The sequence below is a fragment of the Haliotis cracherodii genome, unplaced genomic scaffold (genome assembly GCF_022045235.1).
Source record: "Haliotis cracherodii isolate W230 unplaced genomic scaffold, xgHalCrac1.p SCAF_3, whole genome shotgun sequence".
In the NCBI taxonomy this organism is placed as follows: Eukaryota; Metazoa; Mollusca; class Gastropoda; order Lepetellida; family Haliotidae; genus Haliotis; species Haliotis cracherodii.
Window position 1 is genome coordinate 67,976,319 of NW_027266286.1, and position 144,179 is coordinate 68,120,497.

The 144,179-nt window shown below is 41.7% G+C and overlaps 6 protein-coding genes across 7 annotated transcripts; 2 read left to right on the top strand and 4 right to left on the bottom strand.

Moving 5' to 3' along the window:
• The first annotated feature begins 23,108 nt into the window (after nucleotides 1–23,108).
• LOC139474652 (cytochrome P450 10-like) lies at nucleotides 23,109–75,595 on the top strand. 2 transcript variants are annotated; one of them, XM_071257749.1, is made up of 11 exons: nucleotides 23,109–23,141; nucleotides 33,332–33,387; nucleotides 53,881–54,077; nucleotides 57,734–57,956; nucleotides 59,513–59,694; nucleotides 60,430–60,628; nucleotides 62,001–62,175; nucleotides 62,814–62,980; nucleotides 63,867–63,948; nucleotides 72,538–72,750; nucleotides 73,445–75,595. In XM_071257749.1, the coding sequence occupies exons 3-11, from the start codon at nucleotides 53,885–53,887 to the stop codon at nucleotides 73,571–73,573; spliced, it is 1,563 nt and encodes a 520-aa protein (XP_071113850.1). In that variant the 5' UTR covers nucleotides 23,109–23,141; nucleotides 33,332–33,387; nucleotides 53,881–53,884; the 3' UTR covers nucleotides 73,574–75,595. The 2 variants fall into 2 exon arrangements, with proteins under 2 accessions (XP_071113850.1, XP_071113849.1); XM_071257748.1 differs by lacking the exons at nucleotides 23,109–23,141; nucleotides 33,332–33,387 and adding an exon at nucleotides 52,317–52,386.
• Nucleotides 75,596–77,539: 1,944 nt separating this feature from the next.
• Nucleotides 77,540–100,846, bottom strand: LOC139474180 (probable cytochrome P450 49a1). The gene is made up of 9 exons (XM_071257076.1): nucleotides 100,390–100,846; nucleotides 95,751–95,973; nucleotides 94,720–94,901; nucleotides 90,765–90,969; nucleotides 88,836–89,010; nucleotides 86,626–86,801; nucleotides 84,933–85,014; nucleotides 84,129–84,341; nucleotides 77,540–78,478 (listed from the first exon to the last, which is right to left on the bottom strand). Exons 1-9 carry the CDS (start codon nucleotides 100,607–100,609, stop codon nucleotides 78,365–78,367), a joined length of 1,590 nt encoding a protein of 529 aa, XP_071113177.1. The 5' UTR covers nucleotides 100,610–100,846; the 3' UTR covers nucleotides 77,540–78,364.
• Nucleotides 100,847–104,767: 3,921 nt separating this feature from the next.
• LOC139476049 (vitelline envelope sperm lysin receptor-like) lies at nucleotides 104,768–117,319 on the top strand. The gene is made up of 9 exons (XM_071259287.1): nucleotides 104,768–104,821; nucleotides 105,213–105,255; nucleotides 107,290–107,474; nucleotides 108,283–108,437; nucleotides 111,569–111,717; nucleotides 112,524–112,611; nucleotides 114,629–114,782; nucleotides 115,112–115,163; nucleotides 117,168–117,319. Exons 1-9 carry the CDS (start codon nucleotides 104,780–104,782, stop codon nucleotides 117,317–117,319), a joined length of 1,020 nt encoding a protein of 339 aa, XP_071115388.1. The 5' UTR covers nucleotides 104,768–104,779.
• A 4,516-nt stretch (nucleotides 117,320–121,835) lies between these two features.
• Nucleotides 121,836–122,336, bottom strand: LOC139475643 (acetylcholine receptor subunit delta-like). The gene has a single exon (XM_071258831.1). The coding sequence runs from the start codon at nucleotides 122,334–122,336 to the stop codon at nucleotides 121,836–121,838; it is 501 nt and encodes a 166-aa protein (XP_071114932.1).
• A 5,251-nt stretch (nucleotides 122,337–127,587) lies between these two features.
• On the bottom strand, nucleotides 127,588–128,175 carry LOC139475644 (neuronal acetylcholine receptor subunit alpha-6-like). The gene has a single exon (XM_071258832.1). It carries the CDS (start codon nucleotides 128,173–128,175, stop codon nucleotides 127,588–127,590), a length of 588 nt encoding a protein of 195 aa, XP_071114933.1.
• A 5,392-nt stretch (nucleotides 128,176–133,567) lies between these two features.
• Nucleotides 133,568–134,149, bottom strand: LOC139475645 (acetylcholine receptor subunit delta-like). Its single transcript, XM_071258833.1, has one exon. It carries the CDS (start codon nucleotides 134,147–134,149, stop codon nucleotides 133,568–133,570), a length of 582 nt encoding a protein of 193 aa, XP_071114934.1.
• Between the last annotated feature and the right edge of the window lie 10,030 nt (nucleotides 134,150–144,179).

Sequence of the window (144,179 nt, forward strand, 5' to 3'; positions counted from 1 at the left end):
TTAAAATACTGTCTGAACTCTATTGTATCTACAGTTACATGGACAAACTGGTTCCACTTCAAACACAGATACTTTGGACAAACTGCAAAAAAAGACCAAAGACAGAAATAATCAAAAGATTGTCTTGAGGAACATTTTGCCAACTTACCCCACCTGGTATATTTAGTACTGACCGCGCCACTTACCCCACCTAGTATATTTAGTACTGACCGCGCCACTTACCTACGTAGTATATTTAGTACTGACCGCGCCACTTACCCCACCTGGTATATTTAGTACTGACCGCGCCACTTACCCCCCCTCGTATATTTATTAATGACCGCGCCACTTACCCCACCTGGTATACATAGTACTGACCGCGCCACTTACCCTACCTAGTATATTGAGTAATGGCCTTACCACTTACCCTACCTAGTATATTGAGTAATGGCCTTACCACTTACCCTGCCTGGTATATTCTGGAATGACCTGATCTCCCTTTTTAATCCACTTGGTATATTCAGTGATGACATCTCCACTTGCCCAACATACTACTAGTATATTCAGTAATGACCTGACCTCCCTCCTATCCCCACCTTGTATATTGAGCAATGACCTCCCTATTTACCCCAAGTGATATATTCAGTAATGACCTATCCTCCCTCCCCCCTTATGGTATATCAAGTATAATTATACCCCCTATTCTCTTAATGGCGTTTATGAATCATATACCTATACACTGTTTATGCAAATGAAAATTTAAACCATTTCATGCCGTGTACATGATGGGGCGTATTGTGTCAGTAAATTTAATGTCATGTTTGCAAACCGTCGCGATGTAAAATTATCCCAGCCTATAATGGCCAAACATTGCCATGCTAAATATCCGTTTGACAACGCTGTGATACTGTGGTATGCATTACCTGCCGTGCAAGCCTTCAATACATCGCACACATAGAAGGGTTGCGTAAGGCAAGCTGATGAATGTGTACACACAACGAAATATTGGGTAAGTGATAATGTTAACCGTCCAAGGCGCAATTGTATCTTGTCGCGCTCGATAACTCTGCTTCAGGCCCGTTCATACTCACAATACATTATTTACTGGGAACATTAAGAAATCAATACCTATTTCCCAAGGTTTACAATGCATTGAACGCGGTGTTTTTTGTGCAAAATCAGCTCTTTTGGTCATTGTTAACATTTTCCCGCAAACAATCATCGTTTAAGGTCAATGATCGGAGGCCATGTTTGGGTGAATATGTGTGTGAAGTGCGTTGCATTTAGTTTTATCCAGAATGTAAATAGCCATTATGATATGATGAATGGTTCAACATTAGATATACTGATGGAAACGAATAAGGGAACTATGAAAAAGATAGGGAAATAAGCTTTTCTGTCAGTACATTTGAAATAGCGTGCACACAAATATAGGGAAATAATCTTTTCTGTCAGTACATTTGAAATAGCATGCATACAAATATAGGGAAATAATCTTTTCTGTCAGTTCATTTGAAATAGCGTGCATACAAATATAGGGAAATAAACTTTTCTGTCAGTACATTTGAAATAACACGCATATTCAACACATGTCAGAATCAAATGTTTAGATGTGTTTGCGTGCATTGTTTTCAAGGCGTATTTGGTAGACAATGCTGTGAACACATGACAGCATGTTGGTGTGCCTACAACTAAGTGTTCCATTTTTCATTTCCATCAGAATATGTAGATCTTTGAATGTTCGTGATGTGATTTATTCACTACAGCGGAATATTTGGAACACAGGAAGATCATCTTGTCTAACGTTATCGTATCTCATGCAACGGGCGTCAGCAGTGCCATCGGTTTCTGTTCTAGTGTTCATCTAACACAGCTCCATCGCCTCCTGAAAGTGAAGATTTTGAGAATGAGTTATATCCAGCTTTGAGTGAGTGAGTGAGTTGGGTTTGGTTCCACATTTAACAGTTTTTTGTTTTATCAGCGTGTCAGCTTAATGGGAAGGAAAGTCTGAAGTGATGCAGGGATCAGACATTTACCACTTCGATAAAACCCATGAGCACGGGTATGGTGCTGACAAACCTAGAAACATAATCGGGGCGAACCGGAATTCGAATCCACGATCATAGGTTTCTGGCGTGCCCAAGAAACGCAACTCTGTGCAGCGAAACCTGGGCAACCTGTGCCGACACCCAGTACGCAGTATTTGAGAGACATCTGGGAATAAAGCCAAACTGTAGCACAGTGCGTAGATATTCACAGCTTCAACAAACCTTAGAGAACGGGTAGGGTGCTGACAGACCAAGGATCATTGCGAATTATGGCGCTTTATTCACTTTCCAACCATTGCATGTGGACAGAAACCTCATATTTATTATATTTATTTAGATCAAGCCTGTTCCGTTCACGAGTGAATGTGCAAGAAATTCAATTTGTATAAATACATGTCATTAATTTTGTTTTCTCCACACATTGGTAGAAATTTCAAACTCTCCATGATCTACTGAAAGCTGAATGTCTGATTGCTTTCCTGTTACAAATAGACAGAGATTAGGACTAAAGTCAGTGTGAAGACAGTTGGTATGACAAGAAAGGTCAGATGATTCACGCTCAACTGCAATGATCTAGAGTAAATGTCACACTGACACTCAATCTGAATCGCGATACGGACCTTTTCCGAGTCTTTTCCACCGTCCAATATGTGAGGGTAAATTTGAACTTTGCTTATATTGTCCAACAGTAATGGGGTCATTTCCTTTTACCACTATTTCATTGTGGCGTTCTTTGCACCACAAAGTACCGTATACTGTCGTAGGAGACACAACATTGACAAGTAACCCCATGGTGTTTCCCGGGTAAAATTGGTTCCCGGTATTTATATAAAAAGTCAACGCTAGAATGATCACGTCTCGATTATCCGCCGATATAGATTCCACTGGGCATAAAAGGCAAATTCCCACATCAGCATCGTATAACCATTTCTTCTTTGTTTCAATTTTAGCCACCATCAAACATGGGTGAGTTCTTTATGTTATCCAGCAAAATCATTTTAGCTCACTTATAATTTAGTTCAGGAAATTTCATTTCAGAATCAAAGTTCCGATAAAGATTAACAAAACCTAAAGTGTTTTCGATACCTCGTCATGAGATGGCGTAAAGATATAAAAGGAACGAAACAGGTCTAATTGAATCAAATCATAGATCTATATATATATATATATATCAAAAGGCTGTCTAAAACTCACATGTATTAACGGAAACTCACATGTTTGGTTGGAAGGGAATGAGGCAGTTCCAAAAAACATTTTATGTATGTAGCTTTATCAAGGTGTTAGTTCTGCCAATCTCTAATGCTTTGAATACAAAACGAAGCATTACCAATAGTAATGCATGGTTTGCTTGAATTGCACAATGCTCTGTGATATAATGTACGGTTTGCATGGATTGCACATTACGCTAGTATGTAAATACAAGGTTTGAATGAAGTGTTATTGTAATGTTTATTTATAAGCACCGTTCGCAAATTATCAATATTAGTGTAATGTTTGTATGAAATGCACATTACTTGGTCATATCAATTTAATGTTTGCATTGACTGCACATTATTAAGTTATATTAATGTAAGGGTTCATGGATCGCACAATACTTATTGCACAATATTTAAGTTTGGTTTCCATGAGTCATTGTACGTACTTAGTAATATGTTTTGCTTGGATTACACAATAAGTAACATTTAGTTGACCTTTGCATATTTACATTAATTAAAGGAATTCCTTGGACTGAACTTTACACAGTGACATCTATCATCAGTTTTGACGGTTAAATCACGGTATTGAAGAAAACCAGGGAAATATAGCGACAAAACCCTTTCCATATCCAATAGATATCTCTGCATAAAGCAGATTCGATTGTACGATTCTGACTGTATCATGAGTATGTGTTTATGAATCACTATCAAATAGTAATGACACAATGTGTTCGCGAAAAGGTGAGCGTATCCCGCCCAAACGGTGGCACCCGTCAAAAACATGAAAAAAACGGAAACCTATGGTACAAGTCAAAATAGGGAATACCTTGACTGTTGTAAACGTTTACCGCAGCCCTAAAGAAACAAACAACCATAGGCATGGTATAAACATTCAAAAGGTCGAAGCAATAAACAAACTGACGAGCAGACCCTGGCATATATAAGATGTCATTGATATGGCACCGTATTGGCGTGTAAATCTTACCAGCTTAGACGCGTTCACCGCCTGTGAGGTTGAGAAAACTGAAAACGAAATCTAAATATTACGCCCACCATTATCAAGTTTTAGGATGGCTATTTTCCAACAAATTTGTAACTGTTACCTTAGAATCAGTTTTTGCTGGTTGATAATGTCAGATAACAAAATAGAAATAAAAAAAAATCATTTGAGCTTTAAATATCGGTTTTTGTCAACACCATTCAGATCATCATTATCTTTGATCTATAAAGAGAACATGTTACATAAATGTTCAGCTACACTTAAGTTTCGTAGTTTCAGAATGTGTAAACATTTCGCTCACCCGCGGACATTATTATATTTAACAAAGATCAATAAGAAACGTCCTCCTTACATTAAGACTTAGAGCGTCAGTGAATTGGGTTAAGAGTCTGTTTGATCATTATTTCAGTTACATTGCGATGTGTCATTTTATTGTGGGCGGGAAAGAAAAATGACGCAGGTCGTTGACGTTTGATTGTTTGTCGAGGGCGTGAGATCGGTTCAACGCTGCTTTTGCCCGAATTTCATTTTTATCATTTCAATCCTATATCGCTACAATGCAATAGCATCACGACGCAAATATGACAATTGTGCCGTTATCATTTGCCATGACGTCACAATTAAATGACATCACTGAACCTTCTGCCACTGAAGTTGGCTAGCTGTAGCTTTTACACTCAAAACACTGGTTATTAGTTTTCAAACTGAAAAATAAAAATAAATTTGGATGATAAATGAACTCCCACCTCGAAGGACACGAGGGTGAGATCATCTATGCATCACAGCTTGTAAGCTTGGTATGAGAGGAAAGCCCGAAGTCTTAGATGTTTACCACTTTTGTGAAACCCACGAGCACAGGTATGGTGCTGACAAACAGAATCAAAGTGAAACGGTATTCGAACCCATAATCATAGGTTTTCAGTACCCCTAAGGATACTCTGCTCAGCGTATTGCTGCGTCCTGAGACTACTGGCCACGCCCACCTGTTTGTTGAGACCCTCGAAGACGAACCCATGATGATGACAGACCAGTAATTATGATTAGAGAGAACCCACCACGAAATGCACATGTACCACCCATTTGACAAGGCTTTACTGGGCCAGGTGATATGGGGTTAGACGTCGCGTTCAAAACTATTGTACTAACATAGCGACGCGCACGCACGTGTATGTGACTGATAGTACTAGTCGAAAATAAAACCAGTTTTAAAGTGCTAGCCCACTGAGATACCCTGTCGCAGGTTAAACAGAAATACCCGACTCTGACACATTTTACTGACACCGAGTCGACCAGTCCTTGGTTTGTCCCCCCAAGGCCTAGCCTCAGGCAGGGAAAGAATAAGTAGCATCCTTAAAGGTATTTTAGTATGACGCGGCCAGTGATCTCAAATCACCACAGGAATGCCTCGACTGAAACCCGAACAAAGGGCTCACATTGCTGGCACTTCTACTCCCGTGTTACTGCAACTATCATGATTCAACGTTACGGACAGACATCTGACAGTCCAAGAAAAGGCAAACCTAGGGCAACTACACCCAATGAAGACCGGTACTTGCGTACTTGGCATCTCTGGAATCGATTCCTGACATATGGTTAGTCAACAGAAATGTACAGTGGCCAAGCGCTTAGGAATTAGGGCTTACATGCCTTCTACGACAATTATTGGCAGCGCAATATCGTCGTCAGAGATTAAGATGGCCCCACTGTACGTCGTTGGCCGCGACATGACTGGCAGAGGGTCGTCGTCACTAATAAAAGCCGTCTGTTCAGAGCTGATGGAAGACAACGTGATTACCGCTAAAGGAGAGAACGAATGGTGGCATATTGCGGTCAGGGGGTCTTGCCGTATGATGGAGGGGGTGTTATGGTGTGGTGGGGAGTTTTCCTGCAGGAGAGAACGCCACTGTCCGAGTGTCCTACAATATCTACAACAGCTGCCACGTGGAGTCCTTTATCAGCATAATAACGACAGACCCCTTTCAGCCCGAATCGTACAGAACATCCTTGCAGCCAACAACGTCAGCGTGTTGCCGTGGGCCGCAGGCTTCCGAGACATGTACCTTATAGAACACCTCTGGGATGTCATGGATCATCGTATTCGACAGCAACCACATCCTTCAGCTAACCTGCAGGAACTGATCCAGGCCCTCCAAGAACAATGGCGACGTATTCAACGTGACGTCATCAGACGACTGACTTTGTCTGTGCGTCGGAGAGTTTTTGCAGGGGCTGGTAACTGAACTGGTCATTGAACTTGATATTAGATGTGTGTGCCCTTTGCTAGTTTTTGCTACCCCACCTCAATTCGGGCAACTGTCATACCAATATCGGATGCCGTTTGACTCTCATTTTAATTGTTGATTACGTTGTGGTTTTGATCTTTTCGATACATTTTGCCTCATGCATCTGTCTTTTGTGGTTTGTAATCTGGAGTGACTCAAAACCATGGTAAGGTTTCTTTTGGCCATCAGTTTAGATTAGAGGGATTCTCGCATTTATTTTATTTATACTACTGCAACAAACTCCACAGACAACAGAATCCGGAAATCAGTGAACCCATTCATTTATGACGATATCACCCCAATATCTCCAGCTATTAAGTTTCGTACTCACGACCTAATTTATGTTCAAACCATACGCTCCCAATAACTCTGTTCCTAAGTACCTATTACAAATACTTTGCACATTTTCCCATAGCATTAGTGTGGCTAAACAACCAATTCGTTTTTCTTTATGTTTCAATAAATCTAAAAAATAGGCTCTCTCAGCAGCGGATGACAGTTCATGATTGGCTGATACGAGGGCTGGTAAAAAAGTTCTAACCCTGGCTAACCTTCAACTGTGGGCCATAACAAAGTGAAATTGTCAATGTACATGTAGTACATTGTTTGAGTAGTTCAATGCAAGTGTATTTGGTCTGTTAAGGCCGCTTGTATATTATTGACAACCAGTAAACGTGCGAGCCATATGGACACAGAAATGGAAAAGAACGAGTACAGAGCAGTCATCCCAATTTTTACTTCAGAGAAAGGTACTTCCCAAGACAGTCATGACCGCATGTCACAAGTGTGTGGAAATATGTGCCCTAGCTATTCCACGTTGGGCGGCTATGTTTAAGGCTGGGAGAACAGGCCTTGATGATAACCGTAGGTCTGGAGTCCCTCAACTTCCATCAGTGAAGATTCAACCAAGGAGATCGAAAAACCTTAGACGTAAAATAAGAGGTGAGTAAAGGGTGATGAAACATGGGTCTACCACTATGATCCCGAGTCAAAACGTCAATCCATGGAATGGCACAATTCAACTTCTCCGGCACCAAAGAAATTCAAGTCCTCAAGAGCAAAGGGTGTATGATCCTTGTAGATTACTAAGAAAGTAAAAAGACCTGTGCCTACTACATGTATGCTGTTAATGCTGACTGCTGGAGTCCGACTGCTTCCTGGCAATGCCTCTTCTCAAACCTCTCGACTTGAAAAGGCTGCCGTGCGACAATGTGGGTTCGAAGAGCTTCCTCACCCCCCATACTCGCCAGACCTGTCAGCAAGTGATTTACAACTAAACTGGAAGAACACCTTCTTGGAAAGCGCTATGACGACAACGATGTCCTCAAAGCTGCCGTACACGTGAATGGATTTTTCAGGGTGGCTTCAGAAAAATTCTTTCAGACTAGAATTGAAAAGTTTCACTATCGACATGAGGATGTTGAAAATTAAAATTAGAAATACTTTTAAAATTGTTGGTTTTGTTTGTTAGGCTTAGAACGTTTTGACCAGCCCAAGAGTAAAATTAGAGTAGATATGGCTTGTGTCGTATTTTAGCCCGGAAATATGGCGCTGCTTTCGAGTCGTTGTCTACAGTTCTTGCGTTTTTGTTAATGGTGAAATAAGCAGTCTTTGAGGTTATAATCGTTGAGAAACAGACTCCACTTTATCAGAAAAAAACATGCTCCGCATGGCAAAACTCGGTTTCCCAAGAAGCCCAACTATATTCTTAATTTCAGAAACTACCAACTGTTTCATGTCCCTATAGGAATACCAACTCATCATATTGCATGGATCGAAGCTCATGATATCAATCACTGGATTGTCTGGTCCAGACTTGATTATTTACAGACCGCCGTCATATAGCTGGAATATTACTGCGGCGTCACAAACAAACAAAGAAAGAAACTCATCCAGGTTGTTCAACGTGTTGCAGAACGTGGTCTTGGCAGCGCATGATGCAAAACGTGTGTCTGCCAAAGCACGTCATACTTCAAGCAACTTGTTGGCCATATGACAGGTGACTTATCTATTGTTCACAATAACAACCATCGTCAGTTATTCAAATATCGTGAAGAGCCTGCTACTAATTGGGATAACAAAGTTATATCATTGTGGATGCTGTCGATGTGCATGCCTTAAAATGGGCCAAGAGAGACGTCAACATGTTGAATGACTCCCAGCCAGCTGTCATCCATAGTGTGACTGCTCTACACTAGTTGTTTCCACTTCGTGTCGGTGACACATCAAATAATGCCACATGGGGAGCTAACTGAGGAAGAAAAGTTCCACTTCGACAATGGAGCTGACAAACCGGCCATGCGCGGTGACTTCCTTACTTCCATCATACTGCGTGTGCGTTGATTGTTAATCTAATTCGTAAGAGGTGACTAACGGGATCGGATGGTCAGGCTCGCTGACTTGGTTGATACATGTCATCGATCCCAATTGCGTAGATCGATGCTCATGATGTCAATCACTGGATTGTCTGGTCCAGACTCGATTATTTACAGACCGCCGTCATATGGCTGAGTGCGGCGGTAAACAACAAACAAACAAATGTTGATTTTATATAAATCACTGGTTTGTCTCGTCAAGACTCGAATATGTACATTCAATTTAGTTGGAATAATGATGAGTGTGGCGTTTAACAACGAACAAACAAACATAAAATGGAATCATGACAGACTAATGTGTCATCGTGTACGACACTACCACCCGTAACCAACCCCGTTATAGCGGAGAATAAATTATGTAAGTTTAATGACACTTACAAAGATCATCTCGTTGCTATTGATCGTAATTGTAGTCAGTATTTAGCGCAGACACATCGTCCAACGTTTGTCCCACGCATTCGTAGCTGATGAAAGTGGTTCTATTGTCACAGGAGTAATAGTTGCTGCCGCTAATTCTAATCCTCATTATGAAGCTTTGATCATAGTTTAGAATACATGCATGCAAGGCGTGGAAGTAATTTTGCATTGGACTTTTGACCTTTAGTGAAACACCCACTGGCTCAATAACAAAGAGGTGGTGGTTTAACGTCGCGTTCATGATTAATTCACTTTTATAGCGATGTGCATGAAGGTTGAATGAATACCCCACGCGGACACAGTATACTGACTCCGAGCCGACCAACCCTTGTTTTATCCCATTGATGCCGAGCGCAAGGCAGAGAACTAACAAGTTCCATATTTTAAAGTCTTGACACCCTGTAACCTTCATAACTTGTAGTTCATCTTCCAAAACACACCAAAGACTCACCACTCAACAAAACGTTTCTGATATATGTTTTCACGAAGAACAGTTGAAGAATAATACAATTCTAGGATTTATTCTTTATTGCCATATCTCTTCATCTTTACATCTTCTTGGCATATTCAGATATGGCATTGATGTCATATTCATATATTTCTTGAAAAGACACTCATGCTGACTGAGCAATTGGTACAAGATTACTGGACCCGTAAAGATCTGGGGTAGAATAGGTCTTCAGCAACCCGTAAAAGGCGACAGTGCTTGTCGTACGAGGCAACTTACGGGATCGGGTTGTCAAGCCAGTGACTTGGTTGATGCATGTCACCATATCCCAATTGCGTGGATCGATGCTTATGTTATCAATCACTGGATTGTTTGGACCAGATTCGATTATTTATAGACCGCCGTTATATTGCTGGAATTAAACAACAAACAAACAAACAAACAAACATACAGTGATAATAGCTCGATGACATTTCTACGGAAGCGTAGTGGGGCCACGGTGAATATTTTTTGTCTACGTATCTCCTACGTAGGATTTAGTATCTTTTACATAGGACTTTAGTATCTCCTACGTAGGACTTAGTATCCCCTAAGTAGGACTTAGTATGGACTAGAATAACTACCTCCTACGTAGGACTTTAGTATCTCCTACGTAGGACTTACTATCTCCTACGTAGGACTGACTATCTCTTACGTAGGACTTAGTATGGCCTAGAATCACTATTTCCTACGTAGGGGATAGTAAGTCCTACGTAGGAGATACTAAGTCCTACGTAGAAGATGATAAGTCTTCCGTAGGAGATACTTAGTGAAAAACGAATTTCACCCTTTCCCTACTACTCTTCCGCCCATTCCCAGTTTCAGTTGGCATGAGAAGAATAAATTTGTCTTGTTCGGAATACGTTAAATATGGCTGGAATATACAAACATCTCAATGAATTACAGATATCACAAATAAGTCTTACGACAATCATAGTCGCCTCTTACGGCAAGGCATGGTTTGCTGAAGACCTATTCTACTCCGGATCTTCGTGGGTATCATTGTATATGTATCCAGTAATGTTATATATTCGATCTCTTTTATAGTGCTTTTTTTCCTCACTCACGATGATGTTTTGTAACCTAGGTCTACGTGATGAATAAACACAATTGAAATTAAAATGTTGGTTGGCCTAGTAGACCAAGGCTCTCTTCACTGCCAGGATTCGCATGTCGTTTCTCAGCTGTTTGTATGCTGGTATGTATGTCCCACGCTCCATGTTAACAGGTCACACATACAGCTGATACGCCAATATATAAAATTAATCTTTCACAACGTTAAAACTAACCTATCCAAATGACTGTAATCATTGCACTTGATTATTCAATCATTACATTTTTTTAGTCATATCACCGCATCCGTGGTCGAGCTGATAGAGCGTCTGCTCGGAGAGTGGAAGGGTCGGTGGTTCGATCCCATGTCGCATCAAACCAAAAGACGTTTAAAGATGGTACTTTTTGTTACCCTGCCTGGCGTTGGCATTAAGAGGATACAACAAGGAGTCGGTATACTGTGTCTGAATGGGATGTCCATGTCAAAACTGCGGCGTGGTATCTCGGTGGGCTAGTCCGGACTGATGCAAGCAGCCACATCACGCACACACGCACGCACACACACACGTGCCTGCACATCGTTATAGGGGGCACGGGTGGCCTAGTTGTCTAAGGCCCGCGATTCGCTGTGCAGAGTTGCGTCCCTTGGGCACGCCAGAAAACTATGATTGTGGATTCGAATCCCGGTTCGCCCCGATTATGTTTCTAGGTTTGTCAGCACCATACCCGTGCTCGTGGGTTTCACCGAAGTGGTAAACGTCTGAGACCTGCATCACTTCGGGCTTTCCTCCTACATTAAGCTGACACGCCGTGATATAATTGGAATACTGTTAAATGCGGCGTTAAACCCAACGCACTCACTCACATCGTTACAGAAGTGCAATTTCATCTCATATCACCTAGAATCCTTTTGTCAGCATAAAATGACTTTCGCAGTTAAATGGAGCACATGAACTGCATAGAATTCGACCTATATGTACATTTACCTCGTGAGACATTTTCCTGACCAGTGCCGGACTGGCATTGTAATATACAGACTTCTGTCTGTGGTGAAATGTCATGTTGAAACTCCAAACATCCTCTTTCAATAATTCCTACTACCATGACGTAATTAAGGCGTATATTTGCAGGCAGTATCCACGTAAGGGGTCATATACCTTGCTATTCAGTCAAGGACACCCTCTTTCAAGAATTGACGCACTTAGTGGACGAAATATCTTTTACTGCCGCGCGGTGGGCGTTTACTAAAAGTCCATAATTATACGAAATAGAAGTATTCCGCGCACACCTTTGACGTTCCCTGGCATTTGACCGCTTTACGTCAGCCCAAACCATGTTGAGACCACGTGTTACCCAATTATGGTGCCACTGACGTTAGTTTGGATATAATGCTTTTTTAAAAAAATAATGAGAAAGATTGCCATACACATGTACATTGTCCGTCTGAATGTACAAGATGGAAGCCTGGTCTTTGTAGTCTCCTTTACTGAAATTTCAGCTATTCCTGCATCATTGATGTCGCTACCGCTTCCCTTCTTCTGTCCATAGTGTCTATTTACAGCCAACTACGAATGAAAGAATCATTACGGTGTCATGTGACCTTCCGCGAGGGGACCGCCTCCGTGGTCTTGTGGTAGAGCGTCCGCCCGGAGAGCGGAAGGTCCTGGGTTCGATCCCCGACTGCGTCATACCAAAAGACGTTAAAAGATGGTACTTGTTGTTACCCTGTCTGGCGCTCGGCATTAAGGGGCTAAAACAAGGACTGGTCTGCTCGGAGTCAGCATACTGTGTCTGAGTGGGGTATTCATGTTAAACTGTGGCATGGGATCTCAGTGAGCTAGCACTATGAATCGGCATCAGTCCGGACTAGTACAAGCAGCCACACAAACACTCACACGTGCATGCACGGCGCTATATAAGTGCAATAATCTTGGACGCGACGTTAAACCCAATTTCACCTCACCTCACCTTCGGCGAGGGTCAGATTATTGCTTCAGTGAGACCGCCTCATCTGTTTCATATTTAGATCTATGCAGAGTAACATAATCTCTCCATAAGTCTGTATGACAACTTTCCCTTCATGTCGAGCAATATTCAAGAAGCTCCGGCTTTTGGTGTTTACATTTCATTACTTTTGAGATACAATCGAGCATGCTCTTTCTACCAAGATGTCAAAGAGCGTCATACGACTCTTGCTCAGAATTTGTTTGATCAAGGTTTTATGGTAAACGTGGAGGACATTTCTAGTGACAAAAATGATGTCCGATGCAATTCCCTATTTTGACTTGTTTTGGTTTGGTTTGGTTTGTTGTTTTCCGCCGCACTCAGCAATATTCCATCTATATGACGGCGGTCTGTAAATAATCGAGTCTGGACCAGACAATCCATTGACATCATGAGCTTCGATCCACGCAATTGGGATACGATGACATGCATCAACCAAGCCAGCGAGCCTGTCCACCTGATCCCGTTAGTCGCCACTTACCCCAAGCATGGGTAGCTGAAGACCAATCCTAACCCGGATCTCCACGGGTGTTTTCAGTAGGAAAAGTGTTCCACGATACATGTAAACTGACAATATTAATTCCGGATAAAACTACTTCCATGTGGAAGAGATCATCATTGACATGAACACATATGACACATCTTTATGGTCACAAACGGAAACGATTATTCAGTACCTATTTTCCTTGCATATTTGCATACACTACCCAACGGGTCTCACTTCCATGGTGAAGGTCAAAGTGGAAAACAGATTTAGCCCACAAATGCAGCCACAAATTCACCCACAAACCGAGGCTATTTCTACCCTTAACCTATTTCTGAAAAATATATATCGTGATGTCATTGGGTGGACCGCCTCCGTGGTCTAGTGGTAGAGCGTCCGCGCGGAGAGTGGAAGGTCCGGGGTTCGATCCCCGACCGCGTCATACCAAAAGACGTTAAAAGATGGTACTTGTTGTTACCCTGTCTGGCGCTCGGCATTAAGGGGCTAAAACAAGGACTGGTCTGCTCTGAGTCAGTATACTGTGTCTGAGTGGGGTATTCATGTTAAACTGTGGCACGGTATCTCAGTGAGCTAGCACTATAAATTGGCATCAGTCCGGACTAGTACAAGCAGCCACACAAACACACACACGTTCGTACATGCACGTCGCTATATAAGTGCGATAATCTTGGATGCGACGTTAAATCCCATTTCACCTCACCTCACCTCATTGAGTGACCTAATTAAATGAGTAAAACACTATCAACACATAGACTTTATTGGATTTTACAGCCGAGTAGTTCCCGATGCGTAATGCACGTATGTTAGTGATGGCCCTGATTGATGACAGATTGCAAAGACATGACATTTGAAGAAACCATCATGAATCAAACACGTAAATGGGATGGTTCTTGTTCATGTATAATAATCACGTCAAGCTTATTTCCGTAGATGGGAAACCTATCTTGAATCCATTAACATGTGCCTATGGCCCAACTCGAATAAGTAAATATGAATTAATGGATCGGATGTGATACACGCCCTACACTGTTACTTCGATTACATGTTAATTTGATGAATTGGGTATTGATTACCATATATTGTTTACCCTTTGATTATTAGTAGTGTTGCTTCCAGACAATGCGGGGGCATTCCATCTCTAGCACCCAGATATAGAAGAGTCGCGCAGGGAATCAGCAGACAGTCCCATATGGTTTACATGTCAAAAGCAATTAGTATTTCAAACTTAGTAATCTGTATCCGCTCACCCAAGGCACATTTAAGAATTAGGAATCAGTCGGGGACACAGTAGCACTTCTGAAGATTAATCGGTAAGCTACGACACCACGATGCTATGAATTGTCTTTGTCTTGAATAGGATCCAGATTCTGCAATTCGCCTGCCAAACATGTTTTTCAAATATGTAACTTGCAGAATAAGTATAAATGATTATCAATGTAGAAGTTAACCAATAGTGACACTTGATAAAAGTAGAGTTGATTCGGGGATTGGTTATTGAAAATCTAAAACTTTACAGGAAGTTATGAAAGCAGTTGGGAGGTGATGAATAATAAAGCAAATTTCCCTTCTTCCAAACAATATTTACATTGTTGCACTGAGAACTTTTGCCTCAGGACTTACTATGATATAATTGTTCGCTGAACATGGTGGAAGGTCCGAATCAATATTGCTGTAAAACAATACAAATTGTTCGGTCCCTCCTTTTCAAAGAGATGGAGAAACCGATGTCCGAAAAGGGTTCCGATCACCCCGGGGCGCCTCTACGAATGGCATTCGAAAAGGGTCTTTTTGGTAGCGTTCGATGTTGGGTGTGTCGGTGGTGACGGGATGGTGTTCATGACGGACGGCTGCGTTTGTGTATCTCTCTCTCAAGGACCGAGAAAAATATTCTCTCTCGAAACAATCACAGGGACCGCTCAAGTATTAAACACCACATCACGATTTTAAAATGACATTGTATTGTCATTGTAATATCTCGTCATAACGACACGTCACATCACTGTTCCACTGGCCTAGTATTTTTATTGTAATACCTCGTCATAACGACGTCACATCACTGTTCCACTGGCCTAGTATCTTTATTGTAATATCTCGACATAACGACACGTCACATCACTGTTCCACTGGCCTAGTATCTTTATTGTAATATCTCGACATAACGACACGTCACATCACTGTTCCACTGGCCTAGTATCTTTATTGTAATATCTCGACATAACGACACGTCACATCACTGTTCCACTGGCCTAGTATTTTTATTGTAATATCTCGTCATAACGACACGTCACATCACTGTTCCACTGGCCTAGTATTTTTATTGTAATATCTCGTCATAACGACACGTCACATCACTGTTCCACTGGCCTAGTATTTTTATTGTAATATCTCGTCATAACGACACGTCACATCACTATACAGCGAATCGCGGCACTTTTGTTGACATGGCCTTCCGCTCTCCCACACGCCCTTCTCCCCTAGAATTCCATAAAGAAGCAGCTATTACGAATGATTTACCTAATTGTAAATATTAATAAATAAAAGCGACAAACCCCTTCAATATTCACCAGAAGATCCCGCAAAAAGCAGAGACCATTGTACGATTCCGACTACATCATGGGCCTCTGTTTATGAATCACTATCAAATAGTGATGATATCAGGTGTTCGCGAACGAATTCCTCTCATGTTTCCATGCATGGCAAAGCACCTCTCCCGTGTGATATATGAAACCCCAAGCAGAGATGAAAACAAGTACTGTGTTACTCCAAGTGTTGTCAGGTGTAAAACAGCGGCTGTTGTCCGGACTGTCCCTATCTGCACTCTTTAAAAATACTATCGTTTTTTATTGAATATGTCGCAATGTTACTCCACGTGTGTTTTGCTCCAAAACAGCGGCTGTTGTCAGGACTATCCCTATCTGCACTCTTTCAAAATACTATCGTTTTTTTATTGAACATGTCGCAATGCCGTTTACAAACAGAAATATTATAGTATATGGGTCATTGCGTATTAACTTAAAACACAAACAATATTTTATTAGTAGATATATACACTAATCAGTAACTCTTTTGCGGAATATTTGCAAATACACGCGTCCGATAAGTGTGATAAGTTATGAAACCCTTTAATGTTCATGAAAAATACACCGCCGCCGTGGTTTAGTGGTATCGTCCGCCCGGGGAGCGAAAGGTCCGGGGTTCGATCCCAGTCCGCGTCATACCTAAAGACGCTGAAATATGGTACTTGTTGTTACTCTGTCTGGCGCACGACATTTAGGGTCTAAAGTAAAGACTGATCGACTCAGAGTCAGTATACTGTGTCTGAGTGGGGTATTCATTTTTACTGTGGCATGGTATCTAAGTGTGCTGGCACTATAAATCGGCATCAGTCCGGACTAGTACAAGCAGCCATACACTCACACACACGTGCACGCACGTTGCTATGTAAGTGCAATAATCTTGGACGCGACGCTAAAATCCATTTCACCTCACCTTATTAATTATAAGAATACACAGTAGTGCCCTTCCCAGTGTTAGCAGCATGATGAGCAATGGACGCGGTATCAAAATTGTTATTTTGGCTTTGTTCAGTAGAACTCTTGCCTGTTTATTGCGTGAAACAACACGTTTTATATTTTAATGTTATAATGTCTCTTAACTGCTTTTGGGGGATCTTTTTTTCAATATTTGTTTGTGTGTTGTTTACCTATAAGTAATTGATTCTGGACCAGACAACCCAGTGATTGACATCATGAGCATCGATCTACATGCCATTAAGCGAACCTGACCACCCGATCCTCTTAAGACAAGCATGAGGTACCGGGGAGTTTTTCTAATATTTGGACATAAAAAATCTCTCACCCAAGGAGACTTTTTGTACGACAAAAAGATACAAACTGCTCCAACATTAAGTAGAAAGTTCATCTTTTGTTTTTGACTTTCTCGCAGTTACCCTTATCTCTTGCAACTGCAACAAAATCGTCCTTTTTAAATTCATTTTAGCAATATCTTATGCATTTCAGCATGCCACAAGTCCAAAAGTTGCAAATGAAGGAAAAGCTAGTTGTCCACCCTTTGAACATATCTGACAATTTTCAAACGAACCTTTTAATGTTTTCCGTTAAGAAATGTGATATTTGGGACAAAATGGGCCTTATCCTAACCTGATTAACTAATCATTGCCACGGAGTAATATTCTTTGTATACATATTACTCCAAAAAGGTTAAGGACCATTCTTTCATGTTACTGTCGTGGCATGTGTAAGAATCGGGTGGTCTTTAACCTTTTCGAATGAAGACATTCCTAACAACAGCCGACCTAAAACGGGCTCACGGGGTACGGATCATCCCTAATTATCCAGTGTATTGTGTCCTTAGTTTGTTTTGATTAATATCCCGGAACCATTCGCAACCACAGCTTTGTTTTGAGCCGGATTCGAAGTATACGACGTTAATAATAACCGTTGCAAATTACTCACCGAAGCGAGAAACGTTCAGCGATAAGTGATCAAAGATGGCAAGGTCACTTCCGAAATGGGTTCGGGGTATTTATCTTAATATACCGGAAATATGATGCTCTGGGTAGTCGAGGATCGGTCCCGACTGTCAATGTCAATAGTTAGTACAGTGTACATCAAAAGTAAGGAATTGACTGATGAAACAATATAAGGTACAGAAAGTTCACATCATATTAATACATATGCATATGAGTTGATACACTGTGATCCTTTGTAAGCTAAGAAAAGCAACCATGCGTGATATTTACCTTCCCCGTTGTTATCTAGGATAAGTAGGACTTTGTTTGTTGTTTAACGCCACACTCAGCAATCTTTAAAATATCACACGTTGTACTTCAGCTTAATAAAATATATGTTAAAATTGTTTTTAGAGGGGATACAATGCTCTAAACCAAGATCTCTGAGCTTATAACGTATCCTGAAGTTATAATGTTTTCTTCTGGTAGACGAGTTATTACTCCATTCAAAGATGTTCATGGTGATTCGATCTTGGATGGAATTACAAAAACATTTTTAACTTCTAACAACATCTCCCCATTGACGGACAATTGGAGGGATCCATGCCATATCAAAGAGCCATATGTGGTGTACATTCCGTAGTCCTAAATAAAATGGCATGGCATTGATGCATGATGAATCTTAGGTACCCAACATATATTTTGAAGTATTTGTTGCATGTTGTGTATTCAGTCTTCGTTTGTGATACAGTTGTAGGATCCCATAGCAATGAAAGCGTATCTAAATTCACAACTGTTCTACTGTCGGCTGGTCACAATGTTTAGACCCCAGTTGAATGGTTCATGCATATAAACCGAGCAACCGAGCGCTAATTAAGACGGGCCGACCTTGTGTTTATGATCTGGTGAACACAGATCAATCGCCGCCCATTAACGCAAGATTCAAATCTCATTTTAACTCACTATTCCTTTGATGCATTGAAACCGGTCGATATGAAAACATTCCTTTAGAGAATAGACTGTGTTTTAACTGTATACAAACAATTGAAGATGAGAACCACGCCCCCTTAACATGTCCTCTTTATACAGATCAGCGCAGCGATCTCATCAAGTCTTAGCAGGGAAATGTGGCCAGATTTGGACATTTTTACATATAGAGTAATATTTAACCGTATTTTAGGCCACCATGGTCTTATTGTTTACACTGCTAGGACCTGCCATGACATTTCTACTAAACGCAGATGCCTTAAACTTTTCTAATCTGTATATACATGTATGTACTTTTTAGCACATTTTGTATTTTACAATTAATGTTTCTCATAAATCGGGGCGGTCGGGTAGCCTAGTGGTTAAAGCGTTCGCTCGTCACGCCGAAGACCCGGGTTCGATTCCCGACTTGGGTTCAATGTGTGAAGCCCATTTCTGGTGTCCCTCGCTGAGATATTGATGGAATATTGCTAAAAGCGGCGTAAAACCACACTCACTCCCACACTCTCTGTTTTATATGTTACATAATGAGTATGCATATACTGTAGTATATTTCCATGTAAACAAGTGAGACAGAAATAAACTACTACTGTATTTGTCAAATTTAACTGAAACCCGGCCCCGTGTTACACGCATGGCACACGCGCTACCCGTTAAGCACCAGTGTCACATGCGTTTTACAATCGTTCTCAACGTGTGTGTGGGAAATGAACTTCTAAGCAGTGATGTATTCCAACATATGTCTATCATTGTCTGTACGGGTTGCGTTGTTATTTTCAACGTGATAATTCACGTGAGTTGGAGACACACGTGACGTTGCTTATGATTATTTGCATATTTATATATGCAGAGGGGTCAGTGCACCAATGAAACGTGGTCAATCGTCGTGGCGCTAATGACACACGTTTCACTACGCACATGATCACCGTGTGAAGGCCAACTGTTACCACCGTTGTCATTCAACAAAAACACGCAAAGTCATCAAACACCCCATGAATGGCGCGAAGATAGATTTCACTGTATGAATGATGAAATATTCTGTTGTCAAGTTGTCAATATCATGGGCTGACGCACGGGACTATGAAGCATATCAAGTTGCGAAGCGTGATGTCGTCGGGGACAGATTATTGGATTTTCGAAAGAGGGATTGGAATTGTTATTGAACAAAAATATTTTTTCTAAAAAACTATTTTCGAAAACCCCCCAACTAATTTGTTGAATATAAAACGGGAAAACTACTTGTTCTCAGTTTTACGCTGGAGGCACAGACTTATCTTTTCTGAACATTGTGTGTTTTGATGCAGTGACCTCAGTCCTCATCGGTAGTACGGTTTTATTTCGTCACTTAGTGTGTGCGTCCATGCGTGCGCACCTGTGTGTATCATACATCAATTTCAAATTCAATAACTTATGATTGAAACAATCAATCCTATTAAAATGACACAAAATGAATACATTGAAACGTGCACGTGCCTCTTCATTGAAAGTATAATGAACGTCGTTGTTCATAAGTTAAATAAAGAAATTTTACAAATCGTATATTACTATGAACGAACAAATCATGAAGGTGTCTTCCAAAGCATGAGTGAATCAGCTGTTATTGAAGTCCCATTTATAACATTTATATCATTGAATTTTCTGTCCCTTTTGACAATAATGTGATTGACAAAATTGAGGAAATACATGGCAAATATGCAGACCTCGCTTTCGAAATGTCACGCTTGCATCCCAAGTACCAAGTTTTGTCCGACTCCCAATTGTTCTCAGTGCCTTAGGTTTGGTACCTCCCAATCTGTTGACTGACATTGGGAGAGTACCCGGGTTTGCTACCAGGAATACAGCCCTTCTGACAATCTGGGTAATGCAGAAGGCTGCAGTGTTGCATTGTCATATTCTCCGAAAAGTTCTGGGTTGATTTGACTGGGCAGCGCTTCCTGGAAATTTTTACAAATCGTATATTACTATGAACAAACAGCTCAAGAAGGTGTCTTCCAAAGCATGAGTGAATCAGCTGTTGAAGTCCCAACCGGAGAAGTCAATGAATAAATAATAGTTTTGTAAGTTATATTCGAATGAATAATATATGGTTCTATATACCTGTTTGCGGTATGAAAGCACGAAAATGAATGAACAAATCATATATCCATTGCATGTTTCATAATTCTATTAACACTATGAACAGACATGCAGAATAACAAAAATTCGACTCTAGAATAAAGTAGAACCTTTTACCGAATGAATGCAAGTACCGTAAATTATATGTGTGTAGTACACAGATATTCTATTCATAGTTTCTGATCAGATAACTAAATACATGTATTTAATAAAATCATATTTCACTTGAATGAATATATGATTATATAAATAAAAGAGGCAAAAAACCTTTTAATAATAATAATAATAATAATAATAATAATAATGATGTGGAGGCTCTTGATGATAGAATTGTTTTGTGCACTTTTGTACACATTTATTTGCCTGATGATCCTCTTGTGAAGCATGTCATGATTCATGATGAAAACAAGGCATTCCACAGTTTTCTAAAACGAGCCAAGGATGTGGGACACAATCTCAATGTCGGTGTTGATTTTGTTGATGGTTCTGTACTGCTGGACGGTACAGAAATGAGCGTCAACCAAGCGGAGTGCCATATCAAGTCGGCCCAGCCTCAGTTTTTCAAGGAGAGGCTTTCTGAACGACCACAGCATCGAGTTTATGTACAGTGTGTTGAGAAGATCAGGAATCCTGCAGAGTCCTTCACTTGGATGAAGTCGTCTGGCCTGAAAAGTGAAACAGAAGGATTTATGTTTGCTGCTCAGGACCAGTCACTTCCAACTCGAAACCGTCAATGGAGGATTTTGCATCAAAATGTGAATATGAAATGTAGATTATGTAATGAATTTAATGAGACACATTGTGAGTGGATGCCCAGCTTTGGCACAGACACAGTATATTAAGCGACATGATGATGTACCTCGATCATTTTATTACCGTCTTTGCCATGATTGTGTTTCTGACACAGAATCCATGGTACGACCCGGAATATGCAAAGGACATCATGGAAAATGACAAATACAAAGACCAACAAATCTGATCTTGTCCTTTTTGTTAAATCCAATAAAAACATTTATTTATATATTTTCTGTCCCTTTTGACAATAATGTGATTGACAAGATTGACGGAAGACATGGCAAATATGCAGACCTCGCTTTCGAAATGTCACGCTTGCATCCCAAGTACCAAGTTGTCCGACTCTCAATTGTTCTCAGTGTCTTAGGTTTGGTACCTCCCAATCTGTTGACTGACATCGGGAGAGTACCCGGGTTTGCTACCAGGAATACAGCCCTTCTGACAATCTGGGTAATGCAGGAGGCTGCAGTGTTGCATTGTGACATTCTCCGAAAAGTTCTGGGTTGGTTTAACTGGGCAGCGCTTCCTGAGAGAAGTCCCATCCGCTGTCTGGGCTGCGTGTTGAGGGGACAAGGGCCCTGAGCTGATGATGAGCCTAACCATACTACTACTACTACTACTACTACTACTACTACTACTACTACTACTACTACTACTACTACTACTAATAATAATAATAATAATGTGCATAATTGCTCTGCTGTGCGCTCATCACAAGAAATATCTGCTAAAAGCAGAGTCCATTGTACGATTCCAGCTATATCCTGAGCAGGTGTTTATGAATCACTGTCAAATAGTGATGACACCAGGTGTTCCAACCACTCCGAACGAATGCACACGTGGTACTACAAATGTCATGTCACATAATGTCATGTCAATGGCACTGGTCGATATTACTCTATGGATCTTAGTTTCCACAAATCTATTATGGTCAATATTTTTCACACGACAAAGACACAACAAGTACACCATGGTTACAATAAATACGTACGCTCGTTTACTTCAGCCAGAGCAAGATCGGTAAGTTCTAGCGCACCGGTATCAAGGTATTGTTTATCGTCTACTCGCATATTCCTTCTAATCTGATTAACAAATAGTGTGGTCACGTTCTCCATTGTCAACCATTTCCACTGCTGGGCAAGCACAAAAGGCTTTGTATCCAAAGTTGGTATTTCGAAATACCATGTGGCCATGATATTGTGGGCGCGTATTTTGATCACCATATCGGATTAATTACACAGTCCTATGTCATCCATGAATGGAACGCGTGATGTTTGCCAACAACACAAGTAAACAAAACTGATTCTGTTGTTACCCAATATTCATGGCCGAGGCGTCATCCACCTTTGATATAAAAGACAAATATTTGTGAATAAATGTTTAGTGTGCGCTAAAGAAGTTCAAGTGCCGTCACTTTTCTTCTAAAGGTTAGTTATTATATTTAATGTATAATTATTATGGAAATCTTACTTAATATGATTTATTTCAAAGGTATTTTGTACGTACGCGATGTCATTAGCGACCAATCATTTGAAATACGAAGAAATGGATGGGTGGAGTGTTTTGTTTGTTTGTTTGTTAGTTGTTGAACGCCGCACTCAGCAACGTTCCAGCTATACGACGACTGTCTGTAAATATTCGAGTCTGGACCAGACAATCCAGTGATTGACATCATGAAAATCGATCTAGACAATTGGAATACGATGAGAAAAAAAAATAAATTGTCCTGCTTTCACAAAATTGCCTGTGACCTCAGTCCCCATCGGCACTCGCTACTCCGCTTGTCTCGAACTCGTAAAACTCGATGTATCGTCCTGACAGTAATCATCGGCACTATTGTCTTATATCGCCATTCTGTTTGTCTCGAACCTCGCATAGGCCCGTTTGGAACGTAGATCAAGGTCACCTGTAGTTATGGTTATAACGGCGTTGTTTTTATCATTCGATTGTAAATAAGCAAGGATTCCAGGGTTTAGTTTTACTCAGCACTTACCATTCATTGTACAGTCCTTTATGTCAAAATGCCTCCCGAGAAAGAAAAACCTTTCTACATGTATTAGCTTCTGTGATGATGCGGCCTAAAATCATCTGTTTCAATCAGAGGCCGTTATTGTTACTTGAAATTAGAATCGAGTATTATGATACTGAAGCAGCCAGACAGGCAGTGAAAGCGAGATAGAGAATAGCAGTAAACAAATCGAAGTTTGACTTGCGCCGACAGGCCGTTACATATTTTTATCGCACACCATTCAAAGGCTTAGAACTAAATGTACTTGACCTAACTTCCTTATTGGTAGTAAAAAGACCCATTTTAGTAGCCCTTCCAAGGATAGGCGTAATTTGGAATTTCTGATCAAAATAGCACGACACTTGTGTAGGTAATCGCGACTGCTGGATGAAATCATACGTCAAACGTGTTTGAGGGTTTATTCATTTTTAATGCAACCCCCGCATTTCAACTGAATTGCCTGGAGGCACAAGTCGAAGATGTTCTGGCCTTTCGGGTCAGATAAATTCGCGGAGCATTAAACAAACTGCGTTTTGTGCGTGTATATATTGAAGGTCGAATAGTTCATTAATTCAACTATGCAAAAGTTAAATGTCATGAGTTGAGTGAGTTCGGTTTGACAAAGCGTTCCACATTACTATAATACTACAATCACGGCGTGTCAGCTTAATGGGGAACGTATTGTGCCATTTGTCGTTGACGTTCAGCACGCGAATTCACGAGCAAAGGAGTGTTGTCAAACCAAGGATCCCACACGGGGAGAATTTGGGACTGAAACCCAGAACCACGACACGGGACACAAATCACGGGAAATTGGGGCACATCTGAATGGAGTTAGATTTACATTCTATGTTGGTTCGTATCATGGCGAACTTGGGATTTGAACCCGCGATCAGGTCACTACTAAGGGACACAAATCTGCGGCGTGAGTATCGACACCTCAGAGGACATGATCGCCCTGAAACATTTGTTGAACCTTTCAACCGTAATCGATATGACTGAATGGGTCAGTGCTTTTGCCTTCGGATACTTACTATCAGCTTTAGACCGCTGTGCCTCCCGTGCCCCTAGATTATTGTCAGATAGTACCATGGGTTTATTGACACGTGACCCATGAAGGTCGGGGTATAATGGGTCTTCAGCAACCTATGCTTGCCGTAAAAAGCGACTATGCTTGTCGTAAGACTCGATTATTTACAGACAGTCGTCATATAGCTGGAATATTGCTGAGTGCGGCGTTAAACAAAAAACATATTGACAGGTAGTACCCCCATGTTATTGACAGGTAGCGCTCCTCTTTTACTGAACGAAAGTACACCTATTTTGTCGACAGATATAAACCCTATTGTACTGACAAGTAGTACCCTATTGTATTGACATGTTATACCCCTATTGTATTGACAGGTTGTACCCTATTGTATTGACAAGTAGTACCCTATTGTATTGACAGCCATTACTCCTATTGTATTGACAGGCAGTACTCCTATTGTACTGACAGGTTGTACACCTTTTGTATTGAGAGGTAGTACCCTTTTGTTTTGACAAGAAGTACCCTTTTGTATTGACAAGTAGTACCCTATTGTATTGACAAGTAGTGCCCTATTGTATTGCCATGTTGTACCTCTATTGTATTGAGAGGTAGTACCCTTTTGTATTGACAAGTAGTACCATACCGTATTGACAGGCAGTACCCTATTGTATTGACATGCTATACCCCTATTGTATTGACAGGTAGTACCCTACTGTATTGACAGGTAGTACCCTACTGTATTGACAGGGAGTATCCTACTGTATTGCCAGGCTGTACCCCACTCTCTTGCCAGGCAGTACCCTATTGTATTGACAGGCTGTACCCTACTGTACTGACAGGCAGTGCCCTATGGTATTGACAGGTAGTACACCTTTTGTTTTGACAGGCAGTACCCTACTGTATTGACAGGAAGAACCCTATTGTATTGACAGGCAGTACCATACTTTATTGACAGGCAGTACGCCTATTGTATTTACAGGCAGTACTCCTATTGTATTGACAGGCAGTATCCCTTTTGTATTGACAGGCAGTACTCCTATTGTATTGACAGGCAGTACTCCTATTGTATTCACAGGCAGTACTCCTATTGTATTGACAGGTAGTACACCTTTTGTATTGACAGGCTGTATCCCTTTTGTATTGACAGGCAGTACTCCTATTGTATTGACAGGCAGTACTCCTATTGTATTGACAGGTAGTACACCTTTTGTATTGACAGGCAGTACCCTACTGTATTGACAGGCAATACCCTATTGTACTGACAGGCAGTACGCCTATTGTATTGACAGGCAGTACTCCTATTGAATGGACAGGTAGTACACCTATTGTATTGACAGGTAGTACACCTTTTGTTTTGACAGGCAGTACCCTACTGTATTGACAGGCAGTACCCTATTGTATTGACAGGCAGTACCCTACTTTATTGACAGGCAGTATCCCTTTTGTATTAGCAGGCAGTACTCCTATTGTATTGACAGACAGTACTCCTATTGTATTGACAGGCAGTACCCCACTGTATTGCCAGGCTGTACCCTACTGTTTTACCAGGCAGTGCCCTATTGTACTGACAGGCAGAACCCTATTGTATTGACAGGCAGTACTCTACTTTATTGACAGGCAGTATCCCTTTTGTATTGACAGGCAGTGCTCCTATTGTATTGACAGGCAGTACTCCTATTGTATTGACAGGCAGTACCCCTATTGTATTGACAGGCAGTACCCTATGGTATTGACAGGCAGTACCCTACTGTATTGACAGGCAGTACTCTATTGTATTGACAGGCTGTACCCTGCTGTATTGCCAGGCAGTACCCTACTGTATTGCCAGGCTGTACCCTACTGTCTTGCCAGGCAGTACCCTACTGTACTGACAGGCAGTGCCCTATGGTATTGACAGGCAGTACCCCTCTTGTATTGACAGTCAGTACCCCACTGTATTGACAGGCAGTACCCTATTGTATTGACAGGCAGTACCCTATTGTATTGACAGGAAGAACCCCTTGTGTATTGACAGTTACACATGTGGTATCCCTGGATTATTGACAGGAATTAACCCTATTGTATTGTCAGTTACCATCCCTATTTCATTGGCAGATCGTACCACTATTTCATGGCCGATAGCACCCCAGGTTATTGAGGGGTTGTCCTATTTTATTGGTGGATAGTGCCCTACTTTATTGAAAGGTCGCACCCTTATTCCATTGACAGGTAGTATTTGGAACTTACCTGTATATATCAATCATGCTGAGAAATAACAATCAAACATTAATGTAGGTTTGAAGAACACATAATCAGCTTGTTCTGGTCTTGTCATCACGTGACCTGCTTGTTATCAGTCATTTGGGTACAGCAAGGTGAACGGGTCAATGCGGGTCACACCTGTTGCCTGACAGATGGTTTATGTGGATTGGCGTCTACATTTACCCAGCATTTAACAGTTATTTTATAGTGTATGAAAAAATGTATGCATAGATGTATCGAGAGACGCTGAAATTCCTGGCAATCAATTCGATCACGTTAATGTCGGTTCTCAGTAAACGCCCTTACATAATGTCATATTACTCCATTTAAATGTATGCCAAATGGACATTGGCGATAGATAAATATTGACTCATGAACCGAAAAAAAATGAAAAAAATATGGGACAATTTCAATAACGTCATGCTGGGCAATGCCGCTCAGTCAGTTTTTGTTTGTTTGTTTGATGTTTAGCGATGCATTCAGCAGTATTCCATCTATATGACGGCGGTCTGTAAATAATCGAGTCTAGACCAGACAATCCAGTGATTAATATCATGAGCATCGATCTACGCAATTAATACGTTATGAATCAAATACTAGGTCAAATGTTATGATTATCGTAACAGAACAGGTGAGGTGAGAAAGAGTTGCGTCCCTTAGTCGTGCCAGGATCCGATGATTGTGGGCTAAAATCCCAGATTCACCATTATAATCTTTGATTTGTCAACGTTTGTTTGCCCTTGGGGTTCACCAAAGTGGTTAACGTAAAATACTTGCGGCATATCGGGCGTTTCCCCAACAACAGCCGACATGATGTTGAAGGCAGTGTCACGTGCTTCCTGGACGTTATCGACATTCATGCCATCTGCTTTCAATGGAGTGAGTGATTTCGAAATAATGTCGTATATGAAGCAATATTTAAGCAATAGCACGGCGTGGGACATCGGAAATGTACTTCACACATTGTAACCGTGTGGTGAATTGAACGTAATTGTGTCGTATATGAAGCAATATGTAAGCAATAGCACGGCGTGGGACATCGGAAATGTGCTTCACACATTGTACCCGTGTTGGAAATCAAACCCGGGCCTTCAGAGTGACAAGCTAATCTCCCCGCACTACTCCTTTAAACGCCTTTTATACATACCTGTGCCGTGTATTTTTTTTATGATTGGATGCAATTTGAAACGCTTCTCAAAGACGACAGTCATACTGTGTATCACATCTCCCCCATAACAAACAAGCATGAATGTATCTTTGTAACACATACTACGTCAACAATATGTTCAACCCGGACTATTAATTAATGATGAATAGGCGCCAAGTGTACGCCAGCAATGTACTTTTGAAACATCATGAATGACACGGACAGTACATATTCATTGACATGCGCCCATAAATCGTATTAATATTTTGAGGCGGTCAAGTAGCCTAGTGGTGAAAGCGTTCGCTCGTCACGCCGAAGACCCGGGTTCGATTCCCCACATTGGTACAATGTGTGAAACCCATTTCTGGTGTCCCCCGCAGTGATATTGCTGGAAAAATCGCTAAAAGCGGCGTAAAACCATACTCCCTCCCTATTAATATTTAGTCCAATTTGGGGCTAGGGGTCAGCAGTGGTATTATTTTGGAGACGCATTAATTCAAGATTTACTGTATTTAATGTAATTATTGACGCAGGAACCAGGGGAAATTGTATGATAGAGGGAACACAGATTTTGAAGTTGACCAGCATGCGTGGTTGCGTTAAACCCCATAACCCGCACCCAAGATGTACAGTGATGTCATTTCGAAACGCAACAGTTTAGATTTATCAAAAGTAACGGTGATTAATGTCACCACCCACCTATAAATCGCAATGCATTCTGTAATTAATTCTACAGTTCACACCCAGACATAGTGGAGCTGATAAAACGTCAATGCCAGAGACGATTCTCCATCGAAACAGATTGTATTGCTTTTTTATTTAAGGGATAAAAGTGCGATGAAAGTGAATCACTGAAAATCAGTGATGACACCAGGTGTTCGCGAAACATACCTGTGAATCATTCCAAAATATAAATGGACCTCTTTGAGCAAGTAGTCGAACCTCATTGTCTCGAAGTCTTTGGGACCTGGGAAAAAGTCCCAAAGGTTTATCTGCATGGTGATGTAGGAATTGAAATGTAGAAATAAGAAATGTAGGAATTAGGAATTAGAACGATATCAATACAGAGATTTTTGTCAAGCGATCACAGGCTGTGTAAACTAAAAATACCAATTTATATAACAAGGAAACCTCGTGCGCCTAACAACGACCAGGACTTGTGGCCTAGTCACATCTGGTTAACCTCCCACGCGGACATATTGGGAATTATGTCAAGAGAAATAAATGATGACATACATGTGACAGTGAATTTACAGAAGCAAAAATGAATTTTGGTAGTTAACAACAACAACAACAACAACAACAACAACAACAACAACAACAACAACAACAACAACAACAACAACAACAATAGTCTGTTTATATTGTGCATATTTCCACACCACTCAGGGGCATGCTCAAAGCGCTATTATTACCCTGGTCACTGGATCTGCACGTACTCAACAATCATTCTCAGCTCCCTAGGGAGTATACAACCCAAGCCAGTGTAAACTAGGTTTGTGGTTAAAGCGTTTGCTCGTCGCGCAATAAGGCCCGGGTTCGATCCCCGACGTTATACAACGTGTACACTAGTACGATATGTGAAGCCCATGTCTTGTGCCCTCCGCCGCGATGTAGCTGGAATGCGCGGCGTTCGACAACAGTCACTCGGCTTCACCACTTATATAACATTCAATTTCCATATAACCTTCAAGCATCAATAGTTTGGGACAACGTTTATTACCAGGCGTCTTATGCAAACGTATTGATAAAAGCACAACGAATAAACCTGCATGTTGCGTTTCTTTTGTGTTGAAGTATTTGCATGTTGACAAGGCCGCGTGTCTGTATACTTAACAATGGCATACCAGACGTTCATTCAGACAAACCCATCTATCTTTAATTCACCAGTAAAGGTTGAACCCCAATACTCCCACGCATGTGATTCTTAACAATGGAAAATTGATTCAGCACGGGGAAGGCCCTATTCATGAAAAATAATGGCAGGTTGACAGAAAAAAGACATGTAATAACTCAGCCGTTAAATCTAAAATCAATCCCTCCATACTCTATAGAAGAGTAGCAGTGCTACATTCCCCCAAAATACCATCTACGTAGATGATACTCACATCTACGTGTATGATACTCACTTCTACGTATATGATACTTACATCTACGTATATGATACTTACATCTAAATATGATACTCACATCTACGTATATGATACTCGCATCTACGTATATGATACTCACATCTACGTATATGGTACTTACATCTACGTATATGATACTCACATCTACGTATATGATACTCACATCTACGTATATGGTACTTACATCTACGTATATGATACTTGCATCTACGTATATGGTACTTACATCTCAGTATATGATAGTTACATCAAAGTATATGTAACTTACATTTACTAATATACTTCCACCTTTGTTATCTTATTTTTGTTGTTGTTCTTACATGTACATATATATGCTCTCTGCTCCATAGCATCCATTTACCTGATGAAGGAGTAAGTATATAATCCGAAACGTTGTTTTCTCATAAAAAAGAAGTTGACATCCATAAATTCTCTTTCTTATGTCTATCACTTCTAAATGCCCTTCAAAGACTCGATACGAAGATGATACTTTCATCTACGTATTTGGTATCATTATCCTGAGTATTGTTACTCAGACAATGATATTAGGCGATACTTTCTTCTACGTAGGGTATACTATCATATTCGTAGATGAAAGAATTATCGACGTAAATGTGAGTAGTATCATCTACGTAAATTATCATTTTCAGAATGTGGCTTCCATAGATTACATTAGCCTTTGTAGTCAAAAGCAACGTCCTGCCATTATCGTATTTGTTTTTTATTTCTCCATTAATGTATTATTATACACGTTATTAAGTTACTCGTATTAAAGTGAAGCTACCCTGACTGATCTGGGCCAATTTTCTGTCGAGTTCTACACATTGTCATTAATATCACATATAAAACTGATCCGTTGTCTATGATAAGGGTTAACTATTAAATAATTTTCCTTAGATTGCAGACAAAAAATATGTTTTTAAAGGGACTCAAATCTTTTGTGACTGTTGAGAAGCACAACATAACCGCATTTAATGACATTAACAGTGTGCAATGGGATGGCAATATCCCCAAGTTTGACGATTTTATGGTGATACGATTCATACAAAACGTCATAACGTCTCGATTGTCTGCCGCTACAGATTCCATTGAGCAAAATAGCGGTGAATATTACATGAATGGATTAGAGAAAAATCAATGAATACATGAATGGATCACAGAAAAATCAATGATGACACCACGTGACATGGCAAAAAGGGCAAACCGGAAACGTGAGAACTCCAGTCATCCATTGTTGGAAACAGGAGGAGTAACGATTATGGAAAATAAAGCTACATTGTCTGATACGAAATAACGGGTTAAAGTTGTTTCATTGGAGTGAGTGAGTGAGTTGGGTTTAATGCCGCTTTGAAACCCACGAGCACTGGTATGGTTCTGATAAATCTAGAAACATAATCGGGGCGAACCAGGATTCGAACCCATAGTTATAGGTCTTATCATTGGGCGAACCGGGATTCGAAGCCACGACCATAAGTGTCTGATATGTCTAAGGGACGCAACTCTGCACATCGAATTGTGCCGCAATTGTGGCAAAGTGTATTGATCGAAAATTGAATACAAATCACAGTTAGACCCAAATCAGACTTTGTTGTCTGTTTCTTCCAAGTTTGTGTATAATGATATTTTGTGTATACTGAAAAGTACCGTAAAAACGTGATGTATCTTGTTACATATATATATGTAAATAGCCGTTCCTAGGCAACACGATACACACAAGATGTCTGAATTGAATTGAATGCGTTCCGAGATATCGGTCACTGTATATAGAAACCACATCTATTTTCGTCAGAGAAGAGCAATAAATTTGGTGGAATTGATGGGTCGATCATGACAACCATTAGTTTTTGGCTTGTGACAACAGACGTCATGTCATGACGATTCTGACGTCATGCGGGAATCGGAGCTTAAGGGCTTCGTTCTCGAAGTGTGTTTTCAGCCGAGTTGCCGTGCAAATTGTCCACACAGGATATATTTTGTAATATATAAACCCAACTATTCATTTCTAGAACATGTGGTGGCAAATTGTCCTACACAGAGCACACAGGTCACAAATCAGGTGCGATTAATCATCGTCGGTCCTTGGAAGGGTGACCGCGTTCGGTAGCTTGGCTCCTAAGTGAGTGGGTATGGTTTTACGCCTCTTTTAGCAATATATCAGCAAAATCACGGCATTGGACACTGGAAAATGGGCTTCACACATTGTACCCACTGGCTCTTGAGAGCTTCCTGGGCTTCGGTCCTGTCCCCATAAGCGAATGTAACACAAGTGGTGTCTCCTTTGGCAAGTGCCTTTGTACGAAATGTGCCTCTGTTCACCCAGCAGTAAATGGGTACCCGGTAGGATGATATGAAAATCAGGCAGCCTGTGTTTGTACTCCCTAGGGAGCGGAGAATGATTGTTGGGTGCACACTGATCCATGAACGCGGTAATAACAGCACCTTGGACATGCCCCTGTGTGGTGTGGACATATGCTCAAAATAAATGGCCTGTTATAACACACCAGCTGCATCTTCGTAAGTTACTATTCGAGAATTTAAGAGTCTCAAAATGTTCAACATCCATGATTCTCAATGCTGAAAAAATCCACTTGTGACCGCATATTTATATGAAATTGTTCATAGCAATTGTTGATAATTGGCGAATGTCAGGCCAAAATTGAAAGTGAAAGTAAAGGAAATATAAAGTAGTAACTGAGTTGCGTTTAATGGCGCTTTGAGCTGTATTCCAGTTATATCACAGCGTGAAATAGAAAGTCAGACTTGGGACATCCAATCTGCACACAATAACGACGCCCAATGTATTTAATTATAAGTTGTATTTGGGCACGGTAAATTAAAAAAAATCCCTTTCACAAAAGCCAACACGTGTACGCGTACATTTAAATTGCTTGTGTTCTGAAAACTTTGCATATTTAAAGGTCGGAGTCTCTCCCTGCAGAGCATCGTCAATTGATCCACGCCCACATCCACGGTAATAGATGTGGGGCTGATTGACACGTTGGTTGTATATAAACTGTCCTTTACACTTGAATGTTCACATTTCCTTATCATTTATATAGGTGCAACTGTTTTCCTGTCACTGAAGACTGTCACGCAGAAGGCTTTTACACCACAGGTAAGTTTTATTGATATTATTATTACTTCATTTTCACAATTATTAATGTACATTCCGTTATTTCAAATATTTGTTGTTGTTCATAAGTAGCTTGTTATGGATCAGTAGTCGACAGATGCTAAAGGCTGCTTTAGATAATATTGTCAACTTTTTAAAACAAATGACTATGCTTAAATTTAATTAAGAAAAATGTTACATACCGAAGAAATATTGGAGGTCATGTTACTAGTTTTCACTAGTATAATAACAATGTCAAAACAATATGTTATAATAAATCAACTAGTGATGGCTATAACGACCAGGCGTTATGGGCTATGGTCGCTGTATGCGGATATGTCTATATCGATTTTTAGCTTGCTACGACTGTACATAAAGTGGGTTGTCAAATCGACTAGCACAAACAATCACCTCTCGTAGGGAATGAAGCCATGTTTTACAATTACATAAATTCTTTTATAATGCAAAATTCACAGGCTCTGATGATTGTGATATGTCAAGTCGAGAAATGTAATTCATTTGAACGGCATTTGAAGTTTGAGCATTGGTCAACGCATGGTCTAGGGTTTGTAGACATCTGACGTAGAGTGGGAGTCGTCCTTGCAATACTGAGCAGATATGGAACGCTTCAAAGAACGTATTGTACAGTTCAATATTTTTTTGTCCAACCTAAGTGAATACTTCAAGTAACATGAACTATTGTCAAAGTGATCATGTATATACTGAACCGGGCAAAAGAAAGTAATATATACACCCACGTTAGATGTAGCTAAGAATGAAACGAACAAGAAATGGTTATTCGATGGTGATGTATTTGATACGGGTATCAAAGCTGAGCTTTAGACATTAAGTTTGCAGTGTTTCGACGACTGTTTTCAGCTAAGTAACGTTTTGATAACGTTTGTAATTTTTTGGTCAAATCCACTTTTCAAGTGTAAATTTCTTTTGTCTGGAAGTTTACATTTTGTTACCAAAATGCTGTTCTGTGCTATTTGACAGAGGGCATGATATGAATATGATATGAATGAGATAGCCGTTCAGAGTGAGTGAGTTGGGTTTAACGTCGCCTTTAACAGTATTACAGTTAAATCGCGGCGTGTCAGCTTAATGTGGGAGGAAGGTCCGAAGTGATGCATGTCTCAGACGTTTACCACTTCGGTGAAACCCACGAGCACGGGTATGGTGCTGACAAACCTAGAAACATAATCGGGGCGAATCGGGATTCGAACCCACAATCATAGCTTTCTGGAGAGTTCAAGGGACGCAACACTGCACAGCGAATCGCGGCGCCTTAGACGACTGGGCCACCCGTGCCCCTACCCTTTCAGAACGTGCCCTGTAATAACCACGTAAATGCGCACCAATGTTATCAACGGGCGAAAACTTATGAACATAAAGCTAGTATCTTAAAGTTCAATATAGCTGCAGCGTCAGCAGATGGTGTTTTCAAATCATTTCACTATTGCCAACAAGTTCACTCTTCATTCGTCATTTGACTGAAGTCTGATCATACTTTTGAGTCTGCACTTAACACAGACATCGGAAAACTACCACAAGACCAACGGAGCATTCCTGCTATTAAATATTAATTCATCCATTCAGATGTCACGTGTTCATGACGTCATTTGGTCACGAGACAATGTGCTTTTTGATTGGTTCGAAAGCCAATAAATGACAATACATTCCTGCTCGCGATCTGAATGGCAAACTTTGTTGTCACTTACACAGCACGTGTTTAAAAGGTCACCGGTCGGCTGGAAATCCGGTGTTTAAAGCATGTGTTTGTATTTCATTCTGTAGAAGTATATTGTTTAACATCATATATGTGTTCCAGGTTAGTTTCGAGATATTTATTGGTTTGACGTTCACCTTTATTAAGTGGTTTCATATTGAAGTTGAACACGTGGCACAAAAACGTTACATTAGTTAGATAATTTATATATTTACACTAAGCGCTTGCACGTAAGCAGGAAACTATGCAAGATAGTCACAGATGGAGAATATATAACGAATAGCTCCCGGAAAACAAATGATATTAATTACAAACCAGTGAATATCCTGACGTGGTACTCATTAATCATTTTCACTTCCTCATAAGGATAAAAACTACTATGCGTTTTACTCTGACGTCAGCAATATTCCAGGTGTAGCCTGGCGACTGGTAAACAATGATATCTGTACAGGGAAAACTTGAGATTGATGCCATGATCAACGTCACAAAGAACGACATGTTGAACTAAGTAAGGAATAGATACTAGTATATGGATGAACAACTTCTTTATTACAATTAGGAGCAACGTTTCGGTGTAGGTTCTAACACCGTTATGACTTCCTTGATAGAACCTACACCGAAACAACGCTCCTAATTGTAATAAAGAAGTTTTTCATTCATATATCTTATCCTTACTTAGCCACTTCTAAATGCCTCTCAAAAAAGACATGTTGAACTGACTTTCAATATGTTTCATAAGTCAGTAGAACGTAAGAATAGAATATATTAAAAAAAGAATTACAGTACTGCTTTACATATTGATTATTTATTTAACATAATGGGCGCCTGTGTTTTGTAGGTTTAAAAAAATAAATGTGTTGGTTGAGATTTATGCGAATCATAGATCATAGAAACCCTATGAACAACTTACCACTTTGTTATGGCCTTACAAGCACAGATCGACTTGTAACCACCATGTTGGAGCGATTGATGTCTATCGCTACGTTACGTTCTTCTTCATAACACAAACATGTTTATCAAGTGAACACGAACATGACATGAGACTGTTTAGTTTACATGTGAATGAACAATGAAGACAAGACCCCTATTGATTACCTTTGCCGCATTCCAGTCCACTACAGAGCGAAGAGATCATAAAATCAACACGCTACACACAACTCGTTTCTATTGATCGCCCATGAGTTGGAATTGCGCCTAAGGTTTTGTTTGTTTGTTTGTTGTTTAACGCCGCACTCAGCAATATTCATGCTATATGACGGCGGTCTGTAAATAATCGAGTATGGACCAGACAATCCAGTGATTGACACCACGAGGATCGATCTACGTAATTGAGATACGATGACATGCATCAACCAAGTCAGCGAGTTCTGACCACCCGATCCCGTTACTCGCCTCTTACAACGAGCATAATCGCCTTTTACGGCAAGCATGGGTTGCTGAAGACCTTTTCTACCCTGGATCTTCACGTGTCTCTATTTATGCACAGATATAGATGTGAAACGGATGAGGAGGTTTTGGTGATCTTCTTTATTTCTTCTTGAGAAGGGTAAATCAGTGGAAGAGAAATGCCTATTCGACCATTATTGAACAATATCAAATCATTGATATACCTGAAGCTTAATAGGTTCAACTTCTTGGCTAAATTACCTTATTTTGACTTTGCCATTCCGTGCAGAAATTGTGATTCATATGCATAAAGATATTGCTCTAATGAGTGTTGTAACCCAGATGGAACAATGTTATTTTGATTCAAACTTTCTTGCCATGGTTTTGAGAAAAACAAAGGAATTTCTGATTATTATTATGTACAGTTGTACCTTTTTCACAATCAAACAGACCGCCTCCGTTGTGAAGAGGTTAGAGCGTCTGTATGAATGACAAAAACCATGCCCCCACCCCCTCATTTATATGAAAAGAATCAATGAATTCACAGCATAAATGTGTGTGCAAACATCTCGATCGATTGTGGATTCAAACAAATGAATGTTGATGACGTTTTTTTAATATATATTTTAGAACATTACATGTGTTTGACGATGATAGCAAATTTTCAGCAGTTAATTTAAAAAAGAAGAAGCCTCTTCTTCATGTTTTTTGGAAATTTTAATTTATAACGCTCTAAAAAGATAAATTAAACCAACCACCTCAAAACAAATACATAAATTGCAAGTCTAATTATCCTGCTTTAAATAGCTTTAAATAATAATAGACAAATTTGTGTCATGTTGGGTTTTGTCTAAGTTCCACGGAAACCGGTTCTTGATCACATTCTGTTGGTAGTTTGTACTACTATCCTTGTGACAACCTACCATCACATTCAATACATATAAACCGTCAACCCCAGAAAATAATCAGTCTCAATTATCAGCCTTCCATTCCAATGGGCGTAAAAGGCAAACTAGTGGCCCAAATAATACTCAAGAAAAGTTACGAACCGCCCGATTCTTTCATATTACCATGGCATGAAAGACTAATTATAGTAATGTGAAAGATTTGGATGGTCCTTAACGGGTTTTTTTAAGCATAGGACTTCATTGAAACGAGAAGTTCATAACAGAAAATATATGATCCATACAGTCGATATGTTGTTATTTAGATTATCCTTTGACTTCGAGTTTACGATTTTTGACTGTAGGTGGTGTTAGGTAGAATATGGTGTGATGGTTTATCTAATCAAATTACAAGTTATGTGAAGGCTCTAAAATTAGACTTGCTCCTGGTAAGTCTTATCAGGTCAGCGTGTGTGACATACCAGTGCCTTTTATGTCACCTCAGCATTTTCAACTGAAAGAAATAAGGCCTGGTATTTCAAACATATTCAGCATTATGATAAGTCAAACTGGCCATGAGAAGCACACATCTGGAGAAATAGGCCAGGTTTAGGAAGATCCGTGTGACAGTTTTCAATTAAAACTTAAAAATTTAGATATACATCGTGGTACCGTTGTTTTTATCTTTTCACTGATAGTCAGGAATACACTGTTGTTTGTGTTTTATGCATTTATAGAAGTTTTGATTTTAATTTTGAGGTAGGTTTTCCCAGTCGTTCGCTCGTCACGCTGACAACCGGATATCGAATCCCTACAGCTATGCACAGTGATCAGAATATCAGATGTTCGAGTTGCTTCATGACATACGCTCAACTACAACAAGCTAATCCATGCAATCCTCTGAATTGATAAACTGCACCGAAAGGCGCCATATGATATGCTTAGTGTTTGAAACGAACGTGTGTGATTTTATCCCTAGGGCTTTGAAGCAAGTGAACACAATAATTGGGTCATTATCAAGACTTAGGAGAAGACATCTGCCTGACCGACATCCCCTGTCTCTTCTGAGTCTGTGACATTCCTGGATCACTTTGAATGCCGTAGGATTTCCTCAACCAGTCAGTTTAGCTATCCCTTATTTGATGAGCCACCGCCTACACCCACCATCGCAGACCTCAAATAGCTTTTGATTGCCTTTCGTTGAGCTCTCACCCACCCACGCTATGAGCTGGACACTTCAATGACACTGGCTGAGCGACGCCGAGGTCTCAGGGGAACCAGCGTATATGCATGGTCTCCTCGATTGACAAGAGGGAACAGACATTTAAAACTTTAACGGTCCAGAGTGTTGGAGTGTGGTTAAAGATTCATAACTGTATGTCATTCGAATCTCTTTGGCCTTTGGCATTCAATATATCTGACAGTGATGTTGAATGGAGGACGGGGCCGTTAGCAGGGGAGTACTTCCTTCAATCAGATTACCTTCGTAAGAGAAGACGAGAACACAAAAGGAAACGGCACAATGCAAGCAATCCACAATGTGAAAGGAAGTCATGCTTGTGTTTGCAGATACTTTAAGGTCGGGTAGTTTCTTTAGGGGTGACTATTTTGGGGAATAGTATACACAATGACATAATAACTGAAATATTATAATAGTTCTATAATTACTAACATTGCAATGCTATGCTGGTAGTCTGTTGTGTAGACATGGCTCCCAACAGTGCTTCTTCACGGGGCTTTACATGTACGTTCCCCTATGTGATACCCACGCCAGAAAACTGTGATTGTGGGTTCGAATCCCGGTTCGTCCCGATTATGTTTCTAGGTTTGTCAGCACCAAATCCGTGTCAATACAGTAGGGTACTGCCTGGCAATACAGTAGGAGTACTGCCTGTCAATACAATAGGGTACTGCCTGTCAATACAAAAGGGGTACTGCCTGTCAATACAGTAGGGTACTGCCTGTCAATAAAATAGGGTACTGCCTGTCAATAAACGCAAACGTCTGAGACAATGCATCATTTCGTGCTTTCCTCTCACAGTGAGCTGACACGCCGTGATATAACTGCAATGCTTTATCAAAGCTGCGTTAAACCCAACTCACTCACTTTTTGTTAGGTTTTGTTTCTTGCTGGAATGTTCTTAGGAAGGTAGTTAACGTTCTTGTATTACGTTGGGAAGATGTGTTTAAAAACGAGGTAAGGCGTATAATGTCGAGATGGTTATACAGACTAAATTGGGGTAGACCAGTGGATAATGCGTTCGCTCGTCACGCCGAAGATCCTGGTTTCGATTCCCTACATGGGTACAATGTGTGAAGATCATTTCTGGTGTCCACCGCCGTCATATTTCTGTAATATTGCTCAAATCGGCGTAAAACAACACTCACTCACTGACAAAGCCGGTCCTCTCAGGTCCTCTCTGTATGACTTAATCCACGGAACCCCCAAGGGAATCACCGTTTTAAATTAACATTCCATTAAGAAACACAGCAGAAGAGTGTATGGGGGACATGTGGGGATTGTTGAGGCGACATAATAAGCCTGCAGGCGCTGAGTGCACTGTTGTCGGCTGCACTTTTATCTTGCCTGCCAATACAGTGCTGCAAATGAGAAACTTTCTTGATTCGAAATAAGGAGAAACCAAAGTTCCTCCGACGTTGTCTACTGGCATATTGTCGCTATGTGGCCGAATCTTTGTCAAGTCTTCGGTCATGTTTAAATCCACTGACTCTTTCCACTACGAATTAAGACACTTTCGATGCGCCCCTCATGGCTTATTCTCCAAGCAGTGTTTTATTGTACCATAAACAACGACCACGAGTCATTTATTTCTTATATGAGATACCAACATTATGTACAGCCTCTTTAAAGCTTTTGATGAAGATAAAAGTTTTAGAAATATTTACCCAAATTTTAATAACGACTCCCTGAATAGAATCCGACCAAGGAAATGCCGGACAAATCCATTATACGAACAAGTGGGTTAAGTTTGAAAATATGCGGAATTAACTTACCACGCTGTCTTGAGAATAACGTTTAAAAACATCATTCTTCTGCTTCTAGGTCATCTAATATATAGTGGGGCGGTAGGGTAGCCTATTTTTTAAAATGTTCGGTCGTAACGCGGAAGGAGCGGTCGGGTAGCCTAGTGGTTAAAGCGTTCGCTCGTCACGCCAAAGACCCAGTGTCGATTCCCAAGATGGTTACAATGTGTGAAGCCCATTTCTGGTGTCCCCCGCCGTGATATTGCTGGAATATTGCTGTTCTCCCTGTTGCATCATCTTTACCTTGCCTATGGGCACGAGACATCCCATTCGTGACCAACTCGTGTTATTCCGGGACAAGCCGAAAAGGGAAGCGGCGAGTGGTGACGAATGGAGACATCCCTGATAACCACTTCTGGAATACCCATCTTCCGTTTCATGAACTCTCTCACCCTCGGATTCGCAGTTCTCCTCGCAATTCATTGGTTTAATACCCCAAAATATAAGAGTATTGCATCGTGGTCTTGATTCATGTTGTAGACTTTACATCCGTTTTCACTTCAGATATCTTTGTTTAGATGGTGTCAACCTTCGTCGCGATTGAATTCAATTAGGAGTGCAACTTGTCGATCGAAGGGTTCGTGACCCGTTAAGATCCGGGGTAGAATAGGTCTTCAGCAACCCATGCTTGCCGTAAAAGGCGACTATGCTTGTCTTAAGAGGCGACTAACGGGATCGGGTGGTCAGGCTCGCTGACTTAGTTAATGCATGTCATTGATCCCAATTGCGTGGATCGATGCTCATGATGTCAATCACCGGATTGTCTGGTCCAGACACGATTATTTACAGACCGCCGTCATATAGCTGGAATATTGCTGAGTGAGTATTAAGCAACAAACCAACCAACCAATCGAAGCGGTCGTGGTGTATGTTTGCCTTTTCTCAATGCTATTTACAGACACGTTCGTTCCCGACACTGTGTTGTTGAGGAGTAAGAGCGAGGCATTCACCTTCATCAAGGCAGACGCTACTTCAGACAGCTCACTCACCGCCATATAGACGGTCGTCATTCGTAAACTCGGGCGTGGACCCTTCTCTTTTTTTCTTCTCCTGCTCTTCCTTGTCGTCGCAAGGTGATGGGTTTTCGAAGTTGCCCTTTAGTTCAGACATTACACTGATGTTGGAGCATTGTAAGACGACCTGTCACTCACACGCATGCGACCTCATTCAAAATACGCATGAGTACACTATAGCCGGGGACCATTCCTCATTACCACCGTCGTGAAATATTGCAAGCGGAAAACACGAAGAAACATATTACTGCAGATTATCAGCTTAGCGTATCTAATTCATTATGGAGGAGTTCCTGACGGGGACGGCGTGGTATCGCGTTATCGTCCATGTAGACGGTATGGTAGGCAGTGAGTGGTTATGAAAATATGGTACAACGATTGGAACCAGGATTTGACGTCTGTACCCATCACTCGACAGAATCCCCTGGCCAGTTAACACGTCTAGGTCGTAGTGGTGAAATTGGGTTTTACGTCGCGTCCAAGATTGTTGCACTTCTATAGAGACGTACATGCATGTGTGTGTGTTTGTGTGTGTGTGTGTGTGTGTGTGTGTGTGGCTGCTTGTACAAGTCGGGACCGATGCCGATTTATAGTGCCACCTCACTGAGATACCACGCCGCAGTTTAACATGAATACCCCACTCAGTATACAGGATACTGACTCTGAGCCGACCAGTCCTTGTTTTAGTCCCTAATGCTGAGCGCGAGATAGGTAGCAACAAGTAAAATCTTTTAAAGTCTTTTGGTATGACGCGGACGGGGATCGAACCCCGGACCTTCCGCTCTCCGAGCGGACGATCTACCACTAGACCACCGAGGAGGTCCGTGTAACAAGAAGTTGCGTTCATCAGGTTCCAGCCACGTCTCGCCAAACACCATGCCAGACGGTCCCTGCGCCGGTCATCGCCCTTGACCTCAAACCTGCTGATGTGACCTGCTGACAGGTGCTCGTTTCAAAGGATTGTCACCTACAAAGTCAGGTCGCAAACTTCACGTGCTGACCTCACACAGTATCAGTCTGAACTAGTAAAAGCAGCCACACACACACACACACACACACACACACACACACACACACACGTGCACGTCGTAATACACGTGTAATATTCTTGAACGCGACGTTAACCCCATTTCTCCTCACCTCACCTCATTATTTGATGATGTTTTGACGACCAACAGCTTTGCGTTCCTCCATAAATCATGCCAATTATTCGCAACCTTCGCCGTCAGATAATCTCCAACGTAATCGCCTTGTTGAACAATAATTAAGACTACAGTTCAGAATATTCTCATATATTGCTTGGATTTAGCGTCTACTGATAGTGTGTTTATAACAAGTGGCGAGTTGACGTGGTCGAATTTTGCCCATAGGAATCGTTACCAACATTCACATCTTACCTGTGGATTACTGTTCGTGGTATTACTAAAATGATTTTACCAATTACTTTTGCGGTCGCTACCTCTAGGAGTTGCTTAACTTTTTTATCTATATTTTTTTATATCCTTAATTTACCTGAGAATAGCAAAACAGATAAGGGCCATACAAAATGCTCATTCAATAATGACTTACGCAGATCAGTCTCGATGTCAAAAAGTGAAAAGAACATTGCTTCAATATGGATACGTTTATAAACAGTCAGGGTTACTTGGAACTAGGAGGCTCTTCTGTCTACATATACTCTTAAAGTGTTTATCAAAAGACATATTAGAATGAAGAGCTTGAAGTTTTGAGAACCTTGCACTCTTGTATAGGGCATGTATGCTTTGTTCCCTGATGTGAAACTCCGAGAACACAATGACTGAGCATGACGTTTTATAAGTGAGTGAGTGAATTGGGTTTCACGCCGCTTTGAGCAGTATTCAAGTTATATCACGGCGTGTCAGTTCAAAGCGGGAGGAATGCCCAAAGTGATTCAGTTCTCAGACGTGTACCACTTCGGTGAAGCCCATGAGCACAGATATGGTGCTGATGGTTTGATGTCATCCCCCTATATTTTGTGAATGACGCGTCAAGGGTAATGTAGGGACCATATTGCTCTTGTATCAGGTAAATATACAAACACAAGATATACTGTCCGTAGAGTGTGTGGTGCTGTACTGAATGACACATGTCACACGAGATTCAAACAAATATTCAGGATTCAAGGCACAATGATGTCCTCTCTTCATTAAATAAACTACATTATTCACGGAAATTCAATGATTCAGTTCGGTCAGAAGTATATATAGAACCAGTGTTATAATCTACTACTCGCACACAAAGGATGTACCCATAAACAGGGCACCCGTGAAGATTGGGGGCAGAATAGGTCTTCGGCAACCCATGCTTGAGGCGACTAACGGGATCGGGTGGTCAGGCTCGATGCATGACATCGTATCCCAATTGCGTGGATCGATGCTCATGATGTCAATCAGTTCATTGTTTGGTCCAGACTCGATTATTTAAAGACCGCCGTCATATAGCTGGAATATTGCTGAGTGCGGCAAACTTGGTTTAACTGCAATCTGAATTTGAAAAAAATCTTTTTAAGACCACAAGATTAATAATTGAGAAGGTGTCCTAAGTTGAAGAACCTGCACCCAATCCCATTCACTTTTTGTGAATAAAATATGTTTAAATCAACACGGTTCCCCAACTTCCTTTTCTTGAACTACACGTGTATATTGTCGTTGAACTGTATTTCCGAAGAACGTCCGAATTGAAGAGTCCCCAAAACCTTGTTTAAGGTTTCGCTTTTGAATGAATTTCGGTTTAAATGGATTAAACGTAATAAAAGGTAGGTCACACTACCAAGTTGCAACGTGATGTTGTTGTTGTGACCGTGGACACACATGGCTAGCAGTGGCAAGGTTGCACGTGACGCCCGCGCTGCCTTCACCTGTATACACACGAGGCATGGACCTAGACTTGTGGTATTGATTCTACTGTGATGATACATTCATACGGTCTATTAATATGCTACAGTATTGTGTCAGTGGCAACATTGGTCTTAATATTCGTCCATTTGATGTGATATGTTATGAACACAGCATCCATATGAGTAGAAGCATCTGCAGGCAGTTGTCAGGGGATTCGTCTGGGTGCGAGACAAATGGGGCGCGTGATGTTCCCTGCAGTGTCATCAGTCCTATTATGCTGATTAATATAATTGTTATTGTCACTGTCACTGTCACTGTCACTGTTATTATCAATTATTATTGTTCTTATTACAAGGATAATAAACAGTATGATAATAACAACAATAATAAGGTCCATGTCACATTATATACAATGTACTTGTTTAGTGCTCCTGCTTCTACTACTACTACTACTACTACTACTACTACTACTACGACGACGACGACGACAACAACTACTACGACTACTACTTCTACTACTACTACTACGACTACTACTACTTCTACTACTACTACTATTTCTACTACTACGACTACTACTTCTACTACTACTACTACGACGACAACTACTACGACTACTACTTCTACTACTACGACTACTACTACTACTTCTACTACTACTACTACTACTTCTGCTACTACTTCTACTACTTCTCTACCACTATTAATACAAATACTACTACTACTACTACTACTACTACTACTACTTCTACTACTACTACTACTACTTCTACTACTACTACTACTACTACTACTACTTCTGCTACTACTTCTGCTACTACTTCTCTACCACTATTAATACAAATACTACTACTACTACTACTACTACTACTACTACTACTAATGACGATAACAACAGCAACAACAACGTGAAACTGAGTGCTCCCATCATTGTGAACGAACTTGAGTACCATAGCGGTTACATGAACTGTTTCCAATATTGCAGATACATGACCACGGCCACTTGGTGATCACATTTTGGGGTCGAACAGAAAACTGAATATGTAGAAACTGACTGGCAAATAACGTATACACTCGAAAATTGGTTTTGACCAAGAAGTACAAACGTTATGAAAATATACCAAGCTGGAAACAGCTGACGAAACACTACAAACATAACTTCCAAAACACAACTATGATACATGTGCCTGAATCAAATACATCACCATCGAAAACCCATTTCTTATTGATCCAGTTGACGCAAAGCCCATGTACTCGAAACATTGATAGCATTGAAATCATATTTTGAAATTCAGCACAGTCCTTAATTGCCTTGAACATATTGTCATCAATATTGTTTCTCAAGTTATGGTCATGTTAGATAACACGGCGCCTGTATGTTACTAATTATAAGTAGCTGGTATAGTATATGGTATTTGGAAAGTATAATTAGTATTTGGATACGTATCTAAGTATAGCCTCATTTAGATCAACACTCACCACTGTAAACAATCATTCATTGAGGTAGCACTGTAACCTGCAATAAGTTAAATTCATGCTCCTATCGAATCGATTTATTTTTCTGTGGTCTATACACCGATTTCCCGTCACTTAAAGGTCATTTCGTTACTGCTACGTACATAGTACTGTTGTTATTTTCAGCTGTTTCCAAATACGCTAATCTGTTTTTATCATGGTTTCCATATTTACCACCGATCGTCATATCTTTGCTGATAAAGGCAAATGTTACCCGATTAAGGTATCCTTGTGTAATTGCATATATATATATACGTGATGATGATGATGATGTTGATGCAAACTGATATATCTTAAGTGATTTTCATATACATACAATTTCATATACAAAACACTTTCCATATTCATAAGAAATAGACTGCACGATTCCGATTACATCATGAGCATGTGTTTATGAATCACTATTAAACCGTCATGATACCGGGTGTTCGCGATAAGGTCAGCGTAACCTTCCCCATCCGTGGCACCCGTCACAAACACATGCAAAGGCAAGTCAAGTGTTCACCTGAACAAACGCGTGAACATTTGATACTAGTTAAATCAGGGAATTGCAGTTTCGTCACTTACGAGTCAAATTTGGAAATGTCCTCCACATGCCTACCATAAACGTGTTGAAACCTTCCCTGATGCCTTGAATGTTGTAACCTTGTTCAAATAACCTCTGAACAAGATTCGTATGAAACGCTTTGAAATGTTTCTAGAAAGTTGTGAAATGTAGACACCAGAGGCTATAGCTGTTACATATAGGGAAAGTTGACTATTGGAAAGTCCAGAAAGTCCAGTCATCACTCTCATACAGTAAGGTAGAGAGTGTTTTGTCAATCTGAATCTAAATGCATAGATCTAAAAATAAAACAGAAGAGGCGGTTTTACTGGTCTCTTCTATTTCTAGTTCGGGTGGGTAAATCAGTGGACGGGAATTGGCTATTTGATGGTTATTGAACGGTATCAGATCATCGATATACCTGAAGCATAAGTTAACCATCTCGGACAAATTAACTTGCTTTGACTTTGCCAATCCGAACAGAAATTCCTGTTCATATACATACAGAAAGAGGCCATCAAGGCGGTGAGCATAATTGGAGATCTCTATTTCTATTTCGTTCCGAGGAACGTGGTTGTGTAACGTTATCGTGCAACTCACATCCACCATTGCTGTAGCAATAAATGGCATGGTATAAAACGGGGGTGAACTTCCTTGTTGTCGAATATGAAACGTAGCGTCTTTGTGTTTTTAATGTGGTTCGTGTACATTACGTATACTTTGGCCCTCTAAGCGTTGTGGATGTTGCGCATAAGCACATGTTCGTCTGGGGGTCCACAACTGTTTATTTAGACAAGAGGTCTGATGTCTTCAGGCCAAATCAAGTCTAAACTAAACTAAACCTACACTGCCCGGGTCTATTGCCTGGTCCTTGTATAGAACAGTTTCGTCTGCTGAGTGGTCATGGTCTTTCCGTTGTTCACTTCCACGTGTGCTTTAAACTATTTGCAAAGATACGATCAGTAGATGTCCTGCGCTTGACCACTGTCACTTTTTGGTCAAAGTGTTATTGATCAAGGTGTTGAATTACTGACCAGGATATAATCTCCAGAACTATTGACTAGGGTGTAGTCTCCAGATATCGGTTCAAAGGGTGGATGTTTATTTCGAACCGGTACGTAGAATGTTAACATATACTACGGGACCGCCTATTAATGCCCTGTAGTGACTTGTCATGCGTCCCATCTAAAACGGAAATGCCAACAAAGATGCCTCGTGTCATGAGAAGCTAACTCTCTTATCCATAACCTGCTTAACAACGTGTTCAGTTGATTCCCACGTGTTTCACAATCACTAGACTAGATAGAAGAGAAAGGGTGAGTTGGGTTTAACGCCGCTTTTATCAGTATATCAGTTATATCACGGCGAACCCATGCTTGTCATAAGAGACAACTATGCTTGTCGTATGAGGCGACAAGCGGGATCAATTGGTCAGGCTCGCTGACTTTGGTTGATGCATGTCGTCGTATCCCAGTTGCATAGGCCGATCCTCATGATGTCAATCTCTGGATTGTCTGGTCCAGACTCGATTATTTACAGACCGCTGTCATATAGCTGGGTGCGGCGTTAACCAACAGACAAACAATACAAATATATCACGGCGTGTCAGCTTAATGTTTGAGGAATGCCTGAAGTGAAGCAGGTCTTAGACGTTTACTACTTCGGTGAAACCAGTGAGCACGGGTATGGTGCTGACATCCCATAAACATAATCGGGGCGAGCCGGGATTCGAAACCACAATCACAGGCTTCTGATTTGTCCAAGGGACGCAACTCTGCACATCGAATTGCGGCGCTTTAACGACATGGCCACTTGTACTCCCGAATTTATCGAAGAGAAATTAGGTACATAAGAATTTACTCCACAGTGACTTCACGTGGGGCTTGACACTGATGTCAACTGATGTCAACTGATGATAAATGTGTATACCTGTAATCGGGAAGACAGATATTTATTACAAAATGACTCGACATGTTTTCAGATGTTTTCATTTCCTTGTCAGAGGTTTGCTGCCTACCTTAACCTTGAGCTGTCACCTGAAGGACAAATTTGTGTCCGTTTAATCGAGAAGATTTCCATTACTTCACCGTATATTTGAGCAATACAATAGCATTGGTTCGATCGAAGCTAAATATAAGAAGAAACAGTCATACACGGAAGCAACTTTCATCCTCATCTAGAAAGCATATTCTTTGCTGTGAACAATAATTGGTACATGTACACTGATGTATTATCATCTTCGTGGACATCTTAATTGCTGGAACGAAATGTAAGTAGCTGTCTGGGATACGATACCGTTCTAATTAGAAGCTAGTGTGTGGTCAGTTTGTGCTGTCGATCTCGTTACATCTAGAGCGAGGCCAAGCCGACAATACCAGTCAGTGCATATTAACGAGGACAAACACGTGTTGGGAAAACACGGGTCACGTTGACCATCCCACGTGTGATTACTGTGTGAGGAAACGTACTGTGTGGAGGCAGGTCAACACGGCAATATTGTCAACTTCACTTTGTCAAAGGTATCGGATATCGGATGAAAAAAGGGACATTCATTCAAACGGGTAATAGATTAAGAACAAGATAAGTGTCGTCGGGACGCTACGATGGCCACGGCCCTCGCTGGGTTCAAATTGTGTAGTGTCATTCCTTTCGCGAACACCTAATGTTGTTATTGTTATTTTTCTAGATTCGTAGGGGTATATCTTGTAGCTGTCATTTAGTTTGAACGCTAGATTTGTTCTTGTGACATAAATACAGAGATTATGAATTCATTTAAGACAAATGACATTTTGAATCAAACTGAATCCATTCTGTACCCACTTTGTCAAGGGCTTGTAGCAGTCAAAGGGTGAGCAGTTAAAACGGTGGAATTCAGGATATTTGCATAATTTTTTTTTGTTAATATGCAAATGATGCCTGGTTTAACTTTGAAGCAGAGTTTTAATTCATGCCACCGTGTGTGCTTTAACTATTTTATCATCCAAAACTTGCACCCACAGGTGATACCGCTTGTGTGAGATCAAGTGATCTCTCCTAGGAGATATCGCTGCAATAAAACTGCATGACAATGTTTTGGAGACCACGACGTAGTTACCATGACGTCACAATCAAATGGCATCACTAATCTGCTACTGAAGTTGGTTAGATAAACCTTTTTAAACTCAAGGCACTAGTTATTACTGTTTACAAACTGAAAAAAAAATGGCAGAACGATGTTGGGTAATAAACAGAATCTCTCCCTCGTGCATAAATATCAAATATATCAACACTCGATTGACACTTTTATTGACTCGAGCAGATATATTTGATATCAAATGACTCTCAGATGAGATTCTCTAAAAATCAATATTCTAGATGTAAAATGGTTATAAAGGTAAATATAGATCATGCACGATTAAGGTCACTGCTCGTCTCATCCAAAGAGGCTACATACATTGGAAAACTGTTCAAATTGTTCAAGTGCTGACAATAAAGGCCAACTTTAAACTTTTAATACCAAAACATATTTCGAAGAAAGGGCAAATTATGTCAAGTTGTTTGATTACATAAAAGTGATGGAGCCCGTGTTTGAACTCAAGTCAGTGATGAAGAAATATTTGTTAATAATATCTCATATACTTCAGTCTTTAAAGTGATAGAGTATAGTATTAAGTAATATTCAGCAATATCACGCCGGGGGACACCAAGAATGAACATCACACATTGTACCCATGTGGGGAATCGAACCCTGGTCTTCGGCGTTACGAGTGAACGCTTTAACCTTTAGGGTTCGCCACTGCCCAACTCTTTAAAAACTGATATGGGTTAAGAATGATTAAACTTTTTTCAGACGTTAGCAAGGTGGTGATGCACACTCAACTCCGGTTACATACCTTATTCAGATTCGGTAGACTATGATGAACAAAATGAAATAAATATTTTTGTTCATATGAAGAGACTTCGGATGAAACAAATTGGTTTGGGGGTTTCTCAGATTTTCGGATATACAAGATGCCTCTTCTGTAAGTTCAGGGGCTATAATAAAGCAAGAATTGGACGCTTTTGTATAGTGATATTGAGCACCGGTACGGAAGTCCTCACAAAGAATGTCTCCCTTCTCTAAAAAAATGGAACTGAAGAGTTCCGAATCATTAGACAGGCGATCGTGACGCATCACAAAGTATGTACTTGACTTTGATGACGTCAAAAGAACTGAAACAGTGGAAGTTCTTTATGATTTGCGGTATCGGATTTTACCTTAATGGCCTTCGTCTCGATACTTTGTTTAGTCTATACTAGTTTATACTTCTGGTTGATATTTCAGGGGGCAGTTTTGGAAACGTGCGTCATTGGAAACAGAAGCGAACATATGTGATCTTAAGCTTGCTCAATAGTCCAAGGAATTAAATGGAACATGATGCGAAAAAATGAGAATACGATGTCTTTAATGCTTTCTCGGAGAAATGAAAACCATGGTGTATTAAAAGAACATGTATGTGGGAATGTATTTCTACTTTGTGAATTATTCAAAAGTTACCTTAAGCTACAAAAGGCATTAATAATATTCAGATCGTTCTTATCTTATTCTGTTGTTGAAATAGCAAAATTTGGTATTTCACAAACTATTGATATTTTTTTGGTCACGCCGAAAACCCAGATTCGATTCCCCACACAATAGGTAAATACGTGAAACTCATTTTGGTATTCTCCATCGTGATATTGTTGGAGTATTGCGAAAAGCGGCGTAAAACCATATTCATTCACTCACTTATTAATGTTCCTAAAATTATTAATACCATCAATGTCGAGGTATTTATTCAACAGCCCGACAGAGTAACCTGTTAATAATCGGATTAGTAATACCAAAAATATCTTGAAATTGGATAAAACATTCTTGAAAAATAACCATTACTTTGTCGAACCATATGTTAACGAACGCAATATAGCCATTACCATACAACAAGTGCCCCATGGAATTGTAAAAATAGGTTTGTCATTACGGGTTCCAACTAAATGAGACGACGTTTTCAACCAAAATACCGAGTTCCTTTACCCATTTACTCGCTTACATAAAAAAAAACACCCGGCACGCTATGATAGTTAATCAATAAAACATTATCATACTCACAAGCAGTCTCCACTAAAAGCAGAGTCCCTTCTATGATTCAGACTATGTAATAAGCATTTGTCTGGAATCACTTTCAAATAGTTATGAGACCTGGTGTTCGTGCAAAAGTGAGCGAATCCTGCTACGCCGGTAGCACCCGTCACAAACGCGAACTGCTTATAGAGATGTTATCAAGGCACAGTATCTGGAACAGACTAGGTCAACGTACCGCTCGCTTGTCGAAAAAGCCTTCTGATTACGATTAGAAGAATTGTTGAATGCGTGTTACCCTGTACCGTTGGCGATCGTTGCTCATGCTTTCAACCACTGGTTTTCCTGGTACAGAATTGATACTTGACATACCACTGTGACATAGCTGATATATTCTGGCTGCGGCATGGCACAACATTCATTCACTCATTAACTGCATCTATAAATCTGTTCATCGAATTAGTATCGCTTTTCTGTGAGGGGTTTAGTTTAATTTCAACCCGTTTTTAAGCGTAAACCTAGATGGTTTTAATTAATCGTATTTTGCGTTACATCCGGATTGCCTTTTAACTTCATACCGACAAGTCACATCACATATGTGGCAATGAGAGAAATTATTCCTCTTGAAAAATACATACCATATGTACCTTATCAAGCTCTTACAGGCAAACTATCTTATCAGTTTATGATAAAAACTTATCTCAAACGACGAAATGTGAAATTAATTTTCACCACACAGGTGTGGCTTGTTGTTGGTTTTTCTGGGAACAAATGGATGACATTTGAACTTCCTTCTCACTTTCCCTCTGACGTTAGAGCGAATCAGCGAGTCACGTGACTCATGAATATTCATATAAGTAACTACATAACTACCTGATGGCTGATGTTAAGACATTACTGGTAATGTATCGTTTGTGATATGCGAGGGCTTGGCACCACGATATAAAGGTAAGGCAGACATATAGATTTGACAATTACATGCGTTCATGTTTTCAACTTTATTTTTTCCATTCACAAGCCTGTTTCATCCTCTTTTACGGATATCATTTCAGGACATGTTAAATAATATGAAATAAACATGAAACTTCTGCGCGATGAATTATTGCATATTTACGTCATTGCATATGTCTATATCTATATGGGTCACGACAAGTGTCATATGTATAACTATTATATTTATATCTCTATATTTAAGTGGCACTATAAAATCTGCAGTGTCAATAAAGAGTTGATTGTCTGATTTCCGCTTCATCCCTCAATCAATGCGACGTTTTGATACTGATGCTGGTACATTTATCCACCATGATTCTGTAATCTACGGTAATCATAAAAGTATGATATGACAAAAATTCGCAACTTGAATCAAATCAGTTTCTTGGTTAGAACATAGGCTTTCTTTTCGCGAACACCTGGTGTCATCATTGAACTTCAGCGAACCATTCACATAATTTTCAACGCTCTTTTGATTACGCCCAGTGGAATCTGTTTCGGCGGATAATCGAGACTGGTTATTCTCTGGCGTTGACGTTACTTATTTGATCAGTGTACACTCAATTAAACCCCTTAAACTCCTGGCGGGAACAAAGTTATCTTTACTTTTCTCTGGTACTGCAACATACACACGGTTTTAAGATCAATCGTGTCATGAATGATGAATACTTTTGAACAGACTTGAATGGGTTGAGGGAATGAAGTGTGTATTTATATCAGTGAGGAAATCGATTTTAGAAATTGCTGGCACTGCACATTCGAGTTTGACAAGCAACCTAATAATATCTAAACCTGCTCTCCTTATATATATGTCAGGTCTTTATCATGCCATTTGCTTTGAAAAATAGAGGGGATTTTTGTAATTGCCGAGACCCAATCTTTCAACAATACTCTCTGGGACATTTCTATCCTACCGGTTTACATGTTGATGGTATCGAATACACATGGGTTTAAAGGACAAACGGCACAGGTTTTTCGAATGACGTAGTTTCGAAACAGACACGTGGGTTGTTATGTAAGGCAAGTTTTAACTTTGAATACATATACGTACATATGAATTACATGATATAATTACAGAACCGGACATTACCTTATGTTTAACACGTGCAATCCTTTTGAATTTTGAAAAATATAAATCACAATCATCCTCTTTCTTTGAATTCTGCTTCTAATCTCCCATGGTGTCGAAAAGGACAACTTGATTCAGGAGGCACCAAACGTCTTTTTTCATAATCCAGTACAAGGTGCCAGGTGTTTTGAAAAAGATCATTTGGAATAATCATTTTCATTTACACCAATACAAGCTCCTTCCTTTACTTATTTCAGAAAACTAGGCTTCCTCGACCTTTTAATGTTAATGTCAATGTTAAACTTGAAACTCACATACCTTGAACTCTAGCAAATGATCCACCGAATGTAAACATTGTCTGTATGCTCATTTATCGATTTCAGTACAATGCAGTGTCCGCGGTTTTTACGTGCTGGAGCTAGAGCGAAGGGACAGGTAGAGCTTATGGCCGGCAAGTCCAGTGCGTCTGTCCCCACTCTTCTTGACCACACCCACATCCAGCCATTCGAGGATATGCCTACACCAAGCGGTCCAAGAAGCTGGCCAGTCATCGGGGCATTATTCAACTTTAAACCATTCAGTAAGTCTATTCTCTGTGAAGTTGTCATGTGGTCCAATAGACTGGCTGTGATTGCGCGCACATGGGAGATAATCACTGTGTTTTGAGATTTGTTTTTTTGTGAGCTTACTATCCCTGAGTGTTTCACGAACAGTCTGAACTTTTTTGTTGATCCGATGATCGGAAAAGTCAGCTTCAGTTGGTACAATTATGGACATGGATTTCTCATTAACCGTGTAAATCTTATAAAGAAAGACATTTATGTTTTCAAAAGGTTCTTTCAGCAGTGAGACACTCATGACATGACTCTGAATGGCAATGACGTCATCATGATATCATGTTTCCATGACAACCAAACCGACTTATTAGTAGCATTCAACAAGTAAGCTAAAAGGCGAAGTTACGCTGTCACCTTAATAAAAAAGAGTGTCATATTGCAATTCAGTTTTCATTAATATGTCGGACTGAATGCATATTTTTAAACAAGATAGTCAGACGCCGTGAAAGGTTGAGGGGATATTTCCGAATGCCAAGCCCATTGAGCAACCTTTTCGACCATTCAAATTTACATTCCCTTTTGTCTTTTTGTGTTCCTGGGATCCCGTTAACCATATATGGGTTATCCGTACCTCGATAAAAAAACATAATGTTGATACTGAACCGCAGTTCCGACAACATCAATTACATCGTCTTGGCGAAATGACGAGCGGATGATGTCCTGGTAATATAATCTCACCAATGTAAACTATTAATTTATAGGAGTGAGTGAGTGAGTTGGGGTTAACGCCGTTTTTAACAGTATTTCAGTTATATCACGGCGTGCCAGCTTAAGGTGGGAGGAAAGCCCGAAGTTATGCAGGTGAAACCCACGAGTACGGGTATGGTGCTGACAAACCTAGAAACATTTATCGTGGCGAACCAGGATTCGAACCCACAATCATAGGTTTCTGGCGTGTCCAAGGGGCGCAACACTGCACAGCGAAAAGCGGCGCCTTAGACGACTGGGCCACCCGTGCCCCCTTAAATTATAGGAACCATAAGGACATTCCAAAGCATAGTTAGGTGAAATATTGCTGAGTGTGCATTAAACGACAAACAAACAAAGCATTGTCATTTACATAAGTTAACCTTCGGGGCCTGCTGCCTTCTCCTCCCTAGATAGTCTGTGTTAAGTGAAATGGTGACGTTTCTGAAATCGTAATACTTAGAATGATATTATTTAATTGTATAGTTAATGTTTGACATTTTTGAAGGCACGGAGATCGATTTCAGTGGCTTTGAAAAGTAAGCAATTTCTTAAATAAAACATATACAGGCATCATGGACGTCATGGTGATGTAAGACCTATTGATCATCTTACAAACGAAATATCAAGGTTTTACAAGTAAAACTAGAATATTTTTGTTATTAGTTATTTTTCCAAATTACGCATGATTCGATTGAATATATCTACGTTACAACACGGTGTAAAATAGTGCTTACCCGAACATGTATGATCAAACCGACAGCGGAACAAAGCCACAGTATTCCCAACAGTAACGCCATTGTAGCCGTGTTAAAATTTAGGTAATTCTATGCCAACACGTGGTATATTTGTTTTTAGCAATTTCACCACGAATACAGGTCGCCGTGATACAGTTTCGCAGTTCCATGCTCTGACGAGCACCGCACTCACTAACACGGCAGCCTGACACTGACTTTGCGCTTGGCCTTGGCCCACTATTTCAATTCGAGCTATCAGTTTGCCATGGGCTGTTCTCAAAGGTAAATGTCGCCTGAAGATGGGATAGTTTAGACAATAACATGACACTTGGAACATTGACAGAGGTAAAGAATGATACCTTAATATTAGTTATATGAAACATATGCAGAAGCATTGTGTATATGTCCTGAATAGTTTTTAAAGTATATTATCAAGATATTAGTGGCAGACGGCAAGAGTTTTGTTGATGAGAGCGACAAATATGAGTCAAGTGGGAGCAACTACCAAATGGCAGATTGGTGTGTCGAGGTCGCCGGAGTGCCCGCGAGGTTGTAACGAAAGCAGATGGGTCACTTTAGACGATTGCGGAAGTTCAACAAAATCTGATATATTGCTAATTCTAAACAACGTTCAAGGGCGAATATGTTTATAAGAGTTTTTAGTACAAGGACGAACATAAATTCAATAAACATTTTGCTGATTCCACTGCCAAAAGGCCGGAGGAATGAAGTATGTAGTATTTAATGACATTCAGATGTGGGAAGACATTGTTTTGTTTCAAACTCTCTGACCTTAAGTTTGTTAGTGTTTGACGTTGCAGTCAGCCAACTAACAACGGCGACGTCAATAATCAAGTCTAGGATAGACAGTTTAGTGGTTGATATAGTGAGCAACGTGTGTCGTGAAAACGTACGCAACCATCCAAGTCTCCGAGCCTCACCTCTGAAGCCTGATCCCATTTATTTTCGTATGGTTATAGTTTGTTCAATAAAACACGTACTTAAATCCATGAATACAAATGTCGGAGCCAGAGAGGATAAAAGTCAGCAATCTTACATTAATCCAAGGGAAATAAGTCATGTCAAACATTCAACTGCAGACCGCTACACATGTCTTGGAGAGTCTATAGGTTACACTGTATTTTGCGGTAGATTTTAAGGAAATCATTATCACTTGTACATTCCGAATGTGATAATATTCTTATTGTGAGTATGAATAGATTGGCCGCATTATATAACACATGGCTATGTCTGGTGTTGTAATGTATTCTGTAGTTAACGATTTGTTTGTTAAATGTTATGAAACAAATAGATTTCTCTGGACCTAAGAATACCAATTAAGATTTTTTATTGACATATAAGTGACTATCGCGCCTCTACATTCTCGATCTGATAGTTAATTTTGATGCGAATGTTTTATATAATTTTACCAATTATTGAATAATGAATGTTAAGATTTAAGGGCAATATACTCGAAACGAAATTTTATATTGAAATACCCCAAATGTGATTTCAAAGACCCGGGTTCGATTCCCCACATGGGTCGGTAGCCCCTTTCTGGTGTCCCCCGCCGTGATATTGCGCACGAACGAACGAACGAACGAACGAACGAACAAACGAACGAAGAGGGTGAGAATGGGATGGTTTGATGAAGATATGTCACAGGGTCTTGGATACTTGGATAGTGAGGTGGTGGTGGCGTGTAGGCCTATGTAGAATGTACAGGTCACAAATCAGGTGAAGATATGCAGCGTTAGTCGCGGAGAGTAGTTGGATGGGTGACCGATTTCGTCAGATTGACTACATTGAGTTTCTAGGGCTTCAAAGTCGGTTCTGCCACGCACTGTCAAAGCACGTGGGGTGCATGCATGTAGTGCTTCTTCGGACAAGATACTTTATTCGAAAAATGCCTCTTTTCACCCTTGAATGGGTACCCGGTAGGATGAGATGATAACGTGACTGCTAACCTTCTAGTATCTCACAGGCAACTTGGGTTGTATACAACAAGGGGAGCTGAGAATGAAAATCGAGTGCACACTTATCCAATGATCGGGATAATTATGTAGCGCTTTGTAGCAGTGTCGATTTGGCTCATTAGTATTATATGCGCCGTGCTACAAAATCTCTTTGCGCCGTGTTGATCCTTTAGATCAAGGTTTCAATAGGATGTGTTAAACTTGTTTCTTCTGTTACAGCGGAGTTCACTGGCGTGACGATACACCGTCTTCTGAACCAGCTCCACGATGAACTCGGGGAAACATTCCGCATCCGACTGGGCAAGTGGTATGTTTGTACTGCCGACCCTGAAGCGATGGAGACCATCATAAGACACGAGGAGAAATACCCAGTTAGACCTTCCTTAGACCTTTATGAGACCTACGTCAGAAGGGAGAATAGACCTGTCAACCTTGGAGTCTTGTAAGTGTTTGTTTGGTTTGGTTTTTGTTTGTGTGGTGTTTAACGCGTCAATATTCCAACTACATCACGACTGCCTGTAATTAGTTGCACCTTGGCCAGGAATCTAGTGGCTGAAAGCATGATCAACTCCCGAAGCCGTTACGATACGATGACACACATTTAGTTATAGAGCGTGTCACCCGATTCCCATTTGTCGACAAACATGAGGTGTTGTTGTTTGTTTGGTTGTTGTTTAACGCCGCACTCAGCAATATTCCGGCTATGTGTCTGTAAATAAACGAGTCTGGGCCAGTGGTTGACATTATGAGCATCGATCTACGCAAGTAGGATACGGTGACATGCATCAACCAAGTCAGCGAGCCTGACCACCCGATCCCGTTAGTCGCCCCTTACAAGAAGTCGCCTTTTACGGCAAGCATGGGTTGCTGAAGACCTAATCTACCCCGGATCTTCACGGATCTGAGGGGATGTTGACCAATCCCATTATTATTCGAAGCTATGTTAAAAAGAGTGACTTAATTTATCATTATACCGTTAATGTAATTCAAATGCAAAAGAAGACGGGGCAGTCTGATAGGCCGTAATGTTTTATGCAGAGTTGCGTCCTTTAGCCGTGCAAGGATCTGCTGGGAGGCTCTCGCTTGTGAACCTTGGTCTGTCAGTATCATACACAAGCTTGCGGATTTCTGTAAACTGTAAACGTCTCATTCTTGGATTACTTCCGTGTCCCCTACATACTACAGATTACATGTATGTGTGAATAGTGAACTAAATATTTGTGGTCGACAAGGCTTCTGAATACGGAACAAATTGTCATCATGTATATAATTTCTCAATTAACTATGCGTGAGTGTGGTTTTACGTTTTAGCAATATTCCAACATAATCCCGGCAGGGGACACCTGAAATTGGCTTCACACATTGTAGCCATGTGGGAATTAACTATGACAACGCCCCGGTTTAGGTACGGGTGGACACATTGCGAGTAGCGTCTCAAGGTCATTGTTTCTTGGTTTGTCAGCACCAAGCCTTTGAATTGTACTAAAGGGGTAAACGTCCAAGACATCCATCACTTTGGGTTGCTCTTCCTCATCACGCTCAGCGTCGTGATATAATTGAAATACTGTTCAAAGCGGCGTTAACCCAAACCCACAAACCTACTCTTAGCATTTACTAAGTACTTGCAACAGATACTGCTAAACGAAGTTAAGGGCCATCCGATTCTTTCACATTACTATAGTTAATCTGTCATGCCTTAAAACTTGCGGACATAGCATGACAGATAGTGATATTAATCGGGTGGTCCTTAACTATTTTTAAGGAGTATATTAACAATAGCGATGATTTATGGATTCCTTTGAATTACATTGGGATGCGTTGACGTGCGTTAGATTGCTTTCAATGCGTTTTAGTAAGCTCTAGGACCTGCATGGTGTAGGTAATACATAACCAAACAAGAAAATAATCCAGTTATAGGACGAATAGTTTGTTTGTAAAGGCTTTTTCGCCATGTGTAGTTCATCCTTGCTAAGACAGAGGTGTTTCTCCTGTTCACAGGAACGGTAAGGAATGGTGGCAGCTCCGGAAACGGGTTCAAAAGAAGTTGTTGCCTCCCCGGTCGGCCCTGGTGTACCTCCCCGCACAGAACAAGGTCACGGATGAGTTCATCGCCCTTCTCAAGTCCAAGCACCTCTCGGCACACGAGCTGAGAGAAACATATTTCAGATTCGCTGTGGAGGGTGAGTACCTATCATAAGCATTCAATATATACAGCTAGAAAACGTTAATCACCATTTCCTATATATTTTCAAATTAAATAGCCATTTAAGAAAATCAACCTGTATCATGTTTCTGACGGAACACATTGTTTTTGTCTAGCAAGTGATATATTCATACTGGAAATCGATTATATACACTCAGCGGAAGTTGAGAAGGAGAACATCCGGTTCTCTCATATCACTATAGCTAATCTGTTATGGCATGAACGAATATAGAAAGAATCGGGTGTTCTTTAACTTCCTTTGTGTAGTATATGATGGCAATAAATACTTGACCACCATAGCAATTGTTTCCTCTAGATCTGCATCGTAGTATTATAGGATATTACGAGTTTTGTCCCTTTTACGTCCCTCCTATTGACCAATCAGATTCCACTTCTCATATCACCTGCATTTTCTTCAAACAAAATGGCAGCACCAAGTCAAGACGATCTGATCGATAATCAAGAGCTACTTTGTAATAAAACGGTTCTTACTTCGCAAAGTGCATCAAAACACGCGAGCACTTTGATTAGGCACATGAAAAGATTTGAAAGCCGAGTTGGTGGCACTCAGGTTTTATAAATCCTGCAATCGACCGAAATCTGCACGGCAGTTTACGAACCGGATGTCGATTTCTTAACGCGATTTTGATTGGACTATGCATAGACTTCGTACAGCCAAACTAGTATAGCATTATATTGTGTATATTTTCAGCTATATCAGTCGTTGTCTTCAACAAAAGGATGGGCTTCCTGTCTCCCGATACCATCCCTCAAGACTGCGAGGAGTATCTTACTGCTGTCAAAGAATTCTTTGCTGTGTTTAACACTTTCATCGGCAAGGCGCCACTGTACAGATTCTTCCGGACGCCAATGTACATGCGGATGAAGAGAGCGGCCGATAAAGCATATGAGTGAGTGAATGTAGTTTAACGCTGTAATCCAAAACTAAAAGTATATCTCGGCAGCTGTACATAATCGAGCCTGGGCCAGGAAAACCAGTGACTGTAAGCATGAACAAAGACCCTGTTTTGGGGGCACGATGACACGCAATCGAGATATTTGGGGCCAATATTGACCTTAAAGCCCCGAAAAGGGTCACTTGTGATAAGGACATAATAAACACCACATACATGGGTTCAGAATTACTTTCAGACTAAATGCAGTAGAATGGATTTCATATTATATTTTAAGGTTTAGAGGTAACCATCGAACTGTATCCAAAGGCTGGAAGACCTTATGTAACACGTGATATTAAATACGTCTCAGTGGAATTTCCTGCCTGCACTATAACTACCATTTAGTACATATGTGTAGAAGAAGCCATTGACGCTAACATTAACACTAATGGAGTTGTGAATAAGCAGTGATTGAAATGAGCGATCGACTGCTACTAAAGGATTAAGTGTCACGAGTGGAGACTGAAGACAGTCCACGTGCTGAGACTGAATCGAAGTGTGGTGTCGTTGTCCTTATATGTCATTGTAACTTGTAAGACATTGGTTCACTGAAATGAAACATTTACTATTGTTACCAAAAGCCAATTGTACTTGAATTCAAAGAAGGAACTTGTATAACATTTCCCTGTAGTGATTCTGTCGAACTTAAAGACCTGTACTTGTGTAACTGAAGCAAACTCAATGAAGTGTTGTGTGATAATCTGGCCAATGGGAACACGTGTTTGTTGTGCGTTGCTTTTCGACAATGAAATATTTACACGTGTTCTCTTGGTGCGACACAGTCGATACTGCAACCGTCTGTTTAAGTGGCAGTATCGGACTTCGCTGTACCCAGAGTGGATTGAAAAACAGATAGTTAGATTGTTAGAGTGAGTGAAAAATTAATGTTGAAGATTGATTTTATTCATGTGTTTGTTTGTGAGTGAGTGAGTTACGCCGCTTTTAACAATATGCCTGATGGGGACAGTAAACATGGGCTTCACACATTTTACAAATTCGAGGACTAGATAAGTCTGTCATACAGCCCGTGAAACAAATATATCCAATAAAACCCATGCAAATGTATATTAATATTTGGCAAGTTCAGATTACTGCAGTATCAGGAAATGAAATGAGAGTCTCCGGGCTCCTTATCATATTTCATCATTATAATTTAACAACTATTTTTATTTGCAAATGTTCATTTCAGAGACTAGATGTTAGTCTGGGACTATGTGTTAGTCAAGGGATAACGCAGAGATCCCGTTAATGTAAAACGGGCTGAATTTGTATATTCGGCTACTTTTCCCACAAGCGGATGTTTTCAGACAAATGTTGTTTTTCTCAGGTTTTCCAACAAGGCTGCGACTGAGGCCATACAGCGAGGTCTGGAGTTGGAAAAGACAGGGAAGTGGGATCCTGGAGAAGCCAACTTTATTCTGTCTCTCTTCGCGTCTGGATCTCAGAGCGTGGACGAGATCAGCTCCATCATGCAGGACCTCATGGTCGGAGGCACGGACTCGGTAAGGGAGATCACTCTAGATGTTCGTCCAACATTTTCATTCATGCAAAAAAACATTAGGACAAGCCGAAGTGAAATTGCTGGAAATTCATTTTTAGTACTTGGTGCTGACAAATCAAGAATCATAATCGTAGCAAATCTGGGATTCGAACCCACGATAACAGGATCCTGGCACGCCGGAATATGCGCTCAGCACAGCGAAATGCGAGTCCTAGACGACTGGATCACCCATAATAGGTAGAACATCCATCTAAAGTTATATTCTAAAAAGCTTTGTGGTGAGTGAGTGATTATGGTTTTATGCCGCTTTTAGAAATAGTCCAGCAATATCACGACGGGGGACACCAGAAATGAGCTTCACACATTGTTCCCTATGTCGGGAATGTAAACCCGGGTCTTCGTCGTGACGAGCGAACGCTTTAACTATTAGGCCCCCTGTACAGTTTGAAATTCGATGTAAAAACAAGACTCAATCATTCGCTCTCAACTGTGTTTTAATTTTCATTGTCTTTTACGCCTCATGGAATCTGTTTGGGCGGATAATCGAGACTGGTTATTATCTGGTGTTGACGTTTTATATGTGTTTGACTGCTATAAAGAATTACGTTTTGAATTTTGAAAACCTTATTTCCATTCCAGACGGCCAAAAATCTCGAGTTCTTTCTGTATGCACTAGCGAGTCATCCTGATGTCCAAGATACGTTGTACACGGAGGTGTTGAGGGAGGTTGGGCCTACGGGCCCGGTGACGGAGGAGGCGCTGTCCAATATGCCGTACCTGAAGGCGTGTCAGAAGGAGGGGTTCAGGTACTATACACAAGCTGTCACTGTCAGAAAATCTGTGTTAGAGCGGTCCCGTGATTAAAAATAATTATTATTAATTCCAGGGCTAAGGAAAGTATACACCCATGTTTAAATATGGATGAAAATGAAACAAACAAGAAATAGTTATTCGATGGTGATGTATTTGATACGGGTATCATAGTTGTGTTTTGGACCTTAAGCTTGCAGTGTTTCGGCGACTGTTTTCAGCCTTGTAACGTTTTTATAACGTTTGCAATTTTTTGGTCGAATCCATTTTCCACTTTCGCACACAAATTGATGCTACAGTAGAGCAGAGCATGCTTAACCTTTTCGAGAACACCTGGTGTCCTCACTCATTCAGTGATCAATAAAATCATTTTTATCACTATTTTGCCTTTCATGTCCCATGGAATTCGGCAGATGATCGAAACTGATTATTCTTTGGCGTTAAGGTTTCAATTTGAAAGACCTAAGTATTTATTTATTCATGCAAATTATGATTTTGTATGGCTGTGTAGTGAAGTCCGGGGAAATCGAACCTATACATCGAGTTAACCGTGTTGGAATATGTAGTGCCGATAACGATTATGAGAAAAACGTGGCTACCTTGTCCGAAAGGAAATTCGATTAAAATGCGTCCGAATTGACAAAGTTTCGCTGTAATTAGATAATTAAACGATGTATTTTCTATTGTCTAGTGATTTACAACTGCACGAATTAACAAGAACACGAAGCGTAAAAAGTATTATAGAATCTATTATTTGTCCAGATGTTTCTTGAAAAAATGGTGACTCAAACAATATTGTTTCAAACGAAAACTGTTTTAGATGAACTGTGATTGACATAGACAATCAGGATCATGAATGACGCCAAATGACTTGTATTTCAGAATGCGTTATCCCGTACCAACAGGTACTGCTCGCATATTACAAAATGGATTGAATCTCAACGGATACTACATACCTAAAGACGTAAGTTTATTCATCAGTAGACTGCCCAGCAAAAGAAAGTATACACACTTGTTTGAGGGTGGCTGAAAATGAAACAAAGAAGAAATGTTTATTTGATGTGATGTATTTAATACAGGTAATATATTTGTGTTTTGAACTTTACATTTGCAGTGTTTTGGCCACTTTATTGAGCCTAGTAACGTTTTGAAGTCTTTCGTAATTTTTGGGTCCAATTTTCAAGTGTATACTTTCTTTTGCTACTACTTTCTTACATACTGTCGTTGAGTCGACTCCAATCGGGTCGGTTGGTTACAATGTTCATCTATAACATGGTTGTATTACCCGCTGACTCTACTCGCTGCTCACACTATCAACCTCTAGTTTCGGCCTAGGCCGCCGTGATATTTAAACCAACATTCCCTCACTAACTCAAGCAGATGTCATAGAAACCATAGTCCGACTGTAACTAACAGAAGCTATGGCGGGTAGCACAAACTGGTCTCAATTTGTTTTCATAATCCAGCTTACATAGCAACATACACTTAAAAATATGAAATATATTAATCTTCATTAGATAATACAAAGGGCAATGAAAGCAAATGGCAAGTGGATCCAGACCAATAGTCATGATATCTATATGTACCTTGTAGTTTGGGTCGTCAAAAGCGCGGCAATTCGCTGTACAGAAAACCCAATGACTGTGGGTTCGAAACCCGATTCACCCCGATTGTTTGGTAGGTTTGTCACCCTGATAGCTTTGTCAGCATCATACCCGTGCTCAAGGGTTTCAACAAATTGGTACAAACTCACTCACATGATGATGCAATAATTCCTTCTAGAAACTCACCTATATGTAGGTCAGGTCATTCATACAGGGGGGCACGGGTGGGCCAGTCGTCTAAGGCGCCGCGATTCGTTGTGCAGAGTTGCGTCCCTTGGGCACGCCAGAAACCTATGATTGTGGGTTCGAATCCCGGTTCACCCCGATTATGTTTCTAGGTTTGTCAGCACCATACCCGTGCTCGTGGGTTTCACCGAAGTGGTAAACGTCTAAGACCTGCATCACTTCGGGCTTTCCTCCCACATTAAGCTGACACGCCGCGATATAACTGGAATACTGTTAAAAGCGGCGTTAAACACAACTCACTCACTCACTCATTCATACAGCGTTATTTCTTCAACAGGTGGGACTCATAATCAAGAACTCATAAGCAATATAGACACAAGAACTTGAAAACTGTGTATCTTCACTAGATTAAACAGCTAGATGCATGCATTTAAACGTGTGTCAAAGGATAAAAAAGTTGTCATGATATCTATATGTTTGTCAGGTCATCACCGCTTGATGCGATCTCAGCATGTTGCCGGTCCCACTAGTTCACATCACACGTGTCAACTCAAAAACTTTGTTTTTCCGTTATCGTGAAATCATCTTGGCTAACTCGTTTTCAAATTATTGTTTCGTAGACGTTTGTATATGTATGCAAGATCCTAACGTTATTCTGTTTTGTGATAAGTTCCAACATGTATCTGTTGATAGGCTCAGAACCTCCGTTACAGTAAAACATTTTGTTGTGGTGAGGTGAGGTGAGGTGAAATGGGGTTTAACGTCGCATCCAAGATTATTGCACACGTGCATGCACTTTTGTGTGTAGCTGCTTGTACTAGTCTGGACTGATGTCGATTTATTACGCTAGCCCACTGAGAAACCATGCCGCAGTTTAACATGAAAACTCCACTTAGACACAGTATACTGACTCCGAGCCGACCAGTCCTTGTTTTAGCCCCTTAATGCCGAGCCCCCGACAGGGTAACAACAAGTACCATCTTTTAACGTCTTTGGGTACGACGCGGCCAGTGATCGAACCCCGCTCTACCACAAGACAACGGAGGCGGTCATTTTGCTGTGGACAGTACGCGATGTCAAATATGTACAAGGACTTGAGTGTCTTTGGCAAATTGTTCCATGTGACAAGTCAATAAATATGCAGGGGTCTGTGGCCATTGTAAAATGAGTGAGTGAGTGAGTATGGTTTTGCGCCGCTTTTAGCAATATTCCAGCAATATCACGGCGGGGACACCAGTAATGGGCTTCACACATTGTACCCATGTCGGGAATCGAACCCGGGTGTTCGGCGTGACGAGCGAACGCTTTAACCACTAGGCTACCCGACCGTCCCCTTTGGAAAATGAACAAACTTGAGGAAGTATACTTTGTGTCAACAGATCCACTGTTTTAACAATGGAACGCTTTCCAACTCGAATTACGTGCTGAATAACAGCGTTGAAACTCTGATTTTCTTTTAAAGCATACATATTGTTCCACTACCAGCTTCAGATAGTGAAGTAAGCTATCACACAACATCAGATACTCAGCGAAATGAAATGTAACTCCGAGGCACACCAATTAACCCACATTCTCCTTACAAATGTTTGTTTCGTAATAAACAGGTTAGGTCTGTCACGTTCGTCCTGACATCTGTCGCGCACCAACAGAACATTCGAGGTGCAGCGGTCAGATTGATAGCAAAAAAGTAGATACAGGATTCTGTGAATGTGAAGGTCACGTAGTAGATTAGTCGTGTCAGTCAAGTGTTTTTGTTTCTGAAATCTGAGCGTCTTATCATTTATATTTTGTACAACTCCATTTTGCGTAGAACAAACAAATTACCCCATTTTGACTAGAATAAATAAAATCGCCACTTTGCCCTGAACAAAAAATTCCCAGTTTGCCCCAAGAAAAAAACAAAACCTTTTTTTCGGGAACCAAAAAAATCTATTTCCCTACAACAAAAAAGTTCCCCGTTTTAGCCAGAACAAACACATTCCCCATTATGCCCGGAATAAATAAATTCCCCATTTTGCATGTAACAAAACAATTCCCCATTTTACCTGGAACAAGATATGAAGAGACGAATACAATACCTGCTGGCCCAAAGGCTTTGCTATACTGTGGAAATTGCAATTGTTCTATTGCTATAAGTTGCTTTGTGAAGCCGGACTTGTGTGTCATTTTCTAAAATTATGCAGATCCTGAGGGCCAAAAACGGTCCACGTCATCCCTTGTCCTTTCCCCTACGTCCCGTGTTAAGTCTATGTTAAAGTATGGGAGTTACCATCACCTTGGCGCTACTACAGTCGTAAGTCTACGTTAAAGTATGGAAGTTACCATCACCTTGGCGCTACTACAGTCGTAAGTCGATGTTAAAGTATGGGAATTATCATCACCTTGGCGCTACTACAGTCGTCAGTCTGTGTAAATTTATATGGGAGTTACCATCACCTTGGCGCTACTACAGTCGTAAGTTTGTGTTACAGTATAGGAATTATCATCACCTTGGCGCTACTACGATCTTCAGTCTATGTTAAAGTATTGGTGTTTCCATCATCTTGGCGCTACTACAGTCGTGAGTCTACGTTAAAGTATGGGAGTTACCATCACCTTTGAGCTACTATAGTCGTAAGTCGTTGTTAAAGTATGGGAGTTACCATCACCTTGGCGCTACTACAGTCGTAAGTCTATGTTAAAGTATGGAAGTTATCATCACCTTTGCGCTACTTCAGTCGTAAGTCGATGTTAAAGTATGGGAGTTACCATCACCTTGGCGCTACTACAGTCGTAAGTTTGTGTTACAGTATAGGAATTATCATCACCTTGGCGCTACTACGATCTTAAGTCTATGTTAAAGTATTGGTGTTTAAATCATCTTGGCGCTACTACAGTCGTGAGTCTACGTTAAAGTATGGGAGTTACCATCACCTTTGAGCTACTATAGTCGTAAGTCGTTGTTAAAGTATGGGAGTTATCATCACCTCGGCGCTACTACAGTCGTAAGTCTACGTTAAAGTATGGGAGTTACCATCACCTTGGCGCTACTACAGTCGTAAGTCTATGTTAAAGGATAGGAATTATCATCACCTTGGCGCTACCATCACTTTGTGGAACGGGGCCTGCTCTTTGCTTACACTATCAACCACTGGTTTGACATGTCCTGGCCGCCATTACACTAAGGTCACATCCCCTCACTAACTCAGTCACTACCAACGTTGGCTGCAACCGACGGAGGCAATCACTATAGGCTTAAGTTATCCTAATAACGGTGCTAATATACCAACATAAAATGCATTTAAGATAACAGAAAAAAGAGACAAAGAAATTAAACTGACAGCTGGAACAAAACACAGATATGTGCTTCACGAGTACATGTAAAGATAGTTGCCTTGATATCTATATATAGGTCAGGTCATCCACGCGCCGTGATGACCTTGGGTGATCTGGTCAGGTGACAGTTGCCACAACACTCAAACATACGGATCAGGGTGAATAACAATGCAAGTGATTCGCGTTACATACTTAATTACCCCCAAAAGAGACGACAAGGTTGTCAAATTATCTATAGTCATAAGGGCTGACAAAATCGGGTGGCCCCAATGCATGACCCATAACCCAATGACTGTGGGTTCGAAACCCGATTCACCCCGATTGTTTGGTAGGTTTGTCACCCTGATAGCTTTGTCAGCATCATACCCGTGCTCAAGGGTTTCAACAAATTGGTACAAACTCACTCACATGATGATGCAATAATTCCTTCTAGAAACTCACCTATATGTAAGTCATGTCATTCATACAGGGGGGCACGGGTGGCCCAGTCGTCTAAGGCGCCGCGATTCGCTGTGCAGAGTTGCGTCCCTTGGGCACGCCAGAAACCTATGATTGTGGGTTCGAATCCCGGTTCGCCTCGATTATGTTTCTAGGTTTGTCAGCACCATACCCGTGCTCGTGGGTTTCACCGAAGTGGTAAACGTCTAAGACCTGCATCACTTCGGGCTTTCCTCCCACATTAAGCTGACACGCCGCGATATAACTGGAATACTGTTAAAAGCGGCGTTAAACACAACTCACTCACTCACTCATTCATACAGCGTTATTTCTTCAACAGGTGGGACTCATAATCAAGAACTCATAAGCAATATAGACACAAGAACTTGAAAACTGTGTATCTTTACTAGATTATACGGCTAGATCCATGCATTTAAACGTGTATTAAAGGATAAAAAAGTTGTCATGATATCTATATGTTTGTCAGGTCATCACTGCTTGATTCGATCTCAGCATGTTGCCGGTCCCACTAGTTCACATCACACGTGTCAACTCACAAACCTTGTTTTTCCGTATCGTGAAATCATCTTGGCTAACTCGTTTTCAAATTATTGTTTCGTAGACGTTTGTATATGTATGCAAGATCCTAACGTTATTCTGTTTTGTGATAAGTTCCAACATGTATCTGTTGATAGGCTCAGAACCTCCGTTACAGTAAAATATTTTGTTGTGGTGAGTTGAGGTGAGGTGAAATGGGGTTTAACGAAGCATCCAAGATTATTGCACACGTGCATGCACGTTTGTGTGTGGCTGCTTGTGCTAGTCTGGACAGTATACTGACTCCGAGCCGACCAGTCCTTGATTTAGCCCCTTAATGCTGAGCGCCAGACAGGGTAACAACAAGTACCATCTTTTAACGTCTTTGAGTACGACGCGGCCAGTGATCGAACCCCGCTCTACCACTAGACAACAGAGGCTGTCCCTTTGCTGTGGACAATACGTGATGTGAAAAATATGTACAAAGACTACATACATACATATTGTTCCACTACCAGCTTCAGATAGTGAAGTAAGCTATCACACATCAGATACTCAGCGAAATGAAATGTAACTCCGAAGCACACCAATTAACCCACATTCTCCTTACAAATGTTTGTTTCGTAATAAACAGGTCTGTCACGTTCGTCCTGACATCTGTCGCGCACCCACAGAACATTCGAGGTGCAGCGGTCAGATTGATAGCAAAAAAGTAGATACAGGATTCTGTGAATGTGAAGGTCACGTACTAGATTAGTCGTGTCAGTCAAGTGTTTTTGTTTCTGAAATCTGAGCGTCTTATCATTTATATTTAGTGCAACTCCATTTTGCGTAGAACAAACAAATTACCCCATTTTGACTAGAATAAATAAAATCGCCACTTTGCCCTGAACGAAAAATTCCCAGTTTGCCCCAAGAAAAAAATACCTTTTTTTCTGGAATCAAAAAAATCTATTTCCCTACAACAAAAAAGTTCCCCGTTTTAGCCAGAACAAACACATTCCCCATTATGCCCGGAATAAATAAATTCCCCATTTTGCATGTAACAAAACAATTCCCCATTTTACCTGAAACAAGATATGAAGAGACGAATACCATACCTGCTGGCCCAAAGGCGTTGTTATACTGTGGAAATTGCAATTGTTCTATTGCTATAAGTTGCTTTGTGAAGCCGGACCTGTGTGTCATTTTCTAAAGTTATGCAGATCCTGAGGGCCAAAAACGGTCCACGTCATCCCTTGTCCTTTCCCCTACGTCCCGTGTTAAGTCTATGTTAAAATATGGGAGTTACCATCACCTTGGCGCTAATACAGTCGTAAGTCTACGTTAAAGTATGGAAGTTACCATCACTTTGGCGCTACTACAGTCGTAATTCTACGTTAAAGTATGGAAGTTACCATCACCTTGGCGCTACTACAGTCGTAAGACTACGTTAAAGTATGGAAGTTACCATCACCTTTGAGCTACTACAGTCGTAAGTCTACGTTAAAGTATGGGAGTTACCATCACCTTGGCGCTACTACATTCGTAAGACTACGTTAAAGTATGGAAGTTACCATCACCTCTGAGCTACTACAGTCGTAAGTCTATGTCAAAGTATGGGAGTTACCATCACCTTTGCGCAACTACAGTCGTAAGTCTACGTTAAAGTATGGGAGTTACCATCACCTTGGCGCTACTACAGTCGTAAGACTACGTTAAAGTATGGAAGTTACCATCACCTTTGAGCTACTACAGTCGTAAGTCTGTGTTAAAGTATGGGAGTTACCATCACCTTGGCGCTACTACAGTCGTAAGTCTACGTTAAAGTATGGAAGTTACCATCACCTTGGCGCTACTACAGTCGTAAGTCTATGTTAAAGTATGGGAGTTACCATCACCTTGGCGCTACTACAGTCGTCAGTCTACGTTAAAGTATGGGAGTTACCATCACCTTGGCGCTACTACAGTCGTAAGTCTATGTTAAAGGATAGGAATTATCATCACCTTGGCGCTACTACAGTCGTAAGTCTATGTTAAAGGATAGGAATTATCATCACCTTGGCGCTACTACAGTCGTAAGTCTATGTTAAAGGATAGGAATTATCATCACCTTGGCGCTACCATCACTTTGTGGAACGGGGCCTGCTCTTTGCTTACACTATCAACCACTGGTTTGACATGTCCTGGCCGCCATTGATGACCTTGGGTGATCTGGTCAGGTGACAGTTGCCACAACACCCAAACATACGGATCAGGGTGAATAACAATGCAAGTTATTCGCGTTACATACTTAATTACCCCCAAAAGAGACGACAAGGTTGTCAAATTATCTATAGTCATAAGGGCTGACAAAATCGGGCGGCCCCAATGCATAACCTGGCAGATTGTGAGTCATAGCATAGTAAAGTTTCTTTCTCGTTTACGGGGCACGGGTTGCCCATTCGCTTAAGGCGCTGCAATTCGCTGTGCAGAGTTGCGTCCCTTGGGAATGCCAGAAACCTATAATTTGTGGGTTCGGGTCCCAGTTCACCCCGATTATATTTCCAGGTTTGTCAGCACCATACCCGTGCTCGTTATTTTCACGTTTGAGACCTGCATCATTTCGGGCTTTCCTCTAACATTAAGCTGACAGGCCGTGATATATTTGTATTGTTTGTCTGTTGTTTAACGCCGCATCCAACAATATTCCAGCTATATGACAGCAGTCTGTAAATAATCGAGTCTGAACCAGACAATCCAGTGATTGACATCATGGGCGTCGACCCTAATGAAGCTGACACGCCGTGATATAACTGGAATACTGTAAAAAACCCAACTCACTCACTCACTCACTCTTTCTTGTTTATGTCAGACCGACGTAATAATATGGAAATAACATTACAGCCCGTTGCGTAACATTCACTCCATCAATAACGGTTCTTACTTTAAGACACCTGCCCAATTATACAGAGGGCATGCCTGACCAAGTAGTCAATGTGCAGAGTTCCTTCCCGTGGCAGTAACAGAACCCTATGATCCTGGGTTCGAATCCCATTTTTGCGCTGATTATGATTCTTGGTTTGTCAACACTGTGCACGTGGGGGGCACGGGTGGCCCAGTCGTCTAAGGCGCCGCGATTCGCTGTGCAGAGTTGCGTCCCTTAGGCACGCCAGAAACCTATGATTGTGGGTTCGAATCTCGGTTCGCCCCAATTATGTTTCTAGGTTTGTCAGCACCATACCCGTGCTCGTGGGTTTCACCGAAGTGGTAAACGTCTAAGACCTGCATCACTTCGGGCTTTCCTCCCACATCAAGCTGACACGCCGTGATATGATTGGAATACTGTTAAAAGCGGCGTTAAACCAGACTCACTCACTCACTCACTGTGCACGTGCTTGTGCATCAGATTGGGCTTCCCACGTCATCTGAAATATCGTGCAACACCGTGTTAAACAAAACTCTCTCACCTCATCACTTGCATATTGCGTCAAATGCCGAATTTCTCTTCACAGACAATTGTTATCATGAACAACCCACGTCTACTGAAGAACCCTGAATATGTGAAGGATCCTGACAAGTATCAACCAGATCGGTGGCTGAGGAATTCCTCGGGTCAGCTGACGAATAATATACCTGGTGTGGGGCTTCTACCCTTCAGCTTCGGGCCCCGAAAATGTGTAGGACAGCGATTTGCTGAACAGGAATTAAATCTTGCTGCTGTTAAGGTACGTAATTAATTTTTCAAAGTAAATCTTTTACATAAACATATATTTTAAGCACTTGAAATCTTTTAGATCGTTTTCAAAGACACGGAAACTGACCTTTCCACAAGGAGGATTAACCTAAACAAGTGATTTACACAGTATTGTTATAACAAAATCGCACTTCAACGCCTTCGCGAAGCATGCGCTGCAATCGATGACATGGTAATATATATATACCACATGATAAATAGGATTTCTGCATGACGAACAACACTCTTGGAAACCCTACAATGGCAAGACTGTCACGATGATAGCAGCCGGGGCACAAATATAGAACTGATGACGTCATTGGAAAAAAACAAGACATGATGCATTGGAAGTTACATACGGGCTATAAACGATTCTCCTAACACTTTAGACTTTATTTTCTAGAAGACAAGAAATTAGTTTAGACATCATTTATTATGAATCTGTTTTGGAAAGATATTTTATACGTGTGAGTTGCTTCCCTTAGTTGTGCAAGGATAGGCTGATCATGGATTCGGACCCGAGATCTGGCCAGATCCAGTGCTCGTTGGTTTCAATTAAGTACATGTAGTATGCATGGTACCCGCGTCTCCTCGTGCTTTCCTCCCACATTAAGCTAACAGGCCGCCATGTTACTGAAGTACTGATCAATCGTTACAAGACTTCAAGTGTCACTGTTTTTTTCCAGGTGCTTCAAAACTTCAAGATCTCACTGCCGGAAGGTTTCGAGGAGCCAGAAATCATTTATGAAGTTTTTGGGACATTTTCGAAACCAATCCCTTTCATCTTCACACCCCGAGAACAGATCCAAAGTTAAATTATTATTCTAACATTCTGGATTCGATGTACGGCTAAGACGCTCATGTGTTGACCTGACTTCTTGTAAAGACTATGGAAGAGGGTGGGATGTGTCCACGAGAAACACACTATATGTTATGCAAATGCGGTGACCGACATATACCCTGTGAACATCTGGTCATTGTGACTAGCATTAACCTACCTGATCCTGCGTTAACATACATACCCCTGTGTTCACCGCAATTTGGGATCTGAGGGGAAGCAACTACGAGTCCTAGGGCCGTGTCGTCAATAGCACCGACATGATATGATACTGCGTCTACTTACAGGCCGACTCAACCAAGATGGTATGCCTAAGCATCAACATGACATTATACTTCGTCTACCTAAAGGCCGACTCAACCAAGATGGTATGCCTAAGCATCAACATGACATTATACTGCGTCCACTTACAGGCCGACTCAACCAAGATGGTATGCCTAAGCATCAACATGACATTATACTGCGTCTACCTACAGGCCGACTCAACCAAGATGGTATGCCTAAGCATCAACAGGACATTATACTGCGTCTACTACAGGCCGACTCAACCAAAATGGTATGCCTAAGCATCAACATGACATTATACTGAGACTACTACAGGCCGACTCAACCAAGATGGTATGCCTAAGCATCAACAGGACATTATACTGCGTCTACCTACAGGCCGACTCAACCAAGATGGCATGCCTAAGCATTAACAGGACATTATACTGCGTCTACCTACAGGCCGACTCAACCAAGATGGTATGCCTAAGCATCAACATGACATTATACTGCGTCTACTTACAGGCCGACTCAACCAAGATGGTATGCCTAAGCATCAACATGACATTATACTGCGTCTACCTACAGGCCAACTAAACTATGATGGTTCCTATCTTCCCTAAGTCCAGTTTCCACCCTTGCCGAACTGGGCTGGAAATCCGGAGTTACATTTTGGCTGGACAAACGAGTCTACGCATAGTCCAATCACAATCGCGTAACGAAGTAGACATCCGGTTCGAAAAGAACGTGGATTTCAACATGCAGATTTCGATCGACTGCAGGGTTTGCAAAACATGTGTACCGTCAACTGGGTGTCGACAAATATTTTGCAAATCCTTTCATGTTTTTAAGCAAGGTGCTCACGTGATGTGACGCACTTCGCCACGTAACATCCGTTTTATTACAATATAGATCTTGATCATCGATCAGATCATCTTGACAAGTTGCCGCCATTTTGCTTGAAGCAAATGCGAGCGATATGAGAGATGGAATCTGATTGGTCAATAGGAGGGACATAGAAGGCGTTCCTATCGAGCCTGGAAATTCCCGCCTACTTCAGCAAGGGCGGAATCTGGACTTTTATAGTCAGTTAACGCCCTTGACTGGGGGAGATGGGTAAGTTGGCCGACGTAAAGACTATACAAGTTGGAATATAGTATTTGTTTATTGTCAATTTGTTGTCAACGTAACAGACAAGATGCTATCAAGCCGGTGTTTGGTGCGAGTTTCCCTATGTTGGGTATTTTCAACAGAGGTATTAAAACCAACTACACAACTAAACAAATAAATTTCATATTATTATAGATAGTACGGCATGAACAAACCTTCCACCATCCGTTCCTAAGAGTATCATATTAAATATGTTTGAATGTATATTTCAGTTGACTGAAATCTTGGGTAGTTCTCAGTAACGTTTAAAGTTACAGCATTCTTGATACCACGCTGGCGTGTCCAAACTGATGAACCCATGTGACCTGTAATCCCAGTAGAAAACACTTTCATCTGCTGGTCAAATGGTATGTGTTAATACTGACATAAAACATGTTTTAGTAGTGTATGTCGCCAACAGGGCTTGTTAGTAGTGCTATCATAATGTATATTATATACAAAGCGAGCATGTATGGACTCGTACTACTTGCAATATGCTACTTACTGGATACGTGTTGCCACGCCACGTTCGGACATAATCATTGACCTTGTATTTTTGAAGGCACTAATAAATACAGTTATTGACGGTTTGTGTTATGTTGTTAATTCGATGCCATGTGCGGATTATTAATAAATGTTAGATTGATATGTGAGTGGGGAATATTTATTGTCTTGATCAAGATTCAACCGTGATGGTCACCATGTATGGTCAACACACATCGTATCCATTTAAGGTGTCGAACGTACAGCAGGATCGTTGCTAACAAACAATTTATCTACTTGGCCAACCGAATGTTCTAGCTGGTGAGAATGATGAACAATCGAGTCATTAGAGATGTTCTCAGCATTAGTCCCCAGCATGGAACGGGTGGCCAGACTCTGTGTCATGACTGGGTGGTATGTCATCGTACCGCAAGGACGCATGGTTTGTTTGTTGTTTAACGCCGCACTCCGCAATATTCAAGCTATATGACGGCGGTCTGTAAATAATCGAGTCTGAACCATACAATCAAGTTATATCATGAGCATCGATCTACGGAACTGGGATACGACGATGACATGCATCAACCTAGTTACGGCAAGCATGGGTTGCTGAAGCCCTATTCTAACCCGGATCTTCTCGGGTGAGATGATGTTTGGTGTTGATTCTTGTTTCCGCCTCTGGTCTGCCTGGTCCAGGGCGCCCTTATCCAGTTTGTTTCACGACTGCGCCGTGAAACATCATTCAATCGCTCCCACGGTTCGGTTGTGGTTGGTTAATCGTTGTCACCCTTTTTCAGATCCATCAATAAAAAAAAGCAAGAATTGCTCCAACGTATGATCATCAATATTGAAGGAGAGCCGTGTAGCTCACCTTTTATTAACAAAGATTTTGAGACAAAATCAGAACTGTAGGACATGAGTTACATTCAAAATACAAAGAGAAAATATTACCCCTGTCTACATAATAGGGTACATATTAGGGTACAGCAGTTCTCCAGTCAAACTGTTATATTTAACATGATAACTTAAGAGTGAGTGAGTTGGATTTTACGCCGCTTTTAGCTATAGTCCAGCAACATCACGGCGGGGGACACCAGAAATGGGAGCATCACCATAGCTCAACAGATCAGATGACATTTTATGAGTCCTTCTTTTTTTCTGTCACTAACAATCATCAGAAATAAACTGGCACCATGACACTATTACATTACACGAGACAGATAATTCTCTGGCCTGCACGTTTTGAATTTACCCTCCAAAGTTATCTAAACAGTTACTGCAACATTGGGTTGTGAAGGGTATTTTTAGTACAGTCTAAAGATTGATGAATATTTAAAATCAAACGACTCGTGAAGATTCGGGGTAGACTAGGTCTTCAGCAACTCATGCTTGCCGTAAATAGCGACTATACTTGTCGCAAGAGGCGACTAAAGGGATCGTGTGGTCAGGCTCGCTAACTTGGTTGATGCAAGTAATCGTATCCCAATTACGTGGATCGAAGCTCATGATGTCAGTCACTGGATTGTCTGGTTCAGACTCGATTATCTACAGACCGCCGTCATATAGCTGGAATATTGCTGAGTGCGGCGTTAAACAAACAAACAAACAAACAAACAAATAAATAAATAAATAAATAAATAAATAAATAAATAAATAAATAAACAAAATTGTAATCAAACAGTGCCAGTGTATGTATTCACACCACCACAGCTTCGCTTTGAATGTGACGTCATAAACGCAAACTCTCTTATCACTTACAAATTATTGAAATTTGATTGGACAGCTATTTTTATCTTCATGTAATTTTAATCGGGTCAAAACGAATATTATGCAGCGAATGGGATGGTTGTATTTATCACAATAGAGCGGGGATATACCAATTGGATTATCGTTGATGGAGTGATAAGTTGCATCAATGTTCAGTTTAATGAATATATATGATCACAGTTATAATTACTTTTTCATTGGATCATAGATTTTACAGAAGACGGCAAACAATTATGAAGATGACAGTTGACAAATCACGAAAAGACGACGCTGCGTTTGAGATGTAAATTTATTTAAATAATCCGCAGATTTCACCTGACAACCTTTAACATTTCTTTAAAATAAACACGTCATATTGATCAAGCATGAAACCTGTTCCAAACATTCCTGTTACTATTTCTGATATTTACATAAAAGGAACAAACTAACAAAATTCGATGACGAAAATCGGTTGCTATGGCAATCGAGCAGTAATATTTTTACTACTATTTTCCGCTAAAAGCGCAAGTTCCGCTAAAATCGCATGTGACAGCTGCAATAAAATGGTGATTACAATATACATTCGTAGCCAAAAACGTACTAATGGATGGTAGCAATGTCGACCAGGGTGCTTTAAGATGTCCATTCACAGGACAATGTACACGTGGCAAGGTCATTTGCTGGACGAGATGCTTATACAGTGGATGCAGTACTCATTTAACTAGGTATACATTCCTAGTGTCAAGCAGTGCATGAGTGTTGAGTTCGGTTCAATGCCATTTTGAACAATCGTTCGGGAATAACACGATGCGTCAGCGTAATGTGAGAGGAAGGCAACAAGTCGTAAATTTTTGTGGCCTTGGAAAAACCCATGAGCACGACATATGGGACAAAAGGAAGGGTCACTATCAGGCCGAATTCGAAACCAACTATCGGCGGATCTTGGTACATCAAAGGGACGAAACTCTGTGAACTCTAGCGAAGTGAAATAATAGTCGTCATTCGTTGCGTAATAAGTGCTCGTGTCACCCCCACACATGTGATTATTCGCGTTGGGCAACACTGTTTTTCCACGTTTGGGTATTCTTTGATCTCCCAAACGGTTTCCGATGAATAACTTTCTAGTCTATCTCGGTTTGAAAATGAACCGGATAGGTTTGGCGGGTTGAATAAAAGTGTGGTACTCAATCTCCGTCCTCGCATCTTCGTCTTCAACGATGACTTCGAAGTTCTGGATGATCTGAAACACAGAGAAACACTGAATGTAATTTAACAACGTAGCACGCAAAACTGATACGCGTTGTTAGAGGCCAAACAATAATACAGACAGATGTGGGTTGTTACAGACAGATGGAGAGGGTGTTACAGACAGATGGATTGGGTGTTACAGACAGATGGGTGTTACAGACAGATGGAGAGGGTGTGACAGACAGATGGGTGTTACAGACAGATGGAGTGGGTGTTACAGACAGATGGATTGGGTGTTACAGACAGGTGGGTGTTACAGACAGTTGGAGTGGGTGTTACAGACAGATGGAGCGGGTGTTACAGACAGATGGAAAGGGTGTTACAGGCAGATGGAGTGGGTGTTACAGACAGATGGAGAGGGTGTTACAGATAGATGGGTGTTACAGACAGATGGAGTGGGTTTAACAGACAGAAGGAGTGGGTGTTTCAGACAGAAGGAGTAGGTGTTTCAGACATAATGAGTGGGTGTTACAGACAGATGAAGTGTGTGTTACAGACAGACGGAGTGTGTGTTACAGACAGATGGTGTGGGTGTTACAGACAGATGGTGTGTGTTACAGACAGATGGAGTGGGTGTTACAGACAGATGGAGTGGGTGTTACAGACAGATGGAAAGGGTGTTACAGACAGATGGAGTGTGTGTTACAGACAGATGGAGTGTGTGTTACAGACAGATGGGTGTTACAGACAGATGGAGTGTGTGTTACAGACAGATGGAGTGTGTGTTACAGACAGATGGGTGTTACAGACAGATGGAGTGTGTGTTACAGACAGATGGAGTGTGTGTTACAGACAGATGGAGTGTGTGTTACAGACAGATGGAGTGTGTGTTACAGACAGATGGTGTGGGTGTTACAGACAGATGGAGTGGGTGTAACGGACAGATGGAGTGGGTGTTACAGACAGATGGAGTGGGTGTTACAGACAGATGGTGTGGGTGTTACAGACAGATGGAGTGGGTGTTACAGACAGATGGAGTGGGTGTTACAGACAGACGGTGTGGGTGTTACAGACAGATGGAGCGGGTGTAACGGACAGATGGAGCGGGTGTAACGTAGATGGAGTGGGTGTTACAGACAGATGGAGTGGGTGTTTGAGACATAATGAGTGGGTGTAACAGACAGATGGTGTGGGTGTTACAGACAGATGGTGTGGGTGTTTGAGACATAATGAGTGGGTGTAACAGACAGAAGGAGAGGGTGTAACGTAGATGGAGTGGGTGTTACAGACAGAAGGAGTGGGTGTTACAGACATAATGAGTGGGTGTTACAGACAGATGGAGTGGGTGTTACAGACAGAAGGAGTGGGTGTTACAAACAGATGGAGTGTGTGTTACAGACAGATGGAGTGTGTGTTACAGACAGATGGGTGTTACAGACAGATGGAGTGTGTGTTACAGACAGATGGAGTGTGTGTTACAGACAGATGGGTGTTACAGACAGATGGAGTGTGTGTTACAGACAGATGGAGTGTGTGTTACAGACAGATGGAGTGTGTGTTACAGACAGATGGTGTGGGTGTTACAGACAGATGGAGTGGGTGTAACGGACAGATGGAGTGGGTGTTACAGACAGATGGAGTGGGTGTTACAGACAGATGGTGTGGGTGTTACAGACAGATGGAGTGGGTGTTACAGACAGATGGAGTGGGTGTTACAGACAGACGGTGTGGGTGTTACAGACAGATGGAGCGGGTGTAACGGACAGATGGAGCGGGTGTAACGTAGATGGAGTGGGTGTTACAGACAGATGGAGTGGGTGTTTGAGACATAATGAGTGGGTGTAACAGACAGATGGTGTGGGTGTTACAGACAGATGGTGTGGGTGTTTGAGACATAATGAGTGGGTGTAACAGACAGAAGGAGAGGGTGTAACGTAGATGGAGTGGGTGTTACAGACAGAAGGAGTGGGTGTTACAGACATAATGAGTGGGTGTTACAGACAGATGGAGTGGGTGTTACAGACAGAAGGAGTGGGTGTTTCAAACATAATGAGTGGGTGTAACAGACAGATGGTGTGGGTGTTACAGACAGATGGAGTGGGAGTTACAGACAGATGGTGTGGGTGTTACAGACAGATGGAGTGGGAGTTACAGACAGATGGAGTGGGTGTTACAGACAGATGGTGTGGGTGTAACAGACAGATGGAGTGGGTGTAACAGACATAATGAGTGGGTGTTACAGACAGATGGAGTGGGTGTAACGGACAGATGGAGTGGGTGTAACGTAGATGGAGTGGGTGTTACAGACAGATGGTGTGGGTGTAACGTAGATGGAGTGGGTGTTACAGACAGTAGGAGTGGGTGTTTCAGACATAATGAGTGGGTGTTACAGACAGATGGGTGTTACAGACAGATGGAGTGGGTGTTACAGACAGATGGAGTGGGTGTGACAGACAGATGGAGTGGGTGTAACAGACAGAAGGAGTGGGTGTTTCAGACAGAAGGAGTAGGTGTTTCAGACATAATGAGTGGGTGTTACAGACAGATGGGTGTTACAGACAGATGGAGTGGGTGTTACAGACAGAAGGAGTGGGTGTTTCAGACATAATGAGTGGGTGTTACAGACAGATGAAGTGGGTGTAACAGGCAGATAGAGTAGGTGTTACAGGCAGATAGAGTGGGTGTAACGTAGATGGAGTGGGTGTTACAGGCAGATAGAGTGGGTGTAACGTAGATGGAGTGGGTGTTACAGACAGAAGGAGTGGGTATTACAGGCAGATAGAGTGGGTGTAACGTAGATGGAGTGGGTGTTACAGACAGAAGGAGTGGGTGTAACGTAGATGGAGTGGGTGTTACAGACAGAAGGAGTGGGTGTTTGAGACATAATGAGTGGGTGTTACAGACAGATGAAGTGGGTGTAACAGGCAGATAGAGTAGGTGTTACAGACAGATGGAGCAGGTGTAACAGGCATGGAGCGGGTGTTACAGACAGATGGAGCGGGTGTTACAGACAGATGGAGGGGGTGTTACAGGCAGATGGAGGGGTGTTACAGACAGATGGAGTGGGTGTTACAGGCAATGGACCGGGTGTTACTGACTGATATGTGGTGTTACAGACAGATGGAGTGGGTGTTACGGGCAGATCGAGTTGGTGTTACAGGCATGGCGTAGGGTTTACAGGCAGATGGACTGGGTCTTACAGACAGATGGTGGTGCTGTTTCAGGCATGGCGTTGGTGTTACAGACAGATAGATGGGTGTTAAATACATGGAGTGGGTGTTACAGACAATTAGATAGTTGTTAAATACATGGAGTTGGTGTTACAGGCATGGAGTGGGTGCTACAGAAAGATGGATGGGTGTTACAGACATATGGATGGATGTTACAGGCATAGAGTGGGTGTTACACACATGGAGTGGATGTTATAGACAGATGGATGGGTGTTATAGGCACGGAGTTGGTGTTACAGACAGATAGATGGGTGTTTCAGACATATAGATTAGAGACCCATTGATGGGTGTTACAGGCATGAAGTGGATGTTACAGACAGATGGAGTGGATGTTACATACAGATAGATGGGTGTTACAGACATATGGATGGATGTTACAGGCATAGAGTGGGTGTTACAGACATGGAGTGGGTGTTACAAACAGATGAATGGATGTTACAGGAGGCATGGAGTTGGTGTTACAGACAGATAGATGGGTGTTTCAGACATATGGATTGGTGTTAGAGACACATGGATGGGTGTTACAGACAGATAGATGGGTGTTTCAGACATATGGATTGGTGTGAGAGACACGGATGGGTGTAACATGAATGGACTGGATGTTATAGACAGTGTTTGTTACACACATGGAGTGGATGTTATAGACAGATGGATGGATGTTATAGGCATGGAGTTGGTGTTACAGACAGATAGATGGGTGTTACAGACATATGGATTGGTGTTATAGGCATGGAGTGGATGTTACAGGCATAGAGTGGATGTTACAGACAGATGTATGGATGTTACACGCAGATGGAGTTGGTGTTACAGACAGATGGATGGATGTTACAGGCATGGAGTGGGTGTTACAGACAGATGGAGTGGATGTAACAGACAGAATGAGCAGGTGTTACAGACAGATGGATGGGTGTAACAGGCATGGAGTGGAATAACAGACAGATGGAGCAGGTGTTACAGACAGATGGATGGATGTTACAGACAGATAGAGTGGGTGTTACAAACAGATGGAGTGGATGTTACAGGCATGGAGTTGGTGTTACAGACAGATGGAGTGGGTGTTACAAACAGATGGATGGATGTTACAGACAGATAGAGTGGGTGTTACAAACAGATGGATGGATGTTACAGGCATGGAGTTGGTGTTACAGACAGTTGGATATCTGTTACATACATGTAGTGGGTGTTACAGACAGATATGTGTTACATACAAGAAAATGCTGTTACAGACAGATAGAGTGGGTGTTACTGACTGAAATGTGCAGTTACAGTCAGATGGAGCAGGTGTTACAGACGGACTGAGTGGGTGTTACTGGCAGATGATAATATGGCCGTTTCCATACCGTACCCCATATCAACCATCGACCCCCAAATCAGCCCTTCTGGCCCTCGGCCCTCGGGTTGACCCGGGGACTCGGGTTGATAAAGGGCATGATATGAAAACTGCCATAAAATAAACTCTCAGTACAAAATATCCATGTACAATAGTTAAGCATCATAAACTTTATGTAACATATTCCAACATACAACTGTAAAGCATTATCAACTTGGGGGCACGGGTGGCCCAGTCGTCCAAGGCGCCACGATTCGCTGTGCAGACTGGCGTGCCTTGGGCACGATTGAAACCTATGATTGATGGTTCGAATCCCGGTTCGCCCCGATTATGTTTCTAAGTTTGTCAACACCATACCGTGGGTTTCACCGAAGTGGTAAACGTGCATCACTTCGGGCTTTCCTCCCATATTAAGCTGACACGCCGTGATATAACTGGAATACTGTTAAAAGCGGCTCACTCACGTACTCGTTATTAACTATGTGTACCATATTTCCATATAAAATAAAGTTGCATCGTGTATTAATTTTCCGAAGAGGTTCTACTGACTTATATTGACATATCGTGTAGCCAAGGCAACCGTTATTTGACCAGCCAGTCAACTGCTTCATCTGCGGGATCACGGTATATATGATATGTGACCATCTGGAGACACATACATGGTTCTTCTACCAAAGATGCACCAGATATCAGTCGTATCGCAATCATTTATCAAAATGAGATCTGTCAACTGTAAGTATTTCCAACATGTCGAGGGACATATTATCCTATATCGACCGTCTCGTAGACATGTATTAAAATGAGATCTTTGAAATATGATATATTTCCAAAAAATTGTGGTATATCAACCAAATAATGGTGATGGTTACTTTTTTTCCATGTGTATATGCGCTTCTGCCAACCTACAGAATTTGTGGCCATTACCCAAAATGCCAACATCACACAACACAACCTAAAAGCCAAATAGGGATCGTCATTAAATATTCCAGTTTGAAACGGAACCTTTCCCTTTTACGCATGTTGGTCAGTTACCCCCAGAGCGACGCCCACAACCTGATACAGTGACCTATATATTTATATACACAAAAAAACAGTGACGTGAATAAATGAATCAATTTCAGTCATTCACAAATCCTCCCTACCTTCACCACTCCCAGCCAAATCTCCTGCAAAGCAAATCTCCGGCCCAGGCAATTGCGTACACCGAAGCCAAATGGCAAGTTGGCAAATTTAGGAATATTACTAATGTATTTCCGGTGTTCATCCCTCCTCCACCGGTCTGGATCATAGCGTGCTGGGTCCTGGAAATACTCCTCATCCATCATCAATCTCCGGTTGTTGCATAACACACAGGTCTGAGAGAAAACAGGACGGTTATATACATTCCCAGAGGCATAAATAGTATTTGAAAATGACAGGAATGGTTCCACTGTGATCCCAAATTTGTCAGAGAGACATGAGACAGTCAGTGGAACATAACTGACAGGAAATGGGGATTATCTGCCTTAACTGGATCTATTAGCGTCCCACGTCATGGGATAAATGACCGTACTTTAATGATAACCTAAGGGAAAGGTCAGTGATCTATGATCTGTGAATGAAAATCATTTCGAGTAACGATTTTTGACATGAACGCTTATATAATTATGACGTAATACGTGTGTAGGCGTCATCTCACCACTCGTGTTATATTCACGCGTAAATGATGACGATACACCCTGGCAGCTGATGACGTAATATGCACGTGTCACTGATGACGCTAGATGTATAAGCCTTTACATACATATGTTCATTATAGATAGACGCATGTGACGTTATATACGTATACTGATGGAAATGAAAAATGGAACTCTTAGTTTTAGACACAGTTTGGATGGAGAGTTCGAAAATAGACGACGTTACATACGTGTGAAACTTCAAAAATAAATATGAATACAATTATTTACCCCTTTCGGCACGTGGAACCCTGCAATGACGGAGTCGCGGGGCATGATCCTTGGCGAACCGAGCATGACAGGGTACAGCTTTCTGTGGGTGAGAGGGTCAGTCCTAAACATTTACAGTGCCCATCTTACCGAGACAAGGTATTTAACTGACCATAAAAGTCCAGTTTCCATCTTTGCCCAACTAGTCTGGAATTCCGGAGTTACATTTTGGCTACACTAACGAGTCTATGACTATTCCAGTCAATATCGCGTAACGAACACCCGGTTCGTAAACAACATGGATTTCAACGTGCAGATTTCTGTCGACTGAAGGTTTTGCAAAGCTTGTGTACCGCCAACTAGGCGTCGACAGATATTTTGAAAATCTTTTCATGTTTTTATCAAGGTGCTCATGTGATTTGATGCTCTTCACGAGGTAAAGCCCATTTTATTACAATACAGATCTTGATTATGGATCAGACGGTTTTGACTGGGCGCCGCCATTTTGTTTGAAGCAATTACAAGTGATAGAAGAGGTGGAATCTGATTGGTCAATAGGAGGGACATAGAAGGGACATCAGTCGTAATAGCCACTGGTGGCGCTACGATCGAGCCCAGGAATTTCAACTTAGTTCGGCAAGGTGGAAACTGGACTTTTATAGTTAGTTAACTCCCTTGCCTCGGGAAGATGCGCAGTGTCGTCTTGTCGTCAACTTGCATTGAGATGCCACTTTTGTGAAAACGTAGTATAAGTAACATGCTGATAATACTAACCCGGTAGCCATGACACTTCAAACATGAAGTCATGTATATATGTCAATATATTTCATATTGAAGGCACATGAGGCGTTGTTTTACTGTTTTTATGTTATTTTACGATCGTATGAGAGCAATATTTGTTTATTGATATCACAAAATGAATTCTCGATATCACAAATTCGACTTTATGATACAATACAATAAAATATGTTAAGAGCACAAATGGGATGTTTAGATATCAACATATGACACTATGACATATATATTTTGACACATCTTAACATGTGTTTCTCAAGACATTTAAAAATCGCACTTTCATAAGTTTCATAAGCTATTAGTGATAGCTAATGATCTAATTAGGGAAATTAATTATTCATTTTGTGATATATAATATTGGTGAATGTTAGATGTCAATAAATCGAATTTGTGATGTCACTTAGTCATCATTTCACATTAACTGTTAACGCATTGATGATTGGGAGTGTGTTGGGTTTATTGCATTGGCCGATGTCATGTTAACTATGCAGCTTAGTAAATGGCAAAATGACGAGCAGCTTATTAACCGCGGCGACTAAGCTTGTCGTAAGAGGCGACTAACGGTATCGGGTGGTCAGGCTTGGTTGACACATGTCAACGTATCCCAACTGCGTGGGTCGATGCTCAAGATGTCAATCACTGGATTGTCTGGTCCAGACTCGATTATTTACAGACCGCCGTCATAACCAAACGCGAGACGTGAAAGTCAATGAGCGAAACTGCTATTTGGTTTGTACAATCGCACGTGAATTCTACACTTTTGAGGGGGGCCTCTGATCACCCAGAGTACCAAATTTCTTGAACCTGTAACATTTCGGTTCCAAATTAAGCTCACGCCACATGCAATAACTGAAATTGTGTTCAAAGTGGAAGTAACCTAAAGTCACTCACATTCGTGAAATAGTTCAATCAAACATACCGAAACGATTCTGTCTGGCAGGCCCTGTAATAGGGCATTGTTTCCATCTGCCCTGCCTCGAGCGGACGTCCAGACTGCGCATGTCCAACGACCTCTACGACCTCTTCATATAAGCGTCTCTGGACGTCTCTGTTGCGGCCCAGATGGAAGAGGAAACATTCCATGTTCTTGGCCGTCTGTAACCGAGGACACGGTCATGAAAAGAAGAGAATAGCATCATTGTCTTGTAGCTTCGCGGTGCGGTCGCCCTACCCAATCCTCCCCGCCCTATCCATGACGTCATTCAAACACCGAGTCTCTCCCTGCCACCAATATATCTTGTAGCAGTGCGGTGATGTCTCCCTTTCCCCTCCCTCTCCTAGCAATGGCATCATACAACACAACGTGCCTGTCCCATCTTCCCGTGGCAATAAAAGACTTTTGTGGCTCGATCGTAGCGCCATCGGTGGTCATTACGAGTTATGTCCCTTCAAAGTTCCTTCTCATGAGAGTCACCTCTCATATCATTTGCCTTGCTTCAAATAAAATGGCGCGTCTAGTCATGACGGTCTGATCAAATTAATCGAAGAAACCTTTCGCCTTCCCTGCCTCACATACACCCAGCACATGTGGATTATAACACAACGCTGAATAAAAACATGAACAGACTAGGGAAAATATATGTCGGCGCCCAGTTGACGGTATACATGAAAATCCTTTAATCTCATTAGTCCAACCAAATTTTAACTCGAAGCCTACAATTCCAGCCTAGTACGGCAATAGTACATGGGAACAGGACAGTTAACTTCCTTGCCTTGGGCAGATGAGTCCCTGCCACTAGTATGTCTTGTAGCAGTGAGCTGATGTCTCCCTACCTCCAACCCCGCCCCGCCCTCCCTCCCCTAGTAATGACATCACACTACACACCGAGTCTGTCCCTGCCACTAGTATGTCTTGTAGCAGAGCGGTGATGTCTCCCTACCTCCAACCCCGCCCCGCCCTCCCTCCCCTAGTAATGACATCACACTACACACCGAGTCTGTCCCTGCCACTAGTATGTCTTGTAGCAGTGAGCTGATGTCTCCCTACCTCCAACCCTGCCCCGCCCCGCCTTCCCTCCCCTAGTGATGACATCACACTACACACCGAGTCTGTCCCTGCCACTAGTATGTCTTGTAGCAGTGAGCTGATGTCTCCCTACCTCCAACCCCGCCCCGACCTCCCTCCCCTAGTAATGACATCACACTACACACCGAGTCTGTCCCTGCCACTAGTATGTCTTGTAGCAGAGCGGTGATGTCTCCCTACCTCCAACCCCGCCCCGCCCTCCCTCCCCTAGTAATGACATCACACTACACACCGAGTCTGTCCCTGCCACTAGTATGTCTTGTAGCAGTGAGCTGATGTCTCCCTACCTCCAACCCTGCCCCGCCCCGCCTTCCCTCCCCTAGTGATGACATCACACTACACACCGAGTCTGTCCCTGCCACTAGTATGTCTTGTAGCAGTGAGCTGATGTCTCCCTACCTCCAACCCCGTCCCGCCCTCCCTCCCCTAGTAATGACATCACACTACACACCGAGTCTGTCCCTGCCACTAGTATGTCTTGTAGCAGTGAGGTGATGTCTCCCTACCTCCAACCCCGCCCCGCCCCGCCCCGCCCTACCTCCCCTAGTAATGACATCACACTACACACCGAGTCTGTCCCTGCCACTAGTATGTCTTGTAGCAGAGCGGTGATGTCTCCCTACCTCCAACCCCGCCCCGCCCTCCCTCCCCTAGTAATGACATCACACTACACACCGAGTCTGTCCCTGCCACTAGTATGTCTTGTAGCAGTGAGCTGATGTCTCCCTACCTCCAACCCCGCCCCGCCCTCCCTCCCCTAGTAATGACATCACACTACACACCGAGTCTGTCCCTGCCACTAGTATGTCTTGTAGCAGAGCGGTGATGTCTCCCTACCTCCAACCCCGCCCCGACCTCCCTCCCCTAGTAATGACATCACACTACACACCGAGTCTGTCCCTGCCACTAGTATGTCTTGTAGCAGAGCGGTGATGTCTCCCTACCTCCAACCCCGCCCCGACCTCCCTCCCCTAGTAATGACATCACACTACACACCGAGTCTGTCCCTGCCACTAGTATGTCTTGTAGCAGAGCGGTGATGTCTCCCTACCTCCAACCCCGCCCCGCCCTCCCTCCCCTAGTAATGACATCACACTACACACCGAGTCTGTCCCTGCCACTAGTATGTCTTGTAGCAGTGCGGTGATGTCTCCCATGGATATCTTCGGGTTAGACAGAAGAGTGAGTATTAGATTCGGAGCATCCGGGTCAAACGTTCCTTCCTTTTTCTGTGCCTCCATCGTTTTCAGAGCAAGTTTCACTTCCTTCCGGCCGTAACTGAAAATTCAAACCACTTGCTCAGGAAGAATAAACTGAACCATATTTTAGACTTCGTGTGTGACAACTAATCGCTGCCCACTACGACTCCGGACGATACCGTTTCCGGTGAATTCGTAAGGATCACAGATTGTCCACTTCATCGAACTGTGCCGTCGTCATAACAAACAATTGTATGGATGTCAACTTCTTCATTAACACTGGATGGAAGGGTGGACCAGTCGTCTAAGGCGCCGCGATTCGCTGTAAAGAGTTGCGTCTTTCGGTCACGCCAGAAATCTATGATCGTGGGTTCGAATCTTGGTACGCCCCGATTATGTTTCTAGGTTTGTCAGCACCATACCCGTGCTCGTGGGTTTCACCGAAGTGGTAAACGTCTGAGACCTGCATCACCACGGGCTTTCCCCCTCACATTAAGCTGACACGCCGCGATATAACTGGACTAATGTTAAAAGCGGCGTTAAACCCAACTCACTCACTCATTTACACTGAGACCGCCTCCGTGCCCCGAGAAGGGAAGGTTGGTGGATCGATTCCTGGCAGTATCACACCAAAAAACGTCAAAAGATTGTTGTTGATCTGCCTAGCGCTCGGCGTTAAAAGGAAAATATCAGGACAGGTCGGCTCGGAGTCAGTATACTGTGTCTGAGTGGGGAATCCATGTTAAACTGTGTCATGGAATCTCAGTGGGATGGCACTATAAAACCGGCATGAGCCTGGACTAGTACAAGCAGCCTCTCAGACACAGCTACAGACACACATATACATAAGTGCAATAATCTTTAACATGACATTAAATCCCATTTCACCTCACCCCCTCATTTACACTGCTGCGACGTCTCGGTGCGGGCACTCCTACATTTAGCAAGCATGTATTATCAAGTGCTGTCGAAATATGCCTTCACTTACAGTAACTTTTGCTGAGGCTAAACAAAGGCCACAACAACTGAACTCCTTGTTCTTAGGAAGTTTCGTCAAAGATGATAGTTGGGTATTTCCGTTGTATCACGGTGTGTTAGCTTGGTGTGGGGGGAATGTGATGCCGGTCTTTGAGCACGAGAATAGTGCTGTCTAACCAAGAATCATAACCCGAGTAACTGTGGGATTCAAACTCGCGATCATAGAAATCCGGCACGGCTAATATAAAAGGCGCAACTCTTCACAGCACCTGTAATTGCGACGCCTTAGCGTTTTTTATCTACAAATGAAAACTGAACTTGTTTTTTTTCCTCTGTGCAGATATGCCGAATTCACTTTCTGATAGAAATCAATCATGGTAAACATGATAATTAAATTGCCGAGTCGCTTTAGTATGGAGTCTCTTTTTGCCCTTAGACATTTACTTTATTTAAACATTATACTTTTATTTCATTGTTTCTACATAATATGTTTTGTGACCGTTTACTTTTTGTTTTGGTTTGTAGGGCTTAACGTTGCGTTCAAAACTATTTCATTTATACAGAGACGTATATTTAAACGTCTTTAAGTATGACGCGGTCAGGAATCGAACCCCTGGCCTTCCGCTCTCCGGGCAGACACTCTATCCACCTTGACCACGTTTTTGATTAGGAATGATATACGGACTGTGGGTAGCTATTCCTGTATTCCGCACTGTCGTGTATTTATTCTACGAAACCTCGGGACCAATCAACGGGAGGACATTTACCTTTACAAATCAGATGGGCCACCATGGTAACAGTACACGCTCAATAATCTGTGAGGGGATAGGATGAAACGCAATATTGACAACAAACCTGTAGCCAACATTGGCGGCATGCTCGAAATCTCTGTAAAACTTAGTAGGGAATATCTTGTAGAACGGAGGATTACTGCCATCCTTGCCCAAACAGGAAAAGAACTTTTTCACTTGTTGAAGGTATTCGTCATTTTCCGGTGACACGGTGCTTAAGTCATCGGACAGGAAACCTAATCGTTTGTTGAAGGCAACGACGGCAATACCTGAAAGATCCAATATCATTGAGAAGGCGATTGAGTGGTGATGTCTGCTCAAATCAGAACTGTTAAATCATATCACATCGACCTGTATATAACTAAATCTGGATCAGAGAAAGAATGGTTGACACCAGGAGCAACGGTCCTTGACTTCGGGATATGACGACACAATAAGGACAATGCGGACCTCCAATCATCATTGGAGTCGGGAGGGCCGGTGGAGAAGCCCAGTGTATAAAGTGTTCGCTCGTCATGCTGAAGACTCGCGTTCGATTCCCCACATGGATACAAAGTGTGAAACCCCTTTCTGGTGTCCCCCGCCGTTAATTGCTGGAATATTGCTAAAAGCGGCGTAAAAAAAATACTCACTCTTTCGAATCCGCTCTTATATACCAGCCCTGAATACCAGCCCTAGTGACCTACTCACCCCATTCCCCCACGGCAACTACACTTGTAAACCCTAATTTACAATGTTGTTTGAAACATGATGGACGTAGGTAAAACGGTTTATTCATTAACACATCAAGTAAGTGAAATTCAGTTCAACTTCAAAGCTTATATTTGTCCCACTGAATGTGAAAGTAACAATCTGGGAAGGTTAACCGATTCCGACCGTCCACCATCTTCCCAAGGCAAGAGCGTCCACCAGCCTCATTATCAAAGTAATGTTTTCCACCCTTGTCACAGCAAGCCCACTTTCATGTGCTAAATATGATTGGACTATCACACATTACGATAGTCCAATCAGAGAACGTTTCACAAAATCAACATACACGACTGGTACATATTTGTATGAAAGTGATTTACCGCTGCTTGTCTTTGTTGACACGAATATGTCTTTTTCATCTTTTAACAACCCCCCACCCCCAACCCACCACCACCAACGATTGCCTATGTTTTTTGAGTAAGGGATGAAATCGCGAATGTTTTCGTTATCTTATCGACTAGGTCGTCGCCTATGGTAGTCGCCATTTTTGTGAAGGTATATGAGATAAGGACAGCGATCTGATTGGATATAGCGTTTTCATTACAAGGGGCACAACTCGTGATCTACGCGACGTTGCGCCAGGGTCGAGCCAAGACTAGGTGCCTTGTAGTGGTAAGGGTAGAACGTAGGCTTTGATATAGGCTAGTGGACACGTTTGCCTCGGGAAGATGGACGTCAACATGTACATTAGAATGTTCTCGGTATTTTCTAATTCAAATAAAAGGCCACTAATTCTAATTCTGCGTCAGGTGATAAAATCGTTGGTATATTTTCAAAGTCATTTTCATATCTATACATGTACATTCCTCAAGTGAATATAATACCCTGTTTCCAAATGAGTCAATGTATTTCTAATATCTATGTATATTCTTAGGTGAAGTTAATGATGTTGCCAGGCACGGGGAAGGTGAAATAGGGGTTATTAGCTGATTTGTTTCCGTATCATATTTGTATTTGATAGTGAGTGAGTGAGTTGGGTTTAACGCCGCTTTTAACAGTATTGCAGTTATATCGCGGCGTGTCAGCTTAATGTGGGAGGAAAGCCCAAAGTGATGCAGGTCTCCGACGTTTACCCTTTTCGGTGAAACCCACGAGCACGGGTATGGTGCTGACAATCATAGGTTTCTGGCGTGCCCAAGGGACGCAACTCTGCACAGCGAATCGCGGCGCCTTAGACGACTGGGCCACCCGTGCCCCCTTTGTATTTAATACGATTAGGGGGGTATAATAACCTTTTTATCATATTATTATCGATGTCTAAGACGTTATTTCGCTGTATGAAGTAATTTTATAAACCGCGCATGGATATAGAGTTTGAGTGAACATTCCCATCATTTAGTGCCAAATGTTTTGCAGCCATGTTTGTCTACATTATCACCCACACATTGGGAAACGCCCGTCTAATCTTTTTGGCAACGTTAGTCAATAGTTAAATGAGCAAGCAGACACTGAATCGATCGATGGCGATTAAAAGTAGTTCCTGCATAGTGATCTCATTTGCATATATATCGGGTCGTAATACCAAGTTTGTCGGATTGGTTTATCGCATCCACGTGCACAACAATGTCCATAGATATGGTGATAGTTGTTTTGAGCACGATTCCAGCCATATCAGGGCAGGGTACCAAAGGTTATAACAAACCGAGGTTCTGGAGACAAAAACTAGCACTGATTAAGTGAAAACGGATTCATTGACTAGGGTAATAATAATGTCGTGCTGTGAACATCATCATCATCATCATCATTGTTATTATGTACAGATTAAAATAAAAAATGAAGCAAAGAGGGTTAGGGTGACCCTGGCATAGTCAGACACGTTAGGCTAATCATCAGCTCAGGGCCCTCATCACCTCCACACGCAGCATAGACAGCGAATGGAACTTCTCCCAGGAAGCGCTGCCTAGTCAAACCCACCCAGAACTTTTCGGAGAATGTGAGATTCCCCAACAGATTTCGAAAGCGAGGTCCGCATATTTGCCATGTTTTTCCTGAATCTTGTCAATCAAATTAGGGTCAAAAGGGACAGTAAATTCAATGATATAAATGATTTCATTAGATTTATCAAAAAAGGACAAGATCAGGTTTGCAGGCCTGGATGGGTCTGAGGCGGTATACGGGCCAATTCCAAAGAATTTTCTATTTATCATACTATGATGATGATGATGATGATGATGGTGATGATGATCCGATTGATTCTATCAAATATCTGAATATTTCAAAGGTTGGCCAGTTGACATTAAGGATAGGAATTTTCCATGCGTCCCTTTGGTTCTCCAGCTTCCACATTGAAGCAGCCGTAATATACTCTTCTTCACCGTTAAAGACGCTCCTATGACCGCGAAACACCTATATTTTATGAGGCTTCCCTTGCGCTCATCGTACGGGTCGACAGTTGGTGTTCAGCAAAATAAATGTAATCAATTCCGGCGTTGTGTTCGCCAGACAAACCAGTGGTTGACTAAATGATGATCATTCACGCCGTCGGGGCTTGATAACACCAAGTCTCATGTTATAAAGCCACCTATTCCTTATCAACTGACCGTGATGATCGGGTTAGAGGCGGTCCCCGGCAACCCATGCTTGTCGTAAAATTTTGTTTGTTTGTTGTTTAACGCCGGACTTAGCAATATTCCAGCGGTCTGTACAAAATCGAGTGTGGACAAGACAATCCAGTGATTGACATCATGAGCAATCTACGCAATTAGGATCGATGACATTAATCAACCAAGCCAGCGAGCCTGACCATCCGATCCCGTTAGTCGCCTCTTACGACAAGATAGTGACCTATGTTGTCAGGTTCGCTGATTTGATTGATTGCATGTCATCGCGATGCTCCTGATATTAATCACTAGATTGTCTGGTCCAGACACGATTATTTACATATAGCTGGAATATTGCTTGGAGCTGCGTTAAACAACAAACAAACAGCATATCATCGTATCTCAATTACATAGATCCATGCTAATGATGTCAATCACTGGATTGTTTGGTACAGACTTACTTACAGACCGAAGTCATCCAGTGATTGATATCGCACTCGTACGGATGAATTAAGGACGAATCCGGGAATCGAATCAATCATCACCGGATCCTGGCACGGATAAGAGTCGCAATTATGTACGGCGAATCCCAGTTCTTTAGACCACTGGGATATCCGCACATTCCCATGTTATTTTTTGGAAATCTTAAATCTTCGTAATGATTTTACTTAGATATCCGAATTTATATGGAGACAATCTTGACTACATCTCCTGAAATCAAGTTCTTACTCTCTGCTGCAAACTTGAAGAGTTCCTCCCTGTATTCCTCGGGGCTGTACGTGTGAGTTTTCATCCTGTAGATGAGGTCGTCGGCAACGGCGTTCTGAGGGGGCAGGTACTGGTGGGGGGAGGCTGGGCGCATCAACTGTCGCGACAGCGCTGTCCGAAGACGTCGCCATTCCATGCCGTTACTGTCGGCCATGAAACATACACGTCATTTACACTGTATTGTAAAAGATGGTGGTGTGAATGCCTTCTCACAAAAATCAGTATCTTTTGACCTCCGTAATATTGACTGACTTAGAAGTTCTACACACATTAATAATTGTTAAAAGTCGTCGCTAAGGGCCCCGTTGCACAAAGAGTTCGTAGTGCTACGACAGTCGTATGTTAAAGTATTGGAGTTACCATAACCTCGGCGCTACGATCGTTTTGTTAAACTGACCCCTAAAATTTGTTAACAGTTCGGGGCGGGTTATTATTACTGTATCTAGGTCCAGATTGTAAGGACGTAGAGCGTGTTTGTTATTAGCTCACCTGGTTTAGGCCAAAGGAACTTACCTCATGTACTGCCAACACAAACATGAATATTACCATAGTTAGAATTGATATTGCTTATGGATTACCGATAAGAGAAAGCCGGCGATATCACATCCAAGATCAACTTGTGGATCGTCTAAGGCGCTGCAATTCGCTGTGCAGAGTTGCGTCCCTCGGGCACGCCAGAAACCTATGATTGTGGGTTCGAATCCCGGTTCGCCCCGATTATGTTTCTAGGTTTGTCAGCACCATACCCGTGCTCGTGGGTTTCACCGAAGTGGTAAACGTCTGAGACCTGCATCACTTCGGGCTTTCCTTCCACATTAAGCTGACACGCCGCGATATAACTGGAATACTGTTAAAAGCGGAGTTATACGTAACTCACTCACTCATTCGACCACTTGTTTCTCTGTTCCAGATCCGACCACGTTGCCCGTAAAGCTAACGCTGCGATATTGCGGACTACGGTGTAAAACGTCATTCACTCATTCAAAACTTACACTACGCCCATCCCCTTTTCCTTTTCGTTTTTCTCACAGTAGTGGATGTAGACAGTCAGGTCGGGTCGACTGGGTAGTTGTCCCTCGTTCAGGTAGACGTCTTCAATCCCCACAGGGTCTGCAGTGACGACCGTCCAGCCGTTCAGCATCACACGGAACGTGCGGCCGTGTTGATCGTGCAGATTGTCGAACAGCTTGTGAGCCGTCTCCAGTTTATAGTCCGCTGTTAAACAAACGAAAAAAGTGTCGTATAAAGGAAGTCATCGAGCCATATATAAAAGCTGGAGGACTTTAAATAACACGTGGCCTAGTAAAATTGGAATTCCCATTCTCCTCACGCCACTAGTGCTGTGACAGCATGTTACGTAAAAGGGTGTCGGCCCGGAAGCGCCAAATTTGATATTTTGGAGTCCTCGTGGCGTTCCTGGGACCAGTTTTGTTGTTTTTTGTTGTTTTTATTGTTATTTTTTTAACGCCACACTCACAAATATTCCAGAAATATGACGGCGGTGTATAAATAAGTGTGATACGAAATTGGGATACGATGACATGCATCAACTATGCATCCCGTTAGTCGTCTCTTACGACAAGCATAGTCGCCTTTACGGCAAGCATGGGTTGCTAATGACCTATTCTACACCGGATCTTTACGGGTTAAGGTTTTCAAAAAGTTAAAATGTAGATGCCCTGTAAATAACGTGTTCAGAATGTAAACACAAACAAGACATGTTTAGATCTTAACATTTCAGGAATGTATGTTAATCTTAAGCACATTTGTGTTCTGTGTTTTATCTAAAAACGTTAAGGGTCTAAACACAGGAAATGAGCTAAAACACATGAAATAAAGTGCATATCAACTGGCAATAAGCCAAATGTGGATAAGATGTACAATATAGACTGAACAGAAACTTTACCATAGTTGTAAATCGCTCAAGTTAAAAACCTAAAAAGTTAGATGCATGAAGTAAAATGCTCAACGAAATGAACATTTAAAATGACAGTCTCACAACATCCGATTTTGTCATGACAGTTTCCCGATTTGATGTGGGATAGCTTTCAACGTAATGGACAAAGGGCACACACGTCGGTAATCTCCTAGTTAAATTACACGTCACATTAACAGCTTGTATGGCCACCCCTTGATACAAGACACTAACTCTAGGGCGCACTAAAAAAAGTTTGTTGTCTGATGACGCGATGTGGAATACGTCGCCATTCTTTTTGGAGGGTCTGGGTCACTTCTTGTCGGTTGGCTGGAGGAAGTGGTTGCTGTTGAGCATGACGATCCATGACATCCCTCCCCATTTGTGACCAACTCGTGTTATTCCGTGACAAGCCGAATAGCGACTCGTGCCCATCTCATGGCCATTTTTGCGACCGGGTTCCGTCTTAGCGCAAACGGGCATACCTAAAACAATTGTCAATTCCTTGCGAAATGGTTCACATATATTTCCCCATGTATTACATATATTTCAGATGCAATTTAAAGCACATCGGGACGTGCGGAAATATACAGTATGAATAAACACATTTAACTGTATCTTGGGTATATTTTTAGATGCAAGACATACGTAAAATCAAAAATTATTTTTGAGGGATTCTTTGACGAAGAACTTGAAATCATACGTGCAGTCTGATTGGTTTGTCGTATTTTCGCACATAACATTCATCGATAGGGGGACGAGTCTTCTTTCAGGTTACGGAAAGAGGCGAGTGAAGACGAATGATCCCTCCCAAGTTGTTCCATGGGGCACATGACTCGGAAGTGTGCAGTCCACCGCAACACGTTGACGTTGTCACGCTTTTACAGGATACCACGCGGCAGCTGTTGTAGAAATGGTAGGACAGTCGGATAAAGAATGTCATCCATGTAACGCTGAGCTGTTAACAATGACCAGTGGTGTTCTCTCCTGCCCACGAAATCCTCCTCGCACCATAAACCTCCCTCTACCATACGGCACGACCTTCTGAAAGCACCATGCCGAAGTTCGTTCTCCCCTCCCCAACGAAGCAAATATCGGGCCCATCTCAAACTCTGAGGACAATGTTGCGCTGTCAACTGTCCTCAGTAAGTCCTACTTCCTCGATCCCTGAGTCGCCAGGCCACTATCTGTCGACTAACCATATGCCCTTTGGCATTCGTCGCTGATGACGTCACTGTCAAGAATCTATTCCGGAGAAAACAAATACGCAAGTACCGGTCTCCATTGGGCGTAGTTACCCCTGACCTGTCTGTTCTTGGTCTGTCAGATGTCTGCCCGGTCTGTATGTAAAGTTTCATCGGATGAGTTACAGCAACACAGCAACCAAAAGTACTAGCCTTGTGGGCATGGGTGGCACTGGCTCCCATCTGTATCAAAGCCAGAGCTCGCTCGCTCGGGTGCCAGTCGTGGCATTTCCGTGGTGGTTGTTTTTATCAGTGAGTGTCTAACATGCCGTCCGTATCATTAAAATATCCTAAAATAGCACGACAAAGTAAGCCTCGCTTTGCGATTAAACAGCGTTTGATATAAGGTCTCAATATGTACCATTACTGTGCCCAAAAGGGAGTGTTTTATTCCTGAAAATGATGGCGGGAAGGCGTCCACGACAACATACTAGCGACATGCGTGAACGTGTTGGTCTGCAGGTGAGTGAGTGATTGGGTTAGTGGGAGGAAGAGTGGGTGAGTGAATCAGTTGGTCAGGACACAACGTCAGGACGTAACTGTTGTGAATAAACAGTTGTTGATAAAAATCATATCTCCAGACACATTTTTCAGCGCTTTGTTTCACCACTGGGTGAGATGTGCGCAAAGTTTCGTGAAGAAATATTAAACAGATTTTGATCTATGAGATTATCTCCGATTCTATAGACAGAGGGGGGCACGGGTGGCCCAGTCGTTTAAGGCGCCGAGATTTGCTGTGCAGAGTTGCGCCCCTTGGGCACGCCAGAAACCTATGATTGTGGGTTCGAATCCCGGTTTGCCCCGAGGTTTGTCAGCACCATACCCATGCTCGTGGGTTTCACCGAAGTGGTAAACGTCTGAGACCTGCATCACTTCGGGCTTTCCTCCCACGTTAAGCTAACACGCCGCGATAAAACTGGAATACTGTTAAAAACGGCGTTAAACCCAACTTACTACAGACAGAGAATGAACGTTGAACGGACGGACAGACGGACACAGGCATCTCCATATATAATGAAAACTTAATGATATGAATCACATTCATGTAAAACTGGGAATTTCTAGAACAGTGCTATACGTCACTTTGTTCTATTTGATCTACAAAGTTAACGGAAAGACCTATAATTACTGTGCTAATTAATACTAATTACTGTCATATGTCAGCTTTTCGTTAGTGAGGGGCACGGGTGGCCCAGTCGTCTAAGGCGCCGCGATTCGATGTGCAGAGTTGCGTCCCCTGGACACGCCAGAAACCTATGATTATGGGTTCGAATCCCGGTTCACCTCGATTATGTTTCTAGGTTTGTCAGCACCATACCCGTGCTCGTGGGTTTCACCGAAGTGGTAAACGCCTGAGACCTGCATCACTTTGGGCTTTCCTCCCACCTTAAGCTGGCACGCGGCGATATAACTGAAATACTGTTAAAAGCGGCGTTAACCCCAACTCACTCACTCACTCACTCATTAGTGAGTCTAAGGTGTTGCTGGGTAATCTATTAACGATTAACGATTAACGGTAGCGCATGGGTGGTTGGCCAGCTATAGTCTGTTCTTGATGTGTGTATGTATATCAAGTTAATAACAAATTGGGGCGGTCGGGTAGCCTAGTGGTTAAAGCGTTCGCTCGGCACGCCGAAGACCCGGGTTCGATTCCCGACATGGGTACAATGTGTGCAGCCCATTTCTGGTGTCCCCCGCCGTGATATTGCTGGAATATTACTAAAAGCGGCGTAAAACCATACTCACTCACTCACTAATAACAAATTGTATATGACTTTTATCTTACATGCGGGTTCATATTGCATACAGACAACAGTCTGCACATAAAAGCACATGCCAATCACAACCTACTTATTATCTGCCGGCATATCAAAGAAACCGGCTACGTGTGACGACCCACACTAACCCAAGTCCTCGTACAAATCACGTCGCTTAAACTGATCGCCATGCTTGGGTCGGTACATACCGTAAATCCTCGAAATAGCACCGGTTTTGATTCATTTTCATCAACTTTTTTAGATAATTTAGATTTCTTTTGTAAATATAGCTCGTCTTTCATCTAAGTTAAAACAAACGTTTATTCAAGGCAGATGTCTCTTTCTTTCGGTTTACCAGGCATTTTTTCAGGCAGTCATCTATTTGATCGATGATTTACGGTAATACATAAAAGCTAACGAAGCACCAGAGAGAGGGTTATCAATGCAGCAATCTCACAAGCGTTTCACTGTTAATAACGAACTGAATGTGGAAGGACGAGACAAATACTTCTACTTTTAGATAATAACATTAAGACGTTTGACAACAAGTGTTTATCCTGAGGTGCACATAATACCAATGACGCATAACGATATGTAGTATTATTGTAGCATATTTCGCTATCTCGGTAATGTTGTGTAATGCAAGACGGTTTGTTCTGTTAAAAATTACTTCTAGTTGATAAAAGTAATAAGCTGGGGAAGTTTAACCACTTACTGAAAGGATGAAACTGGAGAAGGGGTCCGAGAACGGGAAGAGAATACAGGCCCGCGGGGCCGGGCATTTCCTGGAAGGGTCTCGCGTTCACCGTGGGTGGGTTCCGCGCATCTGTCGGCATGGGCGCTGCGCTTGACAGCCTTAGACAGACAGCATCTACATGGCTCTTGGTAACAACCGCCTTTCGGGTCAGCAGACATCTTGACAGAAAAGACGTCATCCCATCCACCCGATGTTGACACACTTTCGTCTTGTGAACCTGCCTTGTTTTACAGTCGTGTGTAGGAAGCGTACACACAAGCCTTCGTGTCGTTCCCTCGCTTATTGTACTCGAGATATCAGTTGTTCGACACAACACGGCGTGGGTTCATAAGCCAGTCTAGGGGTTGTTTCTAGTTACATGGTCCTGTGGCTGAAAGCATTTGTGCTAAAAGAAATCTGTAGTCCTCCTTTTGTGGGTACGGGGCGGCGGGTCAAAGATTCACAAGGGAGGCAATTCAATCTTGTGCGGTGATCTTTCGGTACAGGGTACGTAATGTAAGTTCTATCCTGTGGACATAAAAGAAATCTTTTTATAAAATTTCCCTCTTTTGTATGATGTTATCCCGATTGTGTATAACTGGTGTTACGTGAATTATAGAGTATACATATACAAAATAGAAAATACAGCCGTAGTAATTACATATCCCGGGACCCGTGAAGATCCGGGGTAGAATAGGTCTTCAGCAACCCATACGTGTCGTAAAAGGCGACTATAACGAGATCGGGTGGCCCGGCTCGCTGACTTGGTTGATGCACGTCATCGTATCCCATTTGCGTGGATCGATGCTCATAACGTCAATCACTGGATTGTCTGGTCCAGACTAGATTATTTACGGACCGCCGCCATATAGGTGGAATATTGCTGAGTGCGGCGTTAAACAACAAACCAACCAAAAAACCAAACATTATATCCCGGTACACAGGTGGCCCAGTGCACTGATACGTTGTACAGGGATCCACTGATCGTCGGTTCGAATCGCAGATTCACCGGATTATGTTTGTAGGTTTATTAGCACCGTACCCGTACCCCTGAATTTCACCAAATTGCAAAACGTCTAATACCCCGTTCAAATGCGCCTCTATACTTATGTGTGTATATGTGCATACGTGTGTAGAAATACATACGTGAGTATACTTGTCATGTGAACGCGTTTACTCATGTGTGTATATCTACACCAGAAGCAAATTTGCATGTCTGGAGCAGGTGCAAATGTAAAATTGCACTGTGTGTACGCTCGTATATGTTGCAATGTGAACGTTTATGTGAACGTAGGAGGGTGATGATCTGATTAATATCTGTTCTTTAGCCAACACCAAACAAATTGTCAACAGTTGCCAACTTTTATGCGTATATACAGAGTTGAGTGGATGGTGTTTTCTTTTGGTTTCAAGGACTCAAAACTTTGTGTACAAATTAAATCAAACACATGATGCTTCACGCGAAACAATTCGGTGAAGTGACACTTCTCATTCAACAATGATTGGAAAACAGCCTGTTTTGTGTTGAAAATCGTGAACAGTCTGGCGAATGTGTAAACCAGGACCCAATACAAGACGAAGATGATTTCAATGATTACATTTTAGACGGGAATGTCAGTGACTGCAGTATTTTGAATGATGATTTATCATCCAAAACTGGCTCCCACAGGAGATATCGCTTGGTTGAGATCAAGCGATATCTGCACTGTAGATATCGCTGCAATGAAATTACATCACAATGTTTTGCAAACCATTGTGACGTCACTGGTTACTATGACGTCACAATCAAATGACATAACTAATGGCTCTGCTACTGAAGCTGTTACCAGTATACCTTGTACACTGAAGACACTGCTAATTACTGTCTACAAATTGAAAAAGTTGGAAGAATGATGCTAGATGATAAATAAAATCTCACCCTCGTGTCTTTTGATGTCAAATATATCAACACTCGTTGATTAAAGTGGCAAAATTTTCCCACTTTTATCAACTAGTGTTGATATAATTGATATCAAAAGACACTCGGGTGAGATTCTCTCATCACTACCGACGAAATCATAAAGGCAGCGAGGACAAAGCAGCAAGTCTAGATAATGTAGAAAACGTCAAGTATATCATTGACAGTGTCGTTTACTAGCACAGTTATATACTTTTTTTAAAAAATCTGGTATTCACCTCTGGTATTATCCCTGAATAATGGTTAACAGGAACAAAACCAACTTACAAACTTAGGGTGATCCATCTGACCCACATTCATACAGACCAATAACATTGCTGAGTTGCTTCGGTGAGTTATTTACAAATATTCTAAATGACCGTTTAATTCTTTTTAGAAGAACACGCTCTTATAAGTGAGTGAGTGAGTGAGTATGGTTTTACGCCGCATTTAGAAATGTTCAAGCAAAATCACGGCGGGGGACACCAGAAATTGGCTTCACACATTGTACCCATGTCGGGAATCGAACCCGGGTCTTCGGCGTGCCGAGCGAACGCTTTAACCACAAGGCTACCCGACCGCCCCAGCTCAGCGCAGGTTGGCTTAAGAAAGAAGTTTTCAAGGACAGATAATATACTTGTTATTCATATGTTAACACAGATATTACATACTCAAAAGAAAAACTCGTCTGTGAAATCATTACTAAACTTAAATAATACATTATCTAAGAATTTTCCATGTGAATCAGGTTTACTACAAGGGGAAATTCTGTCATTCTTTCAATCTTTCTGAATGACCTGGAATCCTTTAAATCGGTAACGAATGCGAATGCGAGATATGTCATCAGCATTCGTGACCAACTCGTGTTATTCCGGGACAAGCCGAATAGCGACTCGTGTCCATCTCGTGGCCATTTTTGCAACCGGGTTCCGTCTTAGCGCAAACGGGCATACCTAAAACAATTGTCAATTCCTTGCGAAATGGTTCACATATATTTCCCCATGTATTACATATATTTCAGATGCAATTTAAAGCACATCGGGACATGCGGAATTATACAGTATGATTGAACACATTTAACTGTGTCTTGGGTATATTTTTAGATGCAAGACATGTGTAAAATCAAAAATTATTTCTGAGGGATTCTTTGACGAAGAACTTGAAATCTTACGCGCATTCTGATTGGTTTGTCGTATTTTCGCACATAACATTCATCGATAGGGGGACGAGTCTTCTTTCAGGTTACGGAAAGGGGCGAGTGGTGACGAATGATGTCATCAGGTATCAGTATCCTTCATTAACTGCTGAGACAACAACTTTTTTGTGTGTAAGGAAGTGGCGTCAGTGTATCAGATACTTTATGCATTTTATTTTAAGTATTGAGCCAATGGGACTCCGAACAAGGCTGAGATTCCCTTTTATAATTACCAAACAGGCCTCAAAGTGTCAGCAACAAATAGTTCATAATAGGATTGAGATTCTTAAATATCTTGAAGTGATATTTTCTGAATTCTTTTGAAGTTCATTCTTTTCATACGATTTATATTTTAAATGTGTCAAAAACTGTTTTGACATACTTGTGAATTTTCATTGCATGTTATGTTTGTATTGTTTGTATAATTAAGTACGTATATTTGTTCAAAGGATAAACATGGTTCATAAAGACTACGAGACTAAGAGCTCAGAAGTCATATATCTACAAACAAATATGTAAATCCACCCTATTTACTAATATTACTAAATATATAACTGTTATATTATAATGTTAGTAAAATATAAAATAGTTTGTAACATATAACTGTAATTTTATGTTTGCAACATATATAACTTATATATTACAATATTTTTAAAATACACAACTGCTATTTTATAATGTTTGTAAAAATATATAACTGTGATAATAATTATAATGTTTGTTAAACATATAACTGTTATGTTATAATGATTTTAAAATATGTGCCATGTTATAATTTTTTTTAAATATAAATGTTTGTAAAATATATATTTTTGTTATAACATAATGTTTGTCAAATATACAACTGTTGTAGTATACTGTTTGTAATGTACGAAAATACAGATCAGTAGACAATATAAAACGCGGTCTTGGTCGGGGAAGCGCTACAAATTTAACGGAAATACCTGAGACGAGGATTAGCGGTCCTTGCGCACATCCGGGCATTTGGCACGAGATTTACATGCGCGGAGGTCCCAGTGACTTTCGTTTCTGCAGGTGCTTTCGAGAAGAGTCATTGTAGAGGTAGGTTGAACGCCTTCGTTGATTTATGCTTTTGTTGAACGAGCATAGAAAGATGTTTTTTAGGAAATAAATAAGGAATAAATGAGGGGAATAATGCTTAGTTATTAAATTCCAATTGATATGGACGTATATACAGATTTCAACTGATTTGTGTTTCCATTTTTCAGTATTCGACCATGGCGGCGACTCGTGCAGCCTTCGTCTCAGCTTTGGTCGTTGTGAGTGTCAAGACACATTATATTACGCCAGGAGAAGGTCTAAATGTCTTTAGAATTATCTGTGCTCGTATGAAGTCACTCTGTACCTGTGAAAAGTGGTGGGGAATGAGAAATGTAGGGAAATTCATCGTTATTTTATCAGATGTCAGTGACACTGGACCTCTGACAATCTGTTTAACGCCGCACTGAGCAATATCCCAGCTATATAACGACGGTCTGTAAATAATCGAGTCTGGGCCAAACAATCTAGTGTTTGATATCATGAACATCGTTCCACTCAATTGGAATACTATGGCATGCATCAACCAAGTCAGCAAACCTGACCAAAACATTTTAATTTTGTTCGCCACATTGATTCAGTTTTACGGTTAAAACTATCCACTTGTTTCAGGCCATCGTTCGTGCGGTTCCTCCTGCAGGATACATCATAGACGGTACGTGGAGGGGAGGCTGGTTGGAATCGGTTGCACTGCAATGTTTAAAAGTTGGAAATACTGCAATATTTCAAAGTAAAGGATACTGCAATATTTGAAAATATTGTATTGTTTTTCCCACGAAATGGCCCGGCAGAATTAGCTGTTCGCCAGCTGTTTCTAATAAAAATGAATTTTGTCAATAGTACTGAACACGAGAGAGTTGCCATCTCTCACAGGCGCTGCTCTGAAATTAAAGTACTCAAGGAAATGAACAAAAAACCTGTTTTGCTGGATTTAATATAATCGACACAAAGCATTACGTAGATGTAAATACGAAATAACCAAACTGGAAAAGTACTAGTCTGGATTTGCTAGTTTTATCTCAGTGCTCAATACAAAATGTACTTTACAGGGGGTAATTTGTAGGCACTTTCAACGTTCAAAAATATAAATAAGTCCAAATTGACACGGCAGAAACAGGCCATAGGCATTATGCAAATTAGCCTGGAAAAAAGTTATCAAAACAACAATAAAAATAACAGCTATGTTTATGTACATAATAATAATGACATGTAAGTAGTTGTTTGAAAATGGAATATGTTACTTTTACGTTCTGATATTTTGACGATGATTCACTATCCCACAATGCCACTCACAAATCACTAACCACTGACAAATCACATGCACGTGGGTTTCAAGCACCTGTTTTCACCGGCGTCAAGGTGTCATAGGTCATGGACATTCACCTTGATCGACTAACACCTGGTTATGCTCAGTTTCACAATAGTCTGTTTTGTTCATATTTTTACACTTTTACGTGTAAAAAGACATAAAAACCTTTGATACGCTGTATTTGTACCAGGGCCCAATTAGTACTAATTGAGTTGTTTGAATATTTCTATATTTTGTAAATTAACTGCATTTATTTAAAATCTGAGATCGAAACAAGTTTATTTTTCATTTCATTGTGTACTTTAGTAACATTAAGCATGTTATCACGCCCAAAAGACATTGCACATAATTGCCAATTTCATTGGTTGATTACACAATATATATGATCCATCTCGCCTTAAATAGTTGCCCAGGCGATATTTTGTGGTCGAGATTTAATCGCTGAACAGTTTAGTATTAACTAAATGACTTCTTACATGTACAATAGATGGGGCTCACTCTAAGGCGCACGCCAGAAACCTATGACCTCGGGGTTGAATCCCGATTCTCCCCGATTGTTTGTCCGTTTGTCAGCACCAAAGTGGTTAACGTCAAAGAACTGCATCACTTCGGGCTTTCCTCCCACGTTAAGCCGACACGCCCTGATATAACTGGAATACTGTTAAAAGCGGCGTTACGAACAACTCTCACTAACTCACATAATTTTCATTCATTTGCATAAGCGCCCAGGCTTTGTCATCATGGCTTCGACGCTATGTACTCTTTCTACTTTCTATGACGTTTACTTGTATAGATTTGTAACCAGCTAAAGAAATATCCTCCCTCCTAACCCAGTCAAGAGAAACATTTTTTTTTTCACCTGGCACCGCATCCATGGCCCAGTGGATAGAGCGATTGCCCGGAGAGCGGAAGGTCGGTGGTTCGACCCCCGGCCGCATCATTCCAAATACGTAAAAAGATGGTACTTCTTGTTACCCTGCCTGCCACTCGTGATTCAGGGTATAAAACAAACGCTGGTCGGCTCGGAGTCGGCATACTGTGAGTGGGATCCATGTTAAACTGGGCGGGTAGCGTAGTGGCTAAAGCGTTCGCTCGTCACGCCGAAGACCCGGGTTCGATTTCCCACCTTGGTACAATGTGTGAAGCCCATTCGGGTATCCCCCGCCGTGATATTGCTGGAATATTGCTGAAAACGGCGTAAAATCAAACTCACTCCTTGTTAAACTGCGGCAATGACCAGCACTTTAAATCTGGACAAGGACGAGCAGTCATGCACATCGCCATATTACGGCAATAATCTTGGACACGCCGTTAACCCGTCTTCACCTGTTTTATCTGGCATATTCGGATGCTTGATGTTGATTTCGTGTTGTTCCCCAGTGAAACCTTCCTGCGGTCCTGATACTGTCGCGGATGGCTACGTGGAGGTGGTCACCGACCTGAACGCCAATGCAAAGGCTGTGTGTTTGGGTGGTACGACCCACAAGTTTTCCAAAGTGGACAACATCAAATTACGGCTCAATGTCTCCTATGCAGGTCGCGGCAACTCCCCCTGTATATTCGAAGTGAGTTGATTTGAGAATAATTTTTTTTATGGATCCTTATGTATTCATCACTGCAATTAAGCTCGCTTAACATGTGGGTCCCAAGACCCCTTTTGGTAGCCGGACGCCGAGCATTAAGTCGTATTCCGGATGCTGCAGTCTAGTAGCTGGGTGTTTGTTCGGTACGTGGATGCCAGTATGTTCAAATTTATTTTTCGTTTGTTTATTTTTGTAAAGAGTGACAAATCAATTTAATATTCAGCACTGTGCTATGAGCACGCATGGTCATGCATGCGTCAGTCAACATGTGAAAACCCCAGACTAATTTACTTCAACCAGCAGTGTACAGGGATAGCACTCGAGCTCTTATATTGGATGCCAAGTGGTATGCCTTATGCCTATAGGTGGGGTTTGGGACTCTCAAATATTGATTGTATGATGTCTGGGGCTCAAAACGAGTCTGGTGATAGAGTAAAGGCCGCCTTTATATGCCTGGGGACCCGTGAAGATTCGGGGTAGAATAGGTCTTCAGCAACCCGTGCTTGCCGCAATCGGCGACTATGCTTGTGTAAGAGGCGACTATAGGGATCGGGTGGTCAGGCTCACCGACTTATTTAATGCATGTCATCGTATCCCAATTGCGTAGATCGATGCTCATGATATCAATCACTGGATTGTCTGATCCAGACTCGATTATTTACAGACCGCCGTCATAAAGCTGGTTTATTCCTGAGAACGGCGTTAAACAACAAACAAAACAAACAATATGTGCCTGGGAGTATTGCCAGAGCGTCGTCGTAAAATACTTATCACTCCTGGACTTTTGTAGAAACGGAAGGGCGTGGATGTGTATGTCATCAGCGTCACTGTGGCCTACGGACAGACAGGTGGCATGATCCAGCATAAGTCCGAGCAGTACACTGTGACCTGTACATTCAGTGCCGCGGGTGGTTTGGGCACCGTGAAGCACAAGATTCACGAAGGGTAGGTACAATGTATATCCGGAGGCTTGTTTTCGTTACCACGGGAAAGTGAGCACCGCCTAACACACGTATATTTAATTGGTCTTCAGCAACCCGCGATTGTCGTCAGTGGCGACTAAAGGTGGTCAGACTCGCTTACCCGGTTGATACATGTCACTTTATCCTCATTGCGTGGATCGATGCTCATGAGATCAGTCACTGGATTGCCTTGTCCAGACTCGAATATTTACAAACCGCCGGAATATTGCTAAGTGCAGCGTTAAACAACAAACAAAACATCATAGTTACTGGATATGGGCGATTGATGAAATGTGGATTTATCCGCCGCTACAAACTTGGAGTTGCCAAGACAATAAAAACAAGTGCTTGAACCGATAGGTTCACATGTTCTAAATTATTTTACCAAAGAATAATAGATCACACACATTATTCCCAAATAAAAATAAATGTTACTTGTATCAACATTGTAACCGTTACTGGACGTAATAATTGCACTTCTGGTTGCATTATATTTAAGTCACCAATTATTTGCATACCAATGGCATATTTTAAGTCTGCAACCCAGATCTGATTACACAAAGCAATTGTAGCGCTGAGGTGGTCGTAACTCCCATACTTCACACTTTCGATTGTCGCTACGCTCGCTGTATGGAACGTCACTAGCCCCAGGACAATTTTAATGTATAGTTAAATGTGTCAAGTTCACAAAAGTCATGCATGTTAACGAAAGTAGGTGACGGGGAAAAGTAACCATGCTGCATATAAAGTTCAATAATAACACATCTTAATTAAATAATGGATCTTTTAATACATATTCATGAACACACCTCACTTGAAGGGGCGGTGGGATAGCCCAGTGGTTAAAGCGTTTGCTCATCTAACCGAAGACCCTGGTTCGATTCCCCTTATGTGTGTGGCCCGTTTCTGGTGTCCCTCGCCGTGATATTGCTGGAGTATTGCTAAAAGCGGCGTAAAACCATTCTGGCTTACTCTAAACTTTAAGGTCTTGATTCACAATTTGCACACGGATGTTAATATTTAGCGCACAATTTGGATGTCGTCGTGTCTTTGGAGCATGATAATGAAACATGTGTTTGTTCAATGTGAAGATCACACAATGACACAACTGTACATGACGCTTATGCAATGCCACAGCTTGCTGAAAATTAACGTCTACGCGCCGTGGGAATGCTGCAAACGGGAATGACGCAAAACGAATTACCAGACATTTTAATGTTCATCAAAACACATTCATCTCATTGGTGGGTGACGTTATTTACAGCAGGGCAACACTCATGACTTGCCACAGGCCGGTCGTCCACGTGTCACGTCATCAGCAAGGCGGACATTTTCGGTTGTTACATCTACGGAATCAATACTAAGTGCCAAATTAAGCGCTCGAACAGTTTCAGGGTTGAGACCAATAAGTGGCAGATCCGTACGCAAACGGTTGAGAGAGCACAACATCCGGTCCCGACGTCAAGCGATAGGCCACCTTGATGTAGAGCATTTTGAGTTTCAGAAGACAGGACTGGGGCACTAAAATGCTCACAGATCAGACTGTTTTATCTGGACAGCTCTGGTGGTCCTTCAAGGGTCTACAGGCGTCCATGAGACCGTTTTAGCGACGCTGGCAGTTAACAGCGTCAAGTAGATGGTGGAAGAGGGTATTGTTCTAACAACAAGGCTTGATTGGTTGTTTAAAGCCGAACTCAGCAATATTCTAGCCATATGATGGCGCTCTGTAATCGAGTCTCGACCAGACAATCGAGTGATCGACATCATGAACATTGATCCACGCAATTGGGATACGATGACATGCATCAACCAAGTCAGCGAGCCTGACCACCCGATCCTGTTAGTCGCCATACGACAAGCATAGTCGCCTTTTACGGCAAGCATGGTTTGTTGAAGACCTATTCTACCCTGGATCTTCACGGGTCAAACATTGCAGTGATTTGTTCATCATAGATACACATGATATTGAATCATTAATACGGCGATCAGTGAATGCATGATTGATATCAATATTAAGTCCAGTAGGTAGTTTCAAGGCTCATAGGAAGCGGTACTGGAAACAGGATGGGCCACAAGATGACCAGTTTAACATACAAGTTGCAAGGCGGAGATGGTTGTGCGAGGTTAAGCAAAAGAGGGATAATTTCGTTCTTTTAAATCATACAAGCACGCAAAGCGAGAATTCCAACGTCAGTCAAAGCGGGCTTGTTCTGAGAAATTTTGTTCGAACTTAAGTCAAACTTGAGGCTGACATGAACACGTTTTGTGAGAAATCTCCGTAATCAGAAGATGGAAGTTGTCATGATAAACTTGTGTGTGACGACTTTATGTAACCCCCACTGACCTGTCAGCTTTCAGCCAGATATTATGCGTATCTGACAAAGCCTTATGACTCAACAGTTCGATCAAGACTTTAAACATAGCATGGACTGTGAAATGGTGAAATTAGCCTCCAGTAATGAAACTAATTCCTGTGTTGATAATGCATGTGTGCAGAAATATCCATTCACGAAGTCACTAGACATGTACGGAAACTGATGAGGAACATATCGCCTGGCCCTGACAACAATAACTTTGAACATGGGGTGTTTGGTGATGGGCTTCTGGTGAAGAAGTCAGCACTAGTATTTCATGCTATTCTTACGTCAGTGCCCGTCTGCAGCCTATAGCCACGGGGTAATACGTATTTATAAGGGTTCAAAAGACCAATCAAACTGCTAATTTAGAGGTTTTACGCTGACATCTAGCCTTAGTAAACATTTTGCGAAAATTGTCCTCGAAAGACTTAAAACGTAGGCGCCCCGTGAAGATCGGGTGGTCAGGCTTGCTGACTTGGTTGATGCATGTCATCGTATCCCAATTGCGTGAATCGATGCTCGTGATATAAATCACTGTATTGTCTGTCTATAAAGAAGAGACTATGCTTCTCATGAGGCGATTAACGCTGACTTGGTTGAAGCATGTTGTCTTATCCCAATTGCGTTGATCGATGCTCATGTTAATCATCGAATTGTTAGGCTCGAGCGATTATTTACTGACCGCTGTCATATAGATTGAATATTGACGAGTGCGGCATTGAACAACCAACAAAAGACAATTGTGGTCGTATTCCAGACTGATAGCACCACTCGAGGTGCAGCACAACACGGGACGCGAATCCAAATCCACGGTGACCCTGAACGTCGTGGATGTTCTTGGCAATGACTTGACAGGGTCTGACCTTCACCTGGTCAAGACTGTGCAACTCAAGGCCGTAAGTAAAGGTAAGTATGACAGCTCGACTCGTCCTACCACCGATTTCCTCTCTTGGGAGTCCAGGGCCCCGCTCCACAAAACAATCTTATCGCGAAGACGATCTCAACTTCAATACTTTTACATGGACTTACGACAATCGAAGCGCTAAAGGTTCGAATAGTCCTCAGTATGGTAGTCCCTCATGCTTAACCGACCCGTGAAGATCTGGGGTAGAATAGGTCTTCAGCAACCCTTGTTTGCCGTAAAAGGCGACTAACGGGATCGGATGGTCTGGCTCGCTGTCTTGGTTGATGCATGTCATCGATCCCAATTGCGTGGATTGATGCTCATGATATCAATCACTGGATTGTCTGGCCCAGACTCGATTATTTACAGACCACCGTCATATAGCTGGAATATTGCTGAGTGCGGCGTTAAACAACAAACCAACAAAATCGTGCTTTACCCCATTGGGATCCCAGGTTCGAATTGGCTCCCAGCAACCAATGCTGGACGACATGGGCGACCAAATGGATCGGATGGTCAGGTTCGGCCTTGATGGATTGCTTGTCATCGTATCCCAACGGCGTGGATTGTTACGGCGTAAATATAGGTGCATTCGATCGGGCAATAGATCTGCAAGACATACAGGTACGCACACTGAAGACTGAACTGGTTTAAACATTATTACGCACAGTCATGTTGAATTATTGGGGTTCATATTTTGTTCATGTGTATTTGTATTGGGTAAGATTTTACGCAACTTCGTAGCTAATCTTAGGCCCAGGACTAATCTGCATGCGTGGTTAGTTATGTATGTTGTTTGTGACTGCAGGCGAACAAGGAGAGAAAGGCTTCAAGCCCGTGTCATGTGATGCTGTCGGTGTGAAGACAAAGAAGCGATACCCTGTTCTAAGGGCTGGGTACGTGTTCTAAGTTTATTAAAACGCGTATTATTATTTAATTTTCGAAGTTAAAAAGGGGCACAAATTGTCCTGTCGTCGCATTCAAATTTGCAGAGTTGCGTCCCTTGGGCACGCTAGAAACCGGTGATTGTGGGTTCGAATCCCGGTTCGCCCCGATTGTTTCTAGGTTTGTCAGCACCATACCCGTCCTCGAGGGTTACACCGAAGTAGTAAACGTCTGAGACCTGCATGGATTCGGGCTTTCCTCCCACATTAAGCTGACACGCCGTGATATAACTGGAATACTGTTAAAAACGGCGTTAACCCTAACTCACTCGAAGTTAAAGAATACAAGTATGACCGACATTGATTACAATGGCCAAATACACGCAGGGAATGTTCGGGTTAAATGCGAGATTTCCCGTCAGCTTCGTTAAAATAAATTATCCAATGTCAATATAAATTCCGATGGTTAAGAAAAGATTATGGTTCCAACCAACGATACAATTCTATATCTCATTAAAAATTCGCTTTTATGAATATGTTTTTCAGATTACTTTTCAGTCTTTAGACAATGTCAGTTTTAAACATAATTCTCAATATCGATAGTCTAATGTTAAATCATTTTTAAAAACAATAGCCCATGTGATATTTTTTCAAGATTGAAAGGCTTATGTTGAATCTGTTGAAAGCAAGGTCACATTTCAACATTTCGAATATTGAAAGGCATGAAAGGTTGAAAAACATTGTCAGAATATTATTTCAACATATCAACCTCGGATCAACTAAATTTCAACTGCGAAACAATTTCATGTACCTGATTGGTATGTGGTTAATTGTACATTAACCACGGTCTTCGCCAGATCAATGATTCAGTGAAATGTCTGACCCCGTTTTGCTTACTAAGCATGCGACGTAACTATTTGTTTAGGCGATTTCTGTGAGGTAAACACATTTGATTAGTATGTAAGAAGTGGTAGACAGCTAAACCTTGATAATCAATTCGAGAAAACATTCTGATTTGAACAGCTTAGTTTAATGCTTGTCAGTGGAAGTCGTGCATTGACGAAAACAGGAAGAGCATGAAATCGACCCGTGGAGATCCGGGATAGAATAGGTCTTCAATATCCCATGCTTGTGGTATGAGGCGACTAACGGGATCGGGTGGACGGTTCGTGGTTGATGCATGTTTTGTTTGTTGTTTAACGCCACACCAGACAATCCAGCGATTGATATCATAAGCATCGATCCACGCATTTGGGATACGATGACATACATCAACCAAGTCAGCGAATCTGACCACCCGATCCCATTAGTCGTCTCTTACGACAAGCATAGTCGCCTTGACGGGTTGCATGGATTGCTGAAGATCTACTCTACCCGGGATCTTCACAGGTCGGTTGATGCATGTCATCCTATCGGGGAAACGTAGGTCGATGCTCACTGCATTGTCTGGTCCAGATTCGATTATTTGGACCCCCGACATAGAGCTGGACTATTGCTGAGTGCGGCATTAAACAAACAAGAACACATTCAAAGTTCTGATTGTCAGTTGTTGAATTTCTTTCATCTAACATTGAAATTCTCATCGTAGGACTTGAAGCTTCTGTACATTGGTAATACTATATGACACAATCACATTGATAATGAAGTGAAGCGGGTCATGCAATGCCTTCCTGGAACCCCACGGAAATTATTTTTTTGGGCCGGTGTGGTAGCCTCGTGGTCAAAGCGTTCGCTCGTCATACCGCAGACGCGACTTCTATTCCCTCATGGGTACAATGTGTGAAGCCCATTTCTGGTGTCCCCCGCCGTGATATCGCAGGAATATTGCTTAAAGTGGCGTAAAACCATATTCCCTTTCGTATATGATTTGGACCTCCCAAAATATATTATTGAATCCCTTGGACACGAGCAAAGTAACGCGGGCACTGTCATCAATGTATCGGAACCATATTTGGGTATATGAACAGATAGGAATGCGCATTTGAGTGTTTGCAGTTGTAACCTCATGTGTTATATGTATTGTTCACAGCTGCGGTGACGGAATTATCTTTCATCGGAACCAAGGGTTCACCACAACAGGCCTTACATCCGTCAGTCCCTACTTCCCTGCCTTCAACGTAGCCTCCGACCCAGTCCTCAGATTCGAGTGCAACTTTACCTTCTGTGACGCGGTCTGTGATGGGGTGCGTGCCACAATGCTAATGAACAGTCCCTCTCAGCTGTCCGGGTAGATTCTTCAGCAACCCTTGCGTTCCGTATGAGGCGTATACGGGATCGGGTGGTCAGGCTCGCTAACCTGGTTGATGCATGTCATCTTGTCCCAATTGCGTAGATCGATGTTCATGATATCAATCACTGGATTGTCTGGTCCAGACTCGATTATCTACAGACCGCCGTCATATAGCTGGAATATTGCTGAGTGCGGCTTTATACAACAAACTTTTATGAACCAAAAGGTACATTAACTTCCTTTAGGAGTACAGTTTATATCGTAAATTTGTTTATATTTCAGAGCAGCTGTAAAAATGCCAAAATTCGAAGATCCATAGAATCTGAAAAAAGCCGTAAGTATAAAGTTGTGTGTAATGCCGTAACCAATGACAATTTCGGCGCAAAATGGGACAAAAGGAACAGGTGTCGAGTACGGGGCTGATACGGTTCACGTTCTTGACCTGCACCACGTGGGCTATCCTTCTATATCATTAAAGATAGACATCGAAACGTAGTTAAAGGCTAGAAGACCTTCAGTGACACGTGCCTAAATACGACACGTCATTTTTTTCACGTGTCGGCAGTACATCTTGATTAAACGTATTGCACGAAACACATGATCTATCGGGTCAGAAGTTCCCTAGCAACAAGTGTTGGTCGTAAAAGGCGACCAAATGGACTTGTGTTCAGGCCCGGTGACTTGGTTGTGTGCTCACAATATTGATCACTGGATTGTCTAGTCCAGACTCGATTACTTCAGGTCGCCGTTCTACAGATGAACTAGTTCTGAGTGTGGCGTTAAACGAACAGCTTACTTTTATCTTCGTGAAATTATCTCCATAATGTATGGAAGCGATTTCTGTTATTTCAGGAGAAAAAGTACATCACTATTCTCAGTGTTATATTTTGACATTGTCATTTAGGCTTGACGTCATCAACTGAATCTTACATGGTCAACCTGATGATTATAAGAAAGCAAGAACATGTATGGGATGTTTTAGTGATTCCATACAAATCGATATTGTCGGTGAACTGAATATTTCAGAATATTAATATAACGACGATTCGGAAAAGACGGGACCGTCTCCGTGGTCTAGTGGAAAATGTTAAAAGATGGTATTAGTTGTCTGACGCTCTGCATTACGGGAATAACATAAGGACTGGTGGACTCAGGAGTGTTAAACTGCAGTTGGTCACTTTGCCAACACAAACCGGATTAGTACAAACGCGTGTACATGCACCTTACCTCACCTCACCTCAAATAGCTGCAAAGTTGCTTCACCGGAAAACATAAGTCGTACCCGACTTCAAACGAAGCAATGGGGCACGGGTGGCCCAGTCGTCTTCGCTGTGCAGAGTTGCGTCCCTTGGGCATGCCGGAAACCTATGATTATGGGTTCGAATCCCGGTTCACCCCGATTACGTTTCTAGGTTTGTCAGCACCATACCCGTGCTCGTGGGTTTCACCGAAGTGGTAAACGTCTGAGACCTGCATCACTTCGGGCTTTCCTCCCACATTAAGCTGACACGCCGTGATATAACTGGCATAATGTTAAAAGCTGCGTTAAACCCAACTCACTCACTCAAACGAAGCAATGGTGTCGAATTGGTCCAGGACGAGGAATGGGATATTATACCCTGGGTAATCGAGGATGTTAGATTGACAGTCGTATCATGTTCCATACAGCTATTGGCCACTTTCTAATTATCACAGGGGACAGTGGGGAAGTGGTTAAATCACTGACTCGTCACGTCGAAGGCTTCGATTCCCAACATGGTTGTTGTCCTCCGACCCACTCTCCCGCCGTGACTTGCCTGCCATACTCGCTCACTCTAATGTGATGACTGTGAACATCCGGGTTAGAATTGGTCTTCAGCAACCCATGCTTGTCTAAAGAGGCGACCATGCTTCTCGCGAGAGGCGATTAACGCTGACTTGGTGGATGCATGCTATCTTATGATGCGTAAATCGATGCTCATATCAATGACTGAATTGTCTGGCTCAGGCGATTATTTACAGATCGCCGTCATATAGTGGGAATATTGCCCGGTGCGGTGTTAAACAACAAACAACAAAACTTTAATCTTAAGGGGCCCGTAAGGGTCCGTGTTAGTATTCTTCAGCATCCCATGGCCATGGCTGTAAGAGGCGACTATTTTTGTAAGGGGCGACTAACAAGATCGAGTGGTCAGGCTCGCGGACTTGTTTCTAATCGCATCCCAATTGCGTAGATCCATGTTCATGTCAGTCACTGGATTGTTAGGCCCAGACTCGAATATTTAAGGACCGCCGTCAAATAGCTGGCGTGGCGGCGTTGAACTACCAAAACATAATTGACCTGAGTGTTCTTTCGCAGGAGACCCACCACTCATGCTCACAACGCATACCAGTGACTTCATGCTCCCAGTCCCGAGAACGCGGAGGTCTGCTACTCAGCACAAGCTAGACAAGTTCCTCCAGAGAAGAAGTCAAATTCAAGCCAAATACAAAAAGCATTTTACACTGTAGTGTTGTTGACAGAAGTAAACGTATGATTTGTTTGTGTATGTTGTTTGGATTGAGAACCACTGTAGGAGCCATTGTCAGGCATCTTCCCATGTTTACATATTTACTTGTTTACAGGCTGTGACCTGGTAGATTGAGTGGTGTCACACATGCTTTCAACAGACTCGATTATGGGCAGGCTGCTATGATCCGACTGTGATATTGCCGACTGAAGATCCAGGTCAGAAATAGTCTCCAGCAACCCACGCTTGTAAGAGGCGACTAACTGGATGGAGTGGTGGTTCTGATTTGGCTGATGCATATCATCGTATCCCAGTTGCCTAGATCGTTGTTCATGGCAGTGATTGCCAATAGACCTCATCAGATACGGCCGCTAAGCTAGCCTAGAAGTTAATGCGTTTCCTCAAAACGTCAAAGGTTCGAGTCCCCACACGGGTACAGTTTGCGAAGCTTTTTCTGGTATCCCAAGCCGCGGTAGCATTGGGATAGTGCTTCATTTAGTGTAAAACCAAACGAACAAACATGTGGCACTTTAACACCCCTGTTGGGATTCCATGACCGAAAATTAGGATATTTTAACCAAATTGGCAAACATGGCTGATTTGGCCCCATCGCACCTCAACGGGTTGAATCGTTGTTGATCAATTTGTGTCGGGCCAAATCTGTGAGAACAGCCGTTTAGTTAAAGTGTTAACCGAAGGACAATGAACAAATGTTCAGTAATTTTCACACAGCAGTATATCTTTTTTATTTTAAAGTGATGACAATTATTTATTTTGATATTGACAGGTCGTAGTTGTAGTAAAAAGAATTGCCACGAACGTGGGAATTCCAGGTTCTATTAAGTACGACCCACCGATATCTACAATACTATTATGTGCTGGCATCAATGTAATGTCTTACCCAAATGCATAAGAACAGCTTCAGCCAATTAGTGTCTTCTTTAATGGGTACATACATAGAAATCTAAACAAAATCTCAAATCAGCTGATCGCCTCCGTGTTAAGTGAGGGAACGGAAGGTCCGGGGTTCCGATTCCAAAAGGCGTTAAGTACTTGTTACCCTGTCTAGCGCTCAACATTGGGGGACTAAAACAAGGACTGGTCGGCTCGAAGTCAGTATACTGTGAGTGGAGTATTCATGTTAAACTGCGGCATAATATCAGGGAGCTAGCACGCACGCCTCTATATCAGTGCAATCATCTTGGGCGCGACGTTTAAACCAATTTCACTCACCATCACAAATCAGCTGTCAAATCGTATCAGAACATAAATCTCTGGTACTAGAACCGTGAAATATACTCGACAAAAGTTCCTGTGACACCAATATTTTCGTGTATTTTTCAAACAAAGTTTGGTTTCCAATATTGTAGTACATGTATGGAATCAAGTCAGAAAAACGCAACTGCTACAGAAAAGCATGCATTCCATGCAAAAGTTGACTTTGATGCATGCCCCATGCATTTCACTACCTAAGAATGGGTATAAATACGTGCGTTAACGGGATTCCATGTGCATTGTTTAGCATCGTGCTGACAACCACTCAGAAAAACAAAATTACGCAATTATTCAACATTACGAAATGTCCGAAAATGAGCGTCTGTGAGCCATTGGTATGCTTGAAGCAGGATCGAGTCAACGTGATGTTGTAAAACTATTTAACGTCCACAGAAACACCATTTGGTGTTGTTGGCAACGTTGGCAACAGACGAATGCAGTCAAAGACCATCCTTGGAATGGCAGGCCGCGCGTAACCAATAATCGACAAGACAACTGGATTCGAACAACACACCTACGAAATCGATTCCAACCAGCAACAGTGACTGCAAGAAGCATCCCTGGCATTCGACGAATATCTTCACAAACCGTACGTCGTCGCCTCATATGTGCAAGGATTGTCCCCAATAAGACCCGCCAGACGTCCCATTTTGACAGGAAACCACCATCAAGCACGTCTACAGTGGTGCAGACAGCGTCTGCGCTGGACGGCCATGCAGTGGGGACAAGTTCTATTCATTGACGAGTCTCGTTTTCACCTCGGCAACAGCGATGGACGGATTCGAGTGTACCGACATCGAGGTGAACGTTACGTCAATCATTGTGCCATGGAAGAAGATCGGTTCGGGGGAGGCAGCGGAGGATACAGCTTTTTGAAAAGGAGGGGTGCACAATTAAGATCTATTTATTGTCTTTGGTGGTAATTTATACAGAAATTTATACCAACAAAAATTTGAAATAAAAAGGGGTCCCCCCCCCTGTATCCTTCCATGGGTATGGGGTGGGATTACAGCAAGACAGGACCCGTTTGATACTGGTAGTGGGAAATCTCAATGGACAGCGCTCCCGCGACGAGATCATCGGCCCAGTTGTTTAACCGTTTTTGCGTCGTCATGGCCCAGGCATTACCTTTCAACATGACAACGCCAGGCCGCATATTGCTGGACTTGTTCAGGATTCTCTGGCCGCCTCGCTCCCCTGAACTCTCACCAATCGAGCACATGTGGGATGAGATGGATCGGCGCCTTTGACGTCAACCACGTGTTCCACAGACACTCCAGGAACTTCGAAACATGTTCCAGCAGATATGGACAGATATCCCACAGGACTGTGCGACGCCTGGTCCATTCCATGAGACGAAGATGTGTTGATTGCATCGCAGCCAGAGTGGACACACGCCATTGATTTGTAAATTGACATTTTGGCATGTTCATGCTTTTTGTTTTATGAAATCACGCATTTTCTGAAGTCAGTATGGCAAATTAAACCATTTGAACACTTACAGGAGTCTTTTTATCTGTTGCACACCGAAATTGTTTCAGATTTGGTAAAAAACATAACTTTGCATTAAATCTTATTCAGTGTCACGGGAACTTTTGTTGTTCAGTATATATTGAAATTATGATACTTTCCATGACATATCCGACATTTGACAAGTCCCACAAGGGGGCACGGGGGGCCAAGTCGTCTAAGGCGCTGCAATTCGCTGTGCAGAGATGCGTTCCTTGGACACGCCAGAAACCTATTATTGTAGGTTCGAAAACTGGTTCGCCCCGATTATGATTGTGCTCTTGGGTTTCATCGAAGTAGTAAACGTCTGACACCTGCATCACTTCGGGCTTTCCTCCCACATTAAGCTGACACGCCGTGGTTTAACTGGAATGCTGTTAAAAGCGTCGTCAAACCCTGCTCACTCGCTCACTCACAACCTTCTGGACTGCTGTCAATCAGTTTACTAAAAGTGCCATACCGCGTATTAAAGCACATGGAACGAATTGTTGGATTTCAACAGCTTTCTGTATGGGATTTCAAGTGGAAGGCATTTTCATCGTTATGGCACTATTCAGAATTTGAGACGTGGGTCATTATAATTGATAGAACTGAGCTTAATCCATTTTATTTTACTTGCGTGAACAATGTTATAAGGAGAAGCTTCAAAGTCAGATTGTGCTAAAAAAAGTTAAGGCGGCACAAAAAAATGAAAAAGAAACATATCAGTTATCAGGCCTACCAAAGAAAACCCACAGCTCCAAGACTATGAAATATGTACACTTTAAATAGAAATAACCACACAAATTACAAGGACACATCTCCATAAAGGTTTGCATCGTTACGAACCGGGATATTTTCAATTTAACCAAGCACAGTAAATCACGCAGGCCGCAACCAATGGTTACACACTGCATTAACACACCATTATTGGTGAGGCATTTTCTCTGTGTGTGTATAGTCTTGTTTTTGTTGTTGGTTTTCTTTGGGGTACCTGCTTACAGCACAATTAGCAACCATGTTTCCACAGTAAAAAGATGTATGCCTATTTCGTAGATCGATGCTCATGATGTCAATCTCTAAATTGTCTAGTCCAAACCCGACTATGTACAGATAGCCGTCATATACATGTAGCTGCAACAACGCCGAGGGGGCGTTAAACAACATTAATAAGAGTTATAATATTACAATGAAGGTAGGTAGTACAGTGCAAAGTGTGTGCGTGGCGGGTGCTTCCGGTAAAGCAAGGCAATGCTTACCCTTTTCGCGAACACCTGCTGTCATTGATTTTCATTGATCAATTCATATATCAATCACCATTTGTGCTTTGTACGCCCAATGGAATTTTGTTCCCTAGACACTCGACACTGATTATTCTCAGACGTTGACGTTTTATATTTTCAATTTAAAACCACAAACAAATATATACTTGATGTCTTGTTGGACCATTAGTTGGCTTCATTCAGAGAAGGAAGTTGTCTTTCAGCCGAAAATATACATTCATAATATTAAACGTCCATAGCTATTACTTTTTCATGTGTATACAATTAAAACGAACAGAATAATTCACTGTTTCAGTCGTGGGAAATAAGGTGATACACGCACGTCCTTTCATCTCGTCACCGTTCCAAGAATCACGGTCGTAACACTGCCACTAAACACAAAGAAGCACAGAAAACAGGTCTTGTTTAAACAGAATTATTCAGTCATAGGAAATAGACATTGTAGGCCAGGGTGGTACACGTGCGTCCTCTTTATCTCGTCAGCATCCCAAGAATCACGGCTGTTACACTACTGCTAAACACAAAGAAGCATGCAAAACAGGTCTTGTTTAGTTTAGTTTCAATATCTGCCCACTCTGGCCTTACCTGCTTTTCATCCTCAACATTGCCACTTTCTTCATCCTCAACATTGCCACTTACAACATCAACTTTATTTGAAGCAGAGTCTTTCTGGCATCTTCTTAAGATCCATTTCGGCGGTGGCATATCTTTCATTTTGAGGAGGAGGATGTTGACAACGACGATGACTACACTGGTGGAGTTGGCCAGAGACACGTAGAGGCTGAAGAGGCTGACGGTGAGAGAGTTCTCAGGCAGGGAGTCCCTGATGATGGACAGAAACAGCTGGAAGCTGAGGAGGACAGACACGGCCATGCTGGTCTTCTCTCCACTCTGTGAGGGCAGCAGGAACACGAAGGTGTTGAGGGAGTAGAGGAGGACCACGGGGAGCAGGATGGTGAAGATGTAGAACATAGGGCGTCGTCTCAAATGGATGGTAATACATAATCCATGTTTGTTAATAATACCGATTTGCTCAGCGACGTCTTCAGTGTAAATTTCAAACTCGCTATTCTCTTCAAATAGTCTCATGTTAACATCTGTTTCACTAGAAAGATGTATTTTATTGTATAAACCGAACCATCCACCTATTACAACTGAACAAGTCTGGGTATCAAAGGGAAACTTGTAAATGTTGATAGGACACTTGGTTTCTATTCTCCCTGTGTGGAGCCATGTAATTTCACCATGACTGGTAACCAGCAGAGACTCTCCATTCTGCAGTAGCTCTTGTCCCTTGATGCCATTTCCTATCATCAATTTAGGTTTCCACAATTTGTCTGAGTCCGCAAGAATACTTTTCTGTGAGCTCAACGAAGCATTCCAAATAACTCGATGGTCGTACCATGAAAATGTCATCCACATTGTGCTGCTCAGAAACTGCTTTTTGTTGTCCAGTTCTTGTACAGATAACAATCCCACTGCAGTAGTTATGTTAACTACATTGCTTGGTTTGTGGTGGGCTTTGTAACCTTTTAAGATTGTGTCAATAACTTCTCCGTCAGATTTGAAACAAATGCTCCATGGTATAACTTGCATTATGCATGTCAAGAAAATAACGTTCCTGACGTTCAACATCTTCACAGGCGTATGTATCAGTCCAGGCGTGTCTAGTGAATGATGCGTTCTTTGGGTCTTCTGTATTGATGTGTCATCAGTGTGTGTTTCTATGGAGATGACATTAAACAGAAACTAATCCTCTGAAAGTAGAAGGCTTGAAATTGCTTTAGAGCAGTTCTGTAAAAAGGTTTCGATGTTAACATGTTGCACTTAATGCACATATGTAAATCTAAAACATGGTTCAATATCTTACCGTAGTCTGTATTTACTCTGTTATCAAACTAAGAGCGGTATGGAGGAGTTTATAGATCAATATGAATATTTCGCTTTCAGTTGTATTTCTATTGATTGTATGTTTTGTTTTTCGACCATATCACAAGCTTGTGTTTATGAATCGCTGTCAAATAGTGATAATATCAGATGTTCACAAAAAGCTGGGTGTGTCCTGACCCGCCAGTGGCACCAGTCCCAAACACACAAAGGCAAGTAAATTGTTCGCCTTGAAAGAAATATGGCGACATATTGTTCTGGGCAAAATAAGGAATTGTATCTGACATTTGTCACTGATGCATAGAACTTTGAAATGTCCTCCGCGTGTCTACCATAAAACACTTTTGAAAGCTTAACTGAGGCCTTGAATGCTCTTTTGAAATCTGTGAGTGAGTGAGTGAGTGAAAGAGTGAAAGAGTGAGAGGTTTTACGCCGCTTTTAGCAATATTCCAGGAATATCACAGCGGGGGACACCAGAAATGGGCTTCACACATTGTACCCATGTCTGGATTCGAACCCGAGTTTTCGGCGTGACGAGCGAACGCTTTAACCACCAATGCAGTGCCCTTTCTTTACTTGTACCATATGTGAGCATATTGACTTGCTTTTGCATGTGTTTGGGTGCCGTGGGTGTGGAAGGACACGCTTACCTTTTGGCGAATCCCTGGTGCCATAACTATTTCACAGTGGTTCATAAACATAGGCCCGTGATATGATATAGAGATATGTACAAGTGCCTCTGCAGTATTGGGTGGTGCACTGCCAGATGACAAAGCCATCACGTTTTCTGTTATTTAGCCTATACATATAACTTTCCACCACAGAGCCCCCCCCCCCCCCCCCCCCCCCCCCCAACACACACACACAACACACCTCTACTCATAGGAAGAAATATTAGATCTATCAACGCATCTGCCATTTTTAATTACGATTTTCATTTCATAGTAAACAGGTATGAGAAAGGTTCATTATCAATAATCACAAATAATCCTAAATGATTGGTGAGAACCATTCATTGATTGAAAGCTATTTTAGAAGTACAAATGTATTAATTTGTGACTACAACAGACGTAGCGAATGGAATGTTTTCAGCTTAACAGTTGACTTGTTTTTGCATGTATTTGTGATGGGTGCCTATTGTGTGCCAGGTTACACTCCACTGTATACCCAAACAGCAACTATCATCAATATTTTATAGTTAAGAAATAAACAACGAGTGGGAGTTGTTTATCGTACAAGAAAACACTGTGGGGAGAATAAACCATGAGTCGTTCATTTCTTATATGGGCTATCAACATTATGTACAGCTTTGTTAAGGATGTCGATAAAATGTACAAGCTTTAAAATATTTACCCACATTATAATAATGATGACTCCCTGAATAGAATTCATTTTACGAACAGATGGGTCGAGTTTGGTATTTCCAGCGTCTTCTCACAATCCTCACGTCGATAATTGTCGTGGAGCTGTGCTCCAATCACCAGGGGTGTCATTAAACAAAAATGAATTAATAATAAAAACGTGGCAATAGGTTCTCAAGTTTATTCCTAGCAACTCATTGTACCAATAGTTAGTGAACAATAAAAGGGATCAAATAAGACCAATCTGCGCTGACAAAGATCACTGATTACTTAGATCAGAGCAAACATACAAGCGGCTTTGCTCAGCAACTGTACAACAATACTCAAATGAGAATAGCTGAAACAACACCTTAACAAGATAGAGACAGGATTCTTTGACAGCCCATGAAGTCGGTTGCGACCAATTGACATCTGAGTTAATTAACTCAACACTCTAATGCGTTCATAACTTCGACTGGGTTAAATAACGGGAAATAGACATAGAAGGCCTATCACTTGAAAATAAAATACATGACGACGTCTGAATATGAACTAGTCCTATTGACTAAATATTCAGCCTCTTTGACTGAACAAGGAAATACTAAAATTCCCAAGAAGCTAGACAATCACGGGGAGATTAGTTATCCACGGATGACTAGAAAAACAGAACATGAAAACCCTAGTTCTGCTCAATACAACCAGAGTAAGTCACTACCAGATCAGAAGAGCCCCATAATCATTAACTAACAAAACTTTGCGTTTCGCGTGACCACCCAGTATTTTTACTGATCTTTTCTTACTGACTGAATGCAGGCATACAGACTACAAGACCTCTACTGCAGGGAATAAAGCACAGATGTGCAACACATCGCTTGTCGTAACTGTGACATGAACATGAACACAGGCTAATTAGAAGTTGAAACCTAAAACAACATAGAATTGTGAATTGTTTTCAAAACGGTTTCCTCAAAGGGTTAAAAAACCCAATGGATTGGAGAGTCCAAAGAGAGTAATAACACGCTGTACACCCCAACAAACTTTCAATACCCAATGTGAATGATGAAATGTGAGTAAACCCTCAATGGCTAAACCTCTGTTTGGAGCCCACGCAATTGTCTAAAGGACTGGCAACCCAGCGAAGGGAAGTGATTAAAGTGATAAACCTAATGGGAAAGTGTCAGCCAGTGTAATAGTGTTTTGCCTGGCTAGTCCCTTTGAATCATAGGGTTAATGAGGTCGTCTGAGCCTAGATGGCAATGGTATCAGCAAATGTGACCATAAAGTAGCGTGGGTGAGTGAGTGAGTGAGGTTTTACGCCGCTTTTAGCAATATTCCAGCAATATCACGGCGGGGGACACCAGAAATGGGCTTCACACATTTTACCTATGTCGGGATTCGAACCCGGGTCTTCGGCGTGACGAGCGAACGCTTTAACCACTAGGTCTTCGGCGTGACGAGCGAACGCTTTAACCACTAGGCTATCCAACCGCCCCCATAAAGTAGCATGGACCCAATATTTCAAATGTTTGAAATATATGATCATCTTGTCTTTGTACCTGTAATGTGAGTATATAAAACTTATATACATACTCTCGATATCAGGAATGATACATAACCTTCTTATTAATGACAACATTTGAAAATTTACAAATTTACAAATGTGTTCACTGAAGGAAATGTCTATATTTCAAACCGCAGTAAAACCAGAAAGGAGTTTAAAATTTCAGCCACCATTACAATTAAAGCAAATGCATTTTAAAAACTATATGAACAAGTATTTACTGGGGTATCAATTTTGAATTCATGCTTGAAAATGTCTGTAAATCCGGTCATAGCTTTCATGACAATGGTGTTGTGCATACTGCAATACACGATGATCATATGTTTCAAATGCGTTGCTTAATAAGAAACAAGAGCAAAAGTGAGCGTGGTTCACTAATACCCCCGACCCGCCTAGTGTGTCAGTAGTTTCAAATTAAATAGCTAGGATAGGGTCAGGGTTTGAAAAATTCATAAAAAAAATGGAAAATTACTAAAAACATTTGTCTTATTTGACTGCACCCCTCCATATGACACGGATTATATGAACTAAGTTTGAGATGAATTCACTGAATAGTTTAAGAGAAATCGCGCGGACAAAGTTTTCAGACGGATGTTAGGGTTTGAAAAATTCATAAAAAATGGAAAATTAATAAAAACATTTTTTTTCTTTTGACTGCACCCCTCCATATGACACAGATTATTTGTACTAAGTTTGAGATGAATCCACTGAATAGTTTAAGAGAAATCGCGCGGACAAAGTTTTCGGACGGACAGACGGACTGACGGACGGACGGACGGAACCTTGGTATAACTAAAATAAACACAAATAGCACTATTCCTACTGTATTTGTGTTTGTTTCAGTGTAATTGGTTAAATTAGATTATTGATTGTTGTTTAACGCCACACTCAGCAATATTCCAGCTATATGACGGCGATCAGTAAATAATCGAGTCTGGACCAGACAATCCAGTGATTGATATCATGAGCATCGATCCACACAATTTGGATCGATGACATGCATCAACCAAGTCACCGAGCCTGACCTACCGCTCCCGTTAGTCGCCTCTTACGACAAGCATAGTCGCCTGTTACGGCAAGCATGGGTTGCTGAAGACCTATTCTACTCCGGATCTTCACGGGTCGGTTAAAATAGATAACAACACCTACACAGTGCTTTTGAATGATGACAAAATTCCATGTTATTACTGCACAAATCGATTGGAACAGTTTGAACAAACTGATACCATTGAAAGGAACATGCATACCGAAGCCCAGCTTCATTAATTAGTCCAATGGTTTGTGAAATATGTCCACACCTTGAACCTTGGTATTGATTCACATAGTAAGGATTAGTCATCGAGTATTACTGAAATCACTTATACAGTACCAAATCAAGGGGGCTTTTAACACATGTAGTCGTATTTGATGAATTGTTACATACAGATCTTACATTTTATCGCACCAGCATCCCAAGAATCACGGCTGTTATACCACCACAAAACACAAAGAAGCATGCAAAACAGATCTGGTTTAGTTTAGTTTCAATATCTGTCCACTCTGGCCTTGTCTGCTCTTCATCGTGAACATTGCCACTTTCGACCGTATTTGAAGCATTGCCATTATCCTTACACATTCTTAAGATCCATTTCGGTGGAGGCTTATCTTTTATTTTGAGGAGGAGGATGTTGACAACGACGATGACCACACTGGTGAAGTTGGCGAGAGTCACGTAGAGGCCTAAGAGGCTGACGGTGAGAGAGTTCTCAGGCAGGGAGTCCCTGATGATGGACAGAAACAGCTGGAAGCTGAGGAGGACAGACACGGCCATGCTACACTTCTCTCCACTCTGTGAGGGCAGCAGGAACACGAAGGTGTTGAGGAAGTAGAGGAGGACCACGGGGAACAGGACGGTGAAGATGTAGAACAGAGGACGTCTTTTTAAATGCATGGTTATACGTATATTCTGTCCAATAGTATCGCTGATGTTCGTGATGTCTTCAAAGTAGATGTCAAACTCGCTATTGTCTTCAAAGTCTTTCATGTCAACATCTGTTTCACTGAAGAGATGGATTTTATTACGGAAACCGAACCATCCACCTATTACAACTGAACAAGTCTGGGTATCAAAGGGAAACTTGTAAATGTTGATAGGACACTTGGTTTCTTTTCTCGCTGTGAGGAGCCATATAATTTTACCATGACTGGTAACCAGCAGAGACTCTCCATTCTGCAGTAGCTCTTCTCCCTTAATACTGTTTTTTATAACCAATTCAGGTTTCCACAATTTGTCTGAGTCAGCAAGAATACTTTTCTGTGAGCTCAACGAAGTATTCCAAACAATACGATGGTCGTACCAAGAGAAAACCATCCACATCGTGCTGCTCAGAAACTGCTTTTTGTTATCCAGTTCTTGTACAGATAACAATCCTGCTTTAGTAGTTATGTTAACTACATTGCTGGGTTTGTGATGGGCTTTGTAACCTGTTAAGATTGTGTCAATAACTTCTCCGTCAGACGTAAAACATATGATCCATGGTATAACTTGCAGTATGCATGTCAAGAAAATAACATTCCTGACAATTAACATCTTCTCAGGCGTATGTATCAGTCCAGGCGTGTCTAGTGAATGATGCGTTCTTAGGGTCTTCTGTAGTGATGTACTATCATCAGTGTGTGCTTCTATGGAGATGACATTAAACAGAACCTAATCCTATGAAAAAGCAAACTTCGAAATGGATTTTGTGCATGTCAATATGAACGTTTTAAGATAATTGTGTAATTGCCTTTGATGCACAACTGATAATCGAAAACATGGTTTTAATTAGGTACTTTGGGAAATATGAACTCAGTATTATTCACCCAAGAGAGGGGTGGAAGGAGTTTGATAGCCTAATCTTCAAAATTTAGCAGGCGTCAAAGTAGCTTTAATGCGTCATTATTATCCTTTCACTGTAATTACGTTATTGCACCTGATGCAAAACTCTGAATCTACAACGGTTCAATTGAATACCGTTGGGCATATGTATTCAACCAAGAGAGGTATGGAACAAGTTAACACAGATCAATGTGAATATTGTTCTCTCAGTTGTATTTTCTATTTATTGACCATGAAATGTTTCCGCTGTAAATCCTGTTTTGTCTCTTTGGGCAACTGACATAGTTCATTGGTCTCTGTCCACTAAGCAGTGTATGGGCTCTGGACACTGAGAGGGGAATTAACAAACGAATATGTTTGTGGGAGTATAAATCAACAAGAAAGAACTGGAACTTTAGAATCAGAGCTTATCTACAGAATATTATATCGGATATCACAAGTTCAACTATTCCAGTTGAAAAGACTGTACAAAACGTTGCTTTCAATAAGTATTTTACCATATGGGAAACTAACGTCCAGGCTTTGCTGTCTTTCTATATTTTCATGTTCCTCGATATTTAAGAAGATAGAACAAGGACTGGTCGGCTCGGAGTCTGTAGTGTATGTCATTCGAGATTTCATAGCTTTGGGCGATTTGTTTTGTACGTGGACTTCTGTGTTAGATAGTACACATTCCAATTATCCTATATCTTCTAGTCTTGCACCAAGGCTGTACTGAATGATATGTCCATGGATGTAAAGTAATTCTATCCTTATAATAGGCAAGTCTAGATAAGCGACAGTCTAGGGACGCCAGTCTTTTTTAAGGACACTTGTTCTTATTATCTACACTCTCCAAAAAAAAAGAAACGCACAGGTGTTTTGAGAATTCCAATTAGATTTTTCCCCCCCAGCAATCGTCATAAAGACAATTCTTATGTTTGATTCCCGTTAATCATGTCATGTTTGCTGTGCATCGCGCGCAAACACATCTCAAAATGTTTTTTTGTAAACGTTTATCAGCAAAAATGCAAAGGAAGCACGGAAATTGCTATCAGAAAAAGTTTTCAGCACAATGCACGTGCAAAGTATTGGAAACAAAAGTAGAGACACTGACTATAAAAGACCGTACAAAATTCATCAGTTCATTGCGAATTTTCTGACGTGAACGGAGATCGAAAAATGCCAAGATTAACTGCAGCTGACCGAGATAGCGACACTGGACGTTTGGAAGCAGGGGAGTCCCAGTCTGCCGTTGCAAAACACTTCAACGTTCACCAAAGCACCATATCTCGACTATGGTATCGATATACCCGCACTAATTCGACTCAAGATCATCCCAGAAGTGGAAGACCAAGAGTGACCACCCCTGCTCAGGATCGGTACATCCGGTTGCATCACCTTCGGAATCGATTTGCTACAGCAACGCACACTGCAGGACAAGTGCCTGGTATGCGAAGAATTTCCGACCAAACCATCAGAAATCGTCTGAGGGAAACGGGAATTCGAGCGAGACGACCAAAAGTTGGACCTGTCGTCAACGACGTGTCTGGTGGTGCAACAGAACACAGTCATGGGATCTCAGGAAGTGGCGACGCGTTTGGTTCAGCAATGAGTCACGTTTTCTTCTTCAACGACGGGATGGAAGACAACGTGTATACCGACGTCGACATGAACGTTTGGCACCGAAATGCGTTCGACAGGTGGACCGATTTGGTGGAGGGAGTGTCATGGTGTGGGGAGCCATATCCTATACGGGTAGATCACAGTTGGTGGTTTTCCAGGGCAATCTTACAGCAAACCGATACATAGACCAAATTCTGCGTCCTCACCTCCTCCCAACTTTGGACCGCCAGAGGGAGCTGTTCCAACATGACAACGTTCGGTCCCACACAGGACGTGCAACAGTTAATTTCCTTGTTAATGAGAACATCAATGTCCTTTTCCATGGCCGTCCAAATCGCCTGATCTCAACCCGATTGAACATTTGTAGGACGAACTTGATCGACGCGTCTGTCAACGTCACCAGCGTCCCCACACACTGACACAACTCGCCAACGCGAAAGGCGAAGAATTCCCCACGAAACAATCCGACGACTTGTGCAATCTGTGCCAAGGAAGTGTCGAGCAGCGACGGCTGCAAGAGGTGGTGTGACCAGGTACTGACCATGACGCCCCTTGTGGCTACACATGTGCAGTGACTGAACTGAATTAATGCTGACAATGACGACAAATCTTTGTCGATCACTGTGTCTATTTTCATTTGATTGTGTTCACGCATATTCTGTGTAGATACTTTTACATCCGCTTAATAAATATCCATATTTTTTAACTATGCGTTTCTTTTTTTGAAGAGTGTATATAATCTAGAAACTATGATTTAAACTAACAATTTTGCAAGTAGGAATTTGCTCGGCCCTGTGGAGAGATTGTGATGTTTGAATTACATTCCATTTACAGGCTCTGTGCTGGTCATTACGCTGGACCATGCCATGTGGTCATAGCTGATGATTAATGACCAACATATACGGTATCTCTCCAGCAGCTAACGCATTTTAGTTTTTGTAAAGAAAAACAAAAGACTCAAACAAGCAGATCTACTCATATTATATATATCTGTAATAGTTTAATACCTAACATCAAGATTTCAAATGGCATATATCAAACCTTATTAAGTTTCTGAACTTTTGGGGGTATTTAAACATTTATCCGTCTTTGTTCGAGCTTTAATTTGGCGTCTACTTTCAATCACATTTACAATTTATTTATAAGAAATGGTCTGATTTATTCTGGCATGTTGATATTTCTGTGTGTGGTTTCACTGTCCACGGTAGAGAGATTTGGCCTAGCAGAATCACCATTACCTATACTACTCCCGTCAAGTGGGAGCTTGCTCCTGCTGCACGTCTGATAATTGCAATTCTCTCCCAACTATCTATAGTTAGCCTTGCCCCAGGGGTGTACTGAATGATAAGTCCATGGGTATATAGTAGTTCAATACTTATAATTAACTAGTAAGCGCAATAGTCACGTCATGGCTGTTGGGAGTTCTGATGGTTGGTTGGTTTGTTGTTCAACGCCGCACTCAGCAATATTCCAGCTATATGACGGCGATCTGTAAATAATCGAGTCTGGACCAGAAAACCCAGTGATTAATATCATGAGCATCGATCCACGCAATTTGGATCGATGACATGCATCAACCAAGTCAGAGAGCCTGACCTACCGATCCCGTTAGTCGCCTTTTACGACAAGCATAGTCACCTTTTACGGCAAGCATGGGTTGCTGAAGACCTATTCTACCCCGGAATCTTCACGGGTCTGGGAGTTCTGAAAACTCCCCACTGCGATATTTTGTTTCGTGATAATTTTGTTTGTTTGTTTGTTGTTTAACGCCGCACTCAGCAATTTTCCAGCTATATGGCGGCGGTCTGTAAATAATCGACTCTGGACCAGATAATCCAGAGATTGTAATAGTGAGTATCAATCCACGCAATTGGGATACGATGACATACATCAACCAAGTCAGCGAGCCTGACCACCCGATCCCGTTAGTCGCCTCTTACGACCAACATTTACGGCAAGCATGGGATGCTGAAGACCTTTTCTACCCCCGTGTCACAAATAAAAAGCAGAACTAAGGATATACAGCACACATTATTACAAACGAAAAAGAAAAATACTTTAGGTTGATTACATTTATTACAGTCAGCAATATTTCACACCAGGTTAAATGACGTTATATTACAAAAGATAATAGTGTTCTTTGTTTTACATAGAAAAGCAGTATAGTCAATACAAACACTGTTCATACAGGGTCTAAATATGAATATAACATTCCACAATAAAATAGAATTCTGTCGTAGCATTCAAATGTCCTTTTTTCACATGTTCAGGTGTCCCATTAAAAAGGTCCGTGATGAATGTCCGAGTTAGGGACCGCAAGTAGGAGCAATCACACTAAGGCCTGAAATCATGAAAATGACTAACTACCAGGTGGCAACTATCATGTATTACAATATAAGACGTCAAGAACATTGAAAATAATATATATGACAGGCTAAATTTCCATGATGGACAATCCTTTTGGCAAAGCCAACCTTATTTACAATTAAACACGAAGTAACCAATCCACATATTTATCCTCGAAATAACACGATGTTATACTCACAAAAGTCTTTCTCCTGGCCAGGGCTCACGGCAGCGAAAGCTCAACTGGTCTTAAAACTGCTATGACATGGCTATATATAATAAAGTCAGAGACAAAACGCATGCTTTTCACAGTGTGTTTGGGCGACCCGTTCCAGTATTAAGGATGACATCTACCCCTACCAAAATACATCCCACAAGTTTTGTTAAAAGAGCTCGAGCACATGATGTGACACCCGGATCTTCACGGGTGAGAACGGGATTTAACACATTTAATTTTACTTGCCTGAACAATATTTCGAGAGATCACTTCAAGGTTAAATTCCCCCAAACACGACAAGGCAACACAAGCAAATGTAAAACCAGGAATTTTCAAAGTTTCGGTCGTAGGGAGAAGATATGGCAAGCCAAGCTGACACGTGCGTCCTCTTTATCTTGTCAGCATCCCAAGAATCACGGCTGTTATACTAATACTAAACACAAAGAAGCACAGAAAACAGGTCTTGTTTAGTTGAGTTTCAATATTTGCCCACGTTGGCATTGTATGGTCATCCTCCTCCACATTGCCACTTACAACATCGACTTGACTTGATGCAGAGTTCTTCCTACACATTCTTAAGACCCATTTATCTTTCAGTTTGAGGAGGAGAATGTTGACAACGACGATGATGACACTGGTGAAGTTGGCCAGAGACACGTAGATGCTGAATAGGCTGACTGTCAGAGAGTTTTCGGGCAGGGTGTCTCTGATGATTGACAGAAACAGTTGAAAGCTGAGGAGGACAGACACGGCCATGCTGATCTTCTCTCCACCCTGTGAGGGCAGCAGGAACACAAAGGGGTTGAGGGAGTAGAGGAGGAGTACCGGAAGCAGGATGGTGAAGATGTAGAAGAGAGGGCGTCTTTTCAAATGAATGGTTATACACAATGTCTGTCCCTTATAAACATTGATTTTCTCAGTGATGTCTTCAGTGGAAATTTCAAACTCGCTATTCTCTTCAAATTGTTTCATGTCAACATCTCTTTGACTAGAGATATGTATTCTATTGTAGACACCGAAACGTCCACCAACCACAACTGTACAAATCTGGGTATCAAAGGGAAACTTGTAAATGTTCATTGGACACCTGGTTTCTCTTGTTCCTGTGATAAGCCATGTAACATGTCCATGACTGGTAACCAACAGAGACTCTTCATTACGTAGAAGCTCGTGTCCCTTGATGCTATTTCCTATAATCAATTCAGGTTTCCAGAATTTGGCTGAGTCAGCAAGAATACTTTTTTGTGAGCTCAACGAAGCATTCCAAATAACTCGATGATCATACCATGAGAAGGTCATCCACATGGTGCTGCTTAGAAACTGCTTTTTGTTGTCCAGTTCTTGTACAGTTAACAATCCTGCTTCAATAGTTATGTGAACTTCATTGCTTGGCTTGTGATGGACATTGTAGCCTTTTAAGATTGTGTCAATGACATCTCCGTCAGATTTACAACATATGCTCAAAGGTATAACTTGAATTATGACTGTCAAAGAAATAACCTTTCTGACGTTCAGCATCTTCTCAGGCATATGTATAAGTCCGGACGTTGCTGATGAATGACGCGTTGTTGGGTTTTCCAGTATTTAAACCATAGCATCAGTGTGTATGTTCCTATGGAGATAACATTAAACAGAGCCTATCTCAAGTAGCAAACTTCGAAATGGCTTAAATGCATGTCAGTAAGGTTTCAGTGTAATTAGCATTAGCACTTAATGCATATGCGTAAATCAATGAGTTACCGTAAAACGTATTTACTCTGTTACTAAACAAAGAGGGAAATGGAAGGAGTTCATATAGATCAATATGAATATTTCGCTTACGATTCAAAACATATCTTTTAAAGATGTGTTTATGAATCACCATCAAACAGTCACGGAACACACACACATACAAAAGCAAGTCAAACAAAGGGTCACCTGAAAGAAATACGGGAACATATCGTTCATTAAGGAGTTGTACTCACAACCTTTGTGTCACTGATTCATAGAATTTAGAAATGTCCTCCGCACGTCTACCATATAACACTTTTGAAAGCTTATCTGAGGCCTTGGCGGGGAACTTTTGAACAAGAGGCGTGACGCTCTTTTGAAATCTTTGGAGAAATAGTATTCTCGATTGTTCCTCAAAAGTTGCGAAATGTAGAAAGTATGGACGCCAAAGTAAACGTTTTCGATTATCCAACGAAACATTGGGCGTAAAAGGCAAGATACTGGTGAAAATTATATGAATGGATCAATAAAAATCATTGATGACACCAAGTGTTCGCTTAAAGAATAATTCATACTTCTTAGCCTACATTCTACTTGACAGTTGTTTGTAACTCTGAATCTTTATGCATAGATATAAACATGAATTAGATGAGGTGGTTTCACCGGTCTGACCTATTTCTAGTTCAGTGGAAGAGAATTGCCTATGGGACCATTAGTAAACGATATCAGCTTACCGATAACCTTTAGCTTAAGTTAAACATCTTGGCAAAAGTCCCTTCTTTTGCTTGTGTCATCCGAGCAGAAATTCTAATTCATGTGCATAAAACATATGGTGTCTCTGTGGGCAAATGACATTGTTGATTTGTTTCGGTCCACCCAGCAGTGATGGGCTTATGACAGAACATGTATGAGAAGAGTGAGTGAGTTGGGTTTAACGACGCTACTCCAGTATTCCAGCTATATGGCGGCGTGTCAGCTTAATGTGGGAGGAAAGCCCGAAGTGATGCAGGTCTCAGACGTTAACCACTTCGGTGAAACCCACGAGCACGGGTATGGTGCTGACAAACTTAGAATCATAATCGGGGCGAACCGGGATTCTACAATGACATTGGTGAATGCTTGATTCTGATTGGTTAAAAAAAGGTTTCCTTATTGCTACGGAAAGCCATTCAATTATATTAAGCCTTTACACACAAAAAACGCGCGCATGAATACAAAGATAGCCTACATATCGATTCATGGAAAATGGCTGCCGATCGATCACCCCATATGAACTGTAAAACGTATCTATATTTCCTGTAATACACCCTGGGTCTCTAATACCAGCCAGGTCTCTAATACACGCCGAATCAAGGGCTCTCGTGAAATTAACAGAGGGCATAGCGTCAAATAGAGGAAATACGGTAGTTAGATATCGGATGTTTTGAGCGTTGGCTAGGCCGCAACCCTGACTGCTTCGATGATGACATTAAAAGAGTTAATGAAGGCATATCTTTTGCATACAGATGAAACGTTTATGAAACTGTTAGGGAAATGTTCTATGGTGACAAGAATCGGAACAATTTAAGCTATTTCCACATTGAAACAACCGACAATGAAAGTAAAATATAACATTTTAAATCTTTATTCATCACAACCTGTTGTTTACAAACATTTTTGTGATCGATATTCGTCGCTATCTCCGTCAACCACCATCGTAAGGATTTGGCAGAAGAGGATTTGAAATTCCATCACTCAGAAAACACTCGTCCGTTCGAAAATCCACGAAAACAATGTCCCTACATCATTGAAGTCAAACTTGATGAAATTCGTTTCAGAACAGGTACAATTAAAAAAATCATACACGACCCACTACGTCTGGGCCACGAATGTCTCATTCCATTCACACTCTGGCTTTGGAATCCGTGAAATCTTGAAATTGACAGGTTACACCATCAAATTCTGAGATAAGCTCTACCTCCTGTAAAAAAAATGTCCGGCTCGTCTGCAGCCTAAAAAGCGTCTGTTTAGTCATACTCAGTTCCATTGGTAATCATATTGTACCAGCAGGCTCGATCATTCCCAGTAAATCTACAGGTCAATGTTGAACCACATCATAGATCGGGGTTGTCATCTTGCTTACGGAGCAACGGAGAATGTAAACACAAGATTGTCAGCCATTGACAGCTGCGAGGTGTGAGTAACCATGATGTAGGTCAAGTTCTGCCACATCCAAGTTCGGGGTGGAGGCATTAATTTTGATGTTATTATTGTTTACAGGGGGTAATTGCTAACTAACTAATAACAGTTACACATGTTAAGTGTACAATAGAATGTTAATTCAAAAAGTTTGTTGTAGAAATATATTTGTTTAGCATTTTAGAACCTTTTTCTACAACCTGTCACCCCTACAATAGAAATGATGGCATGTTCGATTTCAAAGAAATGATCTCTCTCGCAACTTTCAAGAATGAGTCAGTCCACAGTGTACAACAGAGTACAACAAGTTGGTAGAAATTAAAACATCTGTCTTTGATCTAAGTTTGGAGTCTTATTTGTCAACTTCTTTTGAAAAACTATGTGTTTTGAACACTTATTTTGAACTACTCACGACTATGGTGTTTTTAATTTTGAACTTTAGTAATAATTGTTACATACTAGTATATAACTACCTGTGACCACTTTTCGGAATGTTCCAAGAGTGCGGACCTGTGTTACGCGTTGCAAGAGAGCGCCGTTTTCAAAGCGTTGTTGCGTCATGGTAGAATGGAGATAAACCTACTGTGTTTTGAAATTTGATGTAGACCCACTGTAGAATAGATACCTCTTTATTATAATTTGGAAAATAAAGAGGAATCTATTCTACAGTGGGACTACATCAAATTTCAAAACACAGTAGGTTTATCTCCTAATTCGAACCCACAATCATAGGTTTCTGGCGTGCCCAAGGGACGCAACTCTGCATATGTGCCCCCTATATGAGATGATATAGAGCGTAAACATTCTAGCCCCTGACGGTAAGCTTGGGTTGTGTACTCCCCGTGGAGTAACATGTATAGATACTGATCCGTTGATAAGGGTAATATGTCATGCACTTTCAGCGATTGTCATATGCATATTTTCAGGTTGTTTCATTATCTATGAGGATCGCCTCCATGATCTAGTAGATAGAGCGTCTGGCCCGCAGGTTCGATCCCCCCAAAAGATGTTCAAAGATGGTACTTGTACTTGACGTTCAACACCTCATTTCGCATTTCCCCTCAAATGCAGTAGTAAAGTGTATGTTCCAATATTGGACCCCTTTTGTGATGTTTTCACGTAGAACACCGCCGCTCAATTGCTCCAAGGATCGCCTCCATGGTTTAGTGGATTATCTGCCCGGACAATGGAAGGTCAGTGGTTCGAACCCCATACCATCATACGTTAAAACCGGTTAGTTGGTGAACCCTGGCCCTACGCTAGGGTATAAAACAAGGACAGGTCCTCTCGGAGTCTGTATAATGTGTCTGATCTGCGTCATGGCATCTCAGTTTTCTAGCACATTATAACAGGCCTAAGCATGTACTAGTAAAAGCCGCCACACATACTCACTACATACACACTTGCATGCACGTCGCTATATAAGTACAAAAATCTTGAACGAGACGATAAACCACATTTCACCTAGCCTCGCCTCAATATCTAAAACCAGTTCGGACAAATGCCTTCATGAAATAGAAAATTAAACATATTATTGACGAATGTTGATACGTGATAGAATACCTTTACCAGAAACCGTCCTCTGATTTAAGTCTTTTACGTTTACAATTGGGATGGACTGACAATCCCAAATCCATAATCAGATTTTAAAAGTTGCTCTAGAAAGGCGTATAGTTCATTGAAGATCGTATCTACTGGCATCTGGTTTACATGACAGGATGACGAAATCGCGATCTGGATTTTTATCCACGTCTCATCAAAGATACACCCGATCACATTGATGAACAGACATTAAAAGTTCCATCGGCCTTGTGGTCAAATATATGAACAAATAGTTCCAACTGTTTTCAAATGTAATTCTTTTTATGAGCAAACTAGTTTCTCTAAATATAAAAGACAACATAATAACCATAATCATGATAAAAAAAACCATTTTCCATTGTACTATTCCGACAATATCATGACGACACACCTATTGGACACATTCATATTATGACAGGGGTTTGTAGAGGTAGCGGAGTGATAAAAGCGTCGGTTCGTCACGCCGAGGATCCGGGTTCGTTCGATTCCCCACATGGGAGCCACAACATGGGCGCCCAAACCATCAACACCACCCCATCACCACCTCACCGTGATATGACTGGAACGTTGATCGATAAGCGGCGCAAAAAAACATACACACTCATTCTAATCTAAATATGTTCTGCGCAAGAGACCGCTCACTTGTACACACGACATACCAGTGACTGCACGTTCCCAGTCCCGAGGTGGCAGAGATCTGCTGCTTGATCAGCACAAGCCATACAAGTTCCTCAAGGGAAGAAGTCGACTTCCGGCCAAACACAACAATCATTTTACAATCTAGTGTAGTTCACAGAAGTCAACGTGCAATGTTATAACGTATGAGACCCCCATTGGCAAACTTCGAATGGCTTTAATGCAGATGAGAAAAAAAATTTCGGTGTAATTAACATATTGCACTTAATGCACAAATGTGAATCTAAAACATAGTTTGATTAGTTAACGTAGAACATATTTACACTGTTATTAAACAAAGTGAGGTGTGGAGAGAGTTCACAGAGTTCAATGTAAATATTGTTCCATCGATTGTGAAAGGTTTGCGCCGATATATCGCATGTAGATAAAAGCTACTAAAAACGTTTCCATAATCAAATATCTGTTCCAAAAGCAGAGTCCATTGTTACAGAAACGGTGCTTTCACTAGAGACGCTAGTCCATGTGGTTTTATCAGTGAAAGAGAAGTGGCTATTTGACCATTATTGGACGCTATCAGATAATGGATATATACTCACAAGCAAAAGAAACGCAAGTGGTTTTAAGCAAAAAGGTAAAAAACGCGGAACCATAAATTGACACGAGTTGTAGCATGTATTGAAACCTGATGGTGTTATCAATATTTTTGGTTGCATTTTGGAAGCCTCGAGTAAAGATGCCACATAAAAAACGAATCGCCAAAACGCACCATTTCAATGAATATGTGGGTATCATGCACCCATTTCTCGCGAAATCGAAAATGCACGAACTGTCACGAACTGTAGTGGGTATAAAACTTCGGCCGATTCTTGGACCTACCACTCCTTGGTCAAGTGCCACGCCTAACTCAAATTCAGAGAAACCAGGCTATCGGACGTTTGGAAGCTGGGGAGTCTGTCTAAGATGTTGCCCGCCATTTCAACGTTAACATAACCACAATTTTATCGTCTCCTGCATCGATACAATGCTACACAGACCACAGATGACCTTCCTCGGAGCCGTCGTCCTAGGGTCACCACACCTCGACAAGATCGGCAGATTACCCGTCAAAACCATCCGTTCCTAACTGCAAGTGAAAGTGCTCGACAGACACATAATCGACACATAAGCCGGGACACTGTGATCCGACGTCTCCGTTCCAACAACCTCAGATGTCGCCGACCTGAACGTCGTCCTGTTATCCAACCACGGCATCGACAAGCACGACTTCAGTGGACACAGGGTCATCGCCACTGGCGTCATCGTGAGTGGAGGCGTGTCATCTTCTCTGATGAAAGTCGCTTTTGTGTCTCCCATGCAGACGAGAAGAGTCAGAATTTGGCGGCGTCGAGGTGATCGTTTCGCTGACAGAAACGTTGTGGTAAGGGATCCATGGGGTGGACCTAGCGTCATGATATGGGCAGGGATTGGACTGAATGCGAGACTTGGACCCATGTGCTTTCTGAATGTTGGTCAAGGTCGGTACTGCTCAGCGGTATATCGACCAAGTGATCAGACCCCACGTTGTTCTATTTTTTGCACAACATCAACAACACATTTTCCAGCAGGACAACGCTCGTCCCCATGTTGCCAGAGCAACCATGGCCTTTCTGCAACAACACAACATCCGTGTTCTACCGTGGCCATCCATCAGCCCTGATCTGAACCCCATCGAACACTTGTGGGATGAGGTACAAATGCGTCTGCACAATGTGCGCCCATTCCCTACAAATGCCGATGAACTACGCACAGCCGCTCTGGATGTGTGGGGCCTTCACAACTCGTCTGATCCACTCAATGTACAGTGATCAATGCTAATGGTGGTCACACCAGGTATTGACTGATATTTTGGGTACTGACCCGAAAATGTGTAAGCCCTTAACATTTGAAAAAAACCAATCATCTGTCATCTGCCTTTTAATCCATTAAACTGTCTTCAGTCAAATTTTTGTCAATCTTGCCCTATTAGTATTTCTTGTCTTTACTGTTGAAAATAAATAACATGTATACAGCATACTCGACTTGCGTTTCTTTTGCGTGTGAGTATACATGCATCTGAAGGGTAAGATTAACTTCATGGCCAAATTGCCTTGTATTGATTTTTTCAAACCAAGCAGACATTCCCATTCATGTGCATAAGCCATAAGGTGTCTTTTTAGTCAAATGACATTGTTCATCTTTCTCTGTCCACCCAACCGTGATTGGGCTCACGATATTACATGTATAAGATGATAATGTGGGCACATATTCTAGCACCTAACAGGTAGCTTGGGTTGTATACTCCCGTGAAGATCCGGGGTAGAAAAGGTCTTCAGCAAACGTATGTTTACTATCGAATCGATTATCCACAAACCTAATCAGCAATTGTCAGCTTCAGAATCTCTACACTTGTACACAGCAGACGTAATACAAAATTAACATATTGTTTTTAGTTTCAGCACAGTCAGAAAATGCACCATCGTGTCAACTGATTTTATGGTCAAACTAGGTTGTTTACAAGTGGACGAAATACGGCTTTAAATCTAAGAAACATTTTTGCAAATTGTGTAAGGGACGTCAAATCCAGTCAAATCATTCGCTGGCATTGATTTTGTATATTACACGTCGATAAAGCAAGTAGAACACATCCTTATGACTACTAATAAACCGTTTTATCTTCCGTCTGGAGTTAAACAAACAAATTAGCAGCTAACGGTATATTTGCAAAGAACTCATCATAACAGGATGAATATTATTCTGTAGATGAAAAACAAACAGTGCATTGCGTACACCAGCAATAGGGTCAGGGTGTTCCTGTTATACAAATAAACGGAAATTTTAAAAAAGTTTCATGTTTTTCAGTAACGATCGACCTATCCAACATTTTAACATTTATTTGGCTAAATGGGAAAATTGCACGTGAGTGAATGTTATGCACTTATTTTTACTTGGTGAAATTTTCCCCTTTATTGCTTGGATACGTTGAGCTTTTGAATTGTTTTCCGTTATGTTTTTTTAAACAAAATCCCGTCCTAAATACATACACGAAACTTTGCAAGCCGTCAAATGTTTACAGGTGCCTTTGGTTCAATGGTTATTTTTAAATCCATATGTTGACGTTTCGTGAAAAGCTTTCTGCTGAAAGTCAAATATCATTATATGTGCCCTTCAACCCAAACCAGTGTGAAGCTCTTTGCAGTCAATTAGCCATTGTTCGGCGTAGCTGTGGATGGAAATCTATCCTTTCTTTAATGTTTTTGTAGTTTAACGCCGCACTCAGCAATATTCCAGCTATATGACGGTGGTCTGTAAATAATCGAGTCTGGACCAGTCAATCCAGTGTTTGACATCATGAGCATCGATGACATGCATTAACCAAGTCAGCGAGCCCGACCACCCGATTCCGTGCACACACACGTGCATGCACGTCGCTATATAAGTACAATATTCTTGACAAAACAACCAAAAAACGTTAAACCCTATTTCACTACACCTCAGCTCGAACGAGAGTGTGCACAGATCGGTCGAACCCGAAAACGAACCAATAGTGTCGAATGGGTCCAGGAGGTATGACATATGGAGACATTATACCCTAGGTAATCGAGGATGTTATTGTGGCAGTCGTTTCAGATGGTGGAGTAGCCTAGTGGTTAAAGCGTTGGCTTTAAAGCGTTGGCAACGTCGAAGACCCGGTTTGGATTCCCCACATGATATGGCTGAAATATTGATAAAGGCGAAGCAAAAATCCTACTCACTCACTCTAAATAAAGCTGCTCTTTCGCAGGGGACCAATCAGTCCTGCTCACAACGCATATCAGTGTCTTCACGTTGCCAAAGGTCGCGGAGGTCCGCTCCTCAGCACAAGCTGGGCGAGAACCTCCAGAGAAGACGTCGACTTAGGGACAAATACAAGCATTTACCACTTTTGTGTAGTTGATGGAAGAAAACGTGCAATATGATTACGTATGTTGTTTGGATTGAGAACCACGTTGAGAACCATGGTTAGTCATCGCCCCATGTGTACATGGTTATGTGTTTACAGGCTCTGTGACCATAAACATTGGATTGAACCCGTGAAGATCCGTGATGTCAGTCTTTGGATTGCCTGATAAAGACACGATTATTAACTCACTGCCGTCACATAGCTGGAATATTGCTGAGTTGGACGTTAAACAACACAGACACACTGTTGGATTGTATCGTAGCTGTAAAGTGCCAATAACACGGGCTGTAGGGGTAAAAGCGTTGGCTTATCAATTCTAAGGTTCCCAGATGGGAACAATTTGCGAGGTTGATTCTGGTATCTTTAACCGTGGTTCTGTTGGAATAGTGCTAAATACGGCGTATAACATACTAACTTGTGCATCCCTGTTGGGGTTCCCTGACATAACAAGTTCCCATAAATAACATGAGACAGGAATAGTTTGATTATGGTTTGATGTAAAACCTGGATGATATTGACTCATCCAACCTAGACGGCTTGAGTGGTTGTTGATCATATCAGTCTCAGGCCCAATTTTTGTGAACAGCCATTAAGTTAAAATATTACCCGTAGGACCATGAACTTATTTCCAGATTGATTGTTTGATTTGTTGTTTAACGCCGCACTCAGCAATATTTCAGCTACATGAATCCAGTGATTAATATCATGAGCATTGATCCACGCAATTCGGATAGATGAAATGCATTAATTAGCGAGCCTGGCCACCCGATCCCTTTAGTCGCCTCTTACGACAAGCATAGTCGCCTTTATTTTCAGACATTCTCATTAGAGCATTAATTCGTTTGTATTTGAAAGCGAAGACTCAAATAAATAGAATTTATATATTTAATAATATCATATTGACTAATTGTAGGTGTAGTATTATATAAAAATGTTACC

Excerpts from the sequence above, each read along its gene's own strand:
- LOC139474180 (XM_071257076.1), bottom strand. The coding sequence starts at position 100,609 with ATGACGTCTTTTCTGTCAAGATGTCTGCTGACCCGAAAGGCGGTTGTT. Across the intron at positions 94,902-95,750 it reads GAAAAGGGGATGGGCGTAGT|TAACGGCATGGAATGGCGAC; the intron begins GTAAGTTTTGAA and ends CATGGCCGACAG. Across the intron at positions 90,970-94,719 it reads CTTCAAGTTTGCAGCAGAGA|GTATTGCCGTCGTTGCCTTC; the intron begins GTAAGAACTTGA and ends TGGATCTTTCAG.
- LOC139475643 (XM_071258831.1), bottom strand. The coding sequence starts at position 122,336 with ATGTTCTACATCTTCACCATCCTGCTCCCCGTGGTCCTCCTCTACTCC.
- LOC139474652 (XM_071257749.1), top strand. The coding sequence starts at position 53,885 with ATGCAGTGTCCGCGGTTTTTACGTGCTGGAGCTAGAGCGAAGGGACAG. Across the intron at positions 57,957-59,512 it reads CCTGTCAACCTTGGAGTCTT|GAACGGTAAGGAATGGTGGC; the intron begins GTAAGTGTTTGT and ends TCCTGTTCACAG. Across the intron at positions 62,176-62,813 it reads TGGTCGGAGGCACGGACTCG|ACGGCCAAAAATCTCGAGTT; the intron begins GTAAGGGAGATC and ends TTTCCATTCCAG.
- LOC139475645 (XM_071258833.1), bottom strand. The coding sequence starts at position 134,149 with ATGAAACAATTTGAAGAGAATAGCGAGTTTGAAATTTCCACTGAAGAC.
- LOC139475644 (XM_071258832.1), bottom strand. The coding sequence starts at position 128,175 with ATGAAAGACTTTGAAGACAATAGCGAGTTTGACATCTACTTTGAAGAC.
- LOC139476049 (XM_071259287.1), top strand. The coding sequence starts at position 104,780 with ATGGCGGCGACTCGTGCAGCCTTCGTCTCAGCTTTGGTCGTT. Across the intron at positions 111,718-112,523 it reads ACTCAAGGCCGTAAGTAAAG|GCGAACAAGGAGAGAAAGGC; the intron begins GTAAGTATGACA and ends TTGTGACTGCAG. Across the intron at positions 114,783-115,111 it reads GTGACGCGGTCTGTGATGGG|AGCAGCTGTAAAAATGCCAA; the intron begins GTGCGTGCCACA and ends TTTATATTTCAG.